Consider the following 143646-nt stretch of genomic DNA (forward strand, 5'->3'; position numbering starts at 1 on the left):
ACTGGGGATGCAGTGCAGTGAGTCCAGAGAGTGCACTGGCACCACTGGGGATGCAGCGCAGTGAGTCCAGAGAGTGCACTGGCACCACTGGGGATGCAGTGCAGTGAGTCCAGAGAGTGCCCTGGCACCACTGGGGATGCAGTGCAGTGAGTCCAGAGAATGCCCTGGCACCACTGGGGATGCAGTGCAGTGAGTCCAGAGAGTGCACTGGCACCACTGGGGATGCAGTGCAGTGAGTCCAGAGAGTGCACTGGCACCACGTGGGATGCGGTGCAGTGAGTGCAGAGAGTGCACTGGCACCACTGGGGATGCAGTGCCGTGAGTCCAGAGAGTGCACTGGCACCACTGGGGATGCACTGCAATGAGTCCAGAGAGTGCACAGGCACGACTGGGGATGCAGTGCAGTGAGTCCAGAGAGTGCCCTGGCACCACTAGGGATGCAGTGCAGTGAGTCCAGAGAGTGCCCTGGCAACAGTGGGGATGCAGTGCAGCGAGTCCAGAGAGTGCACTGGCACCACTGGTGATGCAGTGCCGTTGGTCCAGAGAGTGCACTAGCACCACTGGGGATGCAGTGCCGTGAGTCCAGAGTGTGCAGTGGCACCACTGGGGATGCAGTGCAGTGAGTCCAGAGAGTGCACTGGCACCACTGGGGATGCAGTGCTGTGAGTCCAGAGAGTGCATTGGTACGTTTCGGGATGCAGTGCGGTGAGTCCAGAGAGTGCACTGGCACCACTGGGGATGCAGTGCCGTGAGTCCAGAGTGTGCACTGGCACCACTGGGGATGCAGTGCAGTGAGTCCAGAGAGTGCACTGGCACCACTGTGAATGCAGTGCACTGAGTCCAGAGATTGCACTGGCACCACTGGGGGTGCAGTGCAGTGAGTCCAGAGAGTGCACTGGCACCACTGGGGATGCAGTGCAGTGAGTCCAGAGAGTGCACTGGCACCACTGGGGATGCAGTGCGGTGAGTCCAGAGAGTGCACTGGCACCACAGGGGATGCAGTGCGGTGAGTCCAGAGAGTGCACTGGCACCACTGGGGATGCAGTGCCGTGAGTCCAGAGAGGTCACTGGCACCACTGGGGATGCAGTGCAGTGAGTCCAGATATTGCACTGGCACCAACGGGGATGCACCCCGGTGAGTCCAGAGAGTGCACTGGCCCCACTGGGGATGCACCCCGGTGAGTCCAGAGAGTGCACTGGAACCACTGGGGATGCAGTGCAGTGAGTCCACAGAGTGCACTGGCACCACTGGGGATGCAGTGCACTGAGTCCAGAGAGGTCACTGGCACCACTGGGGATGCAGTGCAGTGAATCCAGAGAGTGCCCTGGCACCACTGGGGATGCAGTGCAGTGAGTCCAGAGAGTGCACTGGCACCACTGGGGATGCAGTGCAGTGAGTCCAGAGAGTGCACTGGCACCACGTGGGATGCAGTGCAGTGAGTCCAGAGAGTGCACTGGCACCACTGGGGATGCAGTGCCGTGAGTCCAGAGAGTGCACTGGCACCACTGGGGATGCAGTGCAGTGAGTCCACAGAGGGCACTGGCTCCACTGGGGATGCAGTGCAGTGAATCCAGAGAGTGCCCCGGCACCACTGGGGATGCAGTGCAGTGAGTCCAGAGAGTGCAGTGGCACCACTAGTGATGCACTGCAGTGAGTCCAGAGAGTGCACTGGCACCACTGGGGATGCAGTGCGGTGAGTCCAGAGAGTGCCTTGGCACCACTGGGGATGCAGTGCAGTGAGTCCAGAGAGTACCCTGGCACCACTGGGGATGCAGTGCAGTGAGTCCAGAGAGTGTACTGGCACCACTGGGGATGCAGTGCCGTGAGTCCAGAGAGTACACTGGCACAACTGGGGATGCACTGCCGTGAGTCCAGAGTGTGCACTTGCACCGCTGGGGATGCAGTGCAGTGAGTCCAGAGAGTGCACTGGCACCTCTGGGGATGCAGTGCTGTGAGTCCAGAGATTGCACTGGCACCACTGGGCGTGCACTGCCGTGAGTCCAGAGAGTGCACTGGCACCACTGGGGATGCAGTGCAGGGAGTACACAGAGGGCACTGGCTCCACTGGGGATGCAGTGCAGTGAGTCCAGAGAGTGCCCCGGCATCACTGGGGATGCAGTGCAGTGAGTCCAGAGAGTGCACTGGCACCACTAGTGATTGTCCTGGTTCCAGTTAGGACAGAGTTAAGTAGCTCATAGTAGCTGGTAGGGTGCTATGTTTTGGATTAGGATGAGAAGAGCGCTGATAACATGCTGATGTTTTAATTGTTGCAGAGCAGTGTTTACACCAGGCCAAGGACTTTTCGGCTTCTCGCTCTGTCCTGCCAGCGAGCAGGCTGGGGGTGCAGCAGGAGCTGGGAGGGGACAGACCCAGGACAGCTGACCCAAACTGGCCAAAGGGGTATTCCATACCATCTGACGTCATGCTAAACAATATATAGGGGTGGCTGGCCGGGGTGGGGGGGCGGCTGCTCGGGAATAGGCTGGGCATCGGTCAGCGGGTGGTGAGCAATTGCATTGTGCATCACTTGTTTTCTTACACATTATTATTGTTAATACTATTACCATTATCACTATTATTATTATTATTGTTATTATTATTTTCCTGTCTTAATAAACCGTCTTTATCTCAACTCACAGGCTTCACTTTCCCGTTTCTCTCCCCCCATCCCAGAGAGGGAGGGGGGAGGGTGAGCGAACGGCTGTGTGGTGTTTAGCTGCCAGCCGGGTTAAACCACAACAGTCTTTTTGGCGCCCAACGTGGGGCCCGAAGGGTTGAGATATCGACAAATCTGACCAGAGTGTGTTAAACTAAAATTGGTATAAGTATTGGACCTGCTTAATAGTTGCTAGTCACGATGTTGATTGCCTTAATCTCCAGTCTGCTGTACCTGTATTCCAAATTGAGTTTTATGGTGTGTTACTTTCTGAATGTGCTCCCTGTTGCACTGTTTATCCTTTCCGGGCCCTGGTTTAAGATTGTTATGGTACTGTGCGGTGTAACAATGGCTTATGAAATGATGAAATATCTGGTCACGACTTTAACCTGGTATTTGTACTCAGCACTGACGTCGACTCTATACTTGGGAACCCATATCTCGGAAACTATTAGCAATTACACCTATTGCCTGTTTTCGTTAGGGAGCCAATCTGTGAAGGGGACAGGGGAAGACATGTTTCCCTACCTGTTCACTCTCCCTTTCTCCTTCACCACCACCCTCTTATCCCCCGAGTTAGTTACGGTGGTTCTCCGAGATGTTGAATATCCTTGGGATACTCAGACCAGCCTGCTCTTGTTGTTATGTCTCCTGAATGCGCTTCAGATTTTGTGGAGGGTTAAACAACTACTTAGGAATCTCATCCGGAGATCTGTCTTGAGGCGGGATAGTTGCGAGTGGCAGGGAGTGTGGGAGGATATGGGCAGGTTTCTAGAGCAGTGGTCACCTCCAGTGTTTTGGACATTCACCCCTGAACAACTGCAAAATCCTAAAAAGCTGGCAGAATGCTTGAAAAAAAGGTGTCATGACTCTGGCAGTTCCAAAGTGACACAAATCACTGTAGCGTGCTGGGGTCTGGCTTGTGCCTATCGAGCTGCAATTGATGTTATTAGCAACCTAGCTCCAGCTCCTGCAGCTACTCCAGCTCCAGCTCCTGCAGCCGCTCCAGCTCCTGCAGCCGCTCCAGCTCCTGCAGCCGCTCCAGCTCCAGCTCCTGCAGCTACTCCAGCTCCAGCTCCTGCAGCCGCTCCAGCTCCTGCAGCCGCTCCAGTTCCAGCTCCTGCAGCTACTCCAGCTCCAGCTCCTGCAGCCGTTCCAGTTCCAGCTCCTGCAGCCGCTCCAGCTCCTGCAGCCGCTCCAGCTCCAGCTCCTGCAGCTACTCCAGCTCCAGCTCCTGCAGCCGCTCCAGCTCCTGCAGCTGCTCCAGCTCCAGCTCCTGCAGCCGTTCCGGCTCCTGCAGCCGCTCCAGCTCCAGCTCCTGCAGCCGCTCCAGCTCCAGCCCCTGCAGCCGCTCCAGCTCCTGCAGCTGCCCCAGCTCGTGCAGCTGCTCCCACTCCTGTGGCTGGGTCAGAGAAACGAGCTGTAGCAGTGCAAGTTGACCCCGCAGAGGGTATCCCAACCCCTGTGGCAGACCCTGTGTCTGGGTCAGAGAAACGAGCTGTAGCAGTGCAAGTTGACCCCGCAGAGTGTATTCCAAGCCCTGTGGCAGACCCTGTGTCTGGGTCAGAGAAACGAGCTGTAGCAGTGCAAGTTGACCCCGCAGAGGGTATTCCAACCCCTGTGGCAGACCCTGTGGCTGGGTCAGAGAAACGAGCTGTAGCAGTGCAAGTTGCCCCTGTAGACAAGGTGAAAAAATGGTATAGAGGCTCAGGTCGTTTAAAACGCAGACAGTCTTCTGCTAAGTCTGGGCGAAGTGAAGACGAGGCTGGGCCATCAAAGGTGCAGGAGACTGAAGATGAGGATGAGGATGGCGAAAAATCAACAGTAACTACCCGGACTCCATACCAGCCATCAAAGGTGCAGGAGACTGAAGATGAGGATGAGGATGTCGGAAAATCAACAGTAATTACCCGGACTCTATACCAGCGTGAGCTACGAGATGTGCGAAAAGATTTTGGTCGCTGTATAGGCGAGCAGCTTGTCACCTGGCTGCTCCGGTGCTGGGACACGGGAGCCAATTATGTGGAATTGGAGGGCAAGGAAGCCAGGCGGCTGGGATCCCTTGCTAGGGACGCATGCATTGACAAAGCAATTGGAGATGGAGCACAATCTCGCAGCCTCTGGAGGCGTCTCCTGTCAGCTGTGAAGGAAAGGTATCTCTTCAAGGAAGAACTTGTATGTTTACCAAGCAAATGGACCACCATGGAGAAGGGAATTCAGTACCTGAGGGAATTGGCCGTACGGGAAGTAATTTATAAGGACCTAGATGACGCACAAACATCCACAGATCCAGATGCAGTCCAGTGTACACCACCCATGTGGCGGAAGTTTGTACGGAGTGCCCCATCATCATATGCCAACTCATTGGCAATACTAGCCTGGAAAACGGAGGAGAATCCCACAGTGAATGAAGTGACTAAAATACTCCGGCAGTACGAAGGAAATCTCTCCTCTTCCCTAAAGGCCTGTGTCTCAGCTGTGGAGAAACTCTCTGAAGAGGTCCACCAACTTAAAGAGAATTTATCTTCCCCTCCACCTGAACGAACCAGTGTCCACCAGCTAAAAGAGAATGCTTTAGAGAAACTTTCTGAAAAGATCCACCAACTTGAAGAAAGATTATCTTCCCCTTCACCTGAACGAACCAGTGTCCACCAGCTAAAAGAGAATGCTTTGGAGAAACTTTCTGAAAAGATCCACCAACTTGAAGAAAGATTATCTTCCCCTTCACCTGAACGAACCAGTGTCCACCAGCTAAAAGAGAATGCTTTGGAGAAACTTTCTGAAAAGATCCACCAACTTGAAGAAAGATTATCTTCCCCTTCACCTGAACGAACTAGTGTCCACCAGCTAAAAGAGAATACCTTGGAGAAACTTTCTGAAGAGATCCACCAACTTAAAGAGAGTTTATTTTCCTCCCCACCTGTACAAACCAGTGTCTCAGCTATTAGGGGTAAACGTTCATCTATGCAAGGAAGACAATATGGTGGGCACACACACCGCGCCACCCTGTGGTTTTACCTACGTGACCATGGAGAGGACATGAGAAAATGGGATGGAAAATCTACTGCGACCCTAGAGGCACGGGTACGTGAATTGCAAAGGAAAACAATTGGGAAAAAGGAGTTCTCTGAAAGGTTTGCTGCTCCAACTTCCAGCAGGCAGTCCTTTAAACACAGAAATGAAGATTCTGACCAGGACTAGAGGGGCCCTGCCTCCAGCCAGGGGGAGGAAAGGGACAATCGAGTTTATTGGACTGTGTGGATTCGATGGCCTGGCACGTCAGACGCACAGAAGTATAAGGCTTTGGTAGACACCGGTGCACAATGTACTCTAATGCCATCAAGCTATAAAGGGCCAGAGCCCATCTGTATTTATGGTGTGACGGGGGGATCCCAGCAGTTAACTGTATTGGAGGCTGAAGTGAGTCTAACCGGTAATGAGTGGCAAAAGCACCGTATTGTGACTGGCCCAGATGCTCCGTGCATCCTTGGCATAGACTATCTTAGAAGAGGATATTTCAAGGACCCAAAAGGGTTCCGCTGGGCTTTTGGCATAGCTGCTTTGGAGACAGAGGACATTAAACAGTTGTCTACCTTGCCTGGTCTCTCAGAGGACCCTTCTGTTGTGGGGTTGCTGAGGGTTGAAGAACAGCAAGTGCCGATCGCTACCACAACTGTGCACCGGCGGCAATATCGCACCAACCGAGACTCCCTGAGTCCCATCCATAAGCTAATTCGTCAACTGGAGAGCCAAGGAGTGATCAGCAAGACTCATTCACCTTTTAATAGTCCCATATGGCCAGTGCGAAAGTCTAATGGTGAGTGGAGACTAACAGTGGACTATCGTGGCCTGAACGAAGTCACGCCACCACTGAGTGCTGCAGTGCCGGACATGCTAGAACTCCAGTATGAACTGGAATCAAAGGCAGCCAAGTGGTATGCCACAATTGATATCGCTAATGCATTTTTCTCCATCCCTCTAGCAGCACAGTGCAGGCCACAGTTTGCTTTCACTTGGAGGGGAGTCCAATATACTTGGAATCGGCTGCCCCAGGGGTGGAAACACAGCCCTACCATTTGCCATGGACTGATCCAGTCTGCGCTGGAGCAGGGGGAAGCTCCTGAACACCTGCAGTACATCGATGACATCATTGTGTGGGGTGACACTGCAGAAGAAGTTTTCGAGAAAGGGAAGAAAATAGTCCAAATCCTTCTGAAGGCCGGTTTTGCCATAAAACAGAATAAAGTTAAAGGACCTGCACGAGAGATCCAGTTTTTAGGAATAAAATGGCAAGATGGACGCCGTCAAATCCCAATGGATGTGATCAACAAAATAACAGCTATGTCTCCACCAACTAGCAAAAAAGAAACACAAACTTTCCTAGGTGTCGTGGGGTTTTGGAGAATGCATATTCCAAATTACAGTCTGATTGTAAACCCGCTCTACCAAGTAACCCGTAAGAAGAATGCTTTTGAATGGGGCCCTGAGCAACGACAAGCCTTTGAACAAATTAAGCAGGAAATAGTTCATGCAGTAGCCCTCGGGCCAGTCCGAACAGGACCAGATGTAAAGAATGTGCTCTACACCGCAGCCGGAGAGAATGGTCCCACCTGGAGCCTCTGGCAGAAAGAACCTGGGGAAACTCGAGGTCGACCCCTGGGGTTTTGGAGTCGGGGATACAGAGGATCTGAAGCCCGCTATACTCCAACTGAAAAGGAGATATTGGCAGCATATGAAGGAGTTCGATCTGCTTCGGAAGTGGTCGGTACTGAAGCGCAGCTCCTCCTGGCACCCCGACTGCCGGTACTAGGCTGGATGTTCAAAGGAAGGGTCCCCTCTACGCATCATGCAACTGATGCTACATGGAGCAAGTGGGTTGCACTGATTACTCAGCGGGCTCGAATAGGAAACCCCAGTCGCCCAGGAATCTTGGAGGTGATTATGGACTGGCCAGAAGGCAAATACTTTGGGATATCACCAGAGGAGGAGGTGGTTCGTGCTGAAGAAGCCCCCCTGTACAACAAGCTACCGGAAAATGAGAAGAAATATGCCTTGTTCACTGACGGGTCCTGTCGTATTGTGGGAAAGCATCGGAGATGGAAAGCTGCTGTATGGAGTCCTACACGACGAGTTGCAGAAGCTGCTGAGGGAGAAGGTGAATCGAGTCAGTTTGCAGAAGTAAAAGCCATTCAGCTGGCTTTAGATATTGCTGAACGAGAAAAGTGGCCAGTTCTCTATCTCTATACTGATTCATGGATGGTAGCAAATGCCCTGTGGGGGTGGTTACAGCAATGGAAGCAGAACAACTGGCAGCGCAGGGGCAAGCCCATCTGGGCTGCGGCATTGTGGCAAGATATTGCTGCCCGGGTAGAGAACCTGGTTGTAAAGGTACGCCATGTAGATGCTCATGTGCCCAAGAATCGGGCTACTGAAGAACACCAAAACAACCAGCAGGTGGATCAGGCTGCTAAGATTGAAGTGGCTCAGGTGGACCTGGACTGGCAACATAAAGGTGAATTATTTATAGCCCGATGGGCCCATGACACCTCAGGCCATCAAGGTAGAGATGCAACCTACAGATGGGCTCGTGATCGAGGGGTGGACCTGACCATGGACACTATAGCACAGGTTATTCATGACTGTGAAACATGTGCTGCAATCAAGCAAGCCAAACGGTCAAAACCTCTTTGGTATGGAGGACGATGGCTGAAATATAAATATGGAGAGGCCTGGCAGATTGATTACATCACACTCCCTCAAACCCGCAACGGCAAGCGCCACGTACTTACAATGGTGGAAGCAACCACCGGATGGCTGGAAACATATCCTGTGCCCCATGCCACCGCCCGGAACACTATCCTGGGCCTTGAAAAGCAAGTCTTATGGCGACATGGCACCCCAGAGAGAATTGAGTCAGACAACGGGACTCATTTCCGAAACAACCTTATAGACACTTGGGCCAAAGAACATGGTATTGAGTGGGTGTATCACATCCCCTATCATGCACCAGCCTCTGGAAAAGTTGAACGATACAATGGACTGTTGAAGACTACACTGAAAGCAATGGGTGCTGGGACATTCAAAAATTGGGATACACATTTGGCAAAGGCCACCTGGTTAGTCAATACCAGGGGATCTGCCAACCGAGCTGGACCTGCCCAATCAAACCTGTTACGCACTGTAGAAGGGGATAAAGTTCCTGTAGTGCACGTAAGAAACATGCTGGGTAAAACAGTCTGGGCTACTCCTGCCTCAGGAAAAGGCAAACCTATTCGTGGAATTGCTTTTGCTCAGGGACCTGGATGCACTTGGTGGGTAATGCAAAAGAATGGGGAGGTCCGGTGTGTACCTCAAGGGGATTTGATACTGGGTGAGAATAGCCCATGAGTTGAATTGTAGTATGTTAATTATTATATAATAATGTATGTCATCACTACCATGATTGCTATATATCATAGATGAAAATGGTGATTAATTAGAATGTATTGGACAGAGTGTAACCTGAGCATGACATAAATGGTATGGAATAAGGGGTGGATATCTGTCCTGGTTCCAGTTAGGACAGAGTTAAGTAGCTCATAGTAGCTGGTAGGGTGCTATGTTTTGGATTAGGATGAGAAGAGCGCTGATAACATGCTGATGTTTTAATTGTTGCAGAGCAGTGTTTACACCAGGCCAAGGACTTTTCGGCTTCTTGCTCTGTCCTGCCAGCGAGCAGGCTGGGGGTGCAGCAGGAGCTGGGAGGGGACAGACCCAGGACAGCTGACCCAAACTGGCCAAAGGGGTATTCCATACCATCTGACGTCATGCTAAACAATATATAGGGGTGGCTGGCCGGGGTGGGGGCGCGGCTGCTCGGGAATAGGCTGGGCATCGGTCAGCGGGTGGTGAGCAATTGCATTGTGCATCACTTGTTTTCTTACACATTATTATTGTTAATACTATTACCATTATCACTATTATTATTATTATTGTTATTATTATTTTCCTGTCTTAATAAACCGTCTTTATCTCAACTCACAGGCTTCACTTTCCCGTTTCTCTCCCCCCATCCCAGAGAGGGAGGGGGGAGGGTGAGCGAACGGCTGTGTGGTGTTTAGCTGCCAGCCGGGTTAAACCACAACAGTGATGCACTGCAGTGAGTCCAGAGAGTGCACTGGCACCACTGGGGATGCAGTGCAGTGAGTCCAGAGAGTTCACTGGCACCACTGGGGATGCAGTGCCGTGAGTCCAGAGAGTGCACTGGCACCACTGGGGATGCACTGCAATGAGTCCAGAGAGTGCACTGGCACCAATGGCAACGCAGTGCAGTGAGTCCAGAGAGTGCCTTGGCACCACTGGGGATGCAGTGCAGTGAGTCCAGAGAGTACCCTGGCACCACTGGGGATGCAGTGCAGTGAGTCCAGAGAGTGTACTGGCACCACTGGGGATGCAGTCCCGTGAGTACAGAGAGTGCACTGGCACCACTGGGGATGCAGTGCAGTGACTCCAGAGTGTGCACTGGCACCACTGGGGATGCAGTGCAGTGAGTCCAGAGAGTGCACTGGCACCACTGGGGATGCACTGCAGTGAGTCCAGAGAGTGCACGGGCACCACTGGGGATGCAGTGCCGTGAGTCCAGAGAGTGCACTGGCACCACTGGGGATGCAGTGCAGTGAGTCCAGAGAGTGTAATGGCACCACTGGGGATGCGCTGCAGTGAGTCCAGAGAGTGCACTGGCACCACTTGGGATGCAGTGCAGTGAGTCCAGAGAGTGCACTGGAACCACTGGGGATGCAGTGCAGTGAGTCCAGAGAGTGCACTGGTACGATTGGGGATGCAGTGCCGTGAGTCCAGAGAGTGCACTGGCACCACTGGGGATGCACTGCAATGAGTCCAGAGAGTGCACTGGCACCACTAGTGATGCAGTGCAGTGAGTCCAGAGAGTGCACTGGCACCACTGGAGATGCACTGCAGTGAGTCCAGAGAGTGCACTGGCACCACTGGGGATGCAATGCAGTGAGTCCAGAGAGTGCACTGGCACCACTGGGGATGCACTGCAGTGACTCAAGAGAGTGCACTGGCACCACTGGGGATGCAGTGCAGTGAGTCCAGAGAGTGCACTGGTACGATTGGGGATGCACTGCAGTGAGTCCAGAGAGTGCACTGGCACCACTGGGGATGCACCCCGGTGACTCCAGAGAGTGCACTGGCACCAACTGGAAATGCACTGCAGTGAGTCCACAGAGTGCACTGGCACCACTGGGGATGCAGTGCAGTGAGTCCAGAGAGTGCACTGGCTCCACAGGGGATGCACCCCGGTGACTCCAGAGAGTGCACTGGCACCACTGGGGATGCACCCCGGCAAGTCCAGAGAGTGCACTGGTACCACAGGGGATGCAGTGCAGTGAGTCCAGAGAGTGCACTGGCACCACTGGGGATGCACCCCGGTTAGTCAAGAGAGTGCACTGGCACCACTGGGGATGCAGTGCAGTGAGCTCAGAGAGTGCACTGGCACCACTGGGGATGCAGTGCAGTGAGTCCAGAGAGTGCACTGGCACCACTGGGGATGCAGTTCAGTGAGTCCAGAGAGTGCGCTGGCACCACTGGTGATGCAGTGCAGTGAGTCCAGAGAGTGCACTGGCCCCACTGGGGATGCAGTGCAGTGAGTCCACAGAGGGCACTGGCACCACTGGGGATGCAGTGCAGTGAGTCCAGAGAGTGCCCCGGCACTACTGGGGATGCAGTGCAGTGAGTCCAGAGAGTGCAGTGACACCACTGGGGATGCAGTGCAGTGAGTCCAGAGAGTGTACTGGCACCATTGGGGATGCACTGGAGTGAGTCCAGAGAGTGCACTGGTACGATTGGGGATGCACTGCAGTGAGTCCAGAGAGTGCACTGGCACCACTGGGGATGCAGTGCAGTGAGTCCAGAGAGTGCACTGGCACCACTGGGGATGAACTGCCGTGAGTCCAGAGAGTGCACTTGTACCACTGGGGATGCACTGCAGTGATTCCAGAGAGTGCACTGGCACCACTGGGGATGCACTGCAGTGAGTCCAGAGAGTACCCTGGCACCACTGGGGATGCAGTGCAATGAGTTCAGAGAGTGCACTGGCACCACTGGGGATGCACTGCAGTGAGACCAGAGATTGCACTGGCACCACTGGGGATGCACTGCAGTGACTCAAGAGAGTGCACTGGCACCACTGGGGATGCAGTGCAGTGAGTCCAGAGAGTGCACTTGCGCCACTGGGGATGCAGTGCAGTGAGTCCAGAGAGTGCACTGTCACCTTTGGGGATGCAGTGCAGTGAGTCCAGAGAGTGCTCTCGTACCACTGGGGATGCAGTGCAGTGAGTCCAGAGAGTGCACTGGCACCACTGGGGATGCAGTGCGGTGAGTCCAGAGAGTGCACTGGCACCACTGGGGATGCAGTGCAGTGAGTCCAGAGAGTGCACTGGCACCACTGGGGATGCACCCCGGTGAGTCCAGAGAGTGCACTGGCACCACTGGGAATGCAGTGCAGTGAGTCCAGAGAGTGCACTGGCACCACTGGGGATGCACCCCGGTGAGTCCAGAGAGTGCACTGGCACCACTGGGAATGCAGTGCGGTGAGTCCAGAGAGGTCACTGGCACCACTGGGGATGCAGTGCCGTGAGTCCAGAGAGTGCACTGGCACCACTGGGGATGCAGTGCGGTGAGTCCAGAGAGTGCACTGGCACCACTGGGGATGCAGTGCACTGAGTCCAGAGATTGCCCTGGCACCACTGGGGATGCACTGCAGTGAGTCCAGAGAGTGCACTGGCACCACTGGGAATGCAGTGCACTGAGTCCAGAGATTGCCCTGGCACCACTGGGGGTGCAGTACAGTGATTCCAGAGAGTGCACTGGCACCACTGGGGATGCAGTGCAGCGAGTCCAGAGAGTGCACTGGCACCACTGGGGATGCAGTGCGGTGAGTCCAGAGAGTGCACTGGCACCACTGGCGATGCACTGCCGTGAGTCCAGAGAGTGCACTGGCACCACTGGGGATGCAGTGCAGTGAGTCCAGATAGTGCACTGGCACCACTGGGGATGCACCCCGGTGAGTCCAGAGAGTGCACTGCCACCACTGGGGATGCACCCCGGAAAGTCCAGAGAGTGCAGTGTCACCACTGGGGATGCAGTGCAGTGAGTCCAGAGAGTGCACTGGCACCACTGGGGATGCAGCGCAGTGAGTCCAGAGAGTGCACTGGCACCACTGGGGATGCAGTGCAGTGAGTCCAGAGAGTGCCCTGGCACCACTGGGGATGCAGTGCAGTGAGTCCAGAGAATGCCCTGGCACCACTGGGGATGCAGTGCAGTGAGTCCAGAGAGTGCACTGGCACCACTGGGGATGCAGTGCAGTGAGTCCAGAGAGTGCACTGGCACCACGTGGGATGCGGTGCAGTGAGTGCAGAGAGTGCACTGGCACCACTGGGGATGCAGTGCCGTGAGTCCAGAGAGTGCACTGGCACCACTGGGGATGCACTGCAATGAGTCCAGAGAGTGCACAGGCACGACTGGGGATGCAGTGCAGTGAGTCCAGAGAGTGCCCTGGCACCACTAGGGATGCAGTGCAGTGAGTCCAGAGAGTGCCCTGGCAACAGTGGGGATGCAGTGCAGCGAGTCCAGAGAGTGCACTGGCACCACTGGTGATGCAGTGCCGTTGGTCCAGAGAGTGCACTAGCACCACTGGGGATGCAGTGCCGTGAGTCCAGAGTGTGCAGTGGCACCACTGGGGATGCAGTGCAGTGAGTCCAGAGAGTGCACTGGCACCACTGGGGATGCAGTGCTGTGAGTCCAGAGAGTGCATTGGTACGTTTCGGGATGCAGTGCGGTGAGTCCAGAGAGTGCACTGGCACCACTGGGGATGCAGTGCCGTGAGTCCAGAGTGTGCACTGGCACCACTGGGGATGCAGTGCAGTGAGTCCAGAGAGTGCACTGGCACCACTGTGAATGCAGTGCACTGAGTCCAGAGATTGCACTGGCACCACTGGGGGTGCAGTGCAGTGAGTCCAGAGAGTGCACTGGCACCACTGGGGATGCAGTGCAGTGAGTCCAGAGAGTGCACTGGCACCACTGGGGATGCAGTGCGGTGAGTCCAGAGAGTGCACTGGCACCACAGGGGATGCAGTGCGGTGAGTCCAGAGAGTGCACTGGCACCACTGGGGATGCAGTGCCGTGAGTCCAGAGAGGTCACTGGCACCACTGGGGATGCAGTGCAGTGAGTCCAGATATTGCACTGGCACCAACGGGGATGCACCCCGGTGAGTCCAGAGAGTGCACTGGCCCCACTGGGGATGCACCCCGGTGAGTCCAGAGAGTGCACTGGAACCACTGGGGATGCAGTGCAGTGAGTCCACAGAGTGCACTGGCACCACTGGGGATGCAGTGCACTGAGTCCAGAGAGGTCACTGGCACCACTGGGGATGCAGTGCAGTGAATCCAGAGAGTGCCCTGGCACCACTGGGGATGCAGTGCAGTGAGTCCAGAGAGTGCACTGGCACCACTGGGGATGCAGTGCAGTGAGTCCAGAGAGTGCACTGGCACCACGTGGGATGCAGTGCAGTGAGTCCAGAGAGTGCACTGGCACCACTGGGGATGCAGTGCCGTGAGTCCAGAGAGTGCACTGGCACCACTGGGGATGCAGTGCAGTGAGTCCACAGAGGGCACTGGCTCCACTGGGGATGCAGTGCAGTGAATCCAGAGAGTGCCCCGGCACCACTGGGGATGCAGTGCAGTGAGTCCAGAGAGTGCAGTGGCACCACTAGTGATGCACTGCAGTGAGTCCAGAGAGTGCACTGGCACCACTGGGGATGCAGTGCGGTGAGTCCAGAGAGTGCCTTGGCACCACTGGGGATGCAGTGCAGTGAGTCCAGAGAGTACCCTGGCACCACTGGGGATGCAGTGCAGTGAGTCCAGAGAGTGTACTGGCACCACTGGGGATGCAGTGCCGTGAGTCCAGAGAGTACACTGGCACAACTGGGGATGCACTGCCGTGAGTCCAGAGTGTGCACTTGCACCGCTGGGGATGCAGTGCAGTGAGTCCAGAGAGTGCACTGGCACCTCTGGGGATGCAGTGCTGTGAGTCCAGAGATTGCACTGGCACCACTGGGCGTGCACTGCCGTGAGTCCAGAGAGTGCACTGGCACCACTGGGGATGCAGTGCAGGGAGTACACAGAGGGCACTGGCTCCACTGGGGATGCAGTGCAGTGAGTCCAGAGAGTGCCCCGGCATCACTGGGGATGCAGTGCAGTGAGTCCAGAGAGTGCACTGGCACCACTAGTGATTGTCCTGGTTCCAGTTAGGACAGAGTTAAGTAGCTCATAGTAGCTGGTAGGGTGCTATGTTTTGGATTAGGATGAGAAGAGCGCTGATAACATGCTGATGTTTTAATTGTTGCAGAGCAGTGTTTACACCAGGCCAAGGACTTTTCGGCTTCTCGCTCTGTCCTGCCAGCGAGCAGGCTGGGGGTGCAGCAGGAGCTGGGAGGGGACAGACCCAGGACAGCTGACCCAAACTGGCCAAAGGGGTATTCCATACCATCTGACGTCATGCTAAACAATATATAGGGGTGGCTGGCCGGGGTGGGGGGGCGGCTGCTCGGGAATAGGCTGGGCATCGGTCAGCGGGTGGTGAGCAATTGCATTGTGCATCACTTGTTTTCTTACACATTATTATTGTTAATACTATTACCATTATCACTATTATTATTATTATTGTTATTATTATTTTCCTGTCTTAATAAACCGTCTTTATCTCAACTCACAGGCTTCACTTTCCCGTTTCTCTCCCCCCATCCCAGAGAGGGAGGGGGGAGGGTGAGCGAACGGCTGTGTGGTGTTTAGCTGCCAGCCGGGTTAAACCACAACAGTCTTTTTGGCGCCCAACGTGGGGCCCGAAGGGTTGAGATATCGACAAATCTGACCAGAGTGTGTTAAACTAAAATTGGTATAAGTATTGGACCTGCTTAATAGTTGCTAGTCACGATGTTGATTGCCTTAATCTCCAGTCTGCTGTACCTGTATTCCAAATTGAGTTTTATGGTGTGTTACTTTCTGAATGTGCTCCCTGTTGCACTGTTTATCCTTTCCGGGCCCTGGTTTAAGATTGTTATGGTACTGTGCGGTGTAACAATGGCTTATGAAATGATGAAATATCTGGTCACGACTTTAACCTGGTATTTGTACTCAGCACTGACGTCGACTCTATACTTGGGAACCCATATCTCGGAAACTATTAGCAATTACACCTATTGCCTGTTTTCGTTAGGGAGCCAATCTGTGAAGGGGACAGGGGAAGACATGTTTCCCTACCTGTTCACTCTCCCTTTCTCCTTCACCACCACCCTCTTATCCCCCGAGTTAGTTACGGTGGTTCTCCGAGATGTTGAATATCCTTGGGATACTCAGACCAGCCTGCTCTTGTTGTTATGTCTCCTGAATGCGCTTCAGATTTTGTGGAGGGTTAAACAACTACTTAGGAATCTCATCCGGAGATCTGTCTTGAGGCGGGATAGTTGCGAGTGGCAGGGAGTGTGGGAGGATATGGGCAGGTTTCTAGAGCAGTGGTCACCTCCAGTGTTTTGGACATTCACCCCTGAACAACTGCAAAATCCTAAAAAGCTGGCAGAATGCTTGAAAAAAAGGTGTCATGACTCTGGCAGTTCCAAAGTGACACAAATCACTGTAGCGTGCTGGGGTCTGGCTTGTGCCTATCGAGCTGCAATTGATGTTATTAGCAACCTAGCTCCAGCTCCTGCAGCTACTCCAGCTCCAGCTCCTGCAGCCGCTCCAGCTCCTGCAGCCGCTCCAGCTCCTGCAGCCGCTCCAGCTCCAGCTCCTGCAGCTACTCCAGCTCCAGCTCCTGCAGCCGCTCCAGCTCCTGCAGCCGCTCCAGTTCCAGCTCCTGCAGCTACTCCAGCTCCAGCTCCTGCAGCCGTTCCAGTTCCAGCTCCTGCAGCCGCTCCAGCTCCTGCAGCCGCTCCAGCTCCAGCTCCTGCAGCTACTCCAGCTCCAGCTCCTGCAGCCGCTCCAGCTCCTGCAGCTGCTCCAGCTCCAGCTCCTGCAGCCGTTCCGGCTCCTGCAGCCGCTCCAGCTCCAGCTCCTGCAGCCGCTCCAGCTCCAGCCCCTGCAGCCGCTCCAGCTCCTGCAGCTGCCCCAGCTCGTGCAGCTGCTCCCACTCCTGTGGCTGGGTCAGAGAAACGAGCTGTAGCAGTGCAAGTTGACCCCGCAGAGGGTATCCCAACCCCTGTGGCAGACCCTGTGTCTGGGTCAGAGAAACGAGCTGTAGCAGTGCAAGTTGACCCCGCAGAGTGTATTCCAAGCCCTGTGGCAGACCCTGTGTCTGGGTCAGAGAAACGAGCTGTAGCAGTGCAAGTTGACCCCGCAGAGGGTATTCCAACCCCTGTGGCAGACCCTGTGGCTGGGTCAGAGAAACGAGCTGTAGCAGTGCAAGTTGCCCCTGTAGACAAGGTGAAAAAATGGTATAGAGGCTCAGGTCGTTTAAAACGCAGACAGTCTTCTGCTAAGTCTGGGCGAAGTGAAGACGAGGCTGGGCCATCAAAGGTGCAGGAGACTGAAGATGAGGATGAGGATGGCGAAAAATCAACAGTAACTACCCGGACTCCATACCAGCCATCAAAGGTGCAGGAGACTGAAGATGAGGATGAGGATGTCGGAAAATCAACAGTAATTACCCGGACTCTATACCAGCGTGAGCTACGAGATGTGCGAAAAGATTTTGGTCGCTGTATAGGCGAGCAGCTTGTCACCTGGCTGCTCCGGTGCTGGGACACGGGAGCCAATTATGTGGAATTGGAGGGCAAGGAAGCCAGGCGGCTGGGATCCCTTGCTAGGGACGCATGCATTGACAAAGCAATTGGAGATGGAGCACAATCTCGCAGCCTCTGGAGGCGTCTCCTGTCAGCTGTGAAGGAAAGGTATCTCTTCAAGGAAGAACTTGTATGTTTACCAAGCAAATGGACCACCATGGAGAAGGGAATTCAGTACCTGAGGGAATTGGCCGTACGGGAAGTAATTTATAAGGACCTAGATGACGCACAAACATCCACAGATCCAGATGCAGTCCAGTGTACACCACCCATGTGGCGGAAGTTTGTACGGAGTGCCCCATCATCATATGCCAACTCATTGGCAATACTAGCCTGGAAAACGGAGGAGAATCCCACAGTGAATGAAGTGACTAAAATACTCCGGCAGTACGAAGGAAATCTCTCCTCTTCCCTAAAGGCCTGTGTCTCAGCTGTGGAGAAACTCTCTGAAGAGGTCCACCAACTTAAAGAGAATTTATCTTCCCCTCCACCTGAACGAACCAGTGTCCACCAGCTAAAAGAGAATGCTTTAGAGAAACTTTCTGAAAAGATCCACCAACTTGAAGAAAGATTATCTTCCCCTTCACCTGAACGAACCAGTGTCCACCAGCTAAAAGAGAATGCTTTGGAGAAACTTTCTGAAAAGATCCACCAACTTGAAGAAAGATTATCTTCCCCTTCACCTGAACGAACCAGTGTCCACCAGCTAAAAGAGAATGCTTTGGAGAAACTTTCTGAAAAGATCCACCAACTTGAAGAAAGATTATCTTCCCCTTCACCTGAACGAACTAGTGTCCACCAGCTAAAAGAGAATACCTTGGAGAAACTTTCTGAAGAGATCCACCAACTTAAAGAGAGTTTATTTTCCTCCCCACCTGTACAAACCAGTGTCTCAGCTATTAGGGGTAAACGTTCATCTATGCAAGGAAGACAATATGGTGGGCACACACACCGCGCCACCCTGTGGTTTTACCTACGTGACCATGGAGAGGACATGAGAAAATGGGATGGAAAATCTACTGCGACCCTAGAGGCACGGGTACGTGAATTGCAAAGGAAAACAATTGGGAAAAAGGAGTTCTCTGAAAGGTTTGCTGCTCCAACTTCCAGCAGGCAGTCCTTTAAACACAGAAATGAAGATTCTGACCAGGACTAGAGGGGCCCTGCCTCCAGCCAGGGGGAGGAAAGGGACAATCGAGTTTATTGGACTGTGTGGATTCGATGGCCTGGCACGTCAGACGCACAGAAGTATAAGGCTTTGGTAGACACCGGTGCACAATGTACTCTAATGCCATCAAGCTATAAAGGGCCAGAGCCCATCTGTATTTATGGTGTGACGGGGGGATCCCAGCAGTTAACTGTATTGGAGGCTGAAGTGAGTCTAACCGGTAATGAGTGGCAAAAGCACCGTATTGTGACTGGCCCAGATGCTCCGTGCATCCTTGGCATAGACTATCTTAGAAGAGGATATTTCAAGGACCCAAAAGGGTTCCGCTGGGCTTTTGGCATAGCTGCTTTGGAGACAGAGGACATTAAACAGTTGTCTACCTTGCCTGGTCTCTCAGAGGACCCTTCTGTTGTGGGGTTGCTGAGGGTTGAAGAACAGCAAGTGCCGATCGCTACCACAACTGTGCACCGGCGGCAATATCGCACCAACCGAGACTCCCTGAGTCCCATCCATAAGCTAATTCGTCAACTGGAGAGCCAAGGAGTGATCAGCAAGACTCATTCACCTTTTAATAGTCCCATATGGCCAGTGCGAAAGTCTAATGGTGAGTGGAGACTAACAGTGGACTATCGTGGCCTGAACGAAGTCACGCCACCACTGAGTGCTGCAGTGCCGGACATGCTAGAACTCCAGTATGAACTGGAATCAAAGGCAGCCAAGTGGTATGCCACAATTGATATCGCTAATGCATTTTTCTCCATCCCTCTAGCAGCACAGTGCAGGCCACAGTTTGCTTTCACTTGGAGGGGAGTCCAATATACTTGGAATCGGCTGCCCCAGGGGTGGAAACACAGCCCTACCATTTGCCATGGACTGATCCAGTCTGCGCTGGAGCAGGGGGAAGCTCCTGAACACCTGCAGTACATCGATGACATCATTGTGTGGGGTGACACTGCAGAAGAAGTTTTCGAGAAAGGGAAGAAAATAGTCCAAATCCTTCTGAAGGCCGGTTTTGCCATAAAACAGAATAAAGTTAAAGGACCTGCACGAGAGATCCAGTTTTTAGGAATAAAATGGCAAGATGGACGCCGTCAAATCCCAATGGATGTGATCAACAAAATAACAGCTATGTCTCCACCAACTAGCAAAAAAGAAACACAAACTTTCCTAGGTGTCGTGGGGTTTTGGAGAATGCATATTCCAAATTACAGTCTGATTGTAAACCCGCTCTACCAAGTAACCCGTAAGAAGAATGCTTTTGAATGGGGCCCTGAGCAACGACAAGCCTTTGAACAAATTAAGCAGGAAATAGTTCATGCAGTAGCCCTCGGGCCAGTCCGAACAGGACCAGATGTAAAGAATGTGCTCTACACCGCAGCCGGAGAGAATGGTCCCACCTGGAGCCTCTGGCAGAAAGAACCTGGGGAAACTCGAGGTCGACCCCTGGGGTTTTGGAGTCGGGGATACAGAGGATCTGAAGCCCGCTATACTCCAACTGAAAAGGAGATATTGGCAGCATATGAAGGAGTTCGATCTGCTTCGGAAGTGGTCGGTACTGAAGCGCAGCTCCTCCTGGCACCCCGACTGCCGGTACTAGGCTGGATGTTCAAAGGAAGGGTCCCCTCTACGCATCATGCAACTGATGCTACATGGAGCAAGTGGGTTGCACTGATTACTCAGCGGGCTCGAATAGGAAACCCCAGTCGCCCAGGAATCTTGGAGGTGATTATGGACTGGCCAGAAGGCAAATACTTTGGGATATCACCAGAGGAGGAGGTGGTTCGTGCTGAAGAAGCCCCCCTGTACAACAAGCTACCGGAAAATGAGAAGAAATATGCCTTGTTCACTGACGGGTCCTGTCGTATTGTGGGAAAGCATCGGAGATGGAAAGCTGCTGTATGGAGTCCTACACGACGAGTTGCAGAAGCTGCTGAGGGAGAAGGTGAATCGAGTCAGTTTGCAGAAGTAAAAGCCATTCAGCTGGCTTTAGATATTGCTGAACGAGAAAAGTGGCCAGTTCTCTATCTCTATACTGATTCATGGATGGTAGCAAATGCCCTGTGGGGGTGGTTACAGCAATGGAAGCAGAACAACTGGCAGCGCAGGGGCAAGCCCATCTGGGCTGCGGCATTGTGGCAAGATATTGCTGCCCGGGTAGAGAACCTGGTTGTAAAGGTACGCCATGTAGATGCTCATGTGCCCAAGAATCGGGCTACTGAAGAACACCAAAACAACCAGCAGGTGGATCAGGCTGCTAAGATTGAAGTGGCTCAGGTGGACCTGGACTGGCAACATAAAGGTGAATTATTTATAGCCCGATGGGCCCATGACACCTCAGGCCATCAAGGTAGAGATGCAACCTACAGATGGGCTCGTGATCGAGGGGTGGACCTGACCATGGACACTATAGCACAGGTTATTCATGACTGTGAAACATGTGCTGCAATCAAGCAAGCCAAACGGTCAAAACCTCTTTGGTATGGAGGACGATGGCTGAAATATAAATATGGAGAGGCCTGGCAGATTGATTACATCACACTCCCTCAAACCCGCAACGGCAAGCGCCACGTACTTACAATGGTGGAAGCAACCACCGGATGGCTGGAAACATATCCTGTGCCCCATGCCACCGCCCGGAACACTATCCTGGGCCTTGAAAAGCAAGTCTTATGGCGACATGGCACCCCAGAGAGAATTGAGTCAGACAACGGGACTCATTTCCGAAACAACCTTATAGACACTTGGGCCAAAGAACATGGTATTGAGTGGGTGTATCACATCCCCTATCATGCACCAGCCTCTGGAAAAGTTGAACGATACAATGGACTGTTGAAGACTACACTGAAAGCAATGGGTGCTGGGACATTCAAAAATTGGGATACACATTTGGCAAAGGCCACCTGGTTAGTCAATACCAGGGGATCTGCCAACCGAGCTGGACCTGCCCAATCAAACCTGTTACGCACTGTAGAAGGGGATAAAGTTCCTGTAGTGCACGTAAGAAACATGCTGGGTAAAACAGTCTGGGCTACTCCTGCCTCAGGAAAAGGCAAACCTATTCGTGGAATTGCTTTTGCTCAGGGACCTGGATGCACTTGGTGGGTAATGCAAAAGAATGGGGAGGTCCGGTGTGTACCTCAAGGGGATTTGATACTGGGTGAGAATAGCCCATGAGTTGAATTGTAGTATGTTAATTATTATATAATAATGTATGTCATCACTACCATGATTGCTATATATCATAGATGAAAATGGTGATTAATTAGAATGTATTGGACAGAGTGTAACCTGAGCATGACATAAATGGTATGGAATAAGGGGTGGATATCTGTCCTGGTTCCAGTTAGGACAGAGTTAAGTAGCTCATAGTAGCTGGTAGGGTGCTATGTTTTGGATTAGGATGAGAAGAGCGCTGATAACATGCTGATGTTTTAATTGTTGCAGAGCAGTGTTTACACCAGGCCAAGGACTTTTCGGCTTCTTGCTCTGTCCTGCCAGCGAGCAGGCTGGGGGTGCAGCAGGAGCTGGGAGGGGACAGACCCAGGACAGCTGACCCAAACTGGCCAAAGGGGTATTCCATACCATCTGACGTCATGCTAAACAATATATAGGGGTGGCTGGCCGGGGTGGGGGCGCGGCTGCTCGGGAATAGGCTGGGCATCGGTCAGCGGGTGGTGAGCAATTGCATTGTGCATCACTTGTTTTCTTACACATTATTATTGTTAATACTATTACCATTATCACTATTATTATTATTATTGTTATTATTATTTTCCTGTCTTAATAAACCGTCTTTATCTCAACTCACAGGCTTCACTTTCCCGTTTCTCTCCCCCCATCCCAGAGAGGGAGGGGGGAGGGTGAGCGAACGGCTGTGTGGTGTTTAGCTGCCAGCCGGGTTAAACCACAACAGTGATGCACTGCAGTGAGTCCAGAGAGTGCACTGGCACCACTGGGGATGCAGTGCAGTGAGTCCAGAGAGTTCACTGGCACCACTGGGGATGCAGTGCCGTGAGTCCAGAGAGTGCACTGGCACCACTGGGGATGCACTGCAATGAGTCCAGAGAGTGCACTGGCACCAATGGCAACGCAGTGCAGTGAGTCCAGAGAGTGCCTTGGCACCACTGGGGATGCAGTGCAGTGAGTCCAGAGAGTACCCTGGCACCACTGGGGATGCAGTGCAGTGAGTCCAGAGAGTGTACTGGCACCACTGGGGATGCAGTCCCGTGAGTACAGAGAGTGCACTGGCACCACTGGGGATGCAGTGCAGTGACTCCAGAGTGTGCACTGGCACCACTGGGGATGCAGTGCAGTGAGTCCAGAGAGTGCACTGGCACCACTGGGGATGCACTGCAGTGAGTCCAGAGAGTGCACGGGCACCACTGGGGATGCAGTGCCGTGAGTCCAGAGAGTGCACTGGCACCACTGGGGATGCAGTGCAGTGAGTCCAGAGAGTGTAATGGCACCACTAGGGATGCAGTGCAGTGAGTCCAGAGAGTGCACTGACACCACTGGGGATGCAGTGCAGTGAGTCCAGAGAGTGCACTGGAACCACTGGGGATGCAGTGCAGTGAGTCCAGAGAGTGCACTGGTACGATTGGGGATGCAGTGCCGTGAGTCCAGAGAGTGCACTGGCACCACTGGGGATGCACTGCAATGAGTCCAGAGAGTGCACTGGCACCACTAGTGATGCAGTGCAGTGAGTCCAGAGAGTGCACTGGCACCACTGGAGATGCACTGCAGTGAGTCCAGAGAGTGCACTGGCACCACTGGGGATGCAGTGCCGTGAGTCCAGAGAGTGCACTGGCACCACTGGGGATGCACTGCAATGCGTCCAGAGAGTGCACTGGCACCAATGGCAATGCAGTGCAGTGAGTCCAGAGAGTGCCTTGGCACCACTGGGGATGCAGTGCAGTGAGTCCAGAGAGTACCCTGGCACCACTGGGGATGCAGTGCAGTGAGTCCAGAGAGTGCACTGGCACCACTGGGGATGCAGTGCTGTGAGTCCAGAGAGTGCACTAGCACCACTGGGGATGCAGTGCCGTGAGTCCAGAGTGTGCACTGGCACCACTGGGGATGCACTGCAGTGAGTCCAGAGAGTGCACTGGCACCACCGGGGATGCAGTGCCGTGAGTCCAGAGAGTGCACTGTCACCACTGGGGATGCAGTGCAGTGAGTCCAGAGAGTGTACTGGCACCACTGGGGATGCAGTGCAGTGAGACCAGAGATTGCACTGGTACGATTGGGGATGCGCTGCAGTGAGTCCAGAGAGTGCACTGGCACCACTGGGGATGCACCCTGGTGAGTCCAGAGAGTGCACTGGCACCACTGGGGATGCAGTGCAGTGAGTCCAGAGAGTGCACTGGCACCACTGGGGATGCAGCGCGGTGAGTCCAGAGAGTGCACTGGCACCACTGGAGATTCAGTGCAGTGAGTCCAGAGAGTGCACTGGCACCACTGGGGATGCACTGCAGTGAGTCCAGAGAGTGCACTGGCACCACTTGGGATGCACCGCGGTGAGTCCAGGGAGTGCACTGGCACCACTGGGGATGCACCCCGGCAAGTCCAGAGAGTGCACTTTAACCCTTGTGATGCAGTGCAGTGAGTCCACAGAGGGCACTGGCTCCACTGGGGATGCAGTGCAGTGAGTCATGAGAGTGCCCCGGCACCACTGGGGATGCAGTGCGGTGAGTCCAGAGAGTGCAGTGGCACCACTGGGGATGCAGTGCAGTGAGTCCAGAGAGTGCACTGGCACCATTGGGGATGCACTGCCCTGAGTCCAGAGAGTGCACTGGCACCACTGGGGATGAAGTGCAGTGACTCCAGAGAGTGCACTGGCACCACTGGGGAGTCAGTGCAGTGAGCTCAGAGAGTGCACTGGCACCACTGGGGATGCAGTGCAGTGAGTCCAGAGAGTGCACTGGCACCACTGGGGATGCAGTGCCGTGAGTCCAGAGAGTGCACTGGCACCACTGGGGATGCACTGCAATGAGTCCAGAGAGTGCACTGGCACCAATGGCAATGCAGTGCAGTGAGTCAAGAGAGTGCCTTGGCAAGAGTGGGGATGCAGTGCAGTGAGTCCAGAGAGTGCCCTGGCACCACTGGGGATGCAGTGCAGTGAGTCCAGAGAGTGCCCTGGCACCACTGGGGATGCACTGCCGTGAGTCCAGAGAGTGCACTGGCACCACTGGGGATGCAGTGCAGTGAGTGCAGAGAGTGCACTGGCACCAATGGCAATGCAGTGCAGTGAGTCAAGAGAGTGCCTTGGCACCAGTGGGGATGCAGTGCAGTGAGTCCAGAGAGTGCCCTGGCACCACTGGGGATGCAGTGCAGTGAGTCCAGAGAGTGCCCTGGCACCACTGGGGATGCAGTGCAGTGAGTCCAGAGAGTGCACTGGCACCACTGGGGATGCAGTGCAGTGACTCCAGAGAGTGCACTCGCACCACTGGGGATGTACTGCAGTGAGTCCAGAGAGTGCACTGGCACCACTGGGGATGCAGTGCCGTGAGTCGAGAAAGTGCACTGGCACCACTGGGGATGCACTGCAATGAGTCCAGAGAGTGCACTGGCACCAATGGCAATGCAGTGCAGTGAGTCCAGAGAGTGCCTTGGCACCACTAGGGATGCAGTGCAGTGAGTCCAGAGAGTACCCTGGCACCACTGGGGATGCAGTGCAGTGAGTCCAGAGAGTGCACTGGCACCACTGGGGATGCAGTGCCGTTGGTCCAGAGAGTGCACTAGCACCACTGGGGATGCAGTGCCGTGAGTCCAGAGTGTGCAGTGGCACCACTGGGGATGCACTGCCGTGAGTCCAGAGAGTGCACTGGCACCACTGGGGATGCAGTGCTGTGAGTCCAGAGAGTGCACTGGCACCACCATAGATGCACTGCAGTGAGTCCAGAGAGTGCACTGGCACCACTGCGGATGCACTGCAGTGAGTCCAGAGAGTGCACTGGCACCACTGGGGATACACTGCAGTGAGGCCAGAGATTGCAGTGGCACCACTGGGGATGCAGTGCAGTGAGTCCAGAGAGTGCACTGGTACGATTGGGGATGCACTGCAGTGAGTCCAGAGAGTGCACTGGCACCACTGGGGATGCAATGCAGTGAGTCCAGAGAGTGGACTGGCACCACTGGGGATGCACAGCAGTGACTCAAGAGAGTGCACTGGCACCACTGGGGATGCACTGCAGTGAGTCCAGAGAGTGCACTGGCACCACTGGGGATGCAGTGCAGTGAGTACACAGAGTGCACTGGCACGACTGCGGATGCACACCGGTGAGTCCAGAGAGTGCACTGGCACCACTGGGGATGCACTACAGTGAGGCCAGAGATTGCAGTGGCACCACTGGGGATGCAGTGCAGTGAGTCCAGAGAGTGGACTGGCACCACTGGGGATGCACTGCAGTGAGTCCAGAGAGTGCACTGGCACCACTGGGGATGCACTGCCGTGAGTCCAGAGAGTGGACTGGCACCACTGGGGATGCAGTACAGTGACTCAAGAGAGTGCACTGGCACCACTGGGGATGCACTGCAGTGAGTCCAGAGAGTGCACTGGCACCACTGGGGATGCAGTGCAGTGAGTCCAGAGAGTGCACTGGCACCACTGGGGATGCACTGCAGTGAGTCCAGAGAGTGCACTGGCACCACTGGGGATGCACTGCAGTGAGTCCAGAGAGTGCACTGGTACCACTGGGGATGCAGTGCAGTGAGTCCAGAGAGTGCACTGGCACCACTGGGGATGCAGTGCAGTGAGTCCACAGAGTGCACTGGCACCACTGGCGATGCAGCGCAGCGAGTCCAGAGAGTGCACTGGCCCCACTGGGGATGTAGTGCAGTGAGTCTACAGAGGGCACTGGCACCACTGGGGATGCAGTGCAGTGAGTCCAGAGAGTGCAGTGGCACCACTCGGGATGCAGTGCAGTGAGTCCAAAGAGTGCACTGGCACCATTGGGGATGCAGTGCAGTGAGTCCAGAGAGTGCACTGTCCCCACTGGGGATGCAGTGCAGTGAGTCCAGAGAGTGCACTGGCACCAGTGGGGATGAAGTGCAGTGAGTCCAGAGAGTGCACTGGCACCACTGGGGATGCACCCCGGTGAGTCCAGAGAGTGCACTGGCACCACTGGGGAGGATGCACCCCGGCAAGTCCAGAGAGTGCACTGGCACCACCGGGGATGCAGTGCCGTGAGTCCAGAGAGTGCACTGGCACCACTGGGGATGCCGTGCAGTGAGTCCAGAGAGTGCACTGGCACCACTGGGGATGCACTGCAGTGAGACCAGAGATTGCACTGGTACGATTGGGGATGCACTGCAGTGAGTCCAGAGAGTGCCCCGGCACCACTTGGGATGCAGTGCAGTGAGTCCAGAGAGTGCAGTGGCACCACTGGGGATGCAGTGAAGTGAGTCCAGAGAGTGCACTGGCACCACTGGGGATGCACTGCAGTGAGTTCAGAGAGTGCACTGGCACCACTGGGGATGCACTGCAGTGAGCTCAGAGAGTGCACTGGCACCACTGGGGATGCAGTGCAGTGAGTCCAGAGAGTGCACTGTCACCACTGGGGATGCAGTGCAGTGAGTCCAGAGAGTGCACTGGCACCACTGGGGATGCAGTGCAGTGAGTCCACAGAGTGCACTGGCACCACTGGGGATGCAGTGCAGTGAGCTCAGAGAGTGCACTGGCACCACTGGGGATGCAGTGCATTGAGTCCAGAGAGTGCACTGGCACCACTGGGGATGCACTGCAGTGAGTCCAGAGAGTGCACTGGCACCACTGGGGATGCAGTGCGGTGAGTCCAGAGAGTGCACTGGCACCACTGGGGGTGCAGTGCGGTGAGTCCAGAGAGGTCACTGGCACCACTGGGGATGCAGTGCAGTGAGTCCAGAGAGTGCACTGGCACCACTGGGGATGCACCCCGGTGAGTCCAGAGAGTGCACTGGCACTACTGGGGATGCACCCCTGTGAGTCCAGAGATTGCACTGGCACCACTGGGGATGCAGTGCAGTGAGTCCAGAGAGTGCACTGGCACCACTTGGGATGCACTGCAGTGAGTCCAGAGAGTGCACTGGCACCACTGGGGATGCACTGCAGTGAGTCCAGAGAGTGCACTGGTACCACTGGGGATGCAGTGCAGTGAGTCCAGAGAATGCACTGGAACGATTGGGGATGCACTGCAGGGAGTCCAGAGAGTGCACTGGCACCACCTGGGATGCAATGCAGTGAGTCCAGAGAGTGCACTGGCACCACTGGGGATGCACTGCAGTGACTCAAGAGAGCGCACTGGCACCACTGGGGATGGAGTGCAGTGAGTCCAGAGAGTGCACTGGCACCACTGGGGATGCAGTGCAGTGAGTCCACAGAGTGCACTGGCACCACTGGGGATGCAGCGCAGCGAGTCCAGAGAGTGCACTGGCACCACTGGGGATGCAGTGCCGTGAGTCCAGAGAGTGCACTGGCACCACTGGGGATGCAGTGCCGTGAGTCCAGAGAGTGCACTGGCACCACTGGGGATGCAGTGCCGTGAGTCCAGAGAGTGCACTGGCACCACTGGGGATGCACTGCAGTGAGTCCAGAGAATTCACTGGCACCACTGGGGATGCACTGCAGTGAGTCCAGAGAGGGCACTGGCACAACTGGGGATGCAGTGCAGTGAGTCCACAGAGCGCACTGGCACCACTGGCGATGCACTGCAGTGAGTCCAGAGAATGCACTGTCACCACTGGGGATGCAGTGCAGTGAGTCCAGAGAGTGCACTGGGACCACTAGGGATGCAGCGCAGTGAGTCCAGAGAGTGCACTGGCACCACTGGGGATGCAGCGCAGTGAGTCCAGAGAGTACACTGGCACCACTGGGGATGTACTGCCGTGAGTCCAGAGAGTGCACTGGCACCACTGGGGATGCAGTGCCGTGAGTCCAGAGAGTGCACTGGCATCACTGGGTATGCACTGCCGTGCTTCCAGAGAGTGCACTGGCACCACTGGGGATGCAGTGCAGTGAGTCCAGAGAGTGCACTGGCACCACTGGGGATGCAGTTCAGTGACTCCAGAGAGTGCAGTGGTACGATTGGGGATGCACTGCAGTGAGTCCAGAGAGTGCACTGGCACCAGTGGGGATGCAGTGCAGTGAGTGCAGAGAGTGCACTGGCCCCACTGGGGATGTAGTGCAATGAGTCCACAGAGGGCACTGGTACCACTGGGGATGCAGTGCCGTGAGTCCAGAGAGTGCATTGGCAGCACTGGGGATGCAGTGCAGTGAGTCCAGAGAGTGCACTGGCACCACTGGAGATGCAGTGCAGTGAGTCCAAAGAGTTAACTGGCACCATTGGGGATGCAGTGCAGTGAGTCCAGAGAGTGCACTTGCACCACTGGGGATGCAGTGCAGTGAGTCCAGAGAGTGCTCTCGTACCACTGGGGAGTCAGTGCCGTTGGTCCAGAGAGTGCACTGGCACCACAGGGGATGCAGTGCAGTGAGTCCAGAGAGTGCACTGGCCCCACTGGGGATGCAGTGCAGTGAGTCCAGAGAGTGCACGGGCACCACTGGGGATGCAGTGCGGTGAGTCCAGAGAGTGCACTGGCACCACTGGGGATGCAGTGCAGTGAGTCCAGAGTGTGCACTGGCACCACTGGGGATGCAGTGCCGTGAGTCCAGAGAGTGCACTGGCACCACTGGGGATGCACCCCGGTGAGTCCAGAGAGTGCACTGGCACCACTGGGGATGCACCCCGGCAAGTCCAGAGAGTGCACTGTCACCACTGGGGATGCAGTGCAGTGAGTCCAGAGAGTGCACTGGCACCACTGGGGATGCAGTGCAGTGAGTCCACAGAGGGCACTGGCACCACTGGGGATGCAGTGCAGTGAGTCCAGAGAGTGCACTGGCACCACTGGGGATGCAGTGCAGTGAGTCCAGAGAGTGCACTGGCACCACTGGGGATGCACTGCAGTGAGACCAGAGATTGCAGTGGCACCACTGGGGATGCACTGCAGTGAGTCCAGAGAGTGCACTGGTACGATTGGGGATGCACTGCAGTGAGTCCAGAGAGTGCACTGGCACCACTGGGAATGCAATGCAGTGAGTCCAGAGAGTGCACTGGCACCACTGGGGATGCACTGCAGTGACTCAAGATAGTGCACTGGCACCACTGGGGATGCAGTGCAGTGAGTCCAGAGAGTGCACTGGTACGATTGGGGATGCACTGCAGTGAGTCCAGAGAGTGGACTGGCACCACTGGGGATGCACCCCGGTGACTCCAGAGAGTGCACTGGCACCAACTGGAAATGCACTGCAGTGAGTCCACAGAGTGCACTGGCACCACTGGGGATGCAGTGCAGTGAGTCCAGAGAGTGCACTGGCTCCACAGGGGATGCACCCCGGTGACTCCAGAGAGTGCACTGGCACCACTGGGGATGCACCCCGGCAAGTCCAGAGAGTGCACTGGTACCACAGGGGATGCAGTGCAGTGAGTCCAGAGAGTGCACTGGCACCACTGGGGATGCACCCCGGTTAGTCAAGAGAGTGCACTGGCACCACTGGGGATGCAGTGCAGTGAGCTCAGAGAGTGCACTGGCACCACTGGGGATGCAGTTCAGTGAGTCCAGAGAGTGCGCTGGCACCACTGGTGATGCAGTGCAGTGAGTCCAGAGAGTGCACTGGCCCCACTGGGGATGCAGTGCAGTGAGTCCACAGAGGGCACTGGCACCACTGGGGATGCAGTGCAGTGAGTCCAGAGAGTGCCCCGGCACTACTGGGGATGCAGTGCAGTGAGTCCAGAGAGTGCAGTGACACCACTGGGGATGCAGTGCAGTGAGTCCAGAGAGTGTACTGGCACCATTGGGGATGCACTGCAGTGAGTCCAGAGAGTGCACTGGTACGATTGGGGATGCACTGCAGTGAGTCCAGAGAGGTCACTGGCACCACTGGGGATGCAGTGCAGTGAGTCCAGAGAGTGCACTGGCACCACTGGGGATGAACTGCAGTGAGTCCAGAGAGTGCACTTGTACCACTGGGGATGCACTGCAGTGATTCCAGAGAGTGCACTGGCACCACTGGGGATGCACTGCAGTGAGTCCAGAGAGTACCCTGGCACCACTGGGGATGCAGTGCAATGAGATCAGAGAGTGCACTGGCACCACTGGGGATGCACTGCAGTGAGACCAGAGATTGCACTGGCACCACTGGGGATGCACTGCAGTGACTCAAGAGAGTGCACTGGCACCACTGGGGATGCAGTGCAGTGAGTCCAGAGAGTGCACTTGCACCACTGGGGATGCAGTGCAGTGAGTCCAGAGAGTGCACTGTCACCTTTGGGGATGCAGTGCAGTGAGTCCAGAGAGTGCACTGGCACCACTGGGGATGCAGTGCAGTGAGTCCAGAGAGTGCACTGGCACCACTGGGGATGCAGTGCGGTGAGTCCAGAGAGTGCACTGGCACCACTGGGGGTGCAGTGCAGTGAGTCCAGAGAGGTCACTGGCACCACTGGGGATGCAGTGCAATGAGTCCAGAGAGTGCACTGGCACCACTGGGGATGCACCCCGGTGAGTCCAGAGAGTGCACTGGCACCACTGGGAATGCAGTGCACTGAGTCCAGAGAGGTCACTGGCACCACTGGGGATGCAGTGCATTCAGTCCAGAGAGTGCATTGGTACGATTGGGGATGCAGTGCGGTGAGTCCAGAGAGTGCACTGGCACCACTGGGGATGCAGTGCCGTGAGTCCAGAGTGTGCACTGGCACCACTGGGAATGCAGTGCAGTGAGTCCAGAGAGTGCACTGGCACCACTGGAAATGCAGTGCACTGAGTCCAGAGATTGCCCTGGCACCACTGGGTGTGCAGTACAGTGATTCCAGAGAGTGCACTGGCACCACTGGGGATGCAGTACAGCGAGTCCAGAGAGTGCACTGGCACCACTGGGGATGCAGTGCGGTGAGTCCAGAGAGTGCACTGGCACCACTGGGGATGCACTGCCGTGAGTCCAGAGAGCGCACTGGCACCACTGGGGATGCAGTGCAGTGAGTCCAGATAGTGCACTGGCACCACCGCGGATGCACCCCGGTGAGTCCAGAGAGTGCACTGGCACCACTGGGGATGCACCACGGCAAGTCCAGAGAGTGCAGTGTCACCACTGGGGATGCAGTGCAGTGAGTCCAGAGAGTGCACTGGCACCACTGGGGTGCAGCGCAGTGAGTCCAGAGAGTGCACTGGCACCACTGGGGATGCAGTGCAGTGAGTCCAGAGAGTGCCCTGGCACCACTGGGGATGCAGTGCAGTGAGTCCAGAGAATGCCCTGGCACCACTGGGGATGCAGTGCAGTGAGTCCAGAGAGTGCACTGGCACCACTGGGGATGCAGTGCAGTGAGTCCAGAGAGTGCACTGGCACCACGTGGGATGCGGTGCAGTGAGTGCAGAGAGTGCACTGGCACCACTGGGGATGTAGTGCCGTGAGTCCAGAGAGTGCACTGGCACCACTGGGGATGCACTGCAATGAGTCCAGAGAGTGCACAGGCACGACTGGGGATGCAGTGCAGTGAGTCCAGAGAGTGCCCTGGCACCACTAGGGATGCAGTGCAGTGAGTCCAGAGAGTGCCCTGGCACCACTGGGGATGCAGTGCAGCGAGTCCAGAGAGTGCACTGGCACCACTCGTGATGCAGTGCCGTTGGTCCAGAGAGTGCACTAGCACCACTGGGGATGCAGTGCTGTGAGTCCAGAGTGTGCAGTGGCACCACTGGGAATGCAGTGCAGTGAGTCCAGAGAGTGCACTGGCACCACTGGGGATGCAGTGCTGTGAGTCCAGAGAGTGCATTGGTACGTTTCGGGATGCAGTGCGGTGAGTCCAGAGAGTGCACTGGCACCACTGGGGATGCAGTGCCGTGAGTCCAGAGTGTGCACTGGCACCACTGGGGATGCGCTGCAGTGAGTCCAGAGAGTGCACTGGCACCACTTGGGATGCAGTGCAGTGACTCCAGAGAGTGCACTGGCACCACTGGGGGTGCAGTGCAGTGAGTCCAGAGAGTGCACTGGCACCACTGGGGATGCAGTGCAGTGAGTCCAGAGAGTGCACTGGCACCACTGGGGATGCAGTGCGGTGAGTCCAGAGAGTGCACTGGCACCACAGGGGATGCAGTGCGGTGAGTCCAGAGAGTGCACTGGCACCACTGGGGATGCAGTGCCGTGAGTCCAGAGAGGTCACTGGCACCACTGGGGATGCAGTGCAGTGAGTCCAGATATTGCACTGGCACCAACGGGGATGCACCCCGGTGAGTCCAGAGAGTGCACTGGCCCCACTGGGGATGCACCCCGGTGAGTCCAGAGAGTGCACTGGAACCACTGGGGATGCAGTGCAGTGAGTCCACAGAGTGCACTGGCACCACTGGGGATGCAGTGCGGTGAGTCCAGAGAGGTCACTGGCACCACTGGGGATGCAGTGCAGTGAATCCAGAGAGTGCCCTGGCACCACTGGGGATGCAATGCAGTGAGTCCAGAGAGTGCCCTGGCACCACTGGGGATGCAGTGCAGTGAGTCCAGAGAGTGCACTTGCACCACTGGGGATGCAGTGCAGTGAGTCCAGAGAGTGCACTGGCACCACTGGGGATGCAGTGCAGTGAGTCCAGAGAGTGCACTGGCACCACTGGGGATGCAGTGCCGTGAGTCCAGAGAGTGCACTGGCACCACTGGGGATGCACCGCAATGAGTCCAGAGTGTGCACTGGCACCAATGGCAATGCAGTGCAGTGAGTCCAGAGAGTGCCTTGGCACCACTGGGGATGCAGTGCAGTGAGTCCAGAGAGTACCCTGGCACCACCGGGGATGCAGTGCAGTGAGTCCAGAGAGTGCACTGGCACCACTGGTGATGCAGTGCCGTTGGTCCAGAGAGTGCACTAGCACCACTGGGGATGCAGTGCCGTGAGTCCAGAGTGTGCAGTGGCACCACTGGGGATGCAGTGCAGTGAGTCCAGAGAGTGCACTGGCACCACTGGGGATGCAGTGCTGTGAGTCCAGAGAGTGCACTGGCACCACTGGGGATGCACTGCCGTGAGTCCAGAGAGCGCACTGGCACCACTGGGGATGCAGTGCAGTGAGTCCAGATAGTGCACTGGCACCACCGCGGATGCACCCCGGTGAGTCCAGAGAGTGCACTGGCACCACTGGGGATGCACCACGGCAAGTCCAGAGAGTGCAGTGTCACCACTGGGGATGCAGTGCAGTGAGTCCAGAGAGTGCACTGGCACCACTGGGGATGCAGCGCAGTGAGTCCAGAGAGTGCACTGGCACCACTGGGGATGCAGTGCAGTGAGTCCAGAGAGTGCCCTGGCACCACTGGGGATGCAGTGCAGTGAGTCCAGAGAATGCCCTGGCACCACTGGGGATGCAGTGCAGTGAGTCCAGAGAGTGCACTGGCACCACTGGGGATGCAGTGCAGTGAGTCCAGAGAGTGCACTGGCACCACGTGGGATGCGGTGCAGTGAGTGCAGAGAGTGCACTGGCACCACTGGGGATGCAGTGCCGTGAGTCCAGAGAGTGCACTGGCACCACTGGGGATGCACTGCAATGAGTCCAGAGAGTGCACAGGCACGACTGGGGATGCAGTGCAGTGAGTCCAGAGAGTGCCCTGGCACCACTAGGGATGCAGTGCAGTGAGTCCAGAGAGTGCCCTGGCACCACTGGGGATGCAGTGCAGCGAGTCCAGAGAGTGCACTGGCACCACTCGTGATGCAGTGCCGTTGGTCCAGAGAGTGCACTAGCACCACTGGGGATGCAGTGCTGTGAGTCCAGAGTGTGCAGTGGCACCACTGGGAATGCAGTGCAGTGAGTCCAGAGAGTGCACTGGCACCACTGGGGATGCAGTGCTGTGAGTCCAGAGAGTGCATTGGTACGTTTCGGGATGCAGTGCGGTGAGTCCAGAGAGTGCACTGGCACCACTGGGGATGCAGTGCCGTGAGTCCAGAGTGTGCACTGGCACCACTGGGGATGCGCTGCAGTGAGTCCAGAGAGTGCACTGGCACCACTTGGGATGCAGTGCAGTGACTCCAGAGAGTGCACTGGCACCACTGGGGGTGCAGTGCAGTGAGTCCAGAGAGTGCACTGGCACCACTGGGGATGCAGTGCAGTGAGTCCAGAGAGTGCACTGGCACCACTGGGGATGCAGTGCGGTGAGTCCAGAGAGTGCACTGGCACCACAGGGGATGCAGTGCGGTGAGTCCAGAGAGTGCACTGGCACCACTGGGGATGCAGTGCCGTGAGTCCAGAGAGGTCACTGGCACCACTGGGGATGCAGTGCAGTGAGTCCAGATATTGCACTGGCACCAACGGGGATGCACCCCGGTGAGTCCAGAGAGTGCACTGGCCCCACTGGGGATGCACCCCGGTGAGTCCAGAGAGTGCACTGGAACCACTGGGGATGCAGTGCAGTGAGTCCACAGAGTGCACTGGCACCACTGGGGATGCAGTGCGGTGAGTCCAGAGAGGTCACTGGCACCACTGGGGATGCAGTGCAGTGAATCCAGAGAGTGCCCTGGCACCACTGGGGATGCAATGCAGTGAGTCCAGAGAGTGCCCTGGCACCACTGGGGATGCAGTGCAGTGAGTCCAGAGAGTGCACTGGCACCACTGGGGATGCAGTGCAGTGAGTCCAGAGAGTGCACTGGCACCACTGGGGATGCAGTGCAGTGAGTCCAGAGAGTGCACTGGCACCACTGGGGATGCAGTGCCGTGAGTCCAGAGAGTGCACTGGCACCACTGGGGATGCACCGCAATGAGTCCAGAGTGTGCACTGGCACCAATGGCAATGCAGTGCAGTGAGTCCAGAGAGTGCCTTGGCACCACTGGGGATGCAGTGCAGTGAGTCCAGAGAGTACCCTGGCACCACCGGGGATGCAGTGCAGTGAGTCCAGAGAGTGCACTGGCACCACTGGTGATGCAGTGCCGTTGGTCCAGAGAGTGCACTAGCACCACTGGGGATGCAGTGCCGTGAGTCCAGAGTGTGCAGTGGCACCACTGGGGATGCAGTGCAGTGAGTCCAGAGAGTGCACTGGCACCACTGGGGATGCAGTGCTGTGAGTCCAGAGAGTGCACTGGCACCACTGGGGATGCAGTGCAGTGAGTCCACAGAGGGCACTGGCTCCACTGGGGATGCAGTGCAGTGAATCCAGAGAGTGCCCCGGCACCACTGGGGATGCAGTGCAGTGAGTCCAGAGAGTGCAGTGGCACCACTAGTGATGCACTGCAGTGAGTCCAGAGAGTGCACTGGCACCACTGGGGATGCAGTGCAGTGAGTCCAGAGAGTGCCTTGGCACCACTGGGGATGCAGTGCAGTGAGTCCAGAGAGTACCCTGGCACCACTGGGGATGCAGTGCAGTGAGTCCAGAGAGTGTACTGGCACCACTGGGGATGCAGTGCCGTGAGGCCAGAGAGTACACTGGCACCACTGGGGATGCACTGCCGTGAGTCCAGAGTGTGCACTGGCACCACTGGGGATGCAGTGCAGTGAGTCCAGAGAGTGCACTGGCACCACTGGGGATGCAGTGCTGTGAGTCCAGAGATTGCACTGGCACCACTGGGGGTGCAGTGCAGTGAGTCCAGAGAGTGCACTGGCACCACTGGGGATGCACTGCAGTGAGTCCAGAGAGTGCACTGGCACCACTGGGGATGCAGTGCTGTGAGTCCAGAGAGTGCATTGGTACGTTTCGGGATGCAGTGCGGTGAGTCCAGAGAGTGCACTGGCACCACTGGGGATGCAGTGCCGTGAGTCCAGAGTGTGCACTGGCACCACTGGGGATGCGCTGCAGTGAGTCCAGAGAGTGCACTGGCACCACTTGGGATGCAGTGCAGTGACTCCAGAGAGTGCACTGGCACCACTGGGGATGCAGCGCAGTGAGTCCAGAGAGTGCACTGGCACCACTGGGGATGCAGTGCAGTGAGTCCAGAGAGTGCACTGGCACCACTGGGGATGCAGTGCGGTGAGTCCAGAGAGTGCACTGGCACCACAGGGGATGCAGTGCGGTGAGTCCAGAGAGTGCACTGGCACCACTGGGGATGCAGTGCCGTGAGTCCAGAGAGGTCACTGGCACCACTGGGGATGCAGTGCAGTGAGTCCAGATATTGCACTGGCACCAACGGGGATGCACCCCGGTGAGTCCAGAGAGTGCACTGGCCCCACTGGGGATGCACCCCGGTGAGTCCAGAGAGTGCACTGGAACCACTGGGGATGCAGTGCAGTGAGTCCACAGAGTGCACTGGCACCACTGGGGATGCAGTGCGGTGAGTCCAGAGAGGTCACTGGCACCACTGGGGATGCAGTGCAGTGAATCCAGAGAGTGCCCTGGCACCACTGGGGATGCAATGCAGTGAGTCCAGAGAGTGCCCTGGCACCACTGGGGATGCAGTGCAGTGAGTCCAGAGAGTGCACTGGCACCACTGGGGATGCAGTGCAGTGAGTCCAGAGAGTGCACTGGCACCACTGGGGATGCAGTGCAGTGAGTCCAGAGAGTGCACTGGCACCACTGGGGATGCAGTGCCGTGAGTCCAGAGAGTGCACTGGCACCACTGGGGATGCACCGCAATGAGTCCAGAGTGTGCACTGGCACCAATGGCAATGCAGTGCAGTGAGTCCAGAGAGTGCCTTGGCACCACTGGGGATGCAGTGCAGTGAGTCCAGAGAGTACCCTGGCACCACCGGGGATGCAGTGCAGTGAGTCCAGAGAGTGCACTGGCACCACTGGTGATGCAGTGCCGTTGGTCCAGAGAGTGCACTAGCACCACTGGGGATGCAGTGCCGTGAGTCCAGAGTGTGCAGTGGCACCACTGGGGATGCAGTGCAGTGAGTCCAGAGAGTGCACTGGCACCACTGGGGATGCAGTGCTGTGAGTCCAGAGAGTGCACTGGCACCACTGGGGATGCAGTGCAGTGAGTCCACAGAGGGCACTGGCTCCACTGGGGATGCAGTGCAGTGAATCCAGAGAGTGCCCCGGCACCACTGGGGATGCAGTGCAGTGAGTCCAGAGAGTGCAGTGGCACCACTAGTGATGCACTGCAGTGAGTCCAGAGAGTGCACTGGCACCACTGGGGATGCAGTGCAGTGAGTCCAGAGAGTGCCTTGGCACCACTGGGGATGCAGTGCAGTGAGTCCAGAGAGTACCCTGGCACCACTGGGGATGCAGTGCAGTGAGTCCAGAGAGTGTACTGGCACCACTGGGGATGCAGTGCCGTGAGGCCAGAGAGTACACTGGCACCACTGGGGATGCACTGCCGTGAGTCCAGAGTGTGCACTGGCACCACTGGGGATGCAGTGCAGTGAGTCCAGAGAGTGCACTGGCACCACTGGGGATGCAGTGCTGTGAGTCCAGAGATTGCACTGGCACCACTGGGGGTGCAGTGCAGTGAGTCCAGAGAGTGCACTGGCACCACTGGGGATGCACTGCAGTGAGTCCAGAGAGTGCACTGGCACCACTGGAGATGCAGTGCCGTGAGTCCAGAGAGTGCACTGGCACCACTGGGATTGCAGTGCAGTGAGTCCAGAGAGTGCACTGGCACCACTGGGGAAGCAGTGCAGTGAGTCCAGAGAGTGCACTGGCACCAATGGGGATGCACTGCAGTGAGTCCAGACAGTGCACTGGCACCACTGGGGATGCACCCCGGTGAGTCCAGGGAGTGCACTGGCACCACTGGGGATGCACCCCGGCAAGTCCAGAGAGTGCACTGTCACCACTTGGGATGCAGTGCAGTGAGTCCAGAGAGTGCACTGGCCCCACTGGGGATGCAGTGCAGTGAGTCCACAGAGGGCACTGGCTCCACTGGGGATGCAGTGCAGTGAGTCCAGAGAGTGCCCCAGCACCACTGGGGATGCAGTGCAGTGAGTCCAGAGAGTGCAGTGGCACCACTGGGGATGCAGTGCAGTGAGTCCACAGAGGGCACTGGCACCACTGGGGATGCAGTGCAGTGAGTCCAGAGAGTGCCCCGGCACCACTGGGGATGCTGTGCAGTGAGTCCAGAGAGTGCAGTGGCACCACTAGTGATGCACTGCAGTGAGTCCAGAGAGTGCACTGGCACCACTGGGGATGCAGTGCAGTGAGTCCAGAGAGTTCACTGGCACCACTGGGGATGCAGTGCCGTGAGTCCAGAGAGTGCACTGGCACCACTGGGGATGCACTGCAATGAGTCCAGAGAGTGCACTGGCACCACTGGGGATGCAGTGCAGTGAGTCCAGAGAGTGCACTGGCACCACTGGGGATGCAGTGCAGTGAGTCCAGAGAGTGCATTGGCACCACTGGGGATGCAGTGCAGTGAGTCCAGAGAGTGTACTGGCACCACTGGGGATGCAGTCCCGTGAGTCCAGAGAGTGCACTGGCACCACTGGGGATGCAGTGCCGTGAGTCCAGAGTGTGCACTGGCACCACTGGGGATGCAGTGCAGTGAGTCCAGAGAGTGCACTGGCACCACTGGGGATGCACTGCAGTGAGTCCAGAGAGTGCACTGGCACCACTGGGGATGCAGTGCCGTGAGTCCAGAGAGTGCACTGGCACCACTGGGGATGCAGTGCAGTGAGTCCAGAGAGTGCAATGGCACCACTAGGGATGCAGCGCAGTGAGTCCAGAGAGTGCACTGACACCACTGGGGATGCAGTGCAGTGAGTCCAGAGAGTGCACTGGAACCACTGGGGATGCAGTGCAGTGAGTCCAGAGAGTGCACTGGTACGATTGGGGATGCAGTGCCGTGAGTCCAGAGAGTGCACTGGCAAAAAAGGGAATGCACTGCAGTGAGTACAGAGAGTGCACTGGCACCACTAGTGATGCAGTGCAGTGAGTCCAGAGAGTGCACTGGCACCACTGGGGATGCAGTGCAGTGAGTCCAGAGAGTGCACTGGCACCACTGGGGATGCACTGCAATGCGTCCAGAGAGTGCACTTGCACCAATGGCAATGCAGTGCAGTGAGTCCAGAGAGTGCCTTGGCACCACTGGGGATGCAGTGCAGTGAGTCCAGAGAGTACCCTGGCACCACTGGGGATGCAGTGCAGTGAGTCCAGAGAGTGCACTGGCACCACTGGGGATGCAGTGCCGTGAGTCCAGAGAGTGCACTAGCACCACTGGGGATGCAGTGCCGTGAGTCCAGAGTGTGCACTGGTACCACTGGGGATGCACTGCAGTGAGTCCAGAGAGTGCACTGGCACCACCGGGGATGCAGTGCCGTGAGTCCAGAGAGTGCACTGGCACCACTGGGGATGCAGTGCAGTGAGACCAGAGATTGCACTAGTACGATTGGGGATGCGCTGCAGTGAGTCCAGAGAGTGCACTGGCACCACTGGGGATGCACCCTGGTGAGTCCAGAGAGTGCACTGGCACCACTGGGGATGCAGTGCAGTGAGTCCAGAGAGTGCACTGGCACCACTGGGGATGCACTGCCGTGCTTCCAGAGAGTGCACTGGCACCACTGGGGATGCACTGCAGTGAGTCCACAGAGTGCACTGGCAGCACTCGGGATGCAGTGCAGTGAGTCCAGAGTGCACTGGCACCACTGGGGATGCACTGCAGTAAGTGCAGAGAGTGCACTGGCACCACTGGGGATGCAGTGCAGTGAGTCCAGAGAGTGCACTGGCACCACTGGGGATGCAGTGCGGTGAGTCCAGAGAGTGCACTGGCACCACTGGGGATGCAGTGCGGTGAGTCCAGAGAGTGCACTGTCACCACTGGGGATGCAGTGCAGTGAGTCCAGAGAGGTCACTGGCACCACTGGGGATGCAGTGCAGTGAGTCCAGATAGTGCACTGGCACCACCGGGGATGCACCCTGGTGAGTCCAGAGAGTGCACTGGCACCACTGGGGATGCAGTGCAGTGAGTCCAGAGAGTGCACTGGCACCACTGGGGATGCAGTGCAGTGAGTCCAGAGAGGTCACTGGCACCACTGGGGATGCAGTGCAGTGAGTCCAGAGAGTGCCCTGGCACCACTGGGGATGCAGTGCAGTGAGTCCAGAGAGTGCACTGGCACCACTGGGGATGCAGTGCAGTGAGTCCAGAGAGTGCACTGGCACCACGTGGGATGCAGTGCAGTGAGTCCAGAGAGTGCACTGGCAGCACTGGGGATGCAGTGCCGTGAGTCCAGAGAGTGCACTGGCACCACTGGGGATGCAGTGCAGTGAGTCCACAGAGGGCACTGGCTCCACGGGGGATGCAGTGCAGTGAATCCAGAGAGTGCCCCGGCACCACAGGGGATGCAGTGCAGTGAGTCCAGAGAGTGCAGTGGCACCACTAGTGATGCACTGCTGTGAGTCCAGAGAGTGCACTGGCACCACTGGGGATGCAGTGCAGTGAGTCCAGAGAGTGCCTTGGCACCACTGGGGATGCAGTGCAGTGAGTCCAGAGAGTACCCTGGCACCACTGGGGATGCAGTGCAGTGAGTCCAGAGAGTGTACTGGCACCACTGGGGATGCAGTGCCGTGAGTCCAGAGAGTACACTGGCACAACTGGGGATGCACTGCCGTGAGTCCAGAGTGTGCACTGGCACCACTGGGGATGCAGTGCAGTGAGTCCAGAGAGTGCACTGGCACCTCTGGGGATGCAGTGCTGTGAGTCCAGAGATTGCACTGGCACCACTGGGGGTGCACTGCCGTGAGTCCAGAGAGTGCACTGGCACCACCTGGGATGCACTGCAGTGAGTCCAGAGAGTGCACTGGCACCACTGGAGATGCAGTGCCGTGAGTCCAGAGAGTGCACTGGCACCACTGGGATTGCAGTGCAGTGAGTCCAGAGAGTGCACTGGCACCACTGGGGAAGCAGTGCAGTGAGTCCAGAGAGTGCACTGGCACCACTGGGGATGCACTGCAGTGAGTCCAGACAGTGCACTGGCACCACTGGGGATGCACCCCGGCAAGTCCAGAGAGTGCACTGTCACCACTTGGGATGCAGTGCAGTGAGTCCAGGGAGTGCACTGGCCCCACTGGGGATGCAGTGCAGTGAGTCCACAGAGGGCACTGGCTCCACTGGGGATGCAGTGCAGTGAGTCCAGAGAGTGCCCCGGCACCACTGGGGATGCAGTGCAGTGAGTCCAGAGAGTGCAGTGGCACCACTGGGGATGCAGTGCAGTGAGTCCACAGAGGGCACTGGCTCCACTGGGGATGCAGTGCAGTGAGTCCAGAGAGTGCCCCGGCACCACTGGGGATGCAGTGCAGTGAGTCCAGAGAGTGCACTGGCACCACTAGTGATGCACTGCAGTGAGTCCAGAGAGTGCACTGGCACCACTGGGGATGCACTGCAGTGAGTCCAGAGAGTGCACTGGCACCACTGGGGATGCAGTGCAGTGAGTCCAGAGAGTTCACTGGCACCACTGGGGATGCAGTGCCGTGAGTCCAGAGAGTGCACTGGCACCACTGGGGATGCACTGCAAAGAGTCCAGAGAGTGCACTGGCACCAATGGCAATGCAGTGCAGTGAGTCCAGAGAGTGCCTTGGCACCACTGGGGATGCAGTGCAGTGAGTCCAGAGAGTACCCTGGCACCACTGGGGATGCAGTGCAGTGAGTCCAGAGAGTGTACTGGCACCACTGGGGATGCAGTCCCGTGAGTCCAGAGAGTGCACTGGCACCACAGGGGATGCATTGCAGTGACTCCAGAGTGTGCACTGGCACCACTGGGGATGCAGTGCAGTGAGTCCAGAGAGTGCACTGGCACCACTGGGGATGCACTGCAGTGAGTCCAGAGAGTGCACGGGCACCACTGGGGATGCAGTGCCGTGAGTCCAGAGAGTGCACTGGCACCACTGGGGATGCAGTGCAGTGAGTCCAGAGAGTGCAATGGCACCACTAGGGATGCAGTGCAGTGAGTCCAGAGAGTGCACTGACACCACTGGGGATGCAGCGCAGTGAGTCCAGAGAGTGCACTGGAACCACTGGGGATGCAGTGCAGTGAGTCCAGAGAGTGCACTGTTACGATTGGAGATGCAGTGCCGTGTGTCCAGAGAGTGCACTGGCACCACTGGGGATGCACTGCAATGAGTCCAGAGAGTGCACTGGCACCACTAGTGATGCAGTGCAGTGAGTCCAGAGAGTGCACTGGCACCACTGGGGATGCAGTGCAGTGAGTCCAGAGAGTGCACTGGCACCACTGGGGATGCAGTGCCGTGAGTCCAGAGAGTGCACTGGCACCACTGGGGATGCACTGCAATGCGTCCAGAGAGTGCACTGGCACCAATGGCAATGCAGTGCAGTGAGTCCAGAGAGTGCACTGGCACCACTGGGGATGCAGTGCAGTGAGTCCAGAGAGTGCACTGGCACCACTGGGGATGCAGTGCAGTGAGTCCAGAGAGTGCACTGGCACCACTGGGGATGCAGTGCCGTGAGTCCAGAGAGTGCACTAGCACCACTGGGGATGCAGTGCCGTGAGTCCAGAGTGTGCACTGGCACCACTGGGGATGCACTGCAGTGAGTCCAGAGAGTGCACTGGCACCACTGGGGATGCAGTGCCGTGAGTCCAGAGAGTGCACTGTCACCACTGGGGATGCAGTGCAGTGAGTCCAGAGAGTTCACTGGCACCACTGGGGATGCAGTGCAGTGAGACCAGAGATTGCACTGGTACGATTGGGGATGCGCTGCAGTGAGTCCAGAGAGTGCACTGGCACCACTGGGGATGCACCCTGGTGAGTCCAGAGAGTGCACTGGCACCACTGGGGATGCAGTGCAGTGAGTCCAGAGAGTGCACTGGCACCACTGGGGATGCAGCGCGGTGAGTCCAGAGAGTGCACTGGCACCAGTGGAGATTCAGTGCAGTGAGTCCAGAGAGTGCACTGGCACCACTGGGGATGCACTGCAGTGAGTCCAGAGAGTGCCCTGGCACCACTTGGGATGCACCGCGGTGAGTCCAGGGAGTGCACTGGCACCACTGGGGATGCACCCCGGCAAGTCCAGAGAGTGCACTGTCACCACTTGTGATGCAGTGCAGTGAGTCCACAGAGGGCACTGGCTCCACTGGGGATGCAGTGCAGTGAGTCATGAGAGTGCCCCGGCACCACTGGGGATGCAGTGCGGTGAGTCCAGAGAGTGCAGTGGCACCACTGGGGATGCAGTGCAGTGAGTCCAGAGAGTGCACTGGCACCATTGGGGATGCACTGCCCTGAGTCCAGAGAGTGCACTGGCACCACTGGGGATGAAGTGCAGTGACTCCAGAGAGTGCACTGGCACCACTGGGGAGTCAGTGCAGTGAGCTCAGAGAGTGCACTGGCACCTCTGGGGATGCAGTGCGGTGAGTCCAGAGAGTGCACTGGCACCACTGGGGATGCAGTGCCGTGAGTCCAGAGAGTGCACTGGCACCACTGGGGATGCACTGCAATGAGTCCAGAGAGTGCACTGGCACCAATGGCAATGCAGTGGAGTGAGTCAAGAGAGTGCCTTGACACCAGTGGGGATGCAGTGCAGTGAGTCCAGAGAGTGCCCTGGCACCACTGGGGATGCAGTGCAGTGAGTCCAGAGAGTGCCCTGGCACCACTGGGGATGCACTGCCGTGAATCCAGAGAGTGCACTGGCACCACTGGGGATGCAGTGCAGTGACTCCAGAGAGTGCACTGGCACCAATGGCAATGCAGTGCAGTGAGTCAAGAGAGTGCCTTGGCACCAGTGGGGATGCAGTGCAGTGAGTCCAGAGAGTGCCCTGGCACCACTGGGGATGCAGTGCAGTGAGTCCAGAGAGTGCCCTGGCACCACTGGGGATGCAGTGCAGTGAGTCCAGAGAGTGCAGTGGCACCACTGGGGATGCAGTGCAGTGAGTCCACAGAGGGCACTGGCTCCACTGGGGATGCAGTGCAGTGAGTCCAGAGAGTGCCCCGGCACCAGTGGGGATGCAGTGCAGTGAGTCCAGAGAGTGCAGTGGCACCACTGGGGATGCAGTGCAGTGAGTCCACAGAGGGCACTGGCTCCACTGGGGATGCAGTGCAGTGAGTCCAGAGAGTGCCCCGGCACCACTGGGGATGCAGTGCAGTGAGTCCAGAGAGTGCACTGGCACCACTAGTGATGCACTGCAGTGAGTCCAGAGAGTGCACTGGCACCACTGGGGATGCAGTGCAGTGAGTCCAGAGAGTTCACTGGCACCACTGGGGATGCAGTGCCGTGAGTCCAGAGAGTGCACTGGCACCACTGGGGATGCACTGCAATGAGTCCAGAGAGTGCACTGGCACCAATGGCAACGCAGTGCAGTGAGTCCAGAGAGTGCCTTGGCACCACTGGGGATGCAGTGCAGTGAGTCCAGAGAGTACCCTGGCACCACTGGGGATGCAGTGCAGTGAGTCCAGAGAGTGTACTGGCACCACTGGGGATGCAGTCCCGTGAGTCCAGAGAGTGCACTGGAACCACTGGGGATGCAGTGCAGTGACTCCAGAGTGTGCACTGGCACCACTGGGGATGCAGTGCAGTGAGTCCAGAGAGTGCACTGGCACCACTGGGGATGCACTGCAGTGAGTCCAGAGAGTGCACGGGCACCACTGGGGATGCAGTGCCGTGAGTCCAGAGAGTGCACTGGCACCACTGGGGATGCAGTGCAGTGAGTCCAGAGAGTGCAATGGCACCACTAGGGATGCAGTGCAGTGAGTCCAGAGAGTGCACTGGCACGACTGCGGATGCACACCGGTGAGTCCAGAGAGTGCACTGGCACCACTGGGGATGCAGTGCAGTGAGTCCAGAGAGTGCCCTGGCACCACTGGGGATGCAGTGCAGTGAGTCCAGAGAGTGCACTGGCACCACTGGGGATGCAGTGCAGTGACTCCAGAGAGTGCACTGGCACCACTGGGGATGTACTGCAGTGAGTCCAGAGAGTTCACTGGCACCACTGGGGATGCAGTGCCGTGAGTCCAGAAAGTGCACTGGCACCACTGGGGATGTACTGCAATGAGTCCAGAGAGTGCACTGGCACCAATGGCAATGCAGTGCAGTGAGTCCAGAGAGTGCCTTGGCACCACTAGGGATGCAGTGCAGTGAGTCCAGAGAGTACCCTGGCACCACTGGGGATGCAGTGCAGTGAGTCCAGAGAGTGCACTGGCACCACTGGGGATGCAGTGCACTGAGTTCAGAGGGTGCACTGGTACGATTGGGGATGCAATGCAGTGAGTCCAGAGAGTGCACTGGCACCACTGGGGATGCACTGCAGTGACTCAAGAGAGTGCACTGGCACCACTGGGGATGCAGTGCAGTGAGTCCAGAGAGTGCACTGGCACCACTGGGGATGCAGCGCAGTGAGTCCAGAGAGTGCACTGGCACCACTGGGGGTGCAGTGCAGTGAGTCCAGAGAGTGCACTGGCACCACTGGGGATGCAGCGCAGTGAGTCCAGAGAGTGCACTGGCACCACTGGGGATGCAGCGCAGTGAGTCCAGAGAGTGCACTGGCACCACTGGGGATGCACTGCAATGAGTCCAGATAGTGCACTGGCACCACTGGGGATGCACTGCAGTGAGTCCAGAGAGTGCACTGGCACCACTGGGGATGCACTGCAGTGAGTCCAGAGAATGCACTGGCATCACTTGGGATGCGCTGCAGTGAGTCCAGAGAGTGCACTGGCACCACTGGGGATGTGCTGCAGTGAGTCCAGAGAGTGCACTTGCACCACTGGGAATGCGCTGCAGTGAGTCCAGAGAGTGCACTGGCACCACTGGGAATGCAGTGCAGTTAATCCAGAGAGTGCACTGGCACCACTGGGGATGCACTGCAGTGAGTCCAGAGAGTGCACTGGCACCACTGGGGATGCAGTGCAGTGAGTCCAGAGAGTGCACTGGCACCACTGGCGATGCAGCGCAGTGAGTCCAGAGAGTGCACTGGCACCACTGGTGATGCACTGCAGTGAGTCCAGAGAATGCACTGTCACCACTGGTGATGCAGTGGTGTGAGTCCAGAGAGTGCACTGGCACCACTGGGGATGCAGCGCAGTGAGTCCAGAGAGTGCACTGGCACCACTGGGGATGCAGCGCAGTGAGTCCAGAGAGTGCACTGGCAGCACTGGGGATGGACTGCCGTGAGTCCAGAGAGTGCACTGGCACCACTGGGGATGCACTGCCGTGAGTCCAGAGAGTGCAGTGGCACCACTGGGGATGCACTGCAGTGAGTCCAGAGAGTGCACGTGCACCCTTGGGGATGCAGTGCAGTGAGTCCAGAGAGTGCACGGGCACCACTGGGGATGCACTGCAGTGAGTCCAGAGAATGCACTGGCACCACTTGGGATGCGCTGCAGTGAGTCCAGAGAGTGCACTGGCACCACTGGGGATGTGCTGCAGTGAGTCCACAGAGTGCACTTGCACCACTGGGGATGCGCTGCAGTGAGTCCAGAGAGTGCACTGGCACCACTTGGGATGCAGTGCAGTGACTCCAGAGAGTGCACTGGCACCACTGGGGATGCACTGCAGTGAGTCCAGAGAGTGCACTGGCACCACTGGGGATGCAGTGCAGTGAGTCCAGAGAGGGCACTGGCACCACTGGCGATGCAGCGCAGTGAGTCCAGAGAGTGCACTGGCACCACTGGTGATGCACTGCAGTGAGTCCAGAGAATGCACTGGCACCACTGGGGATGCACTGCAGTGAGTCCAGAGACTGCACTGGCACCACAGGGGATGCAGTGCAGTGAGTCCAGAGAGTGCACTGGCACCACTGGGGATGCACTGCAGTAAGTGCAGAGAGTGCACTGGCACCATTGGGGATGCAGTGCAGTGTTTCCAGAGAGTGCACTGGCACCACTGGGGATGCACTGCAGTGAGTCCAGAGAGTGCACGGGCACCCTTGGGGATGCAGTGCAGTGAGTCCAGAGAGTGCACGGGCACCACTGGGGATGCAGTGCAATGAGTCCAGACAGGGCACTGGCACCACTGGGGGTGCAGTGCAGTGAGTCCAGAGAGTGCACTGGCACCACTGGGGATGCAGTGCGGTGAGTCCAGAGAGTGCACTGGCACCACTGGGGTTGCACTGCAGTGAGTCCAGAGAGTTCACTGGCACCACTGGGGATGCACTGCAGTGAGACCAGAGAGTGCACTGGCACTAGCTGGGGATGCAGCGCAGTGAGTCCAGAGAGTGCACTGGCACCACTGGGGAAGCAGCGCAGTGAGTCCAGAGAGTGCACTGGCACCACTGGGGATGCACAGCCGTGAGTCCAGAGAGTGCACGGGCACCACTGGGGATGCACTGCCGTGCTTCCAGAGAGTGCACTGGCACCACTGGGGATGCACTGCAGTGAGTCCAGAGAGTGCACTGGCACCACTGGGGATGCAGTGCAGTGAGTCCATAGAGTGCACTGGCACGACTGGGGATACAGTGCAGTGAGTCCAGAGAGTGCACTGGCACCTCTGGGGATGCAGTGCAGTGAGTCCAGAGAGTGCACTGGCACCACTGGGGATGCAGTGCAGTGAGTCCAGAGAGAGCACTTGTACCACTGGGGATGCAGCGCAGTGAGTCCAGAGAGTGCACTGTCACCACTGGGGATGCAGTGCAGTGAGTCCAGAGAGGGCACTGGCACCACTGGGGATGCACCCCGGTGAGTCCAGAGAGTGCACTGGCACCACTGGGAATGCACTGCACTGAGTCCAGAGAGGTCACTGGCACCACTGGGGATGCAGTGCAGTGAGTGCAGAGAGTGCCCTGGCACCACTGGGGATGCAGTGCACTGAGTCCAGAGAGTGCACTGGCACCACTGGGGATGCAGTGCAGTGAGTCCAGAGAGTGCACTGGCACCACTGGGGATGCAGTGCCGTGAGTCCAGAGAGTGCACTGGTACCACTTTGGATGCACTGCAATGAGTCTTGAGAGTGCACTGGCACCAATGGCAATGCAGTGCAGTGAGTCCAGAGAGTGCCTTGGCACCACTGGGGATGCAGTGCCGTGAGTCCAGAGAGTGCACTGGAACCACTGGGGATGCAGTGCAGTGAGTGCAGAGAGTGCACTGGCACCACTGGGGATGCAGTGCAGTGAGTCCAGAGAGTGCACTGGCACCACTGGGGATGCAGTGCCGTGAGTCCAGAGAGTGCACTGGCACCACTGGGGATGCAGCGCAGTGAGTCCAGAGAGTGCACTGGCACCACCGGGGATGCAGTGCCGTGAGTCCAGAGAGTGCAGTGGCACAACTGGGGATGCAGTGCAGTGAGTCCAAAGAGTGCACTGGCACCACTGGGGATGCAGTGCAGTGAGTCCAGAGAGTGCACTGGCACCACTGGGGATGCAGTGCAGTGAGCTCAGAGAGTACACTGGCACCACTGGGGATGCAGTGCAGTGAGTCCAGAGAGTGTACTGGCACCACTGGGGATGCAGTGCAGTGAGTCCAGAGAGTGCACTGGCACCACTGGGGATGCAGTGCAGTGAGTCCAGAGAGTGCACTGGCACCACTGGGGATGCAGTGCAGTGAGTCCAGAGAGTGCACTGGCACCACTGGGGATGCAGTGCGGTGAGGCCAGAGATTGCACTGGCACCACTGGGGATGCAGTGCAGTGAGTCCAGAGAGGTCACTGGCACCACTGGGGATGCAGTGCAGTGAGTCCAGAGAGTGCACTGGCACCACTGGGGATGCACCCCGGTGAGTCCAGAGAGTGCACTGGCACCACTGGGGATGCACCCCGGCAAGTCCAGAGATTGCACTGGCACCACTGGGGATGCAGTGCAGTGAGTCCAGAGAGGTCACTGGCACCACTGGGGAATGCAGTGCAGTGAGTCCAGAGAGTGCACTGGCACCACTGGGGATGCAGTGCAGTGAGTCCACAGAGGGCAGTGGCACCACTGGGGATGCAGTGCAGTGAGTCCAGAGAGTGCCCCGGCACCACTGGGGATGCACTGCAGTGAGTCCAGAGAGTGCAGTGGCACCACTGCGGATGCAGTGCAGTGAGTCCAGAGAGTGCACTGGCACCACTGGGGATGCACTGCAGTGAGTCCAGAGAGTGTACTGGCACCACCGGGGATGCAGTGCAGTGAGTCCAGAGAGTGCACTGACACCACTGGGGATGCAGTGCAGTGAGTCCAGAGAGTGCACTGGCACCACTGGGGATGCACCCCGGCAAGTCTAGAGAGTGCACTGTCACCACAGGGGATGCAGTGCAGTGAGTGCAGACAGTGCACTGGCACCACAGGGGATGCAGTGCAGTGAGTCCAGAGAGTGCACTGGCACCACTGGGGATGCACTGCAGTGAGTCCAGGAGTGCACTGGCACCACTGGGGATGCACTGCAGTGAGTCCAGAGAGTGCACTGGCACCACTGGGGATGCAGTGCAGTGAGTCCAGAGAGTGCACTGGCACCACTGGGGAGGCAGTGCAGTGAGTCCAGAGAGTGCACTTGCACCACTGGGGATACAGTGCAGTGAGTCCAGAGAGTTCACTGGCACCACTGGGGATGCAGCGCAGTGAGTCCAGAGAGTGCACTGGCACCACTGGTGATGCACTGCCGTGCTTCCAGAGAGTGCACTGGCACCACTGGGGATGCACTGCCGTGAGTCCAGAGAGTGCACTGGCACCACTGGGGATGCAGTGCCGTGAGTCCAGAGAGTGCACTGGCACCACTGGTGATGCACTGCAGTAAGTGCAGAGAGTGCACTGGCACCACTGGGGATGCAGTGCAGTGTGTCCAGAGAGTGCCCTGGCACCTTTGGGGATGCAGTGCAGTGAGTCCAGAGAGTGCACTGGCACCAATGGGGATACACTGTAGTGAGACCAGAGATTGCACTGGCACCACTGGGGATGCAGTGCACTGAGTCCAGAGAGTGCACTGGTACGATTGGGGATGCAATGCAGTGAGTCCAGAGAGTGCACTGGCACCACTGGGGATGCACTGCAGTGACTCAAGAGAGTGCACTGGCACCACTGGGGATGCAGTGCAGTGAGTCCAGAGAGTGCACTGGCACCACTGGGGATGCACTGCAGTGAGTCCAGAGAGTGCACTGGCACCACTGGGGATGCAGCGCAGTGAGTCCAGAGAGTGCACTGGCACCACTGGGGATGCAGTGCAGTGAGTCCAGAGAGTGCACTGGCACCACTGGGGATGCAGTGCAGTGAGTCCAGAGAGTGCACTGGCACCACTGGGGATGCAGTGCAGTGAGTCCAGAGAGGGCACTGGCACCACTGGCGATGTAGCGCAGTGAGTCCAGAGAGTGCACTGGCACCACTGGGGATGCACTGCAGTGAGTCCAGAGAATGCACTGTCACCACTGGTGATGCAGTGCAGTGAGTCCAGAGAGTGGACTGGCACCACTGGGGATGCAGTGCAGTGAGTCCAGAGAGTGCACTGGCACCACTGGGGATGCAGCGCAGTGAGTCCAGAGAGTGCACTGGCAGCACTGGGGATGGACTGCCGTGAGTCCAGAGAGTGCACTGGCACCACTGGGGATGCACTGCCGTGAGTCCAGAGAGTGCAGTGGCACCACTGGGGATGCACTGCAGTGAGTCCAGAGAGTGCACTGGCAGCACTGGGGATGAACTGCAATGAGTCCAGAGAATGCACTGGCACCACTTGGGATGCGCTGCAGTGAGTCCAGAGAGTGCACTGGCACCACTGGGGATGTGCTGCAGTGAGTCCAGAGAGTGCACTTGCACCACTGGGGATGCGCTGCAGTGAGTCCAGAGAGTGCACTGGCACCACTGGGGTTGAACTGCAGTGAGTCCAAAGAGTTCACTGGCACCACTGGGGATGCACTGCAGTGAGTCCAGAGAGTGCACTGGCACTAGCTGGAGATGCAGCGCAGTGAGTCCAGAGAGTGCACTGGCACCACCGGGGAAGCAGCGCAGTGAGTCCACAGAGTGCACTGGCACCACTGGGGATGCACTGCCGTGAGTCCAGAGAGTGCACGGGCACCACTGGGGATGCACTGCCGTGCTTCCAGAGAGTGCACTGGCACCACTGGGGATGCACTGCAGTGAGTCCAGAGAGTGCACTGGCACCACTGGGGATGCAGTGCAGTGAGTCCAGAGAGTGCACTGGCACCACTGGGGATGTGCTGCAGTGAGTCCAGAGAGTGCACTTGCACCACTGGGGATGCGCTGCAGTGAGTCCAGAGAGTGCACTGGCACCAATGGGGATACACTGTAGTGAGACCAGAGATTGCACTGGCACCACTGGGGATGCAGTGCACTGAGTCCAGAGAGTGCACTGGTACGATTGGGGATGCAATGCAGTGAGTCCAGAGAGGTCACTGGCACCACTGGGGATGCACTGCAGTGACTCAAGAGAGTGCACTGGCACCACTGGGGATGCAGTGCAGTGAGTCCAGAGAGTGCACTGGCACCACTGGGGGTGCAGTGCAGTGAGTCCAGAGAGTGCACTGGCACCACTGGGGATGCAGCGCAGTGAGTCCAGAGAGTGCACTGGCACCACTGGGGATGCAGTGCAGTGAGTCCAGAGAGTGCACTGGCACCACTGGGGATGCAGTGCAGTGAGTCCAGAGAGTGCACTGGCACCACTGGGGATGCACTGCAGTGAGTCCAGAGAGTGCACTGTCACCACTGGGGATGCACTGCAGTGAGTCCAGAGAATGCACTGGCACCACTTGGGATGTGCTGCAGTGAGTCCAGAGAGTGCACTGGCACCACTGGGGATGTGCTGCAGTGAGTCCAGAGAGTGCACTTGCACCAATGGGGATGCGCTGCAGTGAGTCCAGAGAGTGCACTGGCACCACTGGGAATGCAGTGCAGTGACTCCAGAGAGTGCACTGGCACCACTGGGGATGCACTGCAGTGAGTCCAGAGAGTTCACTGGCACCACTGGGGATGCAGTGCAGTGAGTCCAGAGAGGGCACTGGCACCACTGGCGATGCAGCGCAGTGAGTCCGGAGAGGGCACTGGCACCACTGGGGATGCAGCGCAGTGAGTCCAGAGAGTGCACTGGCAGCACTGGGGATGGACTGCCGTGAGTCCAGAGAGTGCACTGGCACCACTGGGGATGCACTGCCGTGAGTCCAGAGAGTGCAGTGGCACCACTGGGGATGCACTGCAGTGAGTCCAGAGAGTGCACTGGCACCACTGGGGATGAACTGCAATGAGTCCAGAGAATGCACTGGCACCACTTGGGATGCGCTGCAGTGAGTCCAGAGAGTGCACTGGCACCACTGGGGATGTGCTGCAGTGAGTCCAGAGAGTGCACATGCACCACTGGGGATGCGCTTCAGTGAGTCCAGAGAGTGCACTGGCACCACTGGGGTTGAACTGCAGTGAGTCCAGAGAGTTCACTGGCACCACTGGGGATGCACTGCAGTGAGTCCAGAGAGTGCACTGGCACTAGCTGGAGATGCAGCGCAGTGAGTCCAGAGAGTGCACTGGCACCACCGGGGAAGCAGCGCAGTGAGTCCACAGAGTGCACTGGCACCACTGGGGATGCACTGCCGTGAGTCCAGAGAGTGCACGGGCACCACTGGGGATGCACTGCCGTGCTTCCAGAGAGTGCACTGGCACCACTGGGGATGCACTGTAGTGAGTCCAGAGAGTGCACTGGCACCACTGGGGATGCAGTGCAGTGAGTCCAGAGAGTGCACTGGCACCACTGGGGATGTGCTGCAGTGAGTCCAGAGAGTGCACTTGCACCACTGGGGATGCGCTGCAGTGAGTCCAGAGAGTGCACTGGCACCACTGGGGATGCAGTGCAGTGAGTCCAGAGAGTGCACTGGCACCACTGGGGATGCACTGCAGTGAGTCCAGAGAGTGCACTGGCACCACTGGTGATGCACTGCAGTGAGTCCACAGAATGCACTGGCACCACTGGGGATGCAGTGCAGTGAGTCCAGAGAGTGCACTGGCACCACTGGGGATAGACTGCCGTGAGTCCAGAGAGTGCACTGGCACCACTGGGTATGCACTGCCGTGCTTCCAGAGAGTGCACTGGCACCACTGGGGATGCACTGCAGTGAGTCCACAGAGTGCACTGGCACCACTGGGGATGCAGTGCAGTGAGTCCAGAGAGTGCACTGGCAGCACTGGGGATGCACTGCAGTAAGTCCAGAGAGTGCACTGGCACCATTGGGGATGCAGTGCAGTGAGTCCAGAGAGTGCACTGGCACCACTGGGGATGCACTGCAGTGAGTCCAGAGAGTGCACGGGCACCCTTGGGGATGCAGTGCAGTGAGTCCGGAGAGTGCACTGGCACCACTGGGGATGCAGTGCAGTGAGTCCAGACAGGGCACTGGCACCACTGGGGGTGCAGTGCAGTGAGTCCAGAGAGTGCACTGGCACCACTGGAGATGCAGTGCAGTGAGTCCAGAGAGTGCACTGGCACCACTGGGGTTGAACTGCAGTGAGTCCAGAGAGTTCACTGGCACCACTGGGGATGCACTGCAGTGAGTCCAGAGAGTGCACTGGCACTAGCTGGAGATGCAGCGCAGTGAGTCCAGAGAGTGCACTGGCAACACTGGGGAAGCAGCGCAGTGAGTCCAGAGAGTGCACTGGCACCACTGGGGATGCACTGCCGTGAGTCCAGAGAGTGCACGGGCACCACTGGGGATGCACTGCCTTGCTTCCAGAGAGTGCACTGGCACCACTGGGGATGCACTGCAGTGAGTCCAGAGAGTGCACTGGCACCACTGGGGATGCAGTGCAGTGAGTCCAGAGAGTGCACTGGCACCACTGGGGATGCAGTGCAGTGAGTCCAGAGAGTGCACTGGCACCTCTGGGGATGCAGAGCAGTGAGTCCAGAGAGAGCACTTGTACCACTGGGGATACAGTGCAGTGAGTCCAGAGAGTGCACTGGCACCTCTGGGGATGCAGCGCAGTGAGTCCAGAGAGTGCACTGGCACCACTGGGGATGCAGTGCCGTGAGTCCAGAGAGGGCACTGGCACCACTGGGGATGCACCCCGGTGAGTCCAGAGAGTGCACTGGCACCACTGGGAATGCTGTGCACTGAGTCCAGAGAGGTCACTGGCACCACTGGGGATGCAGTGCAGTGAGTGCAGAGAGTGCCCTGGCACCACTGGGGATGCAGTGCAGTGAGTCCAGAGAGTGCACTGGCACCACTGGAGATGCAGTGCCGTGAGTCCAGAGCGTGCACTGGCACCACTGGGGATGCACTGCAATGAGTCCAGAGAGTGCTCTGGCACCAATGGCAATGCAGTGCAGTGAGTCCACAGAGTGCCTTGGCACCACTGGGGATGCAGTGCAGTGAGTCCAGAGAGTACACTGGCACCACTGGGGATGCAGTGCAGTGAGTCCAGAGAGTGCAATGGCACCACTGGGGATGCAGTGCCGTTGGTCCGGAGAGTGCACTAGCACCACTGGGGATGCAGTGCAGTGAGTCCAGAGAGTGCAATGGCACCACTGGGGATGCAGTGCCGTTGGTCCGGAGAGTGCACTAGCACCACTGGGGATGCAGTGCCGTGAGTCCAGAGAGTGCACTGGCACCACCGGGGATGCAGTGCAGTGAGTCCACAGAGTGCAATGGCACCACTGGGGATGCAGTGCCGTTGGTCCGGAGAGTGCACTAGCACCACAGGGGATGCAGTGCAGTGAGTCCAGAGAGTGCACTGGCACCACTGGGGATGCAGTGCCGTTGGTCCGGAGAGTGCACTAGCACCACAGGGGATGCAGTGCAGTGAGTCCAGAGAGTGCACTGGCACCACTGGGGATGCAGTGCAGTGAGTCCACAGAGTGCAGTGGCACCACTGGGGATGCAGTACAGTGAGTCCAGAGAGTGCACTGGCACCACTGGGGATGCAGTGCCGTGAGTCCAGAGAGTGCACTGGCACCACTGGGGATGCAGTGCAGTGAGTCCAGAGAGTGCACTGGCACCACTGGGGATGCAGTGCAGTGAGTCCAGAGAGTGCAGTGGCACCACTGGGGATGCAGTGCAGTGAGTCCACAGAGTGCAGTGGCACCCCTGGGGATGCAGTACAGTGAGTCCAGAGAGTGCACTGGCACCACTGGGGATGCACTGCAGTGAGCTCAGAGAGTGCACTGGCACCACTGGGGATGCAGTGCAGTGAGTCCGGAGAGTGCACTGGCACCACTGGGGATGCAGTGCAGTGAGTCCAGAGAGTGCACTGGCACCACTGGGGATGCAGTGCAGTGAGTCCAGAGAGTGCACTGGCACCACTGGGGATGCAGTGCGGTGAGGCCAGAGATTGCACTGGCACCACTGGGGATGCAGTGCAGTGAGTCCAGAGAGGTCACTGGCACCACTGGGGATGCAGTGTAGTGAGTCCAGAGAGTGCACTGGCACCACTGGGGATGCAGTGCAGTGAGTCCAGAGAGTGCACTGGCACCACTGGGGATGCACTGCAGTGAGTCCAGAGAGTGCACTGTCACCACTTGGGATGCAGTGCAGTGAGTCCAGAGAGTGCACTGGCACCTCTGGGGATGCACCCCGGTGAGTCCAGAGAGTGCACTGGCACCACTGCGGATGCACCCCGGCAAGTCCAGAGAGTGCACTGTCACCACTTGGGATGCAGTGCAGTGAGTCCAGAGAGTGCACTGGCACCACAGGGGATGCAGTGCAGTGAGTCCAGAGAGTGCACTGGTACCACTGGGGATGCACTGCAGTGAGTCCAGAGAGTGCACTGGCACCACTGGGGATGCAGTGCAGTGAGTCCAGAGAGTGCACTGGCACCACTGGGGATGCACTGCAGTGAGACCAGAGATTGCAGTGGCACCACTGGGGATGCAGTGCAGTGAGTCCAGAGAGTGCACTGGTACGATTGGGGATGCACTGCAGTGAGTCCAGAGAGTGCACTGGCACCACTGGGGATGCAGTGCAGTGAGTCCAGAGAGTGCACTGGCACCACTGGGGATGCAGTGCAGTGACTTAAGAGAGTGCACTGGCACCACTGGGGATGGACTGCCGTGAGTCCAGAGAGTGCACTGGCACCACTGGGGATGCAGTGCAGTGAGTCCAGAGAGTGCACTGGCACCACTGGGGATGCAGCGCAGTGAGTGCAGAGAGTGCACTGGCACCACTGGGGATGCAGTGCAGTGAGTCCAGAGAGTGCACTGGCACCACTGGGGATGCAGTGCAGTGAGTGCAGAGAGTGCCCTGGCACCACTGGGGATGAAGTGCAGTGAGTCCAGAGAGTGCACTGGCACCACTGGGGATGCACTGCAGTGAGTCCAGAGAGTGCACTGGCACCACTGGGGATGCAGTGCCGTGAGTCCAGAGAGTGCACTGGCACCACTGGGGATGCACTGCAGTGAGTCCAGAGAGTGCACTGGCACCACAGGGGATGCAGTGCAGTGAGTCCAGAGAGTGCACTGGCACCACTGGGGATGCACTGCAGTGAGTCCAGAGAGTGCACGGGCACCCTTGGGGATGCAGTGCAGTGAGTCCAGAGAGTGCACGGGCACCACTGGGGATGCACTGCAATGAGTCCAGAGAGTGCACTGGCACCAATGGCAATGCAGTGCAGTGAGTCCACAGAGTGCCTTTGCACCACTGGGGATGCAGTGCAGTGAGTCCAGAGAGTACACTGGCACCACTGGGGATGCAGTGCAGTGAGTCCAGAGAGTGCACTGGCACCACAGGGGATGCAGTGCAGTGAGTCCAGAGAGTGCACTGGCACCACTGGGGATGCACTGCAGTTAGTCCAGGAGTGCACTGGCACCACTGGGGATGCACTGCAGTGAGTCCAGAGAGTGCACTGGCACCACTGGGGATGCAGTGCAGTGAGTCCAGAGAGTGCACTGGCACCACTGGGGATGCAGTGCAGTGAATCCAGAGAGTGCACTGGAACCACTGGGGATGCAGTGCAGTGAGTCCAGAGAGTGCACTGGCACCACTGGTGATACAGTGCAGTGAGTCCAGAGAGTGCACTGGCACCACTGGGGATGCAGTGCAGTGAGTCCAGAGAGTGCACTGGCACCACTGGGGATGCACTGCCGTGCTTCCAGAGAGTGCACTGGCACCACTGGGGATGCACTGCCGTGAGTCCAGAGAGTGCACTGGCACCACTGGGGATGCAGTGCAGTGAGTCCAGAGAGTGCACTGGCAGCACTGGGGATGCACTGCAGTAAGTGCAGAGAGTGCACTGGCACCACTGGGGATGCAGTGCAGTGTGTCCAGAGAGTGCCCTGGTACCTTTGGGGATGCACTGCAGTGAGTCCAGAGAGTGCACTGGCACCACTGGGGGTGCATTGCACTGAGTCCAGAGAGTGCACTGGCACCACTGGGGATGCAGTGCAGTGAGTCCAGAGAGTGCACTGGCACCGCTGGAGATGCAGTGCAGTGAGTCCAGAGAGTGCACTGGCACCACCTGGGATGCACTGCAGTGAGTCCTGAGAGTGCACTGGCACTAGCTGGAGATGCAGCGCAGTGAGTCCAGAGAGTGCACTGGCACCATTGGGAAGCAGCGCAGTGAGTCCAGAGAGTGCACTGGCCCCACTGGGGATGCACTGCCGTGAGTCCAGAGAGTGCACGGGCACCACTGGGGATGCACTGCCGTGCTTCCAGAGAGTGCACTGGCACCACTGGGGATGCACTGCAGTGAGTCCAGAGAGTGCACTGGCACCACTGGGGATGCAGTGCAGTGAGTCCAGAGAGAGCACTTGTACCACTGGGGATACAGTGCAGTGAGTCCAGAGAGTTCACTGGCACCACTGGGGATGCAGCGCAGTGAGTCCAGAGAGGTGACTGGCACCACTGGGGATGCAGTGCAGTGAGTCCAGAGAGTGCACTGGCACCACTGGGGATGCACTGCAGTGAGTCCAGAGAGGGCACTGGCACCACTGGGGTGGACCCCGGTGAGTCCAGAGAGTGCACTGGCACCACTGGGAATGCTGTGCACTGAGTCCAGAGAGGTCACTGGCACGACTGGGGATGCAGTGCAGTGAGTCCAGAGAGTGCCCTGGCACCACTGGGGATGCAGTGCAGTGAGTCCAGAGAGTGCACTGGCACCACTGGGGATGCAGTGCCGTGAGTCCAGAGAGTGCACTGGCACCACTGGGGATACACTGCAATGAGTCCAGAGAGTGCACTGGCACCAATGGCAATGCAGTGCAGTGAGTCAACAGAGTGCCTTGGCACCACTGGGGATGCAGTGCAGTGAGTGCAGAGAGTGCACTGGCACCACTGGGGATGCAGTGCAGTGAGTCCAGAGAGTGCAATGGCACCACTGGTGATGCAGTGCCGTTGGTCCGGAGAGTGCACTAGCACCACTGGAGATGCAGTGCCGTGAGTCCAGAGTGTGCACTGGCACCACTGGGGATGCAGTGCAGTGAGTCCAGAGAGTGCACTGGCACCACTGGCGATGCAGTGCTGTGAGTCCAGAGAGTGCACTGGCACCACTGGGGGTGCAGTGCAGTGAGTCCAGAGAGTGCACTGGCACCACTGGGGATGCAGTGCCGTGAGTCTAGAGAGTGCACTGGCACCAGTGGGGATGCACTGCAGTGAGTCCAGAGAGTGCACTGGCTCCACTGGGGATGCAGTGCAGTGAGTCCAGAGAGTGCACTGGCACCACTGGGGATGCAGTGCCGTGAGTCCAGAGAGTGCACTGGCACCACTGGGGATGCAGCGCAGTGAGTCCAGAGAGTGCACTGGCACCAGTGGGGATGCAGTGCAGTGAGTCCAGAGAGTGCAGTGGCACCACTGGGGATGCAGTGCAGTGAGTCCAAAGAGTGCACTGGCACCACTGCGGATGCAGTGCAGTGAGTCCAGAGAGTGCACTGGCACCACTGGAGATGCACCCCGGTGAGTCCAGAGAGTGCTCTGGCACCACTGGGGATGCACCCCGGCAAGTCCAGAGAGTGCACTGTCACCACTTGGGATGCAGTGCAGTGAGTCCAGAGAGTGCACTGGCACCACTGGGGATGCAGTGCAGTGAGTCCAGAGAGGGCACTGGCACCACTGGGGTGGACCCCGGTGAGTCCAGAGAGTGCACTGGCACCACTGGGAATGCTGTGCACTGAGTCCAGAGAGGTCACTGGCACGACTGGGGATGCAGTGCAGTGAGTCCAGAGAGTGCCCTGGCACCACTGGGGATGCAGTGCAGTGAGTCCAGAGAGTGCACTGGCACCACTGGGGATGCAGTGCCGTGAGTCCAGAGAGTGCACTGGCACCACTGGGGATACACTGCAATGAGTCCAGAGAGTGCACTGGCACCAATGGCAATGCAGTGCAGTGAGTCAACAGAGTGCCTTGGCACCACTGGGGATGCAGTGCAGTGAGTGCAGAGAGTGCACTGGCACCACTGGGGATGCAGTGCAGTGAGTCCAGAGAGTGCAATGGCACCACTGGTGATGCAGTGCCGTTGGTCCGGAGAGTGCACTAGCACCACTGGAGATGCAGTGCCGTGAGTCCAGAGTGTGCACTGGCACCACTGGGGATGCAGTGCAGTGAGTCCAGAGAGTGCACTGGCACCACTGGCGATGCAGTGCTGTGAGTCCAGAGAGTGCACTGGCACCACTGGGGGTGCAGTGCAGTGAGTCCAGAGAGTGCACTGGCACCACTGGGGATGCAGTGCCGTGAGTCTAGAGAGTGCACTGGCACCAGTGGGGATGCACTGCAGTGAGTCCAGAGAGTGCACTGGCTCCACTGGGGATGCAGTGCAGTGAGTCCAGAGAGTGCACTGGCACCACTGGGGATGCAGTGCCGTGAGTCCAGAGAGTGCACTGGCACCACTGGGGATGCAGCGCAGTGAGTCCAGAGAGTGCACTGGCACCAGTGGGGATGCAGTGCAGTGAGTCCAGAGAGTGCAGTGGCACCACTGGGGATGCAGTGCAGTGAGTCCAAAGAGTGCACTGGCACCACTGCGGATGCAGTGCAGTGAGTCCAGAGAGTGCACTGGCACCACTGGAGATGCACCCCGGTGAGTCCAGAGAGTGCTCTGGCACCACTGGGGATGCACCCCGGCAAGTCCAGAGAGTGCACTGTCACCACTTGGGATGCAGTGCAGTGAGTCCAGAGAGTGCACTGGCCCCACTGGGGATGCAGTGCAGTGAGTCCACAGAGGGCACTGGCACCACTGGGGATGCAGTGCAGTGAGTCCAGAGAGTGCCCCGGCACCACTGGGGATGCACTGCAGTGAGTCCAGAGAGTGCAGTGGCACCACTGCGTATGCAGTGCAGTGAGTCCAAAGAGTGCACTGGCACCACTGGGGATGCACTGCAGTGAGTCCAGAGAGTGTACTGGCACCACTGGGGATGCAGTGCAGTGAGTCCAGAGAGTGCACTGACACCACTGGGGATGCACTGCAGTGAGTCCAGAGAGTGCACTGGCACCACTGGGGATGCAGGGCAGTGACTCCAGAGAGTGCACTGGCACCACTGGGGATGCAGTGCAGTGAGTCCAGAGAGTGCACTGGCACCACTGGGGATGCACCCCGGCGAGTCCAGAGAGTGCACTGTCACCACTGGGGATGCAGTGCAGTGAGTCCAGAGAGTGCACTGGCACCACAGGGGATGTACTGCAGTGAGTCCAGAGAGTGCACTGGCACCATGGGGATGCACTGCAGTGAGTCCAGGAGTGCAGTGGCACCACTGGGGATGCACTGCAGTGAGTCCAGAGAGTGCACTGGCACCACTGGGGATGCAGTGCAGTGAGTCCAGAGAGTGCACTGGCACCACTGGGGATGCAGTGCAGTGAATCCAGAGAGTGCACTGGAACCACTGGGGATGCAGTGCAGTGAGTCCAGAGAGTGCACTTGCACCACTGGGGATACAGTGCAGTGAGTCCAGAGAGTGCACTGGCACCACTGGGGATGCAGCGCAGTGAGTCCAGAGAGTGCACTGGCACCACTGGGGATGCAGTGCCGTGCTTCCAGAGAGTGCACTGGCACCACTGGGGATGCACTGCCGTGAGTCCAGAGAGTGCACTGGCACCACTGGGGATGCAGTGCAGTGAGTCCAGAGAGTGCACTGGCAGCACTGGTGATGCACTGCAGTAAGTGCAGAGAGTGCACTGGCACCACTGGGGATGCAGTGCAGTGTGTCCAGAGAGTGCCCTGGCACCTTTGGGGATGCAGTGCAGTGAGTCCAGAGAGTGCACTGGCACCACTGGGGGTGCAGTGCAGTGAGTCCAGAGAGTGCACTGGCACCACTGGGGATGCAGTGCAGTGAGTCCAGAGAGTGCACTGGCACCGCTGGAGATGCAGTGCAGTGAGTCCAGAGAGTGCACTGGCACCACCTGGGATGCACTGCAGTGAGTCCTGAGAGTGCACTGGCACTAGCTGGAGATGCAGCGCAGTGAGTCCAGAGAGTGCACTGGCACCATTGGGAAGCAGCGCAGTGAGTCCAGAGAGTGCACTGGCACCACTGGGGATGCGCTGCCGTGAGTCCAGAGAGTGCACGGGCACCACTGGGGATGCACTGCCGTGCTTCCAGAGAGTGCACTGGCACCACTGGGGATGCACTGCAGTGAGTCCAGAGAGTGCACTGGCACCACTGGGGATGCAGTGCAGTGAGTCCAGAGAGAGCACTTGTACCACTGGGGATACAGTGCAGTGAGTCCAGAGAGTGCACTGGCACCACTGGGGATGCAGCGCAGTGAGTCCAGAGAGTGCACTGGCACCACTGGGGATGCAGTGCAGTGAGTCCAGAGAGGGCACTGGTACCACTGGTGATGCAGTGCAGTGAGTCCAGAGAGGTCACTGGCACCACTGGGGATGCAGTGCAGTGAGTGCAAAGAGTGCCCTGGCACCACTGGGGATGCAGTGCAGTGAGTCCAGAGAGTGCACTGGCACCACTGGGGATGCACCCCGGCAAGTCCAGAGAGTGCACTGTCACCACTTGGGATGCAGTGCAGTGAGTCCAGAGAGTGCACTGGCACCACTGGGGATGCAGTGCAGTGAGTCCACAGAGGGCACTGGCACCACTGGGGATGCAGTGCAGTGAGTCCAGAGAGTGCCCCGGCACCACTGGGGATGCACTGCAGTGAGTCCAGAGAGTGCAGTGGCACCACTGCGGATGCAGTGCAGTGAGTCCAAAGAGTGCACTGGCACCACTGGGGATGCACTGCAGTGAGTCCAGAGAGTGTACTGGCACCACTGGGGATGCAGTGCAGTGAGTCCAGAGAGTGCACTGACACCACTGGGGATGCACTGCAGTGAGTCCAGAGAGTGCACTGGCACCACTGGGGATGCAGGGCAGTGACTCCAGAGAGTGCACTGGCACCACTGGGGATGCAGTGCAGTGAGTCCAGAGAGTGCACTGGCACCACTGGGGATGCACCCCGGCGAGTCCAGAGAGTGCACTGTCACCACTGGGGATGCAGTGCAGTGAGTCCAGAGAGTGCACTGGCACCACAGGGGATGTACTGCAGTGAGTCCAGAGAGTGCCCTGGCACCATGGGGATGCACTGCAGTGAGTCCAGGAGTGCAGTGGCACCACTGGGGATGCAGTGCAGTGAGTCCAGAGAGTGCACTGGCACCACTGGGGATGCAGTGCAGTGAGTCCAGAGAGTGCACTGGCACCACTGGGGATGCAGTGCAGTGAATCCAGAGAGTGCACTGGAACCACTGGGGATGCAGTGCAGTGAGTCCAGAGAGTGCACTGGCACCACTGGGGATGCAGCGCAGTGAGTCCAGAGAGTGCACTGGCACCACTGGGGATGCACTGCCGTGCTTCCAGAGAGTGCACTGGCACCACTGGGGATGCAGTGCAGTGAGTCCAGAGAGTGCACTGGCAGCACTGGTGATGCACTGCAGTAAGTGCAGAGAGTGCACTGGCACCACTGGGGATGCAGTGCAGTGTGTCCAGAGAGTGCCCTGGCACCTTTGGGGATGCAGTGCAGTGAGTCCAGAGAGTGCACTGGCACCACTGGGGATGCAGTGCAGTGAGTCCAGAGAGTGCACTGGCACCACCTGGGATGCACTGCAGTGAGTCCTGAGAGTGCACTGGCACTAGCTGGAGATGCAGCGCAGTGAGTCCAGAGAGTGCACTGGCACCATTGGGAAGCAGCGCAGTGAGTCCAGAGAGTGCACTGGCACCACTGGGGATGCACTGCCGTGAGTCCAGAGAGTGCACGGGCACCACTGGGGATGCACTGCCGTGCTTCCAGAGAGTGCACTGGCACCACTGGGGATGCACTGCAGTGAGTCCAGAGAGTGCACTGGCACCACTGGGGATGCAGTGCAGTGAGTCCAGAGAGAGCACTTGTACCACTGGGGATACAGTGCAGTGAGTCCAGAGAGTGCACTGGCACCACTGGGGATGCAGCGCAGTGAGTCCAGAGAGTGCACTGGCACCACTGGGGATGCAGTGCAGTGAGTCCAGAGAGTGCACTGGCACCACTGGGGATGCAGTGCAGTGAGTCCAGAGAGGGCACTGGCACCACTGGTGATGCAGTGCAGTGAGTCCAGAGAGTGCACTGGCACCACTGGGAATGCTGTGCACTGAGTCCAGAGAGGTCACTAGCACCACTGGGGATGCAGTGCAGTGAGTGCAGAGAGTGCCCTGGCACCACTGGGGATGCAGTGCAGTGAGTCCAGAGAGTGCACTGGCACCACTGGGGATGCAGTGCAGTGAGTCCAGAGAGTGCACTGGCACCACTGGGGATGCAGTGCCGTGAGTCCAGAGAGTGCACTGGCACCACTGGGGATGCACTGCAATGCGTCCAGAGAGTGCACTAGCACCAATGGCAATGCAGTGCAGTGAGTCCACAGAGTGCCTTGGCACCACTGGGGATGCAGTGCAGTGAGTCCAGAGAGTACACTGGCACCACTGGGGATGCAGTGCAGTGAGTCCAGAGAGTGCACTGGCACCACTGGGGATGCAGTGCTGTGAGTCCAGAGAGTGCACAGGCACCACTGGGGGTGCAGTGCAGTGAGTCCAGAGAGTGCACTGGCACCACTGGGGATGCAGTGCCGTGAGTCCAGAGAGTGCAATGGCACCAGTGGGGATGCACTGCAGTGAGTCCAGAGAGTGCACTGGCACCACTGGGGATGCAGTGCCGTGAGTCCAGAGAGTGCACTGGCACCACTGGGGATGCAGTGCAGTGAGTCCAGAGAGTGCACTGGCACCACCGGGGATGCAGTGCCGTGAGTCCAGAGAGTGCAGTGGCACCACTGGGGATGCAGTGCAGTGAGACAAAGAGTGCACTGGCACCACTGGGGATGCAGTGCAGTGAGTCCAGAGAGTGCACTGGCACCACTGGGGATGCACTGCAGTGAGCTCAGAGAGTGCACTGGCACCACTGGGGATGCAGTGCAGTGAGTCCAGAGAGTGTACTGGCACCACTGGGGATGCAGTGCAGTGAGTCCAGAGAGTGCACTGGCACCACTGGGGATGCAGTGCAGTGAGTCCAGAGAGTGCTCTGGCACCACTGGGGATGCAGTGCAGTGAGTCCAGAGAGTGCACTGGCACCACTGGGGATGCAGTGCGGTGAGGCCAGAGATTGCACTGGCACCACTGGGGATGCAGTGCAGTGAGTCCAGAGAGGTCACTGGCACCACTGGGGACGCAGTGCAGTGAGTCCAGAGAGTGCACTGGCACCACTGGGGATGCACCCCGGTGAGTCCAGAGAGTGCACTGGCACCACTGGGGATGCACCCCGGCAAGTCCAGAGAGTGCACTGTCACCACTTGGGATGCAGTGCAGTGAGTCCAGAGAGTGCACTGGCCCCACTGGGGATGCAGTGCAGTGAGTCCAGAGAGGGCACTGGCACCACTGGGGATGCAGTGCAGTGAGTCCAGAGAGTGCCCCGGCACCACTGGGGATGCACTGCAGTGAGTCCAGAGAGTGCAGTGGCACCACTGCGGATGCAGTGCAGTGAGTCCAAAGAGTGCACTGGCACCACTGGGGATGCACTGCAGTGAGTCCAGAGAGTGCACTGGCACCACTGGGGATGCACTGCAGTGAGTCCAGAGAGTGCACTGGCACCACTGGGGATGCAGTGCAGTGAGTCCAGAGAGTGCACTGGCACCACTGGGGATGCACCCCGGCAAGTCTAGAGAGTGCACTGTCACCACTGGGGATGCAGTGCAGTGAGTCCAGAGAGTGCACTGGCACCACAGGGGATGCAGTGCAGTGAGTCCAGAGAGTGCACTGGCACCACTGGGGATGCACTGCAGTGAGTCCAGGAGTGCACTGGCACCACTGGTGATGCAGTGCAGTGAGTCCAGAGAGTGCACTGGCACCACTGGGGATGCAGTGCAGTGTGTCCAGAGAGTGCCCTGGCACCTTTGGGGATGCAGTGCAGTGAGTCCAGAGAGTGCACTGGCACCACTGGGGATGCAGTGCAGTGAGTCCAGAGAGTGCACTGGCACCACCTGGGATGCACTGCAGTGAGTCCTGAGAGTGCACTGGCACTAGCTGGAGATGCAGCGCAGTGAGTCCAGAGAGTGCACTGGCACCATTGGGAAGCAGCGCAGTGAGTCCAGAGAGTGCACTGGCACCACTGGGGATGCACTGCCGTGAGTCCAGAGAGTGCACGGGCACCACTGGGGATGCACTGCCGTGCTTCCAGAGAGTGCACTGGCACCACTGGGGATGCACTGCAGTGAGTCCAGAGAGTGCACTGGCACCACTGGGGATGCAGTGCAGTGAGTCCAGAGAGAGCACTTGTACCACTGGGGATACAGTGCAGTGAGTCCAGAGAGTGCACTGGCACCACTGGGGATGCAGCGCAGTGAGTCCAGAGAGTGCACTGGCACCACTGGGGATGCAGTGCAGTGAGTCCAGAGAGTGCACTGGCACCACTGGGGATGCAGTGCAGTGAGTCCAGAGAGGGCACTGGCACCACTGGTGATGCAGTGCAGTGAGTCCAGAGAGTGCACTGGCACCACTGGGAATGCTGTGCACTGAGTCCAGAGAGGTCACTAGCACCACTGGGGATGCAGTGCAGTGAGTGCAGAGAGTGCCCTGGCACCACTGGGGATGCAGTGCAGTGAGTCCAGAGAGTGCACTGGCACCACTGGGGATGCAGTGCAGTGAGTCCAGAGAGTGCACTGGCACCACTGGGGATGCAGTGCCGTGAGTCCAGAGAGTGCACTGGCACCACTGGGGATGCACTGCAATGCGTCCAGAGAGTGCACTAGCACCAATGGCAATGCAGTGCAGTGAGTCCACAGAGTGCCTTGGCACCACTGGGGATGCAGTGCAGTGAGTCCAGAGAGTACACTGGCACCACTGGGGATGCAGTGCAGTGAGTGCAGAGAGTGCACTGGCACCACTGGGGATGCAGTGCTGTGAGTCCAGAGAGTGCACAGGCACCACTGGGGGTGCAGTGCAGTGAGTCCAGAGAGTGCACTGGCACCACTGGGGATGCAGTGCCGTGAGTCCAGAGAGTGCAATGGCACCAGTGGGGATGCACTGCAGTGAGTCCAGAGAGTGCACTGGCACCACTGGGGATGCAGTGCCGTGAGTCCAGAGAGTGCACTGGCACCACTGGGGATGCAGTGCAGTGAGTCCAGAGAGTGCACTGGCACCACCGGGGATGCAGTGCCGTGAGTCCAGAGAGTGCAGTGGCACCACTGGGGATGCAGTGCAGTGAGACAAAGAGTGCACTGGCACCACTGGGGATGCAGTGCAGTGAGTCCAGAGAGTGCACTGGCACCACTGGGGATGCACTGCAGTGAGCTCAGAGAGTGCACTGGCACCACTGGGGATGCAGTGCAGTGAGTCCAGAGAGTGTACTGGCACCACTGGGGATGCAGTGCAGTGAGTCCAGAGAGTGCACTGGCACCACTGGGGATGCAGTGCAGTGAGTCCAGAGAGTGCTCTGGCACCACTGGGGATGCAGTGCAGTGAGTCCAGAGAGTGCACTGGCACCACTGGGGATGCAGTGCGGTGAGGCCAGAGATTGCACTGGCACCACTGGGGATGCAGTGCAGTGAGTCCAGAGAGGTCACTGGCACCACTGGGGACGCAGTGCAGTGAGTCCAGAGAGTGCACTGGCACCACTGGGGATGCACCCCGGTGAGTCCAGAGAGTGCACTGGCACCACTGGGGATGCACCCCGGCAAGTCCAGAGAGTGCACTGTCACCACTTGGGATGCAGTGCAGTGAGTCCAGAGAGTGCACTGGCCCCACTGGGGATGCAGTGCAGTGAGTCCAGAGAGGGCACTGGCACCACTGGGGATGCAGTGCAGTGAGTCCAGAGAGTGCCCCGGCACCACTGGGGATGCACTGCAGTGAGTCCAGAGAGTGCAGTGGCACCACTGCGGATGCAGTGCAGTGAGTCCAAAGAGTGCACTGGCACCACTGGGGATGCACTGCAGTGAGTCCAGAGAGTGCACTGGCACCACTGGGGATGCACTGCAGTGAGTCCAGAGAGTGCACTGGCACCACTGGGGATGCAGTGCAGTGAGTCCAGAGAGTGCACTGGCACCACTGGGGATGCACCCCGGCAAGTCTAGAGAGTGCACTGTCACCACTGGGGATGCAGTGCAGTGAGTCCAGAGAGTGCACTGGCACCACAGGGGATGCAGTGCAGTGAGTCCAGAGAGTGCACTGGCACCACTGGGGATGCACTGCAGTGAGTCCAGGAGTGCACTGGCACCACTGGGGATGCAGTGCAGTGAGTCCAGAGAGTGCACTGGCACCACTGGGGATGCATTGCAGTGAATCCAGAGATTGCACTTGCACCACTGGGGATACAGCGCAGTGAGTCCAGAGAGTGCACTGGCACCACTGGGGATGCACTGCCGTGCTTCCAGAGAGTGCACTGGCACCACTGGGGATGCACTGCCGTGAGTCCAGAGAGTGCACGGGCACCACTGGGGATGCACTGCCGTGCTTCCAGAGAGTGCACTGGCACCACTGGGGATGCACTGCAGTGAGTCCAGAGAGTGCACTGGCACCACTGGGGATGCAGTGCAGTGAGTCCAGAGAGTGCACTTGTACCACTGGGGATACAGTGCAGTGAGTCCAGAGAGTGCACTGGCACCACTGGGGATGCAGCGCAGTGAGTCCAGAGAGGTCACTGGCACCACTGGGGATGCAGTGCAGTGAGTCCAGAGAGTGCACTGGCACCACTGGGGATGCAGTGCAGTGAGTCCAGAGAGGGCACTGGCACCACTGGGGATGCAGTGCAGTGAGTCCAGAGAGTGCACTGGCACCACTGGGAATGCTGTGCACTGAGTCCAGAGAGGTCACTGGCACCACTGGGGATGCAGTGCAGTGAGTGCAGAGAGTGCCCTGGCACCACTGGGGATGCACTGCAGTGAGTCCAGAGAGTTCAGTGGCACCACTGTGGATGCAGTGCAGTGAGTCCAAAGAGTGCACTGGCACCACTGGGGATGCACTGCAGTGAGTCCAGAGAGTGTACTGGCCCCACTGGGGATGCAGTGCAGTGAGTCCAGAGAGTGCACTGGCACCACTGGGGATGCAGTGCCGTGAGTCCAGAGAGTGCAATGGCACCAGTGGGGATGCACTGCAGTGAGTCCAGAGAGTGCACTGGCACCACTGGGGATGCAGTGCCGTGAGTCCAGAGAGTGCACTGGCACCACTGGGGATGCAGTGCAGTGAGTCCAGAGAGTGCACTGGCACCACCGGGGATGCAGTGCCGTGAGTCCAGAGAGTGCAGTGGCACCACTGGGGATGCAGTGCAGTGAGACAAAGAGTGCACTGGCACCACTGGGGATGCAGTGCAGTGAGTCCAGAGAGTGCACTGGCACCACTGGGGATGCACTGCAGTGAGCTCAGAGAGTGCACTGGCACCACTGGGGATGCAGTGCAGTGAGTCCAGAGAGTGTACTGGCACCACTGGGGATGCAGTGCAGTGAGTCCAGAGAGTGCACTGGCACCACTGGGGATGCAGTGCAGTGAGTCCAGAGAGTGCTCTGGCACCACTGGGGATGCAGTGCAGTGAGTCCAGAGAGTGCACTGGCACCACTGGGGATGCAGTGCGGTGAGGCCAGAGATTGCACTGGCACCACTGGGGATGCAGTGCAGTGAGTCCAGAGAGGTCACTGGCACCACTGGGGACGCAGTGCAGTGAGTCCAGAGAGTGCACTGGCACCACTGGGGATGCACCCCGGTGAGTCCAGAGAGTGCACTGGCACCACTGGGGATGCACCCCGGCAAGTCCAGAGCGTGCACTGTCACCACTTGGGATGCAGTGCAGTGAGTCCAGAGAGTGCACTGGCCCCACTGGGGATGCAGTGCAGTGAGTCCAGAGAGGGCACTGGCACCACTGGGGATGCAGTGCAGTGAGTCCAGAGAGTGCCCCGGCACCACTGGGGATGCACTGCAGTGAGTCCAGAGAGTGCAGTGGCACCACTGCGGATGCAGTGCAGTGAGTCCAGAGAGTGCACTGGCACCACTGGGGATGCAGTGCAGTGAGTCCAGAGAGTGCACTGGCACCACTGGGGATGCAGTGCAGTGAGTCCAGAGAGTGCACTGGCACCACTGGGGATGCACCCCGGCAAGTCTAGAGAGTGCACTGTCACCACTGGGGATGCAGTGCAGTGAGTCCAGAGAGTGCACTGGCACCACAGGGGATGCAGTGCAGTGAGTCCAGAGAGTGCACTGGCACCACTGGGGATGCACTGCAGTGAGTCCAGGAGTGCACTGGCACCACTGGGGATGCAGTGCAGTGAGTCCAGAGAGTGCACTGGCACCACTGGGGATGCATTGCAGTGAATCCAGAGAGTGCACTTGCACCACTGGGGATACAGCGCAGTGAGTCCAGAGAGTGCACTGGCACCACTGGGGATGCACTGCCGTGCTTCCAGAGAGTGCACTGGCACCACTGGGGATGCACTGCCGTGAGTCCAGAGAGTGCACGGGCACCACTGGGGATGCACTGCCGTGCTTCCAGAGAGTGCACTGGCACCACTGGGGATGCACTGCAGTGAGTCCAGAGAGTGCACTGGCACCACTGGGGATGCAGTGCAGTGAGTCCAGAGAGTGCACTTGTACCACTGGGGATACAGTGCAGTGAGTCCAGAGAGTGCACTGGCACCACTGGGGATGCAGCGCAGTGAGTCCAGAGAGGTCACTGGCACCACTGGGGATGCAGTGCAGTGAGTCCAGAGAGTGCACTGGCACCACTGGGGATGCAGTGCAGTGAGTCCAGAGAGGGCACTGGCACCACTGGGGATGCAGTGCAGTGAGTCCAGAGAGTGCACTGGCACCACTGGGAATGCTGTGCACTGAGTCCAGAGAGGTCACTGGCACCACTGGGGATGCAGTGCAGTGAGTGCAGAGAGTGCCCTGGCACCACTGGGGATGCACTGCAGTGAGTCCAGAGAGTTCAGTGGCACCACTGTGGATGCAGTGCAGTGAGTCCAAAGAGTGCACTGGCACCACTGGGGATGCACTGCAGTGAGTCCAGAGAGTGTACTGGCCCCACTGGGGATGCAGTGCAGTGAGTCCAGAGAGTGCACTGACACCACTGGGGATGCACTGCAGTGAGTCCAGAGAGTGCACTGGCACCACTGGGAATGCACTGCAGTGAGTCCAGGAGTGCACTGGCACCACTGGGGATGCACTGCAGTGAGTCCAGAGAGTGCACTGGCACCACTGGGGATGCAGTGCAGTGAGTCCAGAGAGTGCACTGGCACCACTGGGGATGCATTGCAGTGAATCCAGAGAGTGCACTGGAACCACTGGGGATGCAGTGCAGTGAGTCCAGAGAGTGCACTTGCACCGCTGGGGATACAGTGCAGTGAGTCCAGAGAGTGCACTTGCACCGCTGGGGATGCAGCGCAGTGAGTCCAGAGAGTGCACTGGCACCACTGGGGATGCACTGCCGTGCTTCCAGAGAGTGCACTGGCACCACTGGGGATGCACTGCCGTGAGTCCAGAGAGTGCACGGGCACCACTGGGGATGCGCTGCCGTGCTTCCAGAGAGTGCACTGGCACCACTGGGGATGCACTGCAGTGAGTCCAGAGAGTGCACTGGCACCACTGGGGATGCAGTGCAGTGAGTCCAGAGAGTGCACTGGCACCACTGGGGATGCAGCGCAGTGAGTCCAGAGAGGTCACTGGCACCACTGGGGATGCAGTGCAGTGAGTCCAGAGAGTGCACTGGCACCACTGGGGATGCAGTGCAGTGAGTCCAGAGAGTGTACTGGCACAACTGGGGATGCAGTGCAGTGAGTGCAGAGAGTGCACTGGCACCACTGGGAATGCTGTGCACTGAGTCCAGAGAGGTCACTGGCACCACTGGGGATGTAGTGCAGTGAGTGCAGAGAGTGCCCTGGCACCACTGGGGATGCAGTGCAGTGAGTGCAGAGAGTGCACTGGCACCACTGGGGATGCAGTGCAGTGAGTCCAGAGAGTGCACTGGCACCACTGGGGATGCAGTGCCGTGAGTCCAGAGAGTGCACTGGCACCACTGGGGATGCAGTGCCGTGAGTCCAGAGAGTGCACTGGCACCACTGGGGATGCACTGCAATGAGTCCAGAGAGTGCACTGGCACCAATGGCAATGCAGTGCTGTGAGTCCACAGAGTGCCTTGGCACCACTGGGGATGCAGTGCAGTGAGTCCAGAGAGTACACTGGCACCACTGGGGATGCAGTGCAGTGAGTCCAGAGAGTGCACTGGCACCACTGGGGATGCACTGCAGTGAGTCCAGAGAGTGCACTGGCACCACTGGGGATGCAGTGCAGTGAGTCCAGAGAGAGCACTTGTACCACTGGGGATACAGTGCAGTGAGTCCAGAGAGTGCACTGGCACCACTGGGGATGCAGCGCAGTGAGTCCAGAGAGTGCACTGGCACCACTGGGGATGCAGTGCAGTGAGTCCAGAGAGTGCACTGGCACCACTGGGGATGCATTGCAGTGAATCCAGAGAGTGCACTGGAACCACTGGGGATGCAGTGCAGTGAGTCCAGAGAGTGCACTGGCACCACTGGGGATGCACTGCCGTGCTTCCAGAGAGTGCACTGGCACCACTGGGGATGCACTGCCGTGAGTCCAGAGAGTGCACGGGCACCACTGGGGATGCGCTGCCGTGCTTCCAGAGAGTGCACTGGCACCACTGGGGATGCACTGCAGTGAGTCCAGAGAGTGCACTGGCACCACTGGGGATGCAGTGCAGTGAGTCCAGAGAGTGCACTGGCACCACTGGGGATGCAGCGCAGTGAGTCCAGAGAGGTCACTGGCACCACTGGGGATGCAGTGCAGTGAGTCCAGAGAGTGCACTGGCACCACTGGGGATGCAGTGCAGTGAGTCCAGAGAGTGCACTGGCACCACTGGGGATGCAGTGCAGTGAGTCCAGAGAGGTCACTGGCACCACTGGGGATGTAGTGCAGTGAGTGCAGAGAGTGCCCTGGCACCACGGGGGATGCAGTGCAGTGAGTCCAGAGAGTGCACTGGCACCACTGGGGATGCAGTGCAGTGAGTCCAGAGAGTGCACTGGCACCACTGGGGATGCAGTGCCGTGAGTCCAGAGAGTGCACTGGCACCACTGGGGATGCAGTGCCGTGAGTCCAGAGAGTGCACTGGCACCACTGGGGATGCACTGCAATGAGTCCAGAGAGTGCACTGGCACCAATGGCAATGCAGTGCAGTGAGTCCACAGAGTGCCTTGGCACCACTGGGGATGCAGTGCAGTGAGTCCAGAGAGTACACTGGCACCACTGGGGATGCAGTGCAGTGAGTCCAGAGAGTGCACTGGCACCACTGGGGATGCACTGCAGTGAGTCCAGAGAGTGCACTGGCACCACTGGGGATGCAGTGCAGTGAGTCCAGAGAGAGCACTTGTACCACTGGGGATGCAGTGCAGTGAGTCCAGAGAGTGCACTGGCACCACTGGGGATGCAGCGCAGTGAGTCCAGAGAGTGCACTGGCACCACTGGGGATGCAGTGCAGTGAGTCCAGAGAGTGCACTGGCACCACTGGGGATGCAGTGCCGTGAGTCCAGAGAGGGCACTGGCACCACTGGGGATGCAGTGCAGTGAGTCCAGAGAGTGCACTGGCACCACTGGGAATGCTGTGCACTGAGTCCAGAGAGGTCACTGGCACCACTGGGGATGCAGTGCAGTGAGTGCAGAGAGTGCCCTGGCACCACTGGGGATGCAGTGCAGTGAGTGCAGAGAGTGCACTGGCACCACTGGGGATGCACTGCAGTGAGTCCAGAGAGTGCACTGGCACCACTGGGGATGCAGTGCAGTGAGTCCAGAGAGTGCACTGGCACCACTGGGAATGCTGTGCACTGAGTCCAGAGAGGTCACTGGCACCACTGGGGATGTAGTGCAGTGAGTGCAGAGAGTGCCCTGGCACCACTGGGGATGCAGTGCAGTGAGTGCAGAGAGTGCACTGGCACCACTGGGGATGCAGTGCAGTGAGTCCAGAGAGTGCACTGGCACCACTGGGGATGCAGTGCCGTGAGTCCAGAGAGTGCACTGGCACCACTGGGGATGCAGTGCCGTGAGTCCAGAGAGTGCACTGGCACCACTGGGGATGCACTGCAATGAGTCCAGAGAGTGCACTGGCACCAATGGCAATGAAGTGCAGTGAGTCCACAGAGTGCCTTGGCACCACTGGGGATGCAGTTTAGTGAGTCCAGAGAGTGCACTGGCACCACTGGGGATGCACCCCGGTGAGTCCAGAGAGTGCACTGGCACCACTGGGGATGCACCCCGGTGAGTCCAGAGATTGCACTGTCACCACTTGGGATGCAGTGCAGTGAGTCCAGAGAGTGCACTGGCCCCACTGGGGATGCAGTGCAGTGAGTCCAGAGAGTGCACTGGCACCACTGGGGATGCAGTGCAGTGAGTCCAGAGAGTGCCCCGGCACCACTGGGGATGCACTGCAGTGAGTCCAGAGAGTGCCCCGGCACCACTTGGGATGCAGTGCAGTGAGTCCAAAGAGTGCAGTGGCACCACTGGGGATGCACTGCAGTGAGTCCAGAGAGTGTACTGGCACCACTGGGGATGCAGTGCAGTGAGTCCAGAGAGTGCACTGACACGACTGGGGATGCAGTGCAGTGAGTCCAGAGAGTGCACTGGCACCACTGGGGATGCAAGGCAGTGACTCCAGAGAGTGCACTGGCACCACTGGGGATGCAGTGCAGTGAGTCCAGAGAGTGCACTGGCACCACTGGGGATGCAGTGCAGTGAGTCCAGAGAGTGCACTGGCACCACAGGGGATGCAGTGCAGTGAGTCCAGAGAGTGCACTGGAACCACTGGGGATGCAGTGCAGTGAGTCCAGAGAGTGCACTGGCACCACTGGGAATGCAGTTCAGTGAGTCCAGAGAGTGCACTGGCACCACTGGGGATGCACCCCGGCAAGTCTAGAGAGTGCACTGGAACCACTGGGGATGCAGTGCAGTGAGTCCAGAGAGTGCACTGGCACCACTGGGGATGCATTGCAGTGAGTCCAGAGAGTGCACTGGCACCACTGGGGATACAGTGCAGTGAGTCCAGAGAGTGCACTTGCACCGCTGGGGATGCAGCGCAGTGAGTCCAGAGAGTGCACTGGCACCGCTGGGGATGCAGCACAGTGAGTCCAGAGAGTGCACTGGCACCACTGGGGATGCAGCGCAGTGAGTCCAGAGAGTGCACTGGCACCACTGGGGATGCAGTGCAGTGAGTCCAGAGAGTGTACTCGCACCACTGGGGATGCAGTGCAGTGAGTCCAGAGAGTGTACTGGCACCACTGGGGATGCAGTGCAGTGAGTCCAGAGAGTGCACTGGCACCACTGGGGATGCAGTGCAGTGAGTCCAGAGAGTGCACTGGCACCACTGGGGATGCAGTGCAGTGAGTCCAGAGAGTGCACTGGCACCACTGGGGATGCAGTGCAGTGAGTCCAGAGATTGCACTGGCACCACTGGGGATGCAGTGCGGTGAGGCCAGACAGTGCACTGGCACCACTGGGGATGCAGTGCAGTGAGTCCAGAGAGTGCACTGGCACCACTGGGGATGCACCCCGGTGAGTCCAGAGAGTGCACTGGCACCACTGGGGATGCACCCCGGTGAGTCCAGAGATTGCACTGTCACCACTTGGGATGCAGTGCAGTGAGTCCAGAGAGTGCACTGGCCCCACTGGGGATGCAGTGCAGTGAGTCCAGAGAGTGCACTGGCACCACTGGGGATGCAGTGCCGTGAGTCCAGAGAGTGCCCCGGCACCACTGGGGATGCACTGCAGTGAGTCCAGAGAGTGCACTGGCACCACTGGGGATGCACCCCGGCAAGTCCAGAGAGTGCACTGTCACCACTGGGGATGCACCCCGGCAAGTCTAGAGAGTGCACTGGAACCACTGGGGATGCAGTGCAGTGAGTCCAGAGAGTGCACTGGCACCACTGGGGATGCAGTGCAGTGAGTCCAGAGAGTGCACTGGCACCACTGGGGATACAGTGCAGTGAGTCCAGAGAGTGCACTTGCACCGCTGGGGATGCAGCGCAGTGAGTCCAGAGAGTGCACTGGCACCGCTGGGGATGCAGCGCAGTGAGTCCAGAGAGTGCACTGGCACCACTGGGGATGCAGCGCAGTGAGTCCAGAGAGTGCACTGGCACCACTGGGGATGCACTGCCGTGAGTCCAGAGAGTGCACTGGCACCACTGGGGATGCAGTGCAGTGAGTCCAGAGAGTGCACTGGCACCACTGGGGATGCAGTGCAGTGAGTCCAGAGAGTGCAGTTGCACCACTGGGGATGCAGCGCAGTGAGTCCAGAGAGTGCACTGGCACCACTGGGGATGCAGTGCAGTGAGTCCAGAGAGTGCACTGGCACCACTGGGAATGCACTGCAGTGAGTCCAGAGAGGGCACTGGCACTATTGGGGATGCACCCCGGTGAGTCCAGAGAGTGCACTGGCACCACTGGGAATGCAGTGCACTGAGTCCAGAGAGGTCACTGGCACCACTGGGGATGCAGTGCAGTGAGTCCAGAGAGTGCCCTGGCACCACAGGGGATGCAGTGCAGTGAGTCCAGAGAGTGCACTGGCACCACTAGGGATGCAGTGCAGTGAGTCCAGAGAGTGCACTGGCACCACTGGGGATGCACTGCAGTGAGTCCAGAGAGTGCACTGGCACCACTGGGGATGCCGTGCAGTGAGTCCAGAGAGTGCACTGGCACCACTGGGGATGCAGTGCAGTGAGTCCACAGAGTGCACTGGCACCACTGGGGATGCAGTGCAGTGAGTCCAGAGAGTGCACTTGCACCACTGGGGATACAGTGCAGTGAGTCCAGAGAGTGCACTGGCACCACTGGGGATGCAGCGCAGTGAGTCCAAAGAGTGTACTGGCACCACTGGGGAAGCAGCGCAGTGAGTCCAGAGAGTGCACTGGCACCACTGGGGATGCAGTGCAGTGAGTCCAGAGAGTGCACTGGTACCACTGGGGATGCAGCGCAGTGAGTCCAGAGAGTGCACTGGCACCACTGGGGATGCAGTGCAGTGAGTCCAGAGAGTGCACTGGCACCACTGGGGATGCACTGCAGTGAGTCCAGAGAGGGCACTGGCAGTATTGGGGATGCAGTGCCGTGAGTCCAGAGTGTGCACTGGCACCACTGGGGATGCACTGCAGTGAGTCCAGAGATTGCAGTGGCACCACTGGGGATGCACTGCAGTGAGTCCAGAGAGTGCACTGGTACGATTGGGGATGCAGTGCAGTGAGTCCAGAGAGTGCACTGGCACCAGTGGGGATGCACTGCAGTGAGTCCAGAGAGTGCACTTGCACCACTGGGGATGCGCTGCAGTGAGTCCAGAGAGTGCACTGGCACCACTGGGGATGCAGTGCCGTGAGTCCAGAGAGTGCACTGGCACCACTGGTGATGCACTGCAGTGAGTTCAGAGAATGCACTGGCACCACTGGGGATGCACTGCAGTGAGTGCAGAGAGTGCACTGGCACCACTGGGGATGCAGTGCAGTGAGTCCAGAGAGTGCACTGGCACCACTGGGGATGCAGTGCCGTGAGTCCAGAGAGTGCACTGGCACCACTGGGGATGCACTGCAATGAGTCCAGAGAGTGCACTGGCACCAATGGCAATGCAGTGCACTGAGTCCACAGAGTGCCTTGGCACCACTGGGGATGCAGTGCAGTGAGTCCAGAGAGTACACTGGCACCACTGGGGATGCAGTGCAGTGAGTCCAGAGAGTGCAATGGCACCACTGGGGATGCAGTGCCAATGGTCCGGAGAGTGCACTAGCACCACTGGGGATGCAGTGCAGTGAGTCCAGAGTGTGCACTGGCACCACTGGGGATGCAGTGCAGTGAGTCCAGAGAGTGCACTGGCACCACTGGGGGTGCAGTGCAGTGAGTCCAGAGAGTGCACTGGCACCACTGGGAATGCAGTGCAGTGAGTCCAGAGAGTGCACTGGCACCACTGGGAATGCAGTGCAGTGAGTCCAGAGAGTGCACTGGCACCACTGGGGATGCAGTGCCGTGAGTCCAGAGATTGCACTGGCACCACTGGGGATGCAGTGCCGTGAGTCCACAGAGTGCACTGGCACCACCGGGGATGCAGCACAGTGAGTCCAGAGAGTGCACTGGCACCACCGGGGACGCACTGCAGTGAGTCCAGAGAGTGCACTGGCACCACTGGGGATGCAGTGCAGTGAGTCCAGAGAGTGCAGTGGCACCACTGGGGATGCAGTGCAGTGAGTCCAAAGAGTGCACTGGCACCACTGCGGATGCAGTGCAGTGAGTCCAGAGAGTGCACTGGCACCACTGGAGATGCACCCCGGTGAGTCCAGAGAGTGCTCTGGCACCACTGGGGATGCACCCCGGCAAGTCCAGAGAGTGCACTGTCACCACTTGGGATGCAGTGCAGTGAGTCCAGAGAGTGCACTGGCCCCACTGGGGATGCAGTGCAGTGAGTCCACAGAGGGCACTGGCACCACTGGGGATGCAGTGCAGTGAGTCCAGAGAGTGCCCCGGCACCACTGGGGATGCACTGCAGTGAGTCCAGAGAGTGCAGTGGCACCACTGCGTATGCAGTGCAGTGAGTCCAAAGAGTGCACTGGCACCACTGGGGATGCACTGCAGTGAGTCCAGAGAGTGTACTGGCACCACTGGGGATGCAGTGCAGTGAGTCCAGAGAGTGCACTGACACCACTGGGGATGCACTGCAGTGAGTCCAGAGAGTGCACTGGCACCACTGGGGATGCAGGGCAGTGACTCCAGAGAGTGCACTGGCACCACTGGGGATGCAGTGCAGTGAGTCCAGAGAGTGCACTGGCACCACTGGGGATGCACCCCGGCGAGTCCAGAGAGTGCACTGTCACCACTGGGGATGCAGTGCAGTGAGTCCAGAGAGTGCACTGGCACCACAGGGGATGTACTGCAGTGAGTCCAGAGAGTGCACTGGCACCATGGGGATGCACTGCAGTGAGTCCAGGAGTGCAGTGGCACCACTGGGGATGCACTGCAGTGAGTCCAGAGAGTGCACTGGCACCACTGGGGATGCAGTGCAGTGAGTCCAGAGAGTGCACTGGCACCACTGGGGATGCAGTGCAGTGAATCCAGAGAGTGCACTGGAACCACTGGGGATGCAGTGCAGTGAGTCCAGAGAGTGCACTTGCACCACTGGGGATACAGTGCAGTGAGTCCAGAGAGTGCACTGGCACCACTGGGGATGCAGCGCAGTGAGTCCAGAGAGTGCACTGGCACCACTGGGGATGCAGTGCCGTGCTTCCAGAGAGTGCACTGGCACCACTGGGGATGCACTGCCGTGAGTCCAGAGAGTGCACTGGCACCACTGGGGATGCAGTGCAGTGAGTCCAGAGAGTGCACTGGCAGCACTGGTGATGCACTGCAGTAAGTGCAGAGAGTGCACTGGCACCACTGGGGATGCAGTGCAGTGTGTCCAGAGAGTGCCCTGGCACCTTTGGGGATGCAGTGCAGTGAGTCCAGAGAGTGCACTGGCACCACTGGGGGTGCAGTGCAGTGAGTCCAGAGAGTGCACTGGCACCACTGGGGATGCAGTGCAGTGAGTCCAGAGAGTGCACTGGCACCGCTGGAGATGCAGTGCAGTGAGTCCAGAGAGTGCACTGGCACCACCTGGGATGCACTGCAGTGAGTCCTGAGAGTGCACTGGCACTAGCTGGAGATGCAGCGCAGTGAGTCCAGAGAGTGCACTGGCACCATTGGGAAGCAGCGCAGTGAGTCCAGAGAGTGCACTGGCACCACTGGGGATGCGCTGCCGTGAGTCCAGAGAGTGCACGGGCACCACTGGGGATGCACTGCCGTGCTTCCAGAGAGTGCACTGGCACCACTGGGGATGCACTGCAGTGAGTCCAGAGAGTGCACTGGCACCACTGGGGATGCAGTGCAGTGAGTCCAGAGAGAGCACTTGTACCACTGGGGATACAGTGCAGTGAGTCCAGAGAGTGCACTGGCACCACTGGGGATGCACTGCAGTGAGTCCAGAGAGTGCACTGGCACCACTGGGGATGCAGTGCAGTGAGTCCAGAGAGGGCACTGGTACCACTGGTGATGCAGTGCAGTGAGTCCAGAGAGGTCACTGGCACCACTGGGGATGCAGTGCAGTGAGTGCAAAGAGTGCCCTGGCACCACTGGGGATGCAGTGCAGTGAGTCCAGAGAGTGCACTGGCACCACTGGGGATGCACCCCGGCAAGTCCAGAGAGTGCACTGTCACCACTTGGGATGCAGTGCAGTGAGTCCAGAGAGTGCACTGGCACCACTGGGGATGCAGTGCAGTGAGTCCACAGAGGGCACTGGCACCACTGGGGATGCAGTGCAGTGAGTCCAGAGAGTGCCCCGGCACCACTGGGGATGCACTGCAGTGAGTCCAGAGAGTGCAGTGGCACCACTGCGGATGCAGTGCAGTGAGTCCAAAGAGTGCACTGGCACCACTGGGGATGCACTGCAGTGAGTCCAGAGAGTGTACTGGCCCCACTGGGGATGCAGTGCAGTGAGTCCAGAGAGTGCACTGACACCACTGGGGATGCACTGCAGTGAGTCCAGAGAGTGCACTGGCACCACTGGGGATGCAGGGCAGTGACTCCAGAGAGTGCACTGGCACCACTGGGGATGCAGTGCAGTGAGTCCAGAGAGTGCACTGGCACCACTGGGGATGCACCCCGGCGAGTCCAGAGAGTGCACTGTCACCACTGGGGATGCAGTGCAGTGAGTCCAGAGAGTGCACTGGCACCACAGGGGATGTACTGCAGTGAGTCCAGAGAGTGCCCTGGCACCATGGGGATGCACTGCAGTGAGTCCAGGAGTGCAGTGGCACCACTGGGGATGCAGTGCAGTGAGTCCAGAGAGTGCACTGGCACCACTGGGGATGCAGTGCAGTGAGTCCAGAGAGTGCACTGGCACCACTGGGGATGCAGTGCAGTGAATCCAGAGAGTGCACTGGAACCACTGGGGATGCAGTGCAGTGAGTCCAGAGAGTGCACTGGCACCACTGGGGATGCACCCCGGCAAGTCCAGAGAGTGCACTGTCACCACTTGGGATGCAGTGCAGTGAGTCCAGAGAGTGCACTGGCACCACTGGGGATGCAGTGCAGTGAGTCCAGAGAGTGCACTGGCACCACCTGGGATGCACTGCAGTGAGTCCTGAGAGTGCACTGGCACTAGCTGGAGATGCAGCGCAGTGAGTCCAGAGAGTGCACTGGCACCATTGGGAAGCAGCGCAGTGAGTCCAGAGAGTGCACTGGCACCACTGGGGATGCACTGCCGTGAGTCCAGAGAGTGCACGGGCACCACTGGGGATGCACTGCCGTGCTTCCAGAGAGTGCACTGGCACCACTGGGGATGCACTGCAGTGAGTCCAGAGAGTGCACTGGCACCACTGGGGATGCAGTGCAGTGAGTCCAGAGAGAGCACTTGTACCACTGGGGATACAGTGCAGTGAGTCCAGAGAGTGCACTGGCACCACTGGGGATGCAGCGCAGTGAGTCCAGAGAGTGCACTGGCACCACTGGGGATGCAGTGCAGTGAGTCCAGAGAGTGCACTGGCACCACTGGGGATGCAGTGCAGTGAGTCCAGAGAGGGCACTGGCACCACTGGTGATGCAGTGCAGTGAGTCCAGAGAGTGCACTGGCACCACTGGGAATGCTGTGCACTGAGTCCAGAGAGGTCACTAGCACCACTGGGGATGCAGTGCAGTGAGTGCAGAGAGTGCCCTGGCACCACTGGGGATGCAGTGCAGTGAGTCCAGAGAGTGCACTGGCACCACTGGGGATGCAGTGCAGTGAGTCCAGAGAGTGCACTGGCACCACTGGGGATGCAGTGCCGTGAGTCCAGAGAGTGCACTGGCACCACTGGGGATGCACTGCAATGCGTCCAGAGAGTGCACTAGCACCAATGGCAATGCAGTGCAGTGAGTCCACAGAGTGCCTTGGCACCACTGGGGATGCAGTGCAGTGAGTCCAGAGAGTACACTGGCACCACTGGGGATGCAGTGCAGTGAGTCCAGAGAGTGCACTGGCACCACTGGGGATGCAGTGCTGTGAGTCCAGAGAGTGCACAGGCACCACTGGGGGTGCAGTGCAGTGAGTCCAGAGAGTGCACTGGCACCACTGGGGATGCAGTGCCGTGAGTCCAGAGAGTGCAATGGCACCAGTGGGGATGCACTGCAGTGAGTCCAGAGAGTGCACTGGCACCACTGGGGATGCAGTGCCGTGAGTCCAGAGAGTGCACTGGCACCACTGGGGATGCAGTGCAGTGAGTCCAGAGAGTGCACTGGCACCACCGGGGATGCAGTGCCGTGAGTCCAGAGAGTGCAGTGGCACCACTGGGGATGCAGTGCAGTGAGACAAAGAGTGCACTGGCACCACTGGGGATGCAGTGCAGTGAGTCCAGAGAGTGCACTGGCACCACTGGGGATGCACTGCAGTGAGCTCAGAGAGTGCACTGGCACCACTGGGGATGCAGTGCAGTGAGTCCAGAGAGTGTACTGGCACCACTGGGGATGCAGTGCAGTGAGTCCAGAGAGTGCACTGGCACCACTGGGGATGCAGTGCAGTGAGTCCAGAGAGTGCTCTGGCACCACTGGGGATGCAGTGCAGTGAGTCCAGAGAGTGCACTGGCACCACTGGGGATGCAGTGCGGTGAGGCCAGAGATTGCACTGGCACCACTGGGGATGCAGTGCAGTGAGTCCAGAGAGGTCACTGGCACCACTGGGGACGCAGTGCAGTGAGTCCAGAGAGTGCACTGGCACCACTGGGGATGCACCCCGGTGAGTCCAGAGAGTGCACTGGCACCACTGGGGATGCACCCCGGCAAGTCCAGAGAGTGCACTGTCACCACTTGGGATGCAGTGCAGTGAGTCCAGAGAGTGCACTGGCCCCACTGGGGATGCAGTGCAGTGAGTCCAGAGAGGGCACTGGCACCACTGGGGATGCAGTGCAGTGAGTCCAGAGAGTGCCCCGGCACCACTGGGGATGCACTGCAGTGAGTCCAGAGAGTGCAGTGGCACCACTGCGGATGCAGTGCAGTGAGTCCAAAGAGTGCACTGGCACCACTGGGGATGCACTGCAGTGAGTCCAGAGAGTGCACTGGCACCACTGGGGATGCACTGCAGTGAGTCCAGAGAGTGCACTGGCACCACTGGGGATGCAGTGCAGTGAGTCCAGAGAGTGCACTGGCACCACTGGGGATGCACCCCGGCAAGTCTAGAGAGTGCACTGTCACCACTGGGGATGCAGTGCAGTGAGTCCAGAGAGTGCACTGGCACCACAGGGGATGCAGTGCAGTGAGTCCAGAGAGTGCACTGGCACCACTGGGGATGCACTGCAGTGAGTCCAGGAGTGCACTGGCACCACTGGTGATGCAGTGCAGTGAGTCCAGAGAGTGCACTGGCACCACTGGGGATGCAGTGCAGTGTGTCCAGAGAGTGCCCTGGCACCTTTGGGGATGCAGTGCAGTGAGTCCAGAGAGTGCACTGGCACCACTGGGGATGCAGTGCAGTGAGTCCAGAGAGTGCACTGGCACCACCTGGGATGCACTGCAGTGAGTCCTGAGAGTGCACTGGCACTAGCTGGAGATGCAGCGCAGTGAGTCCAGAGAGTGCACTGGCACCATTGGGAAGCAGCGCAGTGAGTCCAGAGAGTGCACTGGCACCACTGGGGATGCACTGCCGTGAGTCCAGAGAGTGCACGGGCACCACTGGGGATGCACTGCCGTGCTTCCAGAGAGTGCACTGGCACCACTGGGGATGCACTGCAGTGAGTCCAGAGAGTGCACTGGCACCACTGGGGATGCAGTGCAGTGAGTCCAGAGAGAGCACTTGTACCACTGGGGATACAGTGCAGTGAGTCCAGAGAGTGCACTGGCACCACTGGGGATGCAGCGCAGTGAGTCCAGAGAGTGCACTGGCACCACTGGGGATGCAGTGCAGTGAGTCCAGAGAGTGCACTGGCACCACTGGGGATGCAGTGCAGTGAGTCCAGAGAGGGCACTGGCACCACTGGTGATGCAGTGCAGTGAGTCCAGAGAGTGCACTGGCACCACTGGGAATGCTGTGCACTGAGTCCAGAGAGGTCACTAGCACCACTGGGGATGCAGTGCAGTGAGTGCAGAGAGTGCCCTGGCACCACTGGGGATGCAGTGCAGTGAGTCCAGAGAGTGCACTGGCACCACTGGGGATGCAGTGCAGTGAGTCCAGAGAGTGCACTGGCACCACTGGGGATGCAGTGCCGTGAGTCCAGAGAGTGCACTGGCACCACTGGGGATGCACTGCAATGCGTCCAGAGAGTGCACTAGCACCAATGGCAATGCAGTGCAGTGAGTCCACAGAGTGCCTTGGCACCACTGGGGATGCAGTGCAGTGAGTCCAGAGAGTACACTGGCACCACTGGGGATGCAGTGCAGTGAGTCCAGAGAGTGCACTGGCACCACTGGGGATGCAGTGCTGTGAGTCCAGAGAGTGCACAGGCACCACTGGGGGTGCAGTGCAGTGAGTCCAGAGAGTGCACTGGCACCACTGGGGATGCAGTGCCGTGAGTCCAGAGAGTGCAATGGCACCAGTGGGGATGCACTGCAGTGAGTCCAGAGAGTGCACTGGCACCACTGGGGATGCAGTGCCGTGAGTCCAGAGAGTGCACTGGCACCACTGGGGATGCAGTGCAGTGAGTCCAGAGAGTGCACTGGCACCACCGGGGATGCAGTGCCGTGAGTCCAGAGAGTGCAGTGGCACCACTGGGGATGCAGTGCAGTGAGACAAAGAGTGCACTGGCACCACTGGGGATGCAGTGCAGTGAGTCCAGAGAGTGCACTGGCACCACTGGGGATGCACTGCAGTGAGCTCAGAGAGTGCACTGGCACCACTGGGGATGCAGTGCAGTGAGTCCAGAGAGTGTACTGGCACCACTGGGGATGCAGTGCAGTGAGTCCAGAGAGTGCACTGGCACCACTGGGGATGCAGTGCAGTGAGTCCAGAGAGTGCTCTGGCACCACTGGGGATGCAGTGCAGTGAGTCCAGAGAGTGCACTGGCACCACTGGGGATGCAGTGCGGTGAGGCCAGAGATTGCACTGGCACCACTGGGGATGCAGTGCAGTGAGTCCAGAGAGGTCACTGGCACCACTGGGGACGCAGTGCAGTGAGTCCAGAGAGTGCACTGGCACCACTGGGGATGCACCCCGGTGAGTCCAGAGAGTGCACTGGCACCACTGGGGATGCACCCCGGCAAGTCCAGAGAGTGCACTGTCACCACTTGGGATGCAGTGCAGTGAGTCCAGAGAGTGCACTGGCCCCACTGGGGATGCAGTGCAGTGAGTCCAGAGAGGGCACTGGCACCACTGGGGATGCAGTGCAGTGAGTCCAGAGAGTGCCCCGGCACCACTGGGGATGCACTGCAGTGAGTCCAGAGAGTGCAGTGGCACCACTGCGGATGCAGTGCAGTGAGTCCAAAGAGTGCACTGGCACCACTGGGGATGCACTGCAGTGAGTCCAGAGAGTGCACTGGCACCACTGGGGATGCACTGCAGTGAGTCCAGAGAGTGCACTGGCACCACTGGGGATGCAGTGCAGTGAGTCCAGAGAGTGCACTGGCACCACTGGGGATGCACCCCGGCAAGTCTAGAGAGTGCACTGTCACCACTGGGGATGCAGTGCAGTGAGTCCAGAGAGTGCACTGGCACCACAGGGGATGCAGTGCAGTGAGTCCAGAGAGTGCACTGGCACCACTGGGGATGCACTGCAGTGAGTCCAGGAGTGCACTGGCACCACTGGGGATGCAGTGCAGTGAGTCCAGAGAGTGCACTGGCACCACTGGGGATGCATTGCAGTGAATCCAGAGATTGCACTTGCACCACTGGGGATACAGCGCAGTGAGTCCAGAGAGTGCACTGGCACCACTGGGGATGCAGTGCAGTGAGTCCAGAGAGTGCTCTGGCACCACTGGGGATGCAGTGCAGTGAGTCCAGAGAGTGCACTGGCACCACTGGGGATGCAGTGCGGTGAGGCCAGAGATTGCACTGGCACCACTGGGGATGCAGTGCAGTGAGTCCAGAGAGGTCACTGGCACCACTGGGGACGCAGTGCAGTGAGTCCAGAGAGTGCACTGGCACCACTGGGGATGCACCCCGGTGAGTCCAGAGAGTGCACTGGCACCACTGGGGATGCACCCCGGCAAGTCCAGAGAGTGCACTGTCACCACTTGGGATGCAGTGCAGTGAGTCCAGAGAGTGCACTGGCCCCACTGGGGATGCAGTGCAGTGAGTCCAGAGAGGGCACTGGCACCACTGGGGATGCAGTGCAGTGAGTCCAGAGAGTGCCCCGGCACCACTGGGGATGCACTGCAGTGAGTCCAGAGAGTGCAGTGGCACCACTGCGGATGCAGTGCAGTGAGTCCAAAGAGTGCACTGGCACCACTGGGGATGCACTGCAGTGAGTCCAGAGAGTGCACTGGCACCACTGGGGATGCACTGCAGTGAGTCCAGAGAGTGCACTGGCACCACTGGGGATGCAGTGCAGTGAGTCCAGAGAGTGCACTGGCACCACTGGGGATGCACCCCGGCAAGTCTAGAGAGTGCACTGTCACCACTGGGGATGCAGTGCAGTGAGTCCAGAGAGTGCACTGGCACCACAGGGGATGCAGTGCAGTGAGTCCAGAGAGTGCACTGGCACCACTGGGGATGCACTGCAGTGAGTCCAGGAGTGCACTGGCACCACTGGTGATGCAGTGCAGTGAGTCCAGAGAGTGCACTGGCACCACTGGGGATGCAGTGCAGTGTGTCCAGAGAGTGCCCTGGCACCTTTGGGGATGCAGTGCAGTGAGTCCAGAGAGTGCACTGGCACCACTGGGGATGCAGTGCAGTGAGTCCAGAGAGTGCACTGGCACCACCTGGGATGCACTGCAGTGAGTCCTGAGAGTGCACTGGCACTAGCTGGAGATGCAGCGCAGTGAGTCCAGAGAGTGCACTGGCACCATTGGGAAGCAGCGCAGTGAGTCCAGAGAGTGCACTGGCACCACTGGGGATGCACTGCCGTGAGTCCAGAGAGTGCACGGGCACCACTGGGGATGCACTGCCGTGCTTCCAGAGAGTGCACTGGCACCACTGGGGATGCACTGCAGTGAGTCCAGAGAGTGCACTGGCACCACTGGGGATGCAGTGCAGTGAGTCCAGAGAGAGCACTTGTACCACTGGGGATACAGTGCAGTGAGTCCAGAGAGTGCACTGGCACCACTGGGGATGCAGCGCAGTGAGTCCAGAGAGTGCACTGGCACCACTGGGGATGCAGTGCAGTGAGTCCAGAGAGTGCACTGGCACCACTGGGGATGCAGTGCAGTGAGTCCAGAGAGGGCACTGGCACCACTGGTGATGCAGTGCAGTGAGTCCAGAGAGTGCACTGGCACCACTGGGAATGCTGTGCACTGAGTCCAGAGAGGTCACTAGCACCACTGGGGATGCAGTGCAGTGAGTGCAGAGAGTGCCCTGGCACCACTGGGGATGCAGTGCAGTGAGTCCAGAGAGTGCACTGGCACCACTGGGGATGCAGTGCAGTGAGTCCAGAGAGTGCACTGGCACCACTGGGGATGCAGTGCCGTGAGTCCAGAGAGTGCACTGGCACCACTGGGGATGCACTGCAATGCGTCCAGAGAGTGCACTAGCACCAATGGCAATGCAGTGCAGTGAGTCCACAGAGTGCCTTGGCACCACTGGGGATGCAGTGCAGTGAGTCCAGAGAGTACACTGGCACCACTGGGGATGCAGTGCAGTGAGTCCAGAGAGTGCACTGGCACCACTGGGGATGCAGTGCTGTGAGTCCAGAGAGTGCACAGGCACCACTGGGGGTGCAGTGCAGTGAGTCCAGAGAGTGCACTGGCACCACTGGGGATGCAGTGCCGTGAGTCCAGAGAGTGCAATGGCACCAGTGGGGATGCACTGCAGTGAGTCCAGAGAGTGCACTGGCACCACTGGGGATGCAGTGCCGTGAGTCCAGAGAGTGCACTGGCACCACTGGGGATGCAGTGCAGTGAGTCCAGAGAGTGCACTGGCACCACCGGGGATGCAGTGCCGTGAGTCCAGAGAGTGCAGTGGCACCACTGGGGATGCAGTGCAGTGAGACAAAGAGTGCACTGGCACCACTGGGGATGCAGTGCAGTGAGTCCAGAGAGTGCACTGGCACCACTGGGGATGCACTGCAGTGAGCTCAGAGAGTGCACTGGCACCACTGGGGATGCAGTGCAGTGAGTCCAGAGAGTGTACTGGCACCACTGGGGATGCAGTGCAGTGAGTCCAGAGAGTGCACTGGCACCACTGGGGATGCAGTGCAGTGAGTCCAGAGAGTGCTCTGGCACCACTGGGGATGCAGTGCAGTGAGTCCAGAGAGTGCACTGGCACCACTGGGGATGCAGTGCGGTGAGGCCAGAGATTGCACTGGCACCACTGGGGATGCAGTGCAGTGAGTCCAGAGAGGTCACTGGCACCACTGGGGACGCAGTGCAGTGAGTCCAGAGAGTGCACTGGCACCACTGGGGATGCACCCCGGTGAGTCCAGAGAGTGCACTGGCACCACTGGGGATGCACCCCGGCAAGTCCAGAGAGTGCACTGTCACCACTTGGGATGCAGTGCAGTGAGTCCAGAGAGTGCACTGGCCCCACTGGGGATGCAGTGCAGTGAGTCCAGAGAGGGCACTGGCACCACTGGGGATGCAGTGCAGTGAGTCCAGAGAGTGCCCCGGCACCACTGGGGATGCACTGCAGTGAGTCCAGAGAGTGCAGTGGCACCACTGCGGATGCAGTGCAGTGAGTCCAAAGAGTGCACTGGCACCACTGGGGATGCACTGCAGTGAGTCCAGAGAGTGCACTGGCACCACTGGGGATGCACTGCAGTGAGTCCAGAGAGTGCACTGGCACCACTGGGGATGCAGTGCAGTGAGTCCAGAGAGTGCACTGGCACCACTGGGGATGCACCCCGGCAAGTCTAGAGAGTGCACTGTCACCACTGGGGATGCAGTGCAGTGAGTCCAGAGAGTGCACTGGCACCACAGGGGATGCAGTGCAGTGAGTCCAGAGAGTGCACTGGCACCACTGGGGATGCACTGCAGTGAGTCCAGGAGTGCACTGGCACCACTGGGGATGCAGTGCAGTGAGTCCAGAGAGTGCACTGGCACCACTGGGGATGCATTGCAGTGAATCCAGAGATTGCACTTGCACCACTGGGGATACAGCGCAGTGAGTCCAGAGAGTGCACTGGCACCACTGGGGATGCACTGCCGTGCTTCCAGAGAGTGCACTGGCACCACTGGGGATGCACTGCCGTGAGTCCAGAGAGTGCACGGGCACCACTGGGGATGCACTGCCGTGCTTCCAGAGAGTGCACTGGCACCACTGGGGATGCACTGCAGTGAGTCCAGAGAGTGCACTGGCACCACTGGGGATGCAGTGCAGTGAGTCCAGAGAGTGCACTTGTACCACTGGGGATACAGTGCAGTGAGTCCAGAGAGTGCACTGGCACCACTGGGGATGCAGCGCAGTGAGTCCAGAGAGGTCACTGGCACCACTGGGGATGCAGTGCAGTGAGTCCAGAGAGTGCACTGGCACCACTGGGGATGCAGTGCAGTGAGTCCAGAGAGGGCACTGGCACCACTGGGGATGCAGTGCAGTGAGTCCAGAGAGTGCACTGGCACCACTGGGAATGCTGTGCACTGAGTCCAGAGAGGTCACTGGCACCACTGGGGATGCAGTGCAGTGAGTGCAGAGAGTGCCCTGGCACCACTGGGGATGCACTGCAGTGAGTCCAGAGAGTTCAGTGGCACCACTGTGGATGCAGTGCAGTGAGTCCAAAGAGTGCACTGGCACCACTGGGGATGCACTGCAGTGAGTCCAGAGAGTGTACTGGCCCCACTGGGGATGCAGTGCAGTGAGTCCAGAGAGTGCACTGGCACCACTGGGGATGCAGTGCCGTGAGTCCAGAGAGTGCAATGGCACCAGTGGGGATGCACTGCAGTGAGTCCAGAGAGTGCACTGGCACCACTGGGGATGCAGTGCCGTGAGTCCAGAGAGTGCACTGGCACCACTGGGGATGCAGTGCAGTGAGTCCAGAGAGTGCACTGGCACCACCGGGGTTGCAGTGCCGTGAGTCCAGAGAGTGCAGTGGCACCACTGGGGATGCAGTGCAGTGAGACAAAGAGTGCACTGGCACCACTGGGGATGCAGTGCAGTGAGTCCAGAGAGTGCACTGGCACCACTGGGGATGCACTGCAGTGAGCTCAGAGAGTGCACTGGCACCACTGGGGATGCAATGCAGTGAGTCCAGAGAGTGTACTGGCACCACTGGGGATGCAGTGCAGTGAGTCCAGAGAGTGCACTGGCACCACTGGGGATGCAGTGCAGTGAGTCCAGAGAGTGCTCTGGCACCACTGGGGATGCAGTGCAGTGAGTCCAGAGAGGTCACTGGCACCACTGGGGATGCAGTGCGGTGAGGCCAGAGATTGCACTGGCACCACTGGGGATGCAGTGCAGTGAGTCCAGAGAGGTCACTGGCACCACTGGGGACGCAGTGCAGTGAGTCCAGAGAGTGCACTGGCACCACTGGGGATGCACCCCGGTGAGTCCAGAGAGTGCACTGGCACCACTGGGGATGCACCCCGGCAAGTCCAGAGCGTGCACTGTCACCACTTGGGATGCAGTGCAGTGAGTCCAGAGAGTGCACTGGCCCCACTGGGGATGCAGTGCAGTGAGTCCAGAGAGGGCACTGGCACCACTGGGGATGCAGTGCAGTGAGTCCAGAGAGTGCCCCGGCACCACTGGGGATGCACTGCAGTGAGTCCAGAGAGTGCAGTGGCACCACTGCGGATGCAGTGCAGTGAGTCCAAAGAGTGCACTGGCACCACTGGGGATGCACTGCAGTGAGTCCAGAGAGTGCACTGGCACCACTGGGGATGCAGTGCAGTGAGTCCAGAGAGTGCACTGGCACCACTGGGGATGCAGTGCAGTGAGTCCAGAGAGTGCACTGGCTCCACTGGGGATGCACCCCGGCAAGTCTAGAGAGTGCACTGTCACCACTGGGGATGCAGTGCAGTGAGTCCAGAGAGTGCACTGGCACCACAGGGGATGCAGTGCAGTGAGTCCAGAGAGTGCACTGGCACCACTGGGGATGCACTGCAGTGAGTCCAGGAGTGCACTGGCACCACTGGGGATGCAGTGCAGTGAGTCCAGAGAGTGCACTGGCACCACTGGGGATGCATTGCAGTGAATCCAGAGAGTGCACTTGCACCACTGGGGATACAGCGCAGTGAGTCCAGAGAGTGCACTGGCACCACTGGGGATGCACTGCCGTGCTTCCAGAGAGTGCACTGGCACCACTGGGGATGCACTGCCGTGAGTCCAGAGAGTGCACGGGCACCACTGGGGATGCACTGCCGTGCTTCCAGAGAGTGCACTGGCACCACTGGGGATGCACTGCAGTGAGTCCAGAGAGTGCACTGGCACCACTGGGGATGCAGTGCAGTGAGTCCAGAGAGTGCACTTGTACCACTGGGGATACAGTGCAGTGAGTCCAGAGAGTGCACTGGCACCACTGGGGATGCAGCGCAGTGAGTCCAGAGAGGTCACTGGCACCACTGGGGATGCAGTGCAGTGAGTCCAGAGAGTGCACTGGCACCACTGGGGATGCAGTGCAGTGAGTCCAGAGAGGGCACTGGCACCACTGGGGATGCAGTGCAGTGAGTCCAGAGAGTGCACTGGCACCACTGGGAATGCTGTGCACTGAGTCCAGAGAGGTCACTGGCACCACTGGGGATGCAGTGCAGTGAGTGCAGAGAGTGCCCTGGCACCACTGGGGATGCACTGCAGTGAGTCCAGAGAGTTCAGTGGCACCACTGTGGATGCAGTGCAGTGAGTCCAAAGAGTGCACTGGCACCACTGGGGATGCACTGCAGTGAGTCCAGAGAGTGTACTGGCCCCACTGGGGATGCAGTGCAGTGAGTCCAGAGAGTGCACTGACACCACTGGGGATGCACTGCAGTGAGTCCAGAGAGTGCACTGGCACCACTGGGGATGCAGGGCAGTGACTCCAGAGAGTGCACTGGCACCACTGGGGATGCAGTGCAGTGAGTCCAGAGAGTGCACTGGCACCACTGGGGATGCACCCCGGCAAGTCTAGAGAGTGCACTGTCACCACTGGGGATGCAGTGCAGTGAGTCCAGAGAGTGCACTGGCACCACAGGGGATGCAGTGCAGTGAGTCCAGAGAGTGCACTGGCACCACTGGGAATGCACTGCAGTGAGTCCAGGAGTGCACTGGCACCACTGGGGATGCACTGCAGTGAGTCCAGAGAGTGCACTGGCACCATGGGGATGCAGTGCAGTGAGTCCAGAGAGTGCACTGGCACCACTGGGGATGCATTGCAGTGAATCCAGAGAGTGCACTGGAACCACTGGGGATGCAGTGCAGTGAGTCCAGAGAGTGCACTTGCACCGCTGGGGATACAGTGCAGTGAGTCCAGAGAGTGCACTTGCACCGCTGGGGATGCAGCGCAGTGAGTCCAGAGAGTGCACTGGCACCACTGGGGATGCACTGCCGTGCTTCCAGAGAGTGCACTGGCACCACTGGGGATGCACTGCCGTGAGTCCAGAGAGTGCACGGGCACCACTGGGGATGCGCTGCCGTGCTTCCAGAGAGTGCACTGGCACCACTGGGGATGCACTGCAGTGAGTCCAGAGAGTGCACTGGCACCACTGGGGATGCAGTGCAGTGAGTCCAGAGAGTGCACTGGCACCACTGGGGATGCAGCGCAGTGAGTCCAGAGAGGTCACTGGCACCACTGGGGATGCAGTGCAGTGAGTCCAGAGAGTGCACTGGCACCACTGGGGATGCAGTGCAGTGAGTCCAGAGAGTGTACTGGCACAACTGGGGATGCAGTGCAGTGAGTGCAGAGAGTGCACTGGCACCACTGGGAATGCTGTGCACTGAGTCCAGAGAGGTCACTGGCACCACTGGGGATGTAGTGCAGTGAGTGCAGAGAGTGCCCTGGCACCACTGGGGATGCAGTGCAGTGAGTGCAGAGAGTGCACTGGCACCACTGGGGATGCAGTGCAGTGAGTCCAGAGAGTGCACTGGCACCACTGGGGATGCAGTGCCGTGAGTCCAGAGAGTGCACTGGCACCACTGGGGATGCAGTGCCGTGAGTCCAGAGAGTGCACTGGCACCACTGGGGATGCACTGCAATGAGTCCAGAGAGTGCACTGGCACCAATGGCAATGCAGTGCTGTGAGTCCACAGAGTGCCTTGGCACCACTGGGGATGCAGTGCAGTGAGTCCAGAGAGTACACTGGCACCACTGGGGATGCAGTGCAGTGAGTCCAGAGAGTGCACTGGCACCACTGGGGATGCACTGCAGTGAGTCCAGAGAGTGCACTGGCACCACTGGGGATGCAGTGCAGTGAGTCCAGAGAGAGCACTTGTACCACTGGGGATACAGTGCAGTGAGTCCAGAGAGTGCACTGGCACCACTGGGGATGCAGCGCAGTGAGTCCAGAGAGTGCACTGGCACCACTGGGGATGCAGTGCAGTGAGTCCAGAGAGTGCACTGGCACCACTGGGGATGCATTGCAGTGAATCCAGAGAGTGCACTGGAACCACTGGGGATGCAGTGCAGTGAGTCCAGAGAGTGCACTGGCACCACTGGGGATGCACTGCCGTGCTTCCAGAGAGTGCACTGGCACCACTGGGGATGCACTGCCGTGAGTCCAGAGAGTGCACGGGCACCACTGGGGATGCGCTGCCGTGCTTCCAGAGAGTGCACTGGCACCACTGGGGATGCACTGCAGTGAGTCCAGAGAGTGCACTGGCACCACTGGGGATGCAGTGCAGTGAGTCCAGAGAGTGCACTGGCACCACTGGGGATGCAGCGCAGTGAGTCCAGAGAGGTCACTGGCACCACTGGGGATGCAGTGCAGTGAGTCCAGAGAGTGCACTGGCACCACTGGGGATGCAGTGCAGTGAGTCCAGAGAGTGCACTGGCACCACTGGGGATGCAGTGCAGTGAGTCCAGAGAGGTCACTGGCACCACTGGGGATGTAGTGCAGTGAGTGCAGAGAGTGCCCTGGCACCACGGGGGATGCAGTGCAGTGAGTGCAGAGAGTGCACTGGCACCACTGGGGATGCAGTGCAGTGAGTCCAGAGAGTGCACTGGCACCACTGGGGATGCAGTGCCGTGAGTCCAGAGAGTGCACTGGCACCACTGGGGATGCAGTGCCGTGAGTCCAGAGAGTGCACTGGCACCACTGGGGATGCACTGCAATGAGTCCAGAGAGTGCACTGGCACCAATGGCAATGCAGTGCAGTGAGTCCACAGAGTGCCTTGGCACCACTGGGGATGCAGTGCAGTGAGTCCAGAGAGTACACTGGCACCACTGGGGATGCAGTGCAGTGAGTCCAGAGAGTGCACTGGCACCACTGGGGATGCACTGCAGTGAGTCCAGAGAGTGCACTGGCACCACTGGGGATGCAGTGCAGTGAGTCCAGAGAGAGCACTTGTACCACTGGGGATGCAGTGCAGTGAGTCCAGAGAGTGCACTGGCACCACTGGGGATGCAGCGCAGTGAGTCCAGAGAGTGCACTGGCACCACTGGGGATGCAGTGCAGTGAGTCCAGAGAGTGCACTGGCACCACTGGGGATGCAGTGCCGTGAGTCCAGAGAGGGCACTGGCACCACTGGGGATGCAGTGCAGTGAGTCCAGAGAGTGCACTGGCACCACTGGGAATGCTGTGCACTGAGTCCAGAGAGGTCACTGGCACCACTGGGGATGCAGTGCAGTGAGTGCAGAGAGTGCCCTGGCACCACTGGGGATGCAGTGCAGTGAGTGCAGAGAGTGCACTGGCACCACTGGGGATGCACTGCAGTGAGTCCAGAGAGTGCACTGGCACCACTGGGGATGCAGTGCAGTGAGTCCAGAGAGTGCACTGGCACCACTGGGAATGCTGTGCACTGAGTCCAGAGAGGTCACTGGCACCACTGGGGATGTAGTGCAGTGAGTGCAGAGAGTGCCCTGGCACCACTGGGGATGCAGTGCAGTGAGTGCAGAGAGTGCACTGGCACCACTGGGGATGCAGTGCAGTGAGTCCAGAGAGTGCACTGGCACCACTGGGGATGCAGTGCCGTGAGTCCAGAGAGTGCACTGGCACCACTGGGGATGCAGTGCCGTGAGTCCAGAGAGTGCACTGGCACCACTGGGGATGCACTGCAATGAGTCCAGAGAGTGCACTGGCACCAATGGCAATGAAGTGCAGTGAGTCCACAGAGTGCCTTGGCACCACTGGGGATGCAGTTTAGTGAGTCCAGAGAGTGCACTGGCACCACTGGGGATGCACCCCGGTGAGTCCAGAGAGTGCACTGGCACCACTGGGGATGCACCCCGGTGAGTCCAGAGATTGCACTGTCACCACTTGGGATGCAGTGCAGTGAGTCCAGAGAGTGCACTGGCCCCACTGGGGATGCAGTGCAGTGAGTCCAGAGAGTGCACTGGCACCACTGGGGATGCAGTGCAGTGAGTCCAGAGAGTGCCCCGGCACCACTGGGGATGCACTGCAGTGAGTCCAGAGAGTGCCCCGGCACCACTTGGGATGCAGTGCAGTGAGTCCAAAGAGTGCAGTGGCACCACTGGGGATGCACTGCAGTGAGTCCAGAGAGTGTACTGGCACCACTGGGGATGCAGTGCAGTGAGTCCAGAGAGTGCACTGACACGACTGGGGATGCAGTGCAGTGAGTCCAGAGAGTGCACTGGCACCACTGGGGATGCAAGGCAGTGACTCCAGAGAGTGCACTGGCACCACTGGGGATGCAGTGCAGTGAGTCCAGAGAGTGCACTGGCACCACTGGGGATGCAGTGCAGTGAGTCCAGAGAGTGCACTGGCACCACAGGGGATGCAGTGCAGTGAGTCCAGAGAGTGCACTGGAACCACTGGGGATGCAGTGCAGTGAGTCCAGAGAGTGCACTGGCACCACTGGGAATGCAGTTCAGTGAGTCCAGAGAGTGCACTGGCACCACTGGGGATGCACCCCGGCAAGTCTAGAGAGTGCACTGGAACCACTGGGGATGCAGTGCAGTGAGTCCAGAGAGTGCACTGGCACCACTGGGGATGCATTGCAGTGAGTCCAGAGAGTGCACTGGCACCACTGGGGATACAGTGCAGTGAGTCCAGAGAGTGCACTTGCACCGCTGGGGATGCAGCGCAGTGAGTCCAGAGAGTGCACTGGCACCGCTGGGGATGCAGCACAGTGAGTCCAGAGAGTGCACTGGCACCACTGGGGATGCAGCGCAGTGAGTCCAGAGAGTGCACTGGCACCACTGGGGATGCAGTGCAGTGAGTCCAGAGAGTGTACTCGCACCACTGGGGATGCAGTGCAGTGAGTCCAGAGAGTGTACTGGCACCACTGGGGATGCAGTGCAGTGAGTCCAGAGAGTGCACTGGCACCACTGGGGATGCAGTGCAGTGAGTCCAGAGAGTGCACTGGCACCACTGGGGATGCAGTGCAGTGAGTCCAGAGAGTGCACTGGCACCACTGGGGATGCAGTGCAGTGAGTCCAGAGATTGCACTGGCACCACTGGGGATGCAGTGCGGTGAGGCCAGACAGTGCACTGGCACCACTGGGGATGCAGTGCAGTGAGTCCAGAGAGTGCACTGGCACCACTGGGGATGCACCCCGGTGAGTCCAGAGAGTGCACTGGCACCACTGGGGATGCACCCCGGTGAGTCCAGAGATTGCACTGTCACCACTTGGGATGCAGTGCAGTGAGTCCAGAGAGTGCACTGGCCCCACTGGGGATGCAGTGCAGTGAGTCCAGAGAGTGCACTGGCACCACTGGGGATGCAGTGCCGTGAGTCCAGAGAGTGCCCCGGCACCACTGGGGATGCACTGCAGTGAGTCCAGAGAGTGCACTGGCACCACTGGGGATGCACCCCGGCAAGTCCAGAGAGTGCACTGTCACCACTGGGGATGCACCCCGGCAAGTCTAGAGAGTGCACTGGAACCACTGGGGATGCAGTGCAGTGAGTCCAGAGAGTGCACTGGCACCACTGGGGATGCAGTGCAGTGAGTCCAGAGAGTGCACTGGCACCACTGGGGATACAGTGCAGTGAGTCCAGAGAGTGCACTTGCACCGCTGGGGATGCAGCGCAGTGAGTCCAGAGAGTGCACTGGCACCGCTGGGGATGCAGCGCAGTGAGTCCAGAGAGTGCACTGGCACCACTGGGGATGCAGCGCAGTGAGTCCAGAGAGTGCACTGGCACCACTGGGGATGCAGTGCCGTGAGTCCAGAGAGTGCACTGGCACCACTGGGGATGCAGTGCAGTGAGTCCAGAGAGTGCACTGGCACCACTGGGGATGCAGTGCAGTGAGTCCAGAGAGTGCAGTTGCACCACTGGGGATGCAGCGCAGTGAGTCCAGAGAGTGCACTGGCACCACTGGGGATGCACTGCAGTGAGTCCAGAGAGTGCACTGGCACCACTGGGAATGCACTGCAGTGAGTCCAGAGAGGGCACTGGCACTATTGGGGATGCACCCCGGTGAGTCCAGAGAGTGCACTGGCACCACTGGGAATGCAGTGCACTGAGTCCAGAGAGGTCACTGGCACCACTGGGGATGCAGTGCAGTGAGTCCAGAGAGTGCCCTGGCACCACAGGGGATGCAGTGCAGTGAGTCCAGAGAGTGCACTGGCACCACTAGGGATGCAGTGCAGTGAGTCCAGAGAGTGCACTGGCACCACTGGGGATGCACTGCAGTGAGTCCAGAGAGTGCACTGGCACCACTGGGGATGCCGTGCAGTGAGTCCAGAGAGTGCACTGGCACCACTGGGGATGCAGTGCAGTGAGTCCACAGAGTGCACTGGCACCACTGGGGATGCAGTGCAGTGAGTCCAGAGAGTGCACTTGCACCACTGGGGATACAGTGCAGTGAGTCCAGAGAGTGCACTGGCACCACTGGGGATGCAGCGCAGTGAGTCCAAAGAGTGTACTGGCACCACTGGGGAAGCAGCGCAGTGAGTCCAGAGAGTGCACTGGCACCACTGGGGATGCAGTGCAGTGAGTCCAGAGAGTGCACTGGTACCACTGGGGATGCAGCGCAGTGAGTCCAGAGAGTGCACTGGCACCACTGGGGATGCAGTGCAGTGAGTCCAGAGAGTGCACTGGCACCACTGGGGATGCACTGCAGTGAGTCCAGAGAGGGCACTGGCAGTATTGGGGATGCAGTGCCGTGAGTCCAGAGTGTGCACTGGCACCACTGGGGATGCACTGCAGTGAGTCCAGAGATTGCAGTGGCACCACTGGGGATGCACTGCAGTGAGTCCAGAGAGTGCACTGGTACGATTGGGGATGCAGTGCAGTGAGTCCAGAGAGTGCACTGGCACCAGTGGGGATGCACTGCAGTGAGTCCAGAGAGTGCACTTGCACCACTGGGGATGCGCTGCAGTGAGTCCAGAGAGTGCACTGGCACCACTGGGGATGCAGTGCCGTGAGTCCAGAGAGTGCACTGGCACCACTGGTGATGCACTGCAGTGAGTTCAGAGAATGCACTGGCACCACTGGGGATGCACTGCAGTGAGTGCAGAGAGTGCACTGGCACCACTGGGGATGCAGTGCAGTGAGTCCAGAGAGTGCACTGGCACCACTGGGGATGCAGTGCCGTGAGTCCAGAGAGTGCACTGGCACCACTGGGGATGCACTGCAATGAGTCCAGAGAGTGCACTGGCACCAATGGCAATGCAGTGCACTGAGTCCACAGAGTGCCTTGGCACCACTGGGGATGCAGTGCAGTGAGTCCAGAGAGTACACTGGCACCACTGGGGATGCAGTGCAGTGAGTCCAGAGAGTGCAATGGCACCACTGGGGATGCAGTGCCAATGGTCCGGAGAGTGCACTAGCACCACTGGGGATGCAGTGCAGTGAGTCCAGAGTGTGCACTGGCACCACTGGGGATGCAGTGCAGTGAGTCCAGAGAGTGCACTGGCACCACTGGGGGTGCAGTGCAGTGAGTCCAGAGAGTGCACTGGCACCACTGGGAATGCAGTGCAGTGAGTCCAGAGAGTGCACTGGCACCACTGGGAATGCAGTGCAGTGAGTCCAGAGAGTGCACTGGCACCACTGGGGATGCAGTGCCGTGAGTCCAGAGATTGCACTGGCACCACTGGGGATGCAGTGCCGTGAGTCCACAGAGTGCACTGGCACCACCGGGGATGCAGCACAGTGAGTCCAGAGAGTGCACTGGCACCACCGGGGACGCACTGCAGTGAGTCCAGAGAGTGCACTGGCACCACTGGGGATGCAGTGCAGTGAGTCCAGAGAGTGCACTGGCACCACTGGGGATGCACTGCAGTGAGCTCAGAGAGTGCACTGGCACCACTGGGGATGCACTGCAGTGAGCTCAGAGAGTGTACTGGCACCACTGGGGATGCAGTGCAGTGAGTCCAGAGAGTGTACTGGCACCACTGGGGATGCAGTGCAGTGAGTCCAGAGAGTGCACTGGCACCACTGGGGATGCAGTGCAGTGAGTCCAGAGAGTGCACTGGCACCACTGGGGATGCAGTGCAGTGAGTCCAGAGATTGCACTGGCACCACTGGGGATGCAGTGCGGTGAGGCCAGAGAGTGCACTGGCACCACTGGGGATGCAGTGCAGTGAGTCCAGAGAGTGCACTGGCACCACTGGGGATGCACCCCGGTGAGTCCAGAGAGTGCACTGGCACCACTAGGGATGCACCCCGGTGAGTCCAGAGATTGCACTGTCACCACTTGGGATGCAGTGCAGTGAGTCCAGAGAGTGCACTGGCCCCACTGGGGATGCAGTGCAGTGAGTCCAGAGAGTGCACTGGCACCACTGGGGATGCAGTGCAGTGAGTCCAGAGAGTGCCCCGGCACCACTGGGGATGCACTGCAGTGAGTCCAGAGAGTGCCCCGGCACCACTTGGGATGCAGTGCAGTGAGTCCAATGAGTGCAGTGGCACCACTGGGGATGCACTGCAGTGAGTCCAGAGAGTGCACTGGCACCACTGGGGATGCAGTGCAGTGAGTCCAGAGAGTGCACTGACACGACTGGGGATGCAGTGCAGTGAGTCCAGAGAGTGCACTGACACCACTGGGGATGCAAGGCAGTGACTCCAGAGAGTGCACTGGCACCACAGGGGATGCAGTGCAGTGAGTCCAGAGAGTGCACTGGCACCACTGGGGATGCACCCCGGCAAGTCCAGAGAGTGCACTGTCACCACTGGGGATGCACCCCGGCAAGTCTAGAGAGTGCACTTGCACCACTGGGGATGCAGTGCAGTGAGTCCAGAGAGTGCACTGGCACCACTGGGGATGCACCCCGGGAAGTCCAGACAGTGCACTGTCACCACTGGGGATGCACCCCGGCAAGTCTAGAGAGTGCACTGGAACCACTGGGGATGCAGTGCAGTGAGTCCAGAGAGTGCACTGGCACCACTGGGGATGCATTGCAGTGAGTCCAGAGAGTGCACTGGCACCACTGGAGATACAGTGCAGTGAGTCCAGAGAGTGCACTTGCACCGCTGGGGATGCAGCGCAGTGAGTCCAGAGAGTGCACTGGCACCGCTGGGGATGCAGCACAGTGAGTCCAGAGAGTGCACTGGCACCACTGGGGATGCAGCGCAGTGAGTCCAGAGAGTGCACTGGCACCACTGGGGATGCACTGCCGTGAGTCCAGAGAGTGTACTGGCACCACTGGGGATGCAGTGCAGTGAGTCCAGAGAGTGTACTGGCACCACTGGGGATGCAGTGCAGTGAGTCCACAGAGTGCACTGGCACCACTGGGGATGCAGTGCAGTGAGTCCAGAGAGTGCACTGGCACCACTGGGGATGCAGTGCAGTGAGTCCAGAGAGTGCACTGGCACCACTGGGGATGCAGTGCAGTGAGTCCAGAGATTGCACTGGCACCACTGGGGATGCAGTGCGGTGAGGCCAGAGAGTGCACTGGCACCACTGGGGATGCAGTGCAGTGAGTCCAGAGAGTGCACTGGCACCACTGGGGATGCACCCCGGTGAGTCCAGAGAGTGCACTGGCACCACTGGGGATGCACCCCGGTGAGTCCAGAGATTGCACTGTCACCACTTGGGATGCAGTGCAGTGAGTCCAGAGAGTGCACTGGCCCCACTGGGGATGCAGTGCAGTGAGTCCAGAGAGTGCACTGGCACCACTGGGGATGCAGTGCAGTGACCCAGAGAGTGCCCCGGCACCACTGGGGATGCACTGCAGTGAGTCCAGAGAGTGCACTGGCACCACTGGGGATGCACCCCGGCAAGTCCAGAGAGTGCACTGTCACCACTGGGGATGCACCCCGGCAAGTCTAGAGAGTGCACTGGAACCACTGGGGATGCAGTGCAGTGAGTCCAGAGAGTGCACTGGCACCACTGGGGATGCAGTGCAGTGAGTCCAGAGAGTGCACTGGCACCACTGGGGATACAGTGCAGTGAGTCCAGAGAGTGCACTTGCACCGCTGGGGATGCAGCGCAGTGAGTCCAGAGAGTGCACTGGCACCGCTGGGGATGCAGTGCAGTGAGTCCAGAGAGTGCACGGGCACCACTGGGGATGCAGCGCAGTGAGTCCAGAGAGTGCACTGGCACCACTGGGGATGCAGTGCCGTGAGTCCAGAGAGTGCACTGGCACCACTGGGGATGCAGTGCAGTGAGTCCAGAGAGTGCACTGGCACCACTGGGGATGCAGTGCAGTGAGTCCAGAGAGTGCACTGGCAGCACTGGTGATGCACTGCAGTAAGTGCAGAGAGTGCACTGGCACCTTTGGGGATGCAGTGCAGTGTGTCCAGAGAGTGCCCTGGCACCTTTGGGGATGCAGTGCAGTGAGTCCAGAGAGTGCACTGGCACCACTGGGGGTGCAGTGCAGTGAGTCCAGAGAGTGCACTGGCACCGCTGGAGATGCAGTGCAGTGAGTCCAGAGAGTGCACTGGCACCGCTGGAGATGCACTGCAGTGAGTCCTGAGAGTGCACTGGCACCACTGGGGATGCAGTGCAGTGAGTCCAGAGAGTGCACTGGCACCACTGGGGATGCAGTGCAGTGAGTCCAGAGAGTGCAGTTGCACCACTGGGGATGCAGCGCAGTGAGTCCAGAGAGTGCACTGGCACCACTGGGGATGCAGTGCAGTGAGTCCAGAGAGTGCACTGGCACCACTGGGGATGCACTGCAGTGAGTCCAGAGAGGGCACTGGCACTATTGGGGATGCACCCCGGTGAGTCCAGAGAGTGCACTGGCACCACTGGGAATGCAGTGCACTGAGTCCAGAGAGGTCACTGGCACCACTGGGGATGCAGTGCAGTGAGTCCAGAGAGTGCCCTGGCACCACAGGGGATGCAGTGCAGTGAGTCCAGAGAGTGCACTGGCACCACTAGGGATGCAGTGCAGTGAGTCCAGAGAGTGCACTGGCACCACTGGGGATGCACTGCAGTGAGTCCAGAGAGTGCACTGGCACCACTGGGGATGCCGTGCAGTGAGTCCAGAGAGTGCACTGGCACCACTGGGGATGCACTGCAGTGAGTCCACAGAGTGCACTGGCACCACTGGGGATGCAGTGCATTGAGTCCAGAGAGTGCACTTGCACCACTGGGGATACAGTGCAGTGAGTCCAGAGAGTGCACTGGCACCACTGGGGATGCAGCGCAGTGAGTCCAAAGAGTGTACTGGCACCACTGGGGAAGCAGCGCAGTGAGTCCAGAGAGTGCACTGGCACCACTGGGGATGCAGTGCAGTGAGTCCAGAGAGTACACTGGCACCACTCGGGATGCACTGCCGTAAGTCCAGAGAGTGCACTGCCACCACTGGGGATGCACTGCAGTAAGTCCAGAGAGTGCACTGGCACCACTGGGGATGCAGTGCAATGAGTCCAGAGTGTGCACTGGCACCACTGGGGATGCACTGCAGTGAGTCCAGAGATTGCAGTGGCACCACTGGGAATGCAGTTCAGTGAGTCCAGAGAGTGCACTGGCACCACTGGGGATGCAGTGCAGTGAGTCCAGAGAGTGCACTGGCACCACTGGGGATGCAATGCAGTGAGTCCAGAGAGGTCACTGGCACCACTGGGGATGCAGTGCAGTGAGTCCAGAGACTGCACTGGCACCACTGGGGATGCAGTGCGGTGAGTCCAGAGAGTGCACTGGCACCACTGGGGATGCAGTGCAGTGAGTCCAGAGAGTGCACTGGCACCTCTGGGGATGCACTGCAGTGAGTCCAGAGAGTGTACTGGCACCACTGCGGATGCACCCCGGCAAGTCCAGAGCACTGTCACCACTGGGGATGCAGTGCAGTGAGTCCAGAGAGTGCACTGGCACCACTGGGGATGCAGTGCAGTGAGTCCAGAGAGTGCACTGGTACCACTGGGGATGCACTGCAGTGAGTCCAGAGAGTGCACTGGCACCACTGGGGATGCAGTGCAGTGAGTCCAGAGAGTGCACTGGTACCACTGGGGATGCACTGCCGTGAGTCCAGAGAGTACACTGGCACCACTCGGGATGCACTGCCGTAAGTCCAGAGAGTGCACTGGCACCACTGGGGATGCACTGCCGTGCTTCCAGAGACTGCACTCTCACTACTGGGGATGCAGTGCAGTGAGTCCACGGAGGGCACTGGCACCACTGGGGATGCAGTGCAGTGAGTCCAGAGAGTGCACTGGCACCACTGGGGATGCACTGCAGTGAGTCCAGAGAGTGCACTGGTACCACTGGGGATGCACTGCAGTGAGTCCAGAGAGTGCACTGGCACCACTGGGGATGCACTGCAGTGAGTCCAGAGAGTGCACTGGCACCACTGGGGATGCAGTGCAATGAGTACAGAGTGTGCACTGGCACCACTGGGGATGCAGTGCAGTGAGTCCAGAGATTGCACTGGCACCACTGGGGATGCAGTGCAGTGAGTCCAGAGAGTGCACAGGTACGATTGGGGATGCAGTGCAGTGAGTCCAGAGAGTGCACTGGCACCACTGGGGATGCAGTGCAGTGAGTCCAGAGAGTGCAGTTGCACCACTGGGGATACAGTGCAGTGAGTCCAGAGAGTGCACTGGCACCACTGGGGATGCAGTGCAGTGAGTGCAGAGAGTGCACTGGCACCACTGGGGATGCAGTGCAGTAAGTCCAGAGAATGCACTGGCACCACTGGGGATGCACTGCAGTGAGTCCAGAGAGTGCACTGGCACCACTGGGGATGCACCCCGGTGAGTCCAGAGAGTGCACTGGCACCACTGGGAATGCAGTGCACTGAGTCCAGAGAGGTCACTGGCACCACTGGGGATGCAGTGCAGTGAGTCCAGAGAGTGCAGTTGCACCACTGGGGATACAGTGCAGTGAGTCCAGAGAGTGCACTGGCACCACTGGGGATGCAGCGCAGTGAGTCCAGAGAGTGCACTGGCACCACTGGGGATGCAGTGCAGTGAGTCCAGAGAGTGCACTGGCACCACTGGGGATGCACTGCAGTGAGTCCAGAGAGGGCACTGGCAGTATTGGGGATGCAGTGCAATGAGTCCAGAGTGTGCACTGGCACCACTGGGGATGCACTGCAGTGAGTCCAGAGATTTCAGTGGCACCACTGGGGATGCACTGCAGTGAGTCCAGAGAGTGCACTGGTACGATTGGGGATGCAGTGCAGTGAGTCCAGAGAGTGCACTGGCACCAGTGGGGATGCACTGCAGTGAGTCCAGAGAGTGCACTTGCACCACTGGGGATGCGCTGCAGTGAGTCCAGAGAGTGCACTGGCACCACTGGGGATGCAGTGCCGTGAGTCCAGAGAGTGCACTGGCACCACTGGTGATGCACTGCAGTGAGTTCAGAGAATGCACTGGCACCACTGGGGATGCACTGCAGTGAGTCCAGAGAGTGCACTGGTACGATTGGGGATGCAGTGCAGTGAGTCCAGAGAGTGCACTGGCACCACTGGGGATGCAATGCAGTGAGTCCAGAGAGGGCATTGGCACCACTGGGGATGCACTGCCGTGCTTCCAGATAGTGCACTGGCACCACTGGGGATGCACTGCCGTGAGTCCAGAGAGTGCACTGGCACCACCTGGGATGCACTGCAGTGAGTCCAGAGAGTGCACTGGCACCACTGGGGATGCAGTGCAGTGAGTCCAGAGAGTGCAGTGGCACCACTGCGGATGCAGTGCAGTGAGTCCAAAGAGTGCACTGGCACCACTGGGGATGCACTGCAGTGAGTCCAGAGAGTGTACTGGCACCACTGGGGATGCAGTGCAGTGAGTCCAGAGAGTGCACTGGTACGATTGGGGATGCAGTGCCGTGAGTCCAGAGAGTGCACTGGCACCACTGGGGATGCACCCCGGCAAGTCTAGAGAGTGCACTGTCACCACTGGGGATGCAGTGCAGTGAGTGCAGAGAGAGCACTGGCACCACTGGGGATGCAGTGCAGTGAGTCCAGAGAGTGCACTGGCACCACTGGGGATGCAGTGCAGTGAGTCCAGAGAGTGCACTGGCACCACTCGGGATGCACTGCCGTAAGTCCAGAGAGTGCACTGGCACCACTGGGTATGCACTGCAGTAAGTCCAGAGAGTGCACTGGCACCACTGGGGATGCAGTGCAATGAGTCCAGAGTGTGCACTGGCACCACTGGGGATGCACTGCAGTGAGTCCAGAGATTGCAGTGGCACCACTGGGGATGCAGTGCAGTGAGTCCAGAGAGTGCACTGGTACGATTGGGGATGCAGTGCAGTGAGTCCAGAGAGTGCACTGGCACCACTGGGGATGCAATGCAGTGAGTCCAGAGAGGTCACTGGCACCACTGGGGATGCAGTGCAGTGAGTCCAGAGACTGCACTGGCACCACTGGGGATGCAGTGCAGTGAGTCCAGAGAGTGCACTGGCACCACTGGGGATGCAGTGCAGTGACTCCAGAGAGTGCACTGGCACCTCTGGGGATGCACCCCGGTGAGTCCAGAGAGTGCACTGGCACCACTGCGGATGCACCCCGGCAAGTCCAGAGAGTGCACTGTCACCACTGGGGATGCAGTGCAGTGAGTCCAGAGAGTGCACTGGCACCACTGGGGATGCAGTGCAGTGAGTCCAGAGAGTGCACTGGTACCACTGGGGATGCACTGCAGTGAGTCCAGAGAGTGCACTGGCATCACTGGGGATGCAGTGCAGTGAGTCCAGAGAGTGCACTGGTACCACTGGGGATGCACTGCCGTGAGTCCAGAGAGTACACTGGCACCACTCGGGATGCACTGCCGTAAGTCCAGAGAGTGCACTGGCACCACTGGGGATGCACTGCCGTGCTTCCAGAGACTGCACTCTCACCACTGGGGATGCAGTGCAGTGAGTCCACAGAGGGCACTGGCACCACTAGGGATGCAGTGCAGTGAGTCCAGAGAGTGCACTGGCACCACTGGGGATGCACTGCAGTGAGTCCAGAGAGTGCACTGGTACCACTGGGGATGCACTGCAGTGAGTCCCGAGAGTGCACTGGCACCACTGGGGATGCACTGCAGTGAGTCCAGAGAGTGCACTGGCACCACTGGGGATGCAGTGCAATGAGTACAGAGTGTGCACTGGCACCACTGGGGATGCACTGCAGTGAGTCCAGAGATTGCACTGGCACCACTGGGGATGCAGTGCAGTGAGTCCAGAGAGTGCACTGGTACGATTGGGGATGCAGTGCAGTGAGTCCAGAGAGTGCACTGGCACCACTGGGGATGCAATGCAGTGAGTCCAGAGAGTGCACTGGCACCACTGGGGATGCAGTGCAGTGAGTCCAGAGACTGCACTGGCACCACTGGGGATGCAGTGCGGTGAGTCCAGAGAGTGCACTGGCACCACTGGGGATGCAGTGCAGTGACTCCAGAGAGTGCACTGGCACCACTGGGGATGCACTGCAGTGAGTCCAGATGTTAGCGTAGCAACCACATAATCACCAAGTGATTATATGAAGGTGCTTTATTCAGCGCTGGAAGCCGGGGCAGGTGCCCAAATCTGGCTTCAAGTCCCGTTACTTCCCAGCCGTTATTTATACATACAATATTGCGTCAGGTATACATATTCATTACAGGTTGCAACATCAGCCTCGCTTTTCATTCTAATTAGCTCCCCTCCCCTTTGCACATGCGTGGCGCACTCTGGTGGTCGTCCAGGTGGTCGTCCAGATGAAGTAAGGAGTCTTCCTCTCCGCTAAACTTTTCACCTTTCTTACTCGACGCATGCTCCCTCCGCTTCTTGGTTCTGCTTCAACTCATTTCATCATTTCCAGGCCCTTATCCAAGGTCAGGTTGTACCTGTTCCCTCCCAGGGTTCCCATTCAATGATTCTTTTGATTGTTCAATGTACTCCCTAAGTTTCCAGTATACATAGATTAATTGATAATGTAAGTACATTTGGCAATGCTTAATTATACTGTAGGTCCCATTACCTAAGAGACATTAGTAAAACATCCATTCGATTCTCCCCAACACTAACACAGAGACTGCACTGGCACCACTGGCGATGCACTGCAGTGAGTCCAGAGAGGGCATTGGCACCACTGGGGATGCACTGCCGTGCTTCCAGAGAGTGCACTGGCACCACTGGGGATGCACTGCCGTGAGTCCAGAGAGTGCACTGGCACCACCTGGGATGCACTGCAGTGAGTCCAGAGAGTGCACTGGCACCACTGGGGATGCACTGCCGTGAGTCCAGAGAGTGCACTGGCACCACCTGGGATGCACTGCAGTGAGTCCAGAGAGTGCAGTGGCACCACTGGGGATGCAGTGCAATGAGTCCAGAGTGTGCACTGGCACCACTGGGGATGCACTGCAGTGAGTCCAGAGATTGCAGTGGCACCACTGGGGATGCAGTGCAGTGAGTCCAGAGAGTGCACTGGTACGATTGGGGATGCAGTGCAGTGAGTCCAGAGAGTGCACTGGCACCACTGGGGATGCAATGCAGTGAGTCCAGAGAGGTCACTGGCACCACTGGGGATGCAGTGCAGTGAGTCCAGAGACTGCACTGGCACCACTGGGGATGCAGTGCGGTGAGTCCAGAGAGTGCACTGGCACCACTGGGGATGCAGTGCAGTGAGTCCAGAGAGTGCACTGGCACCACTGCGGATGCACCCCGGCAAGTCCAGAGAGTGCACTGTCACCACTGGGGATGCAGTGCAGTGAGTCCAGAGAGTGCACTGGCACCACTGGGGATGCAGTGCAGTGAGTCCAGAGAGTGCACTGGTACCACTGGGGATGCAGCGCAGTGAGTCCAGAGAGTGCACTGGCACCACTGGGGATGCAGTGCAGTGAGTCCAGAGAGTGCACTGGCACCACTGGGGATGCACTGCAGTGAGTCCAGAGAGGGCACTGGCAGTATTGGGGATGCAGTGCAATGAGTCCAGAGTGTGCACTGGCACCACTGGGGATGCACTGCAGTGAGTCCAGAGATTGCAGTGGCACCACTGGGGATGCACTGCAGTGAGTCCAGAGAGTGCACTGGTACGATTGGGGATGCAGTGCAGTGAGTCCAGAGAGTGCACTGGCACCAGTGGGGATGCACTGCAGTGAGTCCAGAGAGTGCACTTGCACCACTGGGGATGCGCTGCAGTGAGTCCAGAGAGTGCACTGGCACCACTGGGGATGCAGTGCCGTGAGTCCAGAGAGTGCACTGGCACCACTGGTGATGCACTGCAGTGAGTTCAGAGAATGCACTGGCACCACTGGGGATGCAGTGCAGTGAGTCCAGAGAGTGCACTGGTACGATTGGGGATGCAGTGCAGTGAGTCCAGAGAGTGCACTGGCACCACTGGGGATGCAATGCAGTGAGTCCAGAGAGGGCATTGGCACCACTGGGGATGCACTGCCGTGCTTCCAGATAGTGCACTGGCACCACTGGGGATGCACTGCCGTGAGTCCAGAGAGTGCACTGGCACCACCTGGGATGCACTGCAGTGAGTCCAGAGAGTGCACTGGCACCACTGGGGATGCAGTGCAGTGAGTCCAGAGAGTGCAGTGGCACCACTGCGGATGCAGTGCAGTGAGTCCAAAGAGTGCACTGGCACCACTGGGGATGCACTGCCGTGAGTCCAGAGAGTGTACTGGCACCACTGGGGATGCAGTGCAGTGAGTCCAGAGAGTGCACTGGTACGATTGGGGATGCAGTGCCGTGAGTCCAGAGAGTGCACTGGCACCACTGGGGATGCACCCCGGCAAGTCTAGAGAGTGCACTGTCACCACTGGGGATGCAGTGCAGTGAGTGCAGAGAGAGCACTGGCACCACTGGGGATGCAGTGCAGTGAGTCCAGAGAGTGCACTGGCACCACTGGGGATGCAGTGCAGTGAGTCCAGAGAGTGCACTGGCACCACTCGGGATGCACTGCCGTAAGTCCAGAGAGTGCACTGGCACCACTGGGTATGCACTGCAGTAAGTCCAGAGAGTGCACTGGCACCACTGGGGATGCAGTGCAATGAGTCCAGAGTGTGCACTGGCACCACTGGGGATGCACTGCAGTGAGTCCAGAGATTGCAGTGGCACCACTGGGGATGCAGTGCAGTGAGTCCAGAGAGTGCACTGGTACTATTGGGGATGCAGTGCAGTGAGTCCAGAGAGTGCACTGGCACCACTGGGGATGCAATGCAGTGAGTCCAGAGAGGTCACTGGCACCACTGGGGATGCAGTGCAGTGAGTCCAGAGACTGCACTGGCACCACTGGGGATGCAGTGCGGTGAGTCCAGAGAGTGCACTGGCACCACTGGGGATGCAGTGCAGTGAGTCCAGAGAGTGCACTGGCACCTCTGGGGATGCACTGCAGTGAGTCCAGAGAGTGCACTGGGACCACTGCGGATGCACCCCGGCAAGTCCAGAGAGTGCACTGTCACCACTGGGGATGCAGTGCAGTGAGTCCAGAGAGTGCACTGGCACCACTGGGGATGCAGTGCAGTGAGTCCAGAGAGTGCACTGGTACCACTGGGGATGCACTGCAGTGAGTCCAGAGAGTGCACTGGCATCACTGGGGATGCAGTGCAGTGTGTCCAGAGAGTGCACTGGTACCACTGGGGATGCACTGCCGTGAGTCCAGAGAGTACACTGGCACCACTCGGGATGCACTGCCGTAAGTCCAGAGAGTGCACTGGCACCACTGGGGATGCACTGCCGTGCTTCCAGAGACTGCACTCTCACCACTGGGGATGCAGTGCAGTGAGTCCACAGAGGGCACTGGCACCACTGGGGATGCAGTGCAGTGAGTCCAGAGAGTGCACTGGCACCACTGGGGATGCACTGCAGTGAGTCCAGAGAGTGCACTGGTACCACTGGGGATGCACTGCAGTGAGTCCCGAGAGTGCACTGGCACCACTGGGGATGCACTGCAGTGAGTCCAGAGAGTGCACTGGCACCACTGGGGATGCAGTGCAATGAGTACAGAGTGTGCACTGGCACCACTGGGGATGCACTGCAGTGAGTCCAGAGATTGCACTGGCACCACTGGGGATGCAGTGCAGTGAGTCCAGAGAGTGCACTGGTACGATTGGGGATGCAGTGCAGTGAGTCCAGAGAGTGCACTGGCACCACTGGGGATGCAGTGCAGTGAGTCCAGAGAGTGCACTGGCACCACTGGGGATGCAGTGCAGTGAGTCCAGAGACTGCACTGGCACCACTGGGGATGCAGTGCGGTGAGTCCAGAGAGTGCACTGGCACCACTGGGGATGCAGTGCAGTGACTCCAGAGAGTGCACTGGCACCACTGGGGATGCACTGCAGTGAGTCCAGATGTTACCGTAGCAACCACATAATCACCAAGTGATTATATGAAGGTGCTTTATTCAGCGCTGGAAGCCGGGGCAGGTGCCCAAATCTGGCTTCAAGTCCCGTTACTTCCCAGCCGTTATTTATACATACAATATTGCGTCAGGTATACATATTCATTACAGGTTGCAACATCAGCCTCGCTTTTCATTCTAATTAGCTCCCCTCCCCTTTGCACATGCGTGGCGCACTCTGGTGGTCGTCCAGGTGGTCGTCCAGATGAAGTAAGGAGTCTTCCTCTCCGCTAAACTTTTCACCTTTCTTACTCGACGCATGCTCCCTCCGCTTCTTGGTTCTGCTTCAACTCATTTCATCATTTCCAGGCCCTTATCCAAGGTCAGGTTGTACCTGTTCCCTCCCAGGGTTCCCTTTCAATGATTCTTTTGATTGTTCAATGTACTCCCTAAGTTTCCAGTATACATAGATTAATTGATAATGTAAGTACATTTGGCAATGCTTAATTATACTGTAGGTCCCATTACCTAAGAGACATTAGTAAAACATCCATTCGATTCTCCCCAACACTAACACAGAGACTGCACTGGCACCACTGGCGATGCACTGCAGTGAGTCCAGAGAGGGCATTGGCACCACTGGGGATGCACTGCCGTGCTTCCAGAGAGTGCACTGGCACCACTGGGGATGCACTGCCGTGAGTCCAGAGAGTGCACTGGCACCACCTGGGATGCACTGCAGTGAGTCCAGAGAGTGCACTGGCACCACTGGGGATGCACTGCCGTGAGTCCAGAGAGTGCACTGGCACCACCTGGGATGCACTGCCGTGAGTCCAGAGAGTGCACTGGCACCACTGGGGATGCAGTGCAATGAGTCCAGAGTGTGCACTGGCACCACTGGGGATGCACTGCCGTGAGTCCAGAGATTGCAGTGGCACCACTGGGGATGCAGTGCAGTGAGTCCAGAGAGTGCACTGGTACGATTGGGGATGCAGTGCAGTGAGTCCAGAGAGTGCACTGGCACCACTGGGGATGCAATGCAGTGAGTCCAGAGAGGTCACTGGCACCACTGGGGATGCAGTGCAGTGAGTCCAGAGAGTGCACTGGCACCACTGGGGATGCAGTGCAGTGAGTCCAGAGAGTGCACTGGCACCACTGGGGATGCAGTGCAGTGAGTCCAGAGAGTGCACTGGCACCTCTGGGGATGCACCCCGGTGAGTCCAGAGAGTGCACTGGCACCACTGCGGATGCACCCCGGCAAGTCCAGAGAGTGCACTGTCACCACTGGGGATGCACTGCCGTGCTTCCAGAGACTGCACTCTCACCACTGGGGATGCAGTGCAGTGAGTCCACAGAGGGCACTGGCACCACTGGGGATGCAGTGCAGTGAGTCCAGAGAGTGCACTGGCACCACTGGGGATGCACTGCAGTGAGTCCAGAGAGTGCACTGGTACCACTGGGGATGCACTGCAGTGAGTCCAGAGAGTGCACTGGCACCACTGGGGATGCACTGCAGTGAGTCCAGAGAGTGCACTGGCACCACTGGGGATGCAGTGCAATGAGTACAGAGTGTGCACTGGCACCACTGGAGATGCACTGCAGTGAGTCCAGAGATTGCACTGGCACCACTGGGGATGCAGTGCAGTGAGTCCAGAGAGTGCACTGGTACGATTGGGGATGCAGTGCAGTGAGTCCAGAGAGTGCACTGGCACCACTGGGGATGCAATGCAGTGAGTCCAGAGAGGTCACTGGCACCACTGGGGATGCACTGCAGTGAGTCCAGAGACTGCACTGGCACCACTGGGGATGCAGTGCGGTGAGTCCAGAGAGTGCACTGGCACCACTGGGGATGCAGTGCAGTGACTCCAGAGAGTGCACTGGTACCACTGGGGATGCACTGCAGTGAGTCCAGATGTTAGCGTAGCAACCACATAATCACCAAGTGATTATATGAAGGTGCTTTATTCAGCGCTGGAAGCCGGGGCAGGTGCCCAAATCTGGCTTCAAGTCCCGTTACTTCCCAGCCGTTATTTATACATACAATATTGCGTCAGGTATACATATTCATTACAGGTTGCAACATCAGCCTCGCTTTTCATTCTAATTAGCTCCCCTCCCCTTTGCACATGCGTGGCGCACTCTGGTGGTCGTCCAGGTGGTCGTCCAGATGAAGTAAGGAGTCTTCCTCTCCGCTAAACTTTTCACCTTTCTTACTCGACGCATGCTCCCTCCGCTTCTTGGTTCTGCTTCAACTCATTTCATCATTTCCAGGCCCTTATCCAATGTCAGGTTGTACCTGTTATAAATGACTGAGTCCCAAATAAGATTACAATCAGAGTTTACAATTTATTAAACGAATAGAGGCAAGCAAACAGCGCTGGGTGCGCCGGGAGTCTCTGCTCCACCGGGACGCACACCTGTTACGTAAGGCAGCTGGTTTTTATACTCCTAGGCTAATACATATTCATTACTACTTCTAGAAGAGGCAGGGTTATTATAATTGGTTTCCCAAATCCGAAGTCCTCCCAGGGGCGCCTGCTTATCAGTCTCTGTTAGTCTCTCGGGGGCCGCTCGGACGGGGAGGCTCATATTCTTCCTCCTTATCTAGTGGTCTCTTGGCCGGCTGTCAGAAGTTACTGCACGTCTGTGCAAAGTCAGCAGTTTTTCTCTGAAGAAATCCCTTTGTTCTCTTCTCGCCTAAACCCAGGCCTCAATGTTAACCCTTCACACCCCTTAGTGGCACGAATTGCTGGACTATTCCTTACAATTCCTCCCTTTTTTTTTTTTTTAATATCATCAATTCGTGTCTCTTCTTCAACCTTTGTTAGTAGCAGTTGGATTTCATCAGTCAGTTCTCGGGGTGTCCATTTCTTAAGCATCATTATCGACACATCACCTTTTCTCTCCCAAAGTCATCACAAATTGGGTGCTATTTATTATCCGCTGTATCAACAACGTAAAGCAAGGTATCATAAAAGGTATAAACAATAATGTCATTACACCACATAAAAATAAAAATAGCATCCTTTTAACCCATGGTTCACCAGGCAACCATGAAAAGAAATCCCAATCCATACCCTTCCAAGTTTGTACTGGGACGTGGGCTAGCTTTCTAATTTCCTTTGTTATCTGCTTGACCACTTTTCCATTATCATCAATCTGTAGACAACAATTAGAATCGTTCAGTTTTCCACATACTCCCCCTTCTTCTGCTAGTAAATAGTCTAAGACCATTCTATGTTGGAATATAGCATTTCTCATTTGAGTGGATTGGTCAGCCAAAAGATCCAAGGCTGTCGCTGTTTGATTTGTTACAACTTCGAGGATAGCTTGCAACCTAATTATTCGGTTCAAATTATAAATAGGTTCTCGGGCTCCTGATATCAACTCATTTGAGTTCCAGGTGGCTGGCCCATAATGCTGTATGATTCTTTCAGGAGGCCATTCATCCTTTCCCCATTTTTGGGCACTATCCCCGGATAAGGAAGTATCAATAGATCGTTTTACTCTGTTCAGGTCATCATATAATCTTATTCCTAAATGATTTCCTTGTGTTTGTGACAATAAAAAGAACAAGGGTCTTATGTACCCCCCATAGCATATTCCCGACCAGTTTCCAGGTAGCCTCTTGTAAGCATGTTTGCCACACACCCAATAATGTCCCTTTAGGGCCCACGTCCCGTTTGGAAAATGACCATCCCATCCATCTTTACCCTTTGGGGCGTGATAATACAGAGTGTCCTTGTTACCGAGTGGTCCTGTTACAATGTCTGCCCCGTTTGTACTCGTATATGCACGCTTCCAAGCTCCCACGTTGGGTTTCCACTTACAGTCACAATTCAGTTCTCTTTGGCGACCTGTCATATTATAAGCCTTTTTCGCCGTCCAATCTTGAGAGTGTGGGAAGCGCCTTCAATCATGGGGTTGGGCCCGCTTTCAGAGCTTGTGTTACCATTCAGCCCTTCAGGGTGATCCAGCTCCTGGAAAAACTAATCACAATTTTATTATGGGTTTAAAAGGTTCTCATGTTATTTTTCTCAGGACAAACTGATCTTGGTGTAGGAGAAGTCCGGTCGAGGCACTCTCACTCGGCGGTCAATACCCATAGGGGTTGCCTCCCTCGGTAGACCATACACGCCGCAGTGGAGGGTCCTACCCCGGTCTTGCCTTCTCCCTTTCCTCCCTTCAGCCTTGTCCTCTTTATCCAGTGCCCTTAATTCATGCAGAACCTCATTGCTGGGATATCAGTTCCTCTTTAGTCTCAGTTTCAGTTCCCCAGGAGTGGACTCAACCCTCCAGGCTTCGGTAGTTATTGGTCCTTTTATTCTGGATGCGTGGGTCCAACCCCTTCTTGCTGTTCTCACAGCTGTTTCAGTAGTAAGTAAAACAAGGTACAGTCCCTCCCATCGGGGGTTCAATGATTCTTCTCTCCAGGTTTTTATTAAGACCTTGTCTCCTGGTTGTATTTTATGAATAGCAAATCCTAAAGGTGGTGTCTGAGTCATCATCCCAATTTATCTTATCTCCTGTAATCTCCTTCCAATGGTAATTATGTATTTCTGGATACTATGATCCTCAACTACATTGTTCCCTAGGGGCATCCCTTGAGAATAAGGCATACCATATAACATTTCATATGATGATAATCCAGTCTCACTGTGTGGTTTAGTTCTTATGTTTAAAAGTGCCAATGGTAAGCATTTCGTCCAGGGCAGCTGTGTCTCGATCATTAACTTAGCCAATTGTTGTTTTATTGTTTGATTCATCCTTTCTACTTTCCCTGAGCTTTGTGGGTGCCACGGAGTGTGGTATTCCCACTGAATACCTTTCAAGGGGTACATCCTTCAAATCTTTGTGGCTGGCTTATGTTCGATTATTTCCACACAATTGTGTTCCAACGGTCCTTCTTCTGGAACGGTTCCTAGAAATACTGCTGGATATAACAGGTTAGTCGTTTTCAAGGTTATGTCATCTTGTTCAGTTAGGATTGCCTGATATTTCATCATCCGGCTGGGTGATAACCAGTGCCCCCCCCTTTGTTCCAAAACGGTTGTTACCATATGTGGTCCAAAAACTTCAATACGTTTTCCCATTTGAAGGCAAATAATTTTCTACTATCTTTATCAAGAGGTATGCAAAAGAAGGCATCCTTTAAATCTATCACGGTAAACCATTTATATTTCTCTTTCACAGATGTTAACAATGTGTAAGGATTAGCTACTACCGGGTGAATATCCTTTGTTATTTCATTTACTGCTCTAAGATCTTGTACAGATCTATACTCGCCATTCGGCTTCTTTACTGGAAAAATTGGAGTATTGTATTCCGATTTACATTCTTCCAGAATCTGATATTTGAGAAATTTGTCAATAATTTTCACTATTCCCGTGCCTAGCTTCTATCTTAAGTGGATATTGTTCGATTCAAACAGGTTTGGCTCCTTCCTTTAATTCCACCTTTACCAGTTGTGCCAGTTTCGACTTCCCTGGTACATCTGTTTCCCGTACTGTTGCTATAACTGCATTTTCTACTTCTCTTGGAATATTAACAAAGGGTTTATCTTTGATCATTAGGATTTGGCCTACTTTGGACTCAGGTACCTTCATTATTAATTCTCCATCCTCAAAGGTTATTGTTGCATCTAATTTGGCTAATAGATCCCGTCCCAAGAGTGGCATCGGGCATTCTGGTACATACTAAAATTTATGGGTTAGTTCCTCACCCCCAAAACGCAAATCAAGGGGTCGTAAGAATGACCATTCTTCCTCTTTCCCTGTGGCTCCAATTATTGTAGTTGTCTTAGTTCCTAATCGTCCTTTTAAACTATTTAACACTGAATATGTTGCTCCTATTACATTTACAGCCTAATTAACACAGAGAAAGAAGCTCCCATAACCAACAAAAAATTCAAGCCTGTCTTCGTTTCCTAGCTTTATTTCAACTAGTGGACCTGCTAGGGTAGATGCCCCAGGTCCCCATCATTCCTGACTGTTGTTTGTCCTGCAGCCTAAGACAATTTCTTTCTGATATCAGGGGCTGATTGCCCTGGAAAGAGGTTAGCCAGTTGCCTCTCTCTCTCTCTTTTTTTTTTTTTTTTTTTTTTTTTTTTTTTTTTTTTAAGCCAGGTCCATTTTTTTTTTTTCATTGCATTTCAAAGTTGGTCCAGAAATTCAAAAATTCCATAAATTCCATAGGGGTTTCTTTTGGACCTTGTTGGAACAGATTCTCAATTCCCAATAGCCAATTTAACCAGATTTTGGTATTTACATAATTTCCGGGGTGATTAGGGTCTCAGTGAGGGGGTCGGTCAGGGGAATGCAATCGTTGACAGTTCCCTGAGCGGTCCCATTGGCAATCTGAGCTCACACATGAACTCAGGTTGTTTTAAGAGTTAGCTGCTTTTCTGTTTCCACGACAACTCTCTCGGACCCATCACGGTCCCCCTGCCCCAGAGGGCTCACACCGCGATTTAGAGACCTCAGCCTCGGGTTGAGACGGAACTATTAACATTCCTACATCCTCTTTCCCTGCTCATTCAACTTCAAACAGCTCTGTTAAATACTACATGCCACACAACCTTTAACACCTTCAACAATCCTTTTAACACTTCCTTTATCTTTCTCCAGCCTGTACTTTTCTAATGCCAACACCAAAGGCTCAGTCAGGGGCCAACTTAATTCCAAACCTTTTCCCTCCAACATGCTGAAACAACATATCACTATACAACATTTCATCCTATTTTCCTTCTCTCCTCAAAAACATTAATTGCAAGACACTGTTATAGTCGATTGATCCATAAAGTGGCCATTTAGTTTATATAGTGGCCACCATTGATTGCAATACTTAGTGGAAGTCCTCTTGCTTTCTGTGCCCCCATTTCTAACAATATCCTTCCAATGTGCCAATATGCACCCAAGGAGGCTTTTTTTTTTTTTTTTTTTTTTTTTTTTTAGGACGTCTTTTTTTTTTTTTTTTGGATTTTCCCCTTTTCCTTGATTTCCCATTCCCTTTTATTTATTTATATTAGTTACTGTCCCTTGTTTCAATTTCCACGCAAACCTTTTTATTGCAGGTTTTTACTATCTTTTCCTAATCTTCTTCCCAAATGTCCCAGTCCTCTGGGATTAAACTCTTCTTTCCACATACAAACTTTACTATTTCAGATTATTAATGAGCCCCGTTCCAATCATAAATCCGCAGGACTTCGGAAAAACACCAGAAGCACTCAGCCTTCTGTCTTCTAGACAAACAATAACACCTTTTCCACAAAATTTACATTTCAATAAGACCGAATTTCAAGCCAAATGGTAATTTTTCTCATGCACTTTGTTAGTAAGCCTACACAAAACAAGGAATCACTCCTGTGTATCCGTCAAGATGGGGGTTTAAAAAGGTATTGAGGCCTAAATAAATTCGCTCTCCCCCTTTTTACCAAATTCCCAGGGCTCAGGCCCGAACCACCAAAGAAGTGACTCTCCGTTCTACCACTTTGATAATCAGTCAGCCCCCCTCCCCCGATACTTGGGAAACTGACCGAACACCACCGCGAATATACCCAAACTTCTAAACTGTTACTTAGATAATGCTCCCACCTTCCTCCTTGACACAGTCAAAACATTTAAGAACAAAACAGGATTACAAGATGCACCACCGGGGGTGGATTGTTAGGATATAGAGGTGGTAGGTTATCCAATGACTCCCATTCATCATCTTTTTCTTTTTCCTTTTTTTTTTATTTTTTATTTTTTTGTTCTCTTCTTCGTCAAACTTCTCGTCTGCTTTTAGTGTAAATATTGAGGCTGGAAAAGGACGTGAGATCCTGATCCATAATCCTGCATAATCACTTTCCTCCTGGCTAAAAGGTTCCTTTGAGTTAACATGTAGATTTAAAGCCTGGCAAACCCAGTCTTCAAAAGATCCGAAAATAGGCCAAAAGACATGTGGTCTTAAAGGCTCCTTTGGCCATTCTATCATACAATACTGAATCATTTTTACTTTGCTTTTTCCTTTTCTGGGGCCCCTATCGTTCCAATTTCTAATCATTATCCCTAATGGACTTTCTGGTGGTATGTCTGGTAATTTGCTCCCTTTTCTCTGGTCCCGGGTCTTCGATTTAATCTGACCCATCTAGGAATTTTACTGTGGCAATTCCTACAGCCCTTGGTTGCCTTAGTGAGAGTGTCTTGCAGGGGGTTTAGGACCTATCACCCACCCACGAATCCTATAGGAATCGCTTCGGTCCTTCACCGGCCAAGTCCCTCGCGGGAGATTGGAACCGCGGTTAGAAGACCTCCACAATCGCTTCGGAACTACGTTCCGTCTCAATCACACTCTCACACACACAGGCAACCGAATCCCACCCAACCGAACGGTATACACATTAAATACTTACGACTCCGTCGTCTTCGTTCGGATCTTCGCGCGCAGAATTACGGGCAAAATATAGTGCTGCAGCCGGCAAAGGGAGCTCATAAAAAAATCTAAATCTTTGCTTGCCCTTATTCAGGTTCAGGATGGTGTTAGCCCCGACCTGACTCGAACAGGAGCCACCAAATGGTGGGGGCGCCCCTCCTAGATCAAGTCAGAATTCAGGAACCAAGACCATCCCGGACGAGCCCCCAATTGTTATAAATGACTGAGTCCCAAATAGGATTACAATCAGAGTTTACAATTTATTAAACGAATAGAGGCAAGCAAACAGCGCTGGGTGCGCCGGGAGTCTCTGCTCCACCGGGACGCACACCTGTTACGTAAGGCAGCTGGTTTTTATACTCCTAGGCTAATACATATTCATTACTACTTCTAGAAGAGGCAGGGTTATTATAATTGGTTTCCCAAATCCGAAGTCCTCCCAGGGGCGCCTGCTTATCAGTCTCTGTTAGTCTCTCGGGGGCCGCTCGGACGGGGAGGCTCATATTCTTCCTCCTTATCTAGTGGTCTCTTGGCCGGCTGTCAGAAGTTACTGCACGTCTGTGCAAAGTCAGCAGTTTTTCTCTGAAGAAATCCCTTTGTTCTCTTCTCGCCTAAACCCAGGCCTCAATGTTAACCCTTCACACCCCTTAGTGGCACGAATTGCTGGACTATTCCTTACATACCTGTTCCCTCCCAGGGTTCCCTTTCAATGATTCTTTTGATTGTTCAATGTACTCCCTAAGTTTCCAGTATACATAGATTAATTGATAATGTAAGTACATTTGGCAATGCTTAATTATACTGTAGGTCCCATTACCTAAGAGACATTAGTAAAACACCCATTCGATTCTCCCCAACACTAACACAGAGACTGCACTGGCACCACTGGCGATGCACTGCAGTGAGTCCAGAGAGGGCATTGGCACCACTGGGGATGCACTGCCGTGCTTCCAGAGAGTGCACTGGCACCACTGGGGATGCACTGCCGTGAGTCCAGAGAGTGCAGTGGCACCACCTGGGATGCAGTGCAGTGAGTCCAGAGAGTGCACTGGCACCACTGGGGATGCACTGCAGTGAGTCCAGAGAGTGCACTGGCACCACCTGGGATGCACTGCAGTGAGTCCAGAGAGTGCACTGGCACCACTGGGGATGCAGTGCAATGAGTCCAGAGTGTGCACTGGCACCACTGGGGATGCACTGCAGTGAGTCCAGAGATTGCAGTGGCACCACTGGGGATGCAGTGCAGTGAGTCCAGAGAGTGCACTGGTACGATTGGGGATGCAGTGCAGTGAGTCCAGAGAGTGCACTGGCACCACTGGGGATGCAATGCAGTGAGTCCAGAGAGGTCACTGGCACCACTGGGGATGCAGTGCAGTGAGTCCAGAGACTGCACTGGCACCACTGGGGATGCAGTGCCGTGAGTCCAGAGAGTGCACTGGCACCACTGGGAATGCAGTGCAGTGAGTCCAGAGAGTGCACTGGCACCACTGGGGATGCACTGCAGTGAGTCCAGAGAGTGCACTGGCACCACTGCGGATGCACCCCGGCAAGTCCAGAGAGTGCACTGTCACCACTGGGGATGCAGTGCAGTGAGTCCAGAGAGTGCACTGGCACCACTGGGGATGCAGTGCAGTGAGTCCAGAGAGTGCACTGGTACCACTGGGGATGCACTGCAGTGAGTCCAGAGAGTGCACTGGCACCACTGGGGATGCAGTGCAGTGAGTCCAGAGAGTGCACTGGTACCACTGGGGATGCACTGCCGTGAGTCCAGAGAGTACACTGGCACCACTCGGGATGCACTGCCGTAAGTCCAGAGAGTGCACTGGCACCACTGGGGATGCACTGCCGTGCTTCCAGAGACTGCACTCTCACCACTGGGGATGCAGTGCAGTGAGTCCACAGAGGGCACTGGCACCACTGGGGATGCAGTGCAGTGAGTCCAGAGAGTGCACTGGCACCACTGGGGATGCACTGCAGTGAGTCCAGAGAGTGCACTGGTACCACTGGGGATGCACTGCAGTGAGTCCAGAGAGTGCACTGGCACCACTGGGGATGCACTGCAGTGAGTCCAGAGAGTGCACTGGCACCACTGGGGATGCAGTGCAATGAGTACAGAGTGTGCACTGGCACCACTGGGGATGCACTGCAGTGAGTCCAGAGATTGCACTGGCACCACTGGGGATGCAGTGCAGTGAGTCCAGAGAGTGCACTGGTACGATTGGGGATGCAGTGCAGTGAGTCCAGAGAGTGCACTGGCACCACTGGTGATGCAATGCAGTGAGTCCAGAGAGGTCACTGGCACCACTGGGGATGCACTGCAGTGAGTCCAGAGACTGCACTGGCACCACTGGGGATGCAGTGCGGTGAGTCCAGAGAGTGCACTGGCCCCACTGGGGATGCAGTGCAGTGACTCCAGAGAGTGCACTGGCACCACTGGGGATGCACTGCAGTGAGTCCAGATGTTAGCGTAGCAACCACATAATCACCAAGTGATTATATGAAGGTGCTTTATTCAGCGCTGGAAGCCGGGGCAGGTGCCCAAATCTGGCTTCAAGTCCCGTTACTTCCCAGCCGTTATTTATACATACAATATTGCGTCAGGTATACATATTCATTACAGGTTGCAACATCAGCCTCGCTTTTCATTCTAATTAGCTCCCCTCCCCTTTGCACATGCGTGGCGCACTCTGGTGGTCGTCCAGGTGGTCGTCCAGATGAAGTAAGGAGTCTTCCTCTCCGCTAAACTTTTCACCTTTCTTACTCGACGCATGCTCCCTCCGCTTCTTGGTTCTGCTTCAACTCATTTCATCATTTCCAGGCCCTTATCCAAGGTCAGGTTGTACCTGTTCCCTCCCAGGGTTCCCCTTCAATGATTCTTTTGATTGTTCAATGTACTCCCTAAGTTTCCAGTATACATAGATTAATTGATAATGTAAGTACATTTGGCAATGCTTAATTATACTGTAGGTCCCATTACCTAAGAGACATTAGTAAAACATCCATTCGATTCTCCCCAACACTAACATTCCCCCCCTTTGAAAATACTTCACTCATACCAAGAGCAAGTATTTTCATTACTGTTAGGTTGAATCAGGTTAGTAGAGGTTAGTGAGTATAACTTGATATAGAGATTAGTAAGTATAATCTTAACGCATCTTCGTTAGTCTACTATCTTATTGATTCCTCTATGCCTGCTTGTTAACGCTAGTACTATAGGATGGGGGTGGAGTAAGTGGGATAGGGTGTTCTGGGTGATTCCCAGTAACCTACTAACCTCCTTGACCACGTTGGCAATGAAATGTGGTCCCCTGTCTGAAGAAATACCCAACGGTACACCAAATCTAGGGATTATTTCCCGTAGTAACCATTTTACCGTTTCCTTTGCTTAGTTGGTGTGACAGGGAAGGGCCTCTGGCCATCCTGAAAAAGTATCAACCCCTACCGATCGGTATTTATAACCTCTTGCTTTAGGCAGTTCCACGAAGTCTATTTGCCAGTAATCTCCAGGCTCTATTCCAGCTCTAGTTCTTCCCATCTCAGCATGTTTCCTTGCTACCGGATTATTCTTTAAGCAAAGCTCACATTTTGACATTACTGACTTTGCCATTGTTAACTTGTGTACCGAGATGACACCTCGTTTCAAATAGGTCACCATTGCTTCTGCACCCCAGTGACATTCATTATGTTTTATTTGTAAGATTTCTCGCATTATTATAGGAGGTACTATGAGTTGTCCTGTCGTAGTCACATACCACCCGTCAGGATTCTTCTGGGCCTTCATCAAATTTGCAAGTCTCTCATCTTCCGCTGAATACTTTGGGTCTTTAGGTAATTTAAAACAAGAGAGGCCTACCTTCGATGGAATTAGAGCCATTACTTTCCATACTTCACGTGCAACCTTCCGGGCCGTCAAATCCGCCAGTCTGTTACCTTCTGCAATCTCTGACACCCCTCCTTGATGAGCTTTACAATGCATTATGGCCACCTGTTGGGGTTTCTGTACAGCTGTTATTAATTTCAATATTTCTTCCTGGTATTTTATATTAGTCCCTTGTGAGGATAGCATTCCCCTTTCTTTCCATAATGCCCCATGTACGTGGACTACCCCGAATGCATATTTTGAATCTGTCCAAATATTCACGTTCTTACCCTCGCTTAGTTCCAGGGCTCGTGTCAGGGCGACTATTTCTGCTCGTTGGGCTGAAGTCCCCGGAGGTAGGGAATTTGCCTCAATCACTACCTTTGATGTAGTTGCCGCGTATCCTGCATAACGAGTCCCATTTTCCACAAAGCTGCTTCCATCCGTGAAAAGTTCCCAATCCGGTCTCCCCCGAGGCTGATCCTTTAAGTCTGTTCTGCTGGCATAGGTATGTTCGATGATCTCCACGCAATCATGACTGAGGTCTCCTTCCTCCGTAGTTGTTCCTAGAAACACTGCTGGGTTCAATAAGTTAGTAGTTCTTAAGATTACATCATCTTGCTCAGTTAGTATAGCTTGATATTTCATCATTCGGCTGGGCGATAGCCAATGGCCCCCCTTTTGCTCCAATACCGTAGTCACCATATGTGGCACGAACACTCAATTTGCTTCCCTAATGTGAGCTTCCTGGCTTCCTGTATTAAAAGGACTGTGGCTGCCACGGCCCTTAAACACGAGGGCCATCCAGCGCTTACTGCATCCAATTGTTTAGAAAAATACCCCACAGGTCTTTTCCAGCTCCCAAGTCGCTGGGTCAGTACTCCTAATGCCAATCGTTGTCTCTCATGCACAAACGGCTGGAAGTCCTTTGATAAGTCCGGGGCATGGCATTCTGTACCCCGACTTGTACCCAATCTTGATATCTCTTCAGCCTCCTTATTCCATCCCCTGTGTTATAATCCCATTGGGGATCCTCGGTGGGGAAGTTTTGATCTAGATTTCCAAGCACTAATCCATTTCGTATATCTTCTCGGGCTCTCTCTCTGGCTGCCCGCAATACCATGTCTTTTTCTGTCGAGTCCATCAAAGTATCCAGGATCACCTGGAGATCATCCCAATCGGGATTTTGGGTTTTAATTATCATTTTCATTACCCTAGCTACTTTATCTGGGTTTTCCCTGTAGGTGCCGGCTGCTTGTTTCCATATCATTAAATCCCCAGCTGAAAAAGGCACCTTAACATATACCGGTCCTTCTGTCCCCACTCCTTGCCTGAGGGGAGCGATTATTTTCCCTCCCTGTTCATTTATAGTTTCTCCTGCCCTTCGCTGTTGCCGGGTCCTATGTGACACAGGGGAGACTAAAGTCGGGGATTCTCCATCACTACTGCTATCTTCCTTTTCTCTTTTCCCTCCCTGTCCTGGCTCTTCCGGCGGAGCCGACGGCGCAACTTCCAAATCAATATTTCCATTATTCATTTCCCCATAATACTAATTATTCTCTATTGCCTGATGCTGTATACAGTGTCCCTCCTTAGTACATGCACAACAACGTTCCTCAGTTGAAACCTCAAGCACCATTATTCCACAAGCATGCTGCCATTCAGGCTTTCGGCGCAAATAAAAGAATAATTCCACATACGGCAGTTCATCATATTTTCCTTCCCGCTTACAGAATAGCATCAATTGTAAAATTGTATTATATTGCAATGTTCCATTCTCAGGCCAAGTTTCTTGGTCCTCTAGTTTATACTGTGGCCACCAAATATTACAATAATCAATCAGCTTTCCTTTCTGCATTTCTTGACCAAAACCTCCCTCTTTCCAGTGTGCTAGCAAACACCCCAGCGGGGATGTCCGCGGGATAGGTACATCTTTTCCCAGAATTCCTTTGATCTTTTTCATTTTGAGCTTATGATACAAACCCAAAAGCTGCCAGAGCAGCAGCACACTTTCCCAGAAGCTGCCGGAGCAGCAGTACACTCTCCCAAAAGCTGCCGGAGCAGCAGCGTGCTCTCCCAGAAGCTGCCGGAGCAGCAGCACGCTTTCCCAAAAGCTGCCGGAGCAGCAGCATGCTCTCCCAAAAGCTGCCGGAGCAGCAGCACGCTTTCCCAAAAGCTGCCGGAGCAGCAGCGTGCTCTCCCAAAAGCTGCCGGAGCAGCAGCACGCTTTCCCAAAAGCTGCCGGAGCAGCAGCACACTCTCCCAAAAGCTGCCGGAGCAGCAGCGTGCTCTCCCAGAAGCTGCCGGAGCAGCAGCACGCTTTCCCAAAAGCTGCCGGAGCAGCAGCGTGCTCTCCCAAAAGCTGCCGGAGCAGCAGCACGCTTTCCCAAAAGCTGCCGGAGCAGCACCGTGCTCTCCCAAAAGCTGCCGGAGCAGCAGCACGCTTTCCCAAAAGCTGCCGGAGCAGCAGCGTGCTCTCCCAAAAGCTGCCGGAGCAGCAGCACGCTCACCAAGAAGCTGCCGGAGCAGCAGCGTGCTCTCCCAAAAGCTGCCGGAGCAGCAGCACGCTTTCCCAAAAGCTGCCGGAGCAGCAGCGTGCTCTCCCAAAAGCTGCCGGAGCAGCAGCATGCTTTCCCAAAAGCTGCCGGAGCAGCAGCGTGCTCTCCCAAAAGCTGCCGGAGCAGCAGCACTCTTTCCCAAAAGCTGCCGGAGCAGCAGCACGCTTTCCCAGAAGCTGCCGGAGCAGCAGCGTGCTTACTACATACCAATAATACCAAGTGCTGACCCTTCAGCACAAACCAATACAATTACCAATACCAAACCACCAATGCCGAACCTGCAGAGCTTTCGCTCTGTCTAACGGACGGCGCCTAGGCTTACCCCGGGAGCTCCCTGCCCAACCGAGCGTGGCTTTCGCCACGTCTGACCGGCAGGCTTTCCCAACCAAATTGGTACCGAATACCCAAAGTTGAAAGCACCTTTGCTTACCACTCCAGTGGTACGTCGTGAGCAGCGGAGGTCGGTCGTGGTCGACTGCTCCCCGAGAATCCCTCGGTGCCGGCTGGAGCGAAACCGAGACACGAGCCGCCTCAGCAGTGCCCACGCTGTCCCACCTGGGTCACCAAAATGTTAGCGTAGCAACCACATAACCACCAAGTGATCATATGAAGGTGCTTTATTCAGCGCTGGAAGCCGGGGCAGGTGCCCAAATCTGGCTTCAAGTCCCGTTACTTCCCAGCCGTTATTTATACATACAATATTGCGTCAGGTATACATATTCATTACAGGTTGCAACATCAGCCTCGCTTTTCATTCTAATTAGCTCCCCTCCCCTTTGCACATGCGTGGCGCACTCTGGTGGTCGTCCAGGTGGTCGTCCAGATGAAGTAAGGAGTCTTCCTCTCCGCTAAACTTTTCACCTTTCTTACTCGACGCATGCTCCCTCCGCTTCTTGGTTCTGCTTCAACTCATTTCATCATTTCCAGGCCCTTATCCAAGGTCAGGTTGTACCTGTTCCCTCCCAGGGTTCCCTTTCAATGATTCTTTTGATTGTTCAATGTACTCCCTAAGTTTCCAGTATACATAGATTAATTGATAATGTAAGTACATTTGGCAATGCTTAATTATACTGTAGGTCCCATTACCTAAGAGACATTAGTAAAACATCCATTCGATTCTCCCCAACACTAACACAGAGACTGCACTGGCACCACTGGCGATGCACTGCAGTGAGTCCAGAGAGGGCATTGGCACCACTGGGGATGCACTGCCGTGCTTCCAGAGAGTGCACTGGCACCACTGGGGATGCACTGCCGTGAGTCCAGAGAGTGCACTGGCACCACCTGGGATGCACTGCAGTGAGTCCAGAGAGTGCACTGGCACCACTGGGGATGCAGTGCAGTGAGTCCAGAGAGTGCACTGGCACCACTGGGGATGCAGTGCAGTGAGTCCAAAGAGTGCACTGGCACCACTGGGGATGCACTGCAGTGAGTCCAGAGAGTGTACTGGCACCACTGGGGATGCAGTGCAGTGAGTCCAGAGAGTGCACTGACACCACTGGGGATGCAGTGCAGTGAGTCCAGAGAGTGCACTGGCACCACTGGGGATGCACCCCGGCAAGTCTAGAGAGTGCACTGTCACCACTGGGGATGCAGTGCAGTGAGTGCAGAGAGTGCACTGGCACCACAGGGGATGCAGTGCAGTGAGTCCAGAGAGTGCACTGGCACCACTGGGGATGCACTGCAGTGAGTCCAGGAGTGCACTGGCACTACTGGGGATGCACTGCAGTGAGTCCAGAGAGTGCACTGGCACCACTGGGGATGCAGTGCAGTGAGTCCAGAGAGTGCACTGGCACCACTGGGGATGCAGTGCAGTGAGTCCAGAGAGTGCACTTGCACCACTGGGGATACAGTGCAGTGAGTCCAGAGAGTGCACTGGCACCACTGGGGATGCAGCGCAGTGAGTCCAGAGAGTGCACTGGCACCACTGGTGATGCACTGCCGTGCTTCCAGAGAGTGCACTGGCACCACTGGGTGTGCAGTGCAGTGAGTCCAGAGAGTGCACTGGCACCACTGGGGATGCAGTGCAGTGAGTCCAGAGAGTGCACTGGCACCACTGGTGATGCACTGCAGTAAGTGCAGAGAGTGCACTGGCACCACTGGGGATGCAGTGCAGTGTGTCCAGAGAGTGCCCTGGCACCTTTGGGGATGCAGTGCAGTGAGTCCAGAGAGTGCACTGGCACCACTGGGGGTGCAGTGCAGTGAGTCCAGAGAGTGCACTGGCACCACTGGGGATGCAGTGCAGTGAGTCCAGACAGTCCACTGGCACCACCGGGGATGCACCCCGGTGAGTCCAGAGAGTGCACTGGCACCACTGGGGATGCACCCCGGCAAGTCCAGAGAGTGCACTGTCACCACTGGGGATGCACTGCAGTGAGTCCAGAGAGTGCACTGGCACCACTGGGGATGCAGTGCACTGAGTACACAGAGTGCACTGGCACGACTGGGGATGCACCCCGGTGAGTCCAGAGAGTGCACTGGCACCACTGGGATGCACCCCGGCAAGTCCAGAGAGTGCACTGGCACCACTGGGGATGCAGTGCAGTGAGTCCAGAGAGGGCACTGGCACCACTGGGGATGCACCCCGGTGAGTCCAGAGAGTGCACTGGCACCACTGGTGATGCACCCCGGCAAGTCCAGAGAGTGCACTGTCACCACTGGGGATGCAGTGCAGTGAGTCCAGAGAGTGCACTGGCACCACTGGGGATGCAGTGCAGTGAGTCCAGAGAGTGCACTGGCACCACTGGGGATGCACTGCCGTGAGTCCAGAGAGTGCACTGGCACCACTGGGGATGCACTGCAGTGAGTCCAGAGAGTGCACTGGCACCACTGGGGATGCACTGCAGTGACTCAAGAGAGTGCACTGGCACCACTGGGGATGCAGTGCAGTGAGTCCAGAGAGTGCACTGGCACCACTGGGGATGCAGCGCAGTGAGTCCAGAGAGTGCACTGGCACCACTGGGGGTGCAGTGCAGTGAGTCCAGAGAGTGCACTGGCACCACTGGGGATGCAGCGCAGTGAGTCCAGAGAGTGCACTGGCACCACTGGGGATGCAGTGCAGTGAGTCCAGAGAGTGCACTGGCACCACTGGGGATGCAGTGCAGTGAGTCCAGAGAGTGCACTGGCACCACTGGGGATGCAGTGCAGTGAGTCCAGAGAGTGCACTGGCACCACTGGGGATGCACTGCAGTGAGTCCAGAGAATGCACTGGCACCACTTGGGATGCGCTGCAGTGAGTCCAGAGAGTGCACTGGCACCACTGGGGATGTGCTGCAGTGAGTCCAGAGAGTGCACTTGCACCAAAGGGGTTGCGCTGCAGTGAGTCCAGAGAGTGCACTGGCACCACTGGGAATGCAGTGCAGTCACTCCAGAGAGTGCACTGGCACCACTGGGGATGCACTGCAGTGAGTCCAGAGAGTGCACTGGCACCACTGGGGATGCAGTGCAGTGAGTCCAGAGAGGGCACTGGCACCACTGGGGATGCAGCGCAGTGAGTCCAGAGAGGGCAGTGGCACCACTGGGGATGCACTGCAGTGAGTCCAGAGAATGCACTGTCACCACTGGTGATGCAGTGCAGTGAGTCCAGAGAGTGGACTGGCACCACTGGGGATGCAGCGCAGTGAGTCCAGAGAGTGCACTGGCACCACTGGGGATGCAGCGCAGTGAGTCCAGAGAGTGCACTGGCAGCACTGGGGATGGACTGCCGTGAGTCCAGAGAGTGCACTGGCACCACTGGGGATGCACTGCCGTGAGTCCAGAGAGTGCAGTGGCACCACTGGGGATGCAGTGCAGTGAGTCCAGAGAGTGCACGGGCACCACTGGGGATGCACTGCAATGAGTCCAGAGAATGCACTGGCACCACTTGGGATGCGCTGCAGTGAGTCCAGAGAGTGCACTGGCACCACTGGGGATGTGCTGCAGTGAGTCCAGAGAGTGCACTTGCACCACTGGGGATGCGCTGCAGTGAGTCCAGAGAGTGCACTGGCACCACTGGGGATGCAGTGCCGTGAGTCCAGAGAGTGCACTGGCACCACTGGTGATGCACTGCAGTGAGTTCAGAGAATGCACTGGCACCACTGGGGATGCACTGCAGTGAGTCCAGAGACTGCACTGGCACCACTGGGGATGCACTGCAGTGAGTCCAGAGACTGCACTGGCACCACTGGGGATGCAGCGCAGTGAGTCCAGAGAGTGCACTGGCACCACTGGGGATAGACTGCCGTGAGTCCAGAGAGTGCACTGGCACCACTGGGGATGCACTGCCGTGCTTCCAGAGAGTGCACTGGCACCACTGGGGATGCACTGCAGTGAGTCCCGAGAGTGCACTGGCACCACTGGGGATGCACTGCAGTGAGTCCAGAGAGTGCACTGGCACCACTGGGGATGCAGTGCAATGAGTACAGAGTGTGCACTGGCACCACTGGGGATGCACTGCAGTGAGTCCAGAGATTGCACTGGCACCACTGGGGATGCAGTGCAGTGAGTCCAGAGAGTGCACTGGTACGATTGGGGATGCAGTGCAGTGAGTCCAGAGAGTGCACTGGCACCACTGGGGATGCAATGCAGTGAGTCCAGAGAGGTCACTGGCACCACTGGGGATGCACTGCAGTGAGTCCAGAGACTGCACTGGCACCACTGGGGATGCAGTGCGGTGAGTCCAGAGAGTGCACTGGCACCACTGGGGATGCAGTGCAGTGACTCCAGAGAGTGCACTGGCACCACTGGGGATGCACTGCAGTGAGTCCAGATGTTACCGTAGCAACCACATAATCACCAAGTGATTATATGAAGGTGCTTTATTCAGCGCTGGAAGCCGGGGCAGGTGCCCAAATCTGGCTTCAAGTCCCGTTACTTCCCAGCTGTTATTTATACATACAATATTGCGTCAGGTATACATATTCATTACAGGTTGCAACATCAGCCTCGCTTTTCATTCTAATTAGCTCCCCTCCCCTTTGCACATGCGTGGCGCACTCTGGTGGTCGTCCAGGTGGTCGTCCAGATGAAGTAAGGAGTCTTCCTCTCCGCTAAACTTTTCACCTTTCTTACTCGACGCATGCTCCCTCCGCTTCTTGGTTCTGCTTCAACTCATTTCATCATTTCCAGGCCCTTATCCAAGGTCAGGTTGTACCTGTTCCCTCCCAGGGTTCCCCTTCAATGATTCTTTTGATTGTTCAATGTACTCCCTAAGTTTCCAGTATACATAGATTAATTGATAATGTAAGTACATTTGGCAATGCTTAATTATACTGTAGGTCCCATTACCTAAGAGACATTAGTAAAACATCCATTCGATTCTCCCCAACACTAACATTCCCCCCCTTTGAAAATACTTCACTCATACCAAGAGCAAGTATTTTCATTACTGTTAGGTTGAATCAGGTTAGTAGAGGTTAGTGAGTATAACTTGATATAGAGATTAGTAAGTATAATCTTAACGCATCTTCGTTAGTCTACTATCTTATTGATTCCTCTATGCCTGCTTGTTAACGCTAGTACTATAGGATGGGGGTGGAGTAAGTGGGATAGGGTGTTCTGGGTGATTCCCAGTAACCTACTAACCTCCTTGACCACGTTGGCAATGAAATGTGGTCCCCTGTCTGAAGAAATACCCAACGGTACACCAAATCTAGGGATTATTTCCCGTAGTAACCATTTTACCGTTTCCTTTGCTTAGTTGGTGTGACAGGGAAGGGCCTCTGGCCATCCTGAAAAAGTATCAACCCCTACCGATCGGTATTTATAACCTCTTGCTTTAGGCAGTTCCACGAAGTCTATTTGCCAGTAATCTCCAGGCTCTATTCCAGCTCTAGTTCTTCCCATCTCAGCATGTTTCCTTGCTACCGGATTATTCTTTAAGCAAAGCTCACATTTTGACATTACTGACTTTGCCATTGTTAACATGTGTACCGAGATGACACCTCGTTTCAAATAGGTCACCATTGCTTCTGCACCCCAGTGACATTCATTATGTTTTATTTGTAAGATTTCTCGCATTATTATAGGAGGTACTATGAGTTGTCCTGTCGTAGTCACATACCACCCGTCAGGATTCTTCTGGGCCTTCATCAAATTTGCAAGTCTCTCATCTTCCGCTGAATACTTTGGGTCTTTAGGTAATTTAAAACAAGAGAGGCCTACCTTCGATGGAATTAGAGCCATTACTTTCCATACTTCACGTGCAACCTTCCGGGCCGTCAAATCCGCCAGTCTGTTACCTTCTGCAATCTCTGACACCCCTCCTTGATGAGCTTTACAATGCATTATGGCCACCTGTTGGGGTTTCTGTACAGCTGTTATTAATTTCAATATTTCTTCCTGGTATTTTATATTAGTCCCTTGTGAGGATAGCATTCCCCTTTCTTTCCATAATGCCCCATGTACGTGGACTACCCCGAATGCATATTTTGAATCTGTCCAAATATTCACGTTCTTACCCTCGCTTAGTTCCAGGGCTCGTGTCAGGGCGACTATTTCTGCTCGTTGGGCTGAAGTCCCCGGAGGTAGGGAATTTGCCTCAATCACTACCTTTGATGTAGTTGCCGCGTATCCTGCATAACGAGTCCCATTTTCCACAAAGCTGCTTCCATCCGTGAAAAGTTCCCAATCCGGTCTCCCCCGAGGCTGATCCTTTAAGTCTGTTCTGCTGGCATAGGTATGTTCGATGATCTCCACGCAATCATGACTGAGGTCTCCTTCCTCCGTAGTTGTTCCTAGAAACACTGCTGGGTTCAATAAGTTAGTAGTTCTTAAGATTACATCATCTTGCTCAGTTAGTATAGCTTGATATTTCATCATTCGGCTGGGCGATAGCCAATGGCCCCCCTTTTGCTCCAATACCGTAGTCACCATATGTGGCACGAACACTCAATTTGCTTCCCTAATGTGAGCTTCCTGGCTTCCTGTATTAAAAGGACTGTGGCTGCCACGGCCCTTAAACACGAGGGCCATCCAGCGCTTACTGCATCCAATTGTTTAGAAAAATACCCCACAGGTCTTTTCCAGCTCCCAAGTCGCTGGGTCAGTACTCCTAATGCCAATCGTTGTCTCTCATGCACAAACGGCTGGAAGTCCTTTGATAAGTCCGGGGCATGGCATTCTGTACCCCGACTTGTACCCAATCTTGATATCTCTTCAGCCTCCTTATTCCATCCCCTGTGTTATAATCCCATTGGGGATCCTCGGTGGGGAAGTTTTGATCTAGATTTCCAAGCACTAATCCATTTCGTATATCTTCTCGGGCTCTCTCTCTGGCTGCCCGCAATACCATGTCTTTTTCTGTCGAGTCCATCAAAGTATCCAGGATCACCTGGAGATCATCCCAATCGGGATTTTGGGTTTTAATTATCATTTTCATTACCCTAGCTACTTTATCTGGGTTTTCCCTGTAGGTGCCGGCTGCTTGTTTCCATATCATTAAATCCCCAGCTGAAAAAGGCACCTTAACATATACCGGTCCTTCTGTCCCCACTCCTTGCCTGAGGGGAGCGATTATTTTCCCTCCCTGTTCATTTATAGTTTCTCCTGCCCTTCGCTGTTGCCGGGTCCTATGTGACACAGGGGAGACTAAAGTCGGGGATTCTCCATCACTACTGCTATCTTCCTTTTCTCTTTTCCCTCCCTGTCCTGGCTCTTCCGGCGGAGCCGACGGCGCAACTTCCAAATCAATATTTCCATTATTCATTTCCCCATAATACTTATTATTCTCTATTGCCTGATGCTGTATACAGTGTCCCTCCTTAGTACATGCACAACAACGTTCCTCAGTTGAAACCTCAAGCACCATTATTCCACAAGCATGCTGCCATTCAGGCTTTCGGCGCAAATAAAAGAATAATTCCACATACGGCAGTTCATCATATTTTCCTTCCCGCTTACAGAATAGCATCAATTGTAAAATTGTATTATATTGCAATGTTCCATTCTCAGGCCAAGTTTCTTGGTCCTCTAGTTTATACTGTGGCCACCAAATATTACAATAATCAATCAGCTTTCCTTTCCGCATTTCTTGACCAAAACCTCCCTCTTTCCAGTGTGCTAGCAAACACCCCAGCGGGGATGTCCGCGGGATAGGTACATCTTTTCCCAGAATTCCTTTGATCTTTTTCATTTTGAGCTTATGATACAAACCCAAAAGCTGCCAGAGCAGCAGCACACTTTCCCAGAAGCTGCCGGAGCAGCAGTACACTCTCCCAAAAGCTGCCGGAGCAGCAGCGTGCTCTCCCAGAAGCTGCCGGAGCAGCAGCACGCTTTCCCAAAAGCTGCCGGAGCAGCAGCATGCTCTCCCAAAAGCTGCCGGAGCAGCAGCACGCTTTCCCAAAAGCTGCCGGAGCAGCAGCGTGCTCTCCCAAAAGCTGCCGGAGCAGCAGCACGCTTTCCCAAAAGCTGCCGGAGCAGCAGCACACTCTCCCAAAAGCTGCCGGAGCAGCAGCGTGCTCTCCCAGAAGCTGCCGGAGCAGCAGCACGCTTTCCCAAAAGCTGCCGGAGCAGCAGCGTGCTCTCCCAGAAGCTGCCGGAGCAGCAGCACGCTTTCCCAAAAGCTGCCGGAGCAGCACCGTGCTCTCCCAAAAGCTGCCGGAGCAGCAGCACGCTTTCCCAAAAGCTGCCGGAGCAGCAGCGTGCTCTCCCAAAAGCTGCCGGAGCAGCAGCACGCTCACCAAGAAGCTGCCGGAGCAGCAGCGTGCTCTCCCAAAAGCTGCCGGAGCAGCAGCACGCTTTCCCAAAAGCTGCCGGAGCAGCAGCGTGCTCTCCCAAAAGCTGCCGGAGCAGCAGCACGCTTTCCCAAAAGCTGCCGGAGCAGCAGCGTGCTCTCCCAAAAGCTGCCGGAGCAGCAGCACTCTTTCCCAAAAGCTGCCGGAGCAGCAGCACGCTTTCCCAGAAGCTGCCGGAGCAGCAGCGTGCTTACTACATACCAATAATACCAAGTGCTGACCCTTCAGCACAAACCAATACAATTACCAATACCAAACCACCAATGCCGAACCTGCAGAGCTTTCGCTCTGTCTAACGGACGGCGCCTAGGCTTACCCCGGGAGCTCCCTGCCCAACCGAGCGTGGCTTTCGCCACGTCTGACCGGCAGGCTTTCCCAACCAAATTGGTACCGAATACCCAAAGTTGAAAGCACCTTTGCTTACCACTCCAGTGGTACGTCGTGAGCAGCGGAGGTCGGTCGTGGTCGACTGCTCCCCGAGAATCCCTCGGTGCCGGCTGGAGCGAAACCGAGACACGAGCCGCCTCAGCAGTGCCCACGCTGTCCCACCTGGGTCACCAAAATGTTAGCGTAGCAACCACATAACCACCAAGTGATCATATGAAGGTGCTTTATTCAGCGCTGGAAGCCGGGGCAGGTGCCCAAATCTGGCTTCAAGTCCCGTTACTTCCCAGCCGTTATTTATACATACAATATTGCGTCAGGTATACATATTCATTACAGGTTGCAACATCAGCCTCGCTTTTCATTCTAATTAGCTCCCCTCCCCTTTGCACATGCGTGGCGCACTCTGGTGGTCGTCCAGGTGGTCGTCCAGATGAAGTAAGGAGTCTTCCTCTCCGCTAAACTTTTCACCTTTCTTACTCGACGCATGCTCCCTCCGCTTCTTGGTTCTGCTTCAACTCATTTCATCATTTCCAGGCCCTTATCCAAGGTCAGGTTGTACCTGTTCCCTCCCAGGGTTCCCTTTCAATGATTCTTTTGATTGTTCAATGTACTCCCTAAGTTTCCAGTATACATAGATTAATTGATAATGTAAGTACATTTGGCAATGCTTAATTATACTGTAGGTCCCATTACCTAAGAGACATTAGTAAAACATCCATTCGATTCTCCCCAACACTAACACAGAGACTGCACTGGCACCACTGGCGATGCACTGCAGTGAGTCCAGAGAGGGCATTGGCACCACTGGGGATGCACTGCCGTGCTTCCAGAGAGTGCACTGGCACCACTGGGGATGCACTGCCGTGAGTCCAGAGAGTGCAGTGGCACCACCTGGGATGCAGTGCAGTGAGTCCACAGAGTGCACTGGCACCACTGGGGATGCAGTGCAGTGAGTCCAGAGAGTGCAGTGGCACCACTGGGGATGCAGTGCAGTGAGTCCAAAGAGTGCACTGGCACCACTGGGGATGCACAGCAGTGAGTCCAGAGAGTGTACTGGCACCACTGGGGATGCAGTGCAGTGAGTCCAGAGAGTGCACTGACACCACTGGGGATGCAGTGCAGTGAGTCCAGAGAGTGCACTGGCACCACTGGGGATGCACCCCGGCAAGTCTAGAGAGTGCACTGTCACCACTGGGGATGCAGTGCAGTGAGTGCAGAGAGTGCACTGGCACCACAGGGGATGCAGTGCAGTGAGTCCAGAGAGTGCACTGGCACCACAGGGGATGCACTGCAGTGAGTCCAGGAGTGCACTGGCACTACTGGGGATGCACTGCAGTGAGTCCAGAGAGTGCACTGGCACCACTGGGGATGCAGTGCAGTGAGTCCAGAGAGTGCACTGGCACCACTGGGGATGCAGTGCAGTGAGTCCAGAGAGTGCACTTGCACCACTGGGGATACAGTGCAGTGAGTCCAGAGAGTGCACTGGCACCACTGGGGATGCAGCGCAGTGAGTCCAGAGAGTGCACTGGCACCACTGGTGATGCACTGCCGTGCTTCCAGAGAGTGCACTGGCACCACTGGGTGTGCAGTGCAGTGAGTCCAGAGAGTGCACTGGCACCACTGGGGATGCAGTGCAGTGAGTCCAGAGAGTGCACTGGCACCACTGGTGATGCACTGCAGTAAGTGCAGAGAGTGCACTGGCACCACTGGGGATGCAGTGCAGTGTGTCCAGAGAGTGCCCTGGCACCTTTGGGGATGCAGTGCAGTGAGTCCAGAGAGTGCACTGGCACCACTGGGGGTGCAGTGCAGTGAGTCCAGAGAGTGCACTGGCACCACTGGGGATGCAGTGCAATGAGTCCAGACAGTCCACTGGCACCACCGGGGATGCACCCCGGTGAGTCCAGAGAGTGCACTGGCACCACTGGTGATGCACCCCGGCAAGTCCAGAGAGTGCACTGTCACCACTGGGGATGCACTGCAGTGAGTCCAGAGAGTGCACTGGCACCACTGGGGATGCAGTGCACTGAGTACACAGAGTGCACTGGCACGACTGGGGATGCACCCCGGTGAGTCCAGAGAGTGCACTGGCACCACTGGGATGCACCCCGGCAAGTCCAGAGAGTGCACTGGCACCACTGGGGATGCAGTGCAGTGAGTCCAGAGAGGGCACTGGCACCACCGGGGATGCACCCCGGTGAGTTCAGAGAGTGCACTGGCACCACTGGTGATGCACCCCGGCAAGTCCAGAGAGTGCACTGTCACCACTGGGGATGCAGTGCAGTGAGTCCAGAGAGTGCACTGGCACCACTGGGGATGCAGTGCAGTGAGTCCAGAGAGTGCACTGGCACCACTGGGGATGCACTGCCGTGAGTCCAGAGAGTGCACTGGCACCACTGGGGATGCACTGCAGTGAGTCCAGAGAGTGCACTGGCACCACTGGGGATGCACTGCAGTGACTCAAGAGAGTGCACTGGCACCACTGGGGATGCAGTGCAGTGAGTCCAGAGAGTGCACTGGCACCACTGGGGATGCAGCGCAGTGAGTCCAGAGAGTGCACTGGCACCACTGGGGGTGCAGTGCAGTGAGTCCAGAGAGTGCACTGGCACCACTGGGGATGCAGCGCAGTGAGTCCAGAGAGTGCACTGGCACCACTGGGGATGCAGTGCAGTGAGTCCAGAGAGTGCACTGGCACCACTGGGGATGCAGTGCAGTGAGTCCAGAGAGTGCACTGGCACCACTGGGGATGCAGTGCAGTGAGTCCACAGAGTGCACTGGCACCACTGGGGATGCACTGCAGTGAGTCCAGAGAATGCACTGGCACCACTTGGGATGCGCTGCAGTGAGTCCAGAGAGTGCACTGGCACCAAAGGGGTTGCGCTGCAGTGAGTCCAGAGAGTGCACTGGCACCAGTGGGAATGCAGTGCAGTCACTCCAGAGAGTGCACTGGCACCACTGGGGATGCACTGCAGTGAGTCCAGAGAGTGCACTGGCACCAGTGGGGATGCAGTGCAGTGAGTCCAGAGAGGGCACTGGCACCACTGGTGATGCAGCGCAGTGAGTCCAGAGAGTGCACTGGCACCACTGGGGATGCACTGCAGTGAGTCCAGAGAATGCACTGTCACCACTGGGGATGCAGTGCAGTGAGTCCAGAGAGTGGACTGGCACCACTGGGGATGCAGCGCAGTGAGTCCAGAGAGTGCACTGGCACCACTGGGGATGCAGCGCAGTGAGTCCAGAGAGTGCACTGGCAGCACTGGGGATGGACTGCCGTGAGTCCAGAGAGTACACTGGCACCACTGGGGATGCAGTGCAGTGAGTCCAGAGAGTGCAGTGGCACCACTGGGGATGCACTGCAGTGAGTCCAGAGAGTGCACGGGCACCACTGGGGATGCACTGCAATGAGTCCAGAGAATGCACTGGCACCACTTGGGATGCGCTGCAGTGAGTCCAGAGAGTGCACTGGCACCACTGGGGATGTGCTGCAGTGAGTCCAGAGAGTGCACTTGCACCACTGGGGATGCGCTGCAGTGAGTCCAGAGAGTGCACTGGCACCACTGGGGATGCAGTGCCGTGAGTCCAGAGAGTGCACTGGCACCACTGGTGATGCACTGCAGTGAGTTCAGAGAATGCACTGGCACCACTGGGGATGCACTGCAGTGAGTCCAGAGACTGCACTGGCACCACTGGGGATGCACTGCAGTGAGTCCAGAGAGTGCACTGGCACCACTGGGGATGCACTTCAGTGAGTCCAGAGAGTGCACTGGCACCACTGGGGATAGACTGCCGTGAGTCCAGAGAGTGCACTGGCACGACTGGGGATGCACTGCCGTGCTTCCAGAGAGTGCACTGGCACCACTGGGGATGCACTGCAGTGAGTCCACAGAGTGCACTGGCACCACTGGGGATGCACTGCAGTGAGTCCAGAGAGTGCACTGGCACCACTGGGGATGCAGTGCAATGAGTACAGAGTGTGCACTGGCACCACTGGGGATGCACTGCAGTGAGTCCAGAGATTGCACTGGCACCACTGGGGATGCAGTGCAGTGAGTCCAGAGAGTGCACTGGTACGATTGGGGATGCAGTGCAGTGAGTCCAGAGAGTGCACTGGCACCACTGGGGATGCAATGCAGTGAGTCCAGAGAGGTCACTGGCACCACTGGGGATGCACTGCAGTGAGTCCAGAGACTGCACTGGCACCACTGGGGATGCAGTGCGGTGAGTCCAGAGAGTGCACTGGCACCACTGGGGATGCAGTGCAGTGACTCCAGAGAGTGCACTGGCACCACTGGGGATGCACTGCAGTGAGTCCAGATGTTACCGTAGCAACCACATAATCACCAAGTGATTATATGAAGGTGCTTTATTCAGCGCTGGAAGCCGGGGCAGGTGCCCAAATCTGGCTTCAAGTCCCGTTACTTCCCAGCCGTTATTTATACATACAATATTGCGTCAGGTATACATATTCATTACAGGTTGCAACATCAGCCTCGCTTTTCATTCTAATTAGCTCCCCTCCCCTTTGCACATGCGTGGCGCACTCTGGTGGTCGTCCAGGTGGTCGTCCAGATGAAGTAAGGAGTCTTCCTCTCCGCTAAACTTTTCACCTTTCTTACTCGACGCATGCTCCCTCCGCTTCTTGGTTCTGCTTCAACTCATTTCATCATTTCCAGGCCCTTATCCAAGGTCAGGTTGTACCTGTTCCCTCCCAGGGTTCCCCTTCAATGATTCTTTTGATTGTTCAATGTACTCCCTAAGTTTCCAGTATACATAGATTAATTGATAATGTAAGTACATTTGGCAATGCTTAATTATACTGTAGGTCCCATTACCTAAGAGACATTAGTAAAACATCCATTCGATTCTCCCCAACACTAACATTCCCCCCCTTTGAAAATACTTCACTCATACCAAGAGCAAGTATTTTCATTACTGTTAGGTTGAATCAGGTTAGTAGAGGTTAGTGAGTATAACTTGATATAGAGATTAGTAAGTATAATCTTAACGCATCTTCGTTAGTCTACTATCTTATTGATTCCTCTATGCCTGCTTGTTAACGCTAGTACTATAGGATGGGGGTGGAGTAAGTGGGATAGGGTGTTCTGGGTGATTCCCAGTAACCTACTAACCTCCTTGACCACGTTGGCAATGAAATGTGGTCCCCTGTCTGAAGAAATACCCAACGGTACACCAAATCTAGGGATTATTTCCCGTAGTAACCATTTTACCGTTTCCTTTGCTTAGTTGGTGTGACAGGGAAGGGCCTCTGGCCATCCTGAAAAAGTATCAACCCCTACCGATCGGTATTTATAACCTCTTGCTTTAGGCAGTTCCACGAAGTCTATTTGCCAGTAATCTCCAGGCTCTATTCCAGCTCTAGTTCTTCCCATCTCAGCATGTTTCCTTGCTACCGGATTATTCTTTAAGCAAAGCTCACATTTTGACATTACTGACTTTGCCATTGTTAACATGTGTACCGAGATGACACCTCGTTTCAAATAGGTCACCATTGCTTCTGCACCCCAGTGACATTCATTATGTTTTATTTGTAAGATTTCTCGCATTATTATAGGAGGTACTATGAGTTGTCCTGTCGTAGTCACATACCACCCGTCAGGATTCTTCTGGGCCTTCATCAAATTTGCAAGTCTCTCATCTTCCGCTGAATACTTTGGGTCTTTAGGTAATTTAAAACAAGAGAGGCCTACCTTCGATGGAATTAGAGCCATTACTTTCCATACTTCACGTGCAACCTTCCGGGCCGTCAAATCCGCCAGTCTGTTACCTTCTGCAATCTCTGACACCCCTCCTTGATGAGCTTTACAATGCATTATGGCCACCTGTTGGGGTTTCTGTACAGCTGTTATTAATTTCAATATTTCTTCCTGGTATTTTATATTAGTCCCTTGTGAGGATAGCATTCCCCTTTCTTTCCATAATGCCCCATGTACGTGGACTACCCCGAATGCATATTTTGAATCTGTCCAAATATTCACGTTCTTACCCTCGCTTAGTTCCAGGGCTCGTGTCAGGGCGACTATTTCTGCTCGTTGGGCTGAAGTCCCCGGAGGTAGGGAATTTGCCTCAATCACTACCTTTGATGTAGTTGCCGCGTATCCTGCATAACGAGTCCCATTTTCCACAAAGCTGCTTCCATCCGTGAAAAGTTCCCAATCCGGTCTCCCCCGAGGCTGATCCTTTAAGTCTGTTCTGCTGGCATAGGTATGTTCGATGATCTCCACGCAATCATGACTGAGGTCTCCTTCCTCCGTAGTTGTTCCTAGAAACACTGCTGGGTTCAATAAGTTAGTAGTTCTTAAGATTACATCATCTTGCTCAGTTAGTATAGCTTGATATTTCATCATTCGGCTGGGCGATAGCCAATGGCCCCCCTTTTGCTCCAATACCGTAGTCACCATATGTGGCACGAACACTCAATTTGCTTCCCTAATGTGAGCTTCCTGGCTTCCTGTATTAAAAGGACTGTGGCTGCCACGGCCCTTAAACACGAGGGCCATCCAGCGCTTACTGCATCCAATTGTTTAGAAAAATACCCCACAGGTCTTTTCCAGCTCCCAAGTCGCTGGGTCAGTACTCCTAATGCCAATCGTTGTCTCTCATGCACAAACGGCTGGAAGTCCTTTGATAAGTCCGGGGCATGGCATTCTGTACCCCGACTTGTACCCAATCTTGATATCTCTTCAGCCTCCTTATTCCATCCCCTGTGTTATAATCCCATTGGGGATCCTCGGTGGGGAAGTTTTGATCTAGATTTCCAAGCACTAATCCATTTCGTATATCTTCTCGGGCTCTCTCTCTGGCTGCCCGCAATACCATGTCTTTTTCTGTCGAGTCCATCAAAGTATCCAGGATCACCTGGAGATCATCCCAATCGGGATTTTGGGTTTTAATTATCATTTTCATTACCCTAGCTACTTTATCTGGGTTTTCCCTGTAGGTGCCGGCTGCTTGTTTCCATATCATTAAATCCCCAGCTGAAAAAGGCACCTTAACATATACCGGTCCTTCTGTCCCCACTCCTTGCCTGAGGGGAGCGATTATTTTCCCTCCCTGTTCATTTATAGTTTCTCCTGCCCTTCGCTGTTGCCGGGTCCTATGTGACACAGGGGAGACTAAAGTCGGGGATTCTCCATCACTACTGCTATCTTCCTTTTCTCTTTTCCCTCCCTGTCCTGGCTCTTCCGGCGGAGCCGACGGCGCAACTTCCAAATCAATATTTCCATTATTCATTTCCCCATAATACTTATTATTCTCTATTGCCTGATGCTGTATACAGTGTCCCTCCTTAGTACATGCACAACAACGTTCCTCAGTTGAAACCTCAAGCACCATTATTCCACAAGCATGCTGCCATTCAGGCTTTCGGCGCAAATAAAAGAATAATTCCACATACGGCAGTTCATCATATTTTCCTTCCCGCTTACAGAATAGCATCAATTGTAAAATTGTATTATATTGCAATGTTCCATTCTCAGGCCAAGTTTCTTGGTCCTCTAGTTTATACTGTGGCCACCAAATATTACAATAATCAATCAGCTTTCCTTTCCGCATTTCTTGACCAAAACCTCCCTCTTTCCAGTGTGCTAGCAAACACCCCAGCGGGGATGTCCGCGGGATAGGTACATCTTTTCCCAGAATTCCTTTGATCTTTTTCATTTTGAGCTTATGATACAAACCCAAAAGCTGCCAGAGCAGCAGCACACTTTCCCAGAAGCTGCCGGAGCAGCAGTACACTCTCCCAAAAGCTGCCGGAGCAGCAGCGTGCTCTCCCAGAAGCTGCCGGAGCAGCAGCACGCTTTCCCAAAAGCTGCCGGAGCAGCAGCATGCTCTCCCAAAAGCTGCCGGAGCAGCAGCACGCTTTCCCAAAAGCTGCCGGAGCAGCAGCGTGCTCTCCCAAAAGCTGCCGGAGCAGCAGCACGCTTTCCCAAAAGCTGCCGGAGCAGCAGCACACTCTCCCAAAAGCTGCCGGAGCAGCAGCGTGCTCTCCCAGAAGCTGCCGGAGCAGCAGCACGCTTTCCCAAAAGCTGCCGGAGCAGCAGCGTGCTCTCCCAGAAGCTGCCGGAGCAGCAGCACGCTTTCCCAAAAGCTGCCGGAGCAGCACCGTGCTCTCCCAAAAGCTGCCGGAGCAGCAGCACGCTTTCCCAAAAGCTGCCGGAGCAGCAGCGTGCTCTCCCAAAAGCTGCCGGAGCAGCAGCACGCTCACCAAGAAGCTGCCGGAGCAGCAGCGTGCTCTCCCAAAAGCTGCCGGAGCAGCAGCACGCTTTCCCAAAAGCTGCCGGAGCAGCAGCGTGCTCTCCCAAAAGCTGCCGGAGCAGCAGCACTCTTTCCCAAAAGCTGCCGGAGCAGCAGCACGCTTTCCCAAAAGCTGCCGGAGCAGCAGCGTGCTCTCCCAAAAGCTGCCGGAGCAGCAGCATGCTTTCCCAAAAGCTGCCGGAGCAGCAGCGTGCTCTCCCAGAAGCTGCCGGAGCAGCAGCGTGCTTACTACATACCAATAATACCAAGTGCTGACCCTTCAGCACAAACCAATACAATTACCAATACCAAACCACCAATGCCGAACCTGCAGAGCTTTCGCTCTGTCTAACGGACGGCGCCTAGGCTTACCCCGGGAGCTCCCTGCCCAACCGAGCGTGGCTTTCGCCACGTCTGACCGGCAGGCTTTCCCAACCAAATTGGTACCGAATACCCAAAGTTGAAAGCACCTTTGCTTACCACTCCAGTGGTACGTCGTGAGCAGCGGAGGTCGGTCGTGGTCGACTGCTCCCCGAGAATCCCTCGGTGCCGGCTGGAGCGAAACCGAGACACGAGCCGCCTCAGCAGTGCCCACGCTGTCCCACCTGGGTCGCCAAAATGTTAGCGTAGCAACCACATAACCACCAAGTGATCATATGAAGGTGCTTTATTCAGCGCTGGAAGCCGGGGCAGGTGCCCAAATCTGGCTTCAAGTCCCGTTACTTCCCAGCCGTTATTTATACATACAATATTGCGTCAGGTATACATATTCATTACAGGTTGCAACATCAGCCTCGCTTTTCATTCTAATTAGCTCCCCTCCCCTTTGCACATGCGTGGCGCACTCTGGTGGTCGTCCAGGTGGTCGTCCAGATGAAGTAAGGAGTCTTCCTCTCCGCTAAACTTTTCACCTTTCTTACTCGACGCATGCTCCCTCCGCTTCTTGGTTCTGCTTCAACTCATTTCATCATTTCCAGGCCCTTATCCAAGGTCAGGTTGTACCTGTTCCCTCC

General features: G+C 56.9%; 2 protein-coding genes across 2 annotated transcripts; both read left to right on the top strand.

Moving 5' to 3' along the window:
* Nucleotides 1-2464: 2464 nt before the first annotated feature.
* On the top strand, nt 2465-4485 carry LOC310892016 (uncharacterized protein; the record flags this gene model as incomplete). The annotated part of the gene is made up of 3 exons (XM_083854204.1): nt 2465-2504; nt 2641-4421; nt 4453-4485. The coding sequence occupies exons 2-3, from the start codon at nt 2859-2861 to the stop codon at nt 4483-4485; spliced, it is 1596 nt and encodes a 531-aa protein (XP_083710330.1). The 5' UTR covers nt 2465-2504; nt 2641-2858.
* A 10768-nt stretch (nt 4486-15253) lies between these two features.
* On the top strand, nt 15254-116929 carry LOC310892017 (uncharacterized protein; the record flags this gene model as incomplete). Its single annotated transcript, XM_083854205.1, has 3 exons — nt 15254-15293; nt 15430-17270; nt 116909-116929. The coding sequence occupies exons 2-3, from the start codon at nt 15648-15650 to the stop codon at nt 116927-116929; spliced, it is 1644 nt and encodes a 547-aa protein (XP_083710331.1). The 5' UTR covers nt 15254-15293; nt 15430-15647.
* Nucleotides 116930-143646: the final 26717 nt, after the last annotated feature.

Source organism: Anser anser (assembly GCF_964211835.1).
Source record: "Anser anser genome assembly, contig: HAP1_SCAFFOLD_84, whole genome shotgun sequence".
In the NCBI taxonomy this organism is placed as follows: Eukaryota; Metazoa; Chordata; class Aves; order Anseriformes; family Anatidae; genus Anser; species Anser anser.